This window comes from Melospiza melodia, chromosome 12 (genome assembly GCF_035770615.1).
Source record: "Melospiza melodia melodia isolate bMelMel2 chromosome 12, bMelMel2.pri, whole genome shotgun sequence".
Classification (NCBI taxonomy): domain Eukaryota; kingdom Metazoa; phylum Chordata; class Aves; order Passeriformes; family Passerellidae; genus Melospiza; species Melospiza melodia.
Window position 1 is genome coordinate 20262796 of NC_086205.1, and position 124704 is coordinate 20387499.

Genomic DNA, 124704 nt, shown 5'->3' on the forward strand with positions numbered 1-124704 from the left:
CTGCCCTGCAGGTATGTTTTGAAAACAAACAGATTAAAGTCAACAGGCTTGAGATTTAACTGCAAAAGGGCCTGTGGTAGTGAAAGAAAGGCAGCCCTAACATAATGCTTAGCTTTGGGCTTGGAAAATCCATAATTATATCTTGCTGTGTGTCTGCACAGACCAAAGCTCACAGAGGCCATGTACAGGCTGTATTTAAATGAGCTATTCCAGGTACCACAGGTGGTGTCATCATGGTACCAACACAGGCTGCAGAGTCCACTTCTGAAAACATGCAGGTAACCACTGCTGTGCTCTGCAGCTCACCAGCTGCTCAGCAGGTAATATAAAGCTAGTTCTAGGTACAATCCCACATGTTTATTTAAGCAGTGAAGCCAGCAGAGGAATTTCTTGATTCCTGTCACTCTTTTTTGCTCCTGCATCTCTGTTCCCTTCCACTGTCTCCTGTTATGCCGCTACAACTATCCATGAGGCTTGCTGGAAACTGAATGATTGAATTTATCCACATGGAGAAAACAAAAACAAAACAAACAAACAAAAAGAAAACAAAAAACCCCCAAACCAAACAAAAAAAAAAAAAAAAAAAAGAGGAGAAGAAATATCCAACATTTTTTCTGTAGAGTTGCACAGGAACCACCAGAGACAGGGGCTGAAATGGTCAAGGCTGGAAGCATAGGTGGGAATCTCCCCTGAACATGGACAAATGGCACTAGTCCAAATGGTGATACAGAAAGAATAAACATGTTTTTTTTTCTTTTCCAGTCAGCTGCCAATATTCCTCATTAAAACATGTTGGTTTTGTTCTCTCTAGCAGTGACACACCAGGGGCTAGATCTGGAAGAAGGCTGCCTCCTGGAAGTGCTGCTGCTGCACAGCATCCCACTGGTACATTTTGTCTTTTGCTTGGCAGCCAGACGTGGGACTTGCTTTTGACACTGTGCTGGCTTTCACTGATATCAGATTGTGAGGGGTTGTTTCATCAGAAACAAAAGAGTGAAATGGAATGAGGAATAAATTAGAAGAAGAACCAAGCTGTTGTTGCAATTCTTGCAACTTGAAAGAAAAAGAGGTAAAAACCAGCAGAGATTTTATTATTGGCTTCCCCAAATGATACTAATATTGTAATTGCTGAACTCCTTCTAAAGCAGGACATAGCTCCAGTTATTGCAGCACCAGAACTGTAATTGGGGAAGGATACAGAACATGCACTGCAGGACAGAAATGAGGATGTTTGAGTCGGTGAAAATCTTTGTTCTCTGGAGAGGCTGGAGAAGCCAAGACCATTTCCAGAGAAAAATGAGAGTGCTGGAGGGATCTTCCTACATGTTTTCACACCATTTAAAAGCAGCTGTGTTTATGGATTTTTCTTTGCCTGGGAGAATCCACTAGGAGAAAGTAAGGTCAAATGGGGCAGTCAAAATGACGTGGGCAAGGATGTCAGCCTTTCCCAGGGTTCTATGAAGGCATTTATGCAATATCATCTGTAAGCTGGGCTGCCATACCTAAGGCTTTTGACACAGAATGAACTTTGCTTTTCAAATTAGAACTGACAAATAAAATAGATTATTCATCTCTACAGAAAAGAAAAGAAAAGAAAAGAAAAGAAAAGAAAAGAAAAGAAAAGAAAAGAAAAGATTGAAGGATCCCTTGTGCTCTTCAAGTATACAAAAAAAAACCAACCAACCAACCAAACAAACAAAAAAAAAAACAACCAAACAAACAAACAAAAAAACCCCCACAAGTAACACATAAGCAAACCCCTAGCAAAACCTGTACAATGTTAATGGAATTTTTCTAGCACAAGAAATATCAGGGATCCTCCTGTGCTGAAGTACAGTGGTATTAACTAAAATTGACAGTGTAAAAGGAGACACATCCAGTCTGACCTTGCTGCCAGGACTTCTAAAATGTACAGTAAAGTATATCCTCCTCCAGTGGCAAATCATCAAATCTAGATTAGATGATGAATCCTCAGGTGAAGACACCATTCCTTCTCCATTCATTATGGACACACCCAGGCAGCTCCTACAAATTAAAGGTGAGGCAGATGAATCTACCTTTAGTGAAAAACAGATTCTTTCTTTCTTCCCTAATTTATCACAAAGACAATGGAGAGAGATCCCCATCCAGACTGCAGAGCTCCCAGCATGGGGCTGTGATAGGACACTTCAGGTGGTAACCTCTGGACCCAGGAGAAACCTTCTAAGGCAGATGTTTACCCTCATGTACAGGGCAGTCACTGGCAGAGCCCAGCCAAACCCTGTAGCCAGATAATCCCCTTTTTGAAAACAGGAGTCATCTCTCCTGTACAATGAATATTTTCTTGAATTATGAAAACATTATGCCTATTGTTTTGAAGAAAACCCTGACTCATCCTTAGTTGACCTAGTTGACATTTTTAGTTGTTTCTCACATTTCTGCATTGCAGTGCTGTTAATATATACCTGCAATATTGTTATAAAGATCAAGGGCTCAACTTGTTTCAAGAAGGATACTTGTAAATATTCCTACAGGCTTTTATGAATAGTGATGCAAATTCTGCACTCACTTTTCTCTGGATAGGAGGGAAAATGTTCATTTAAAGCCTGTGAGATAATTATTTTAACTTACATTTCTGGATCACTTATTTGTGATCCAGAAGATAATGTGATTTAGAATCTTATAAAATGTGTTAAGTTGGCTTAAGAACAGCCACACAATGATCCCATCTAGGTAACATGTTAAATTGGAATAAAGTTGGATTAACTCACAAGAAGAAAAACCACAAAATACTCCAGAATCACCCCAGTGACCAGTGATTCACCCCAGGCTGAATTTCAGTTCAAGGAAGATTTTCAAAGTTACTGAAATTCTGGCTGTTGAGCAATTATTCATCTGCAGTTCTGAAGGACATTCTTCACATTCCCCACTTCTACTAAGAGCTAGTAAGTATAAAAACATGAAAGAAATAAGCAAATGAAATACTTGAGCCTCTTACCAAAACACACTAACAGCTAATCATAATGCAGTCCAGGAAGGTAGGCTGCCATAATGTATTCAATAATGTGCTAAAGTTCCCATTGCAGTCAAACAAAATCTATGGTAAGAGATTTCTAGATAGACTCCAATTAATATCACTTACAGGAGGTCTCACTTGTCTCTGTGAGGCCAGAGCAGCTGGGGCAGCCTGTTGACTGACTGCAGGGATTTTCCTCCAGCTCTCAGTCAATGAGCAGCTGCTGCCTTTGGTTACTCTCTAAGGCTCACCTGTGGAATTTTCCTTGGATGGAGGCCTTGACCACCCAAAAGTGGCAGGCAGGTTCTTGGGCTTCTCTGCTGCTTTCTTGGCCAGGTGATGGCAGTTGCATTCAGAAGAATAGGTCAAATGGTGCAGACAACAATAGGAAATGGGACGTGTTTTTCCACAGGAGAGTTGCAGAATAAAATAATGCCACTGCTACAAATTCTAACTCCAATGTTTTCTTATTCAGATGGTCTTTAAGCATAGTTGAAATGCTTTGTATCATTCATACTATGAGCAACCCACATTTGAATGCTTTTTTCACAATACAGTGCTCCCTCTTAGAAAGAGGAAGGAACCAGAGTTTAGGACTGGGATTGCCTCATGTGGTAACATACTGTGATTTAGTTTCCAGTTGGTAGCATAGGAATAGTAATTCCCTAGCCAAGGGGGGATCCTGTGAAGATGAACATCTTTAGACATTCAGTTAGCAGAGATACCATGACTGAATGCACAGCTCTCAGAAATGCTGAGAGGATCTTGCACTGTTATGTTGTCCCTTGTCCCAATGTAGTGTCACGGTAGGTGTCTCCTAACCCTCTCCTAGAATATATTTACATGTGCCCTATTTACACAGCCTTGTGTCATCTCTAGATTTAATGTTTGATACCCTTCTTTTGATACCCCTTCTTCAGGACTCACCTGCACAAACAAATCTGTTTTCACACCTTCCCTGTAGTTGCTTGATAGTTTTAAAGAGCAGGTTCCCTTCCCTTTTATCATTACCCAGAAGTCCTCAAACAATTTGCTCTCATCGATCTGTCAAGGCAAGCATACTCAGATGAGACACTTCAAACAGTATTTTCTTCCTTTTCCTCCTGCCTGTCCTCCCTGAGCAGTCTGTACATATAGACAAACTCTAACTAGCTGATGCCTTCAAAATGCATGTCCAAGTCTCTGTTAAAATCTGTGCCCCTGCTCTGAAGCTGAATGAGTTGCAGAGCTTCTGAAAGGATAAGGCCTTGACTGTTGGAGATTTTAAAAACTATGCATCTCTTTGATCCCTTTCCCAATATGCACAAAATACTAAAATTCTCTCCTGGATTTCATTACACATAAAAAGACATGAAAGTGCAATTTGCTCCTTACTCATCAACAACTACCCATCAGCCTTAGCTCCAAGCTAGACCATTCTGGCCACTTCAAGAAATGGGTTTTGAAATTTCCATTTCCAGATTGCCCTGGCAGGTATAACTGTGACTTTGCAAACAGCTACAGCTGTGTGTGCTAATTGCTTTCCTCTAAATTATTTATGAGACGCTTTTGACTGATGAGATTTCTCACAGCAGCATGTGCTAAGCATTGGCAGTGGGCTCCTGAAGTGGTGGGAACTCATCACCTGCCGAGCTGCAGAAAAGCCAGCTGTTAGCAGGCACTGCATCCCGCTTTGCACTGAGCTGGGAGGGCAAGCTCTACCTGCTTTCAGCTCCTTTTCCAACAACTGCTCAATAGGAATTTATGTGTAAGCATTATATCTGCACATAACACACAGCCGCCACTTTTGGGATTAGATCAGAGAATGCTGGAGACTGCCTAATTTAGATAAGGCAGAATATAGGGTGTCAATGACCTGTGGAAGACAATCCATTTCACTAAACAGGACTTTTCAAGCTCTGGTCCCAGAGGCAGCAGGGGTTCTGTAAAATGCAATTAGGACAGCTACAAATCAATAGGCTTAAATTCACCACATAGAAGGTAGCAGATTTACTGGAAAAATTTTACAAGATACATAAACTGAAAAAGAATGAAAAACATGACTACAGAGAGAACAAAATATTTATAATGACCCACCACTTTACCACTGCTTTTTCCTGGAGGGCTTATCTCTGTCATCCAGCTAAAAACTACTTTAAAAGCTATGTCTGAAGGTAACCATAAGCCCTGTCAGTTAAATAAAAAAACTTGTATTCCAGGGTCCAGCAATTTATGCCAGTGTTTTTCCTTTCCCTTTCAGATATGAATAACTGATAGGGAGAAGTAGTTGGAACCATGTTGGGTAGAAGAAAAACTTCATGTCTGGAGTTGCAGGAGCTCAACAAGGAGTAGCCAGAGGAATGAAGCAAAGCAACCTGTTAGAATTACTGCTCACTATTGGTGCTGTGATTACCTTCCCAGGAGGCTCTCGAGGTTGTTGGATGAGCTACTGATGTGGCATCTTCATGAGTTTCACAACTGGGTTTAAGAACTAAGTTTAAACAGGATTCTCAGCCAAACTCTAGATGAAATTGTGCATTTTCCTAAGCAGTAGTTTTATCCTGCCCATTCCATAAGTTTTAAACAATTTGAATTTACCTTGTGCTCATTTATTCCATATATGCCAGAAGATTCAATGTTTTCTGTACAAAAGTGTACTGACCCCAGATACAGGAGTTCAGACAAGAAAGAGGCAGTGACAAAGGGGGGCTCTGTTGTTTCTCAGAGTTGAGCTGGTATTTCAGAGCCGGGTCAGATATTCCTGAGCTACTCTGCTCAGTGCAGCAAAGGTATAAACTCAATTGTTGTGGAAGGTGTGCAGAGGAGAGCACACCATAATCCAGCTGTGCAGAAGGTCAGGAGGAGGAAGGCAGGGCAGAATGTGCCATTGCTCTAAGAGAACCCAGAAGTTTCATTTATTTACTCCATTCTCCCGTGCAGTGGAGTTGACTCTGGCTGTGTCCTGTTCAGTAGGTGGAACCTGGGAGTTGAAACAGATGTCCCAGCTTCCAGGCCTGCTCCCTCAGAGAGCTGAGCCACGTGGACAACTTGTCCTTCCATGAAACAGAACCTGGGGATAAGGAGTTGGGCTCCCTACAGAAGAAGAGGTAGAAACAGGGAGGGGGAAAAGCTGATGCTCACAGCCACCCATCACAGATGCAAAAGGAGACAGGACAGAAGGTATCTGTCTGGATCTGACACAGACTAACAGCGTGGCACAGGTAAGGCTAGAAGTCATTCATGCCTCATTTCTCCCACCTGTAAATTATTCCTCCCCCTTCATCCTCATTGGCACATCGTTATGACTGCTCAATTAATTAACAGTTTAAAAGAGCTTTGAGACGTTCAGATGAAATAAAAGGATTCTTTTGTATTTCTACTTCTCCAAAGTTGCATGTATAAACACTGAACCTTTTAAGTTCTTCACTGATGATGAGGATTTATTTCCTATTTATGGATGGGAAAGTTAAATCATGGAAATGTTAAAGCACACATTTTGAGAAACAGCCTCAAGTTCCAAGATCCTACTTTCTGCACGTTCAGCTACATATAAACACAGCTTGCCTTTCACTCCAAATCCTACCTGTGAGCAGGCACAAGTGAAGACTGGAGATCACTCACTGGAAATCTTGTGTTCAGGATCTCAATCAAGAATCTCAAAACTCAACCCTCTCTAGGAAACCTAAAAGAAAACCCAAGAAAACCAGTCTGGAAGCAGCACACTGCAGTGCTCTGCCCACCACATCACACACAGCACCCCTGTGTTCAGACAGAGCTCTGGTGCAGCTTTGTTGCCACTGGGGAGTCAGAACCTGGGATCAGACTTTGGGAAGTGTCTGTCACATGGTTCTCCAGCACAGCGAGTGTAAATCAATGTATTACAGGGGTGAGAGTTTCCCTGACCAAAACAATTAAAACTCTCACATAAAAATAGAATGCTGGAAGGAAAATCTGTCCATTCTGCACTATTATTGTATTTAACAGAAAACCCAAGTTCCTGTCAAAAACAAGAGAATAGAGAATCTCCAGCCAGCTTTAATAGCAAGATCTTTTGAAATACTCAGCCATCTGTCACAGCAGGAGTGCTTGTTGTTCAGCCCTTCTGAAAAATTTGGCCTTTCTTTGGGAACACGATGCTTTTGAAACTCGGCTCTCAGGCCCCTCCTAGAAATCACTTCTTCCATGGAAGGTCCTGCTCTTTTTGTATCTACCACACAGAGCTGGACAGAGCTGTCCTCAGTGCAGTGCAACCTGCCAGTAAAGCAGGTAGAGATGGGCTTGAAGTGAAAAACTGGAAGATTGCCCTGAGGTAGCTCTAAATCCAAGGAAAAATGGGTAGGTTAAGTCCAGGATTAACTGTACTTTCATTTAATGTTTCTTATGAAAAGCATTACAAACATATTTTAGTAAAATTCCAAATGTGTGTAACTCGTGAAAAGTGATCACAGAGTTCTCCTTTCTCCCCTCCTCTGATTCTTCCAGTCCTTTCTCTTCCTTCTCTCACTGTTGCTGACACTTTGACACATGTGAAGAAGAGGTAACAAAGGACTCAGCAATGGAATGAACTGCTCCATGCTCATAAAATATTGGTAATAGTAAGACCTCAGTTTGGGGTGGAAAACCAGCTTCCAGACAGAGCTTCCTGGGGGTTAATAAAATCTGCTATACAGAAAGGAAAATCCAGGAGCAGGTGAATCATCTCATGCACTGGGAGCAGGCAAACAGGCAGAATCATGCACAGCACTGCACTGAAAGAGAATCTCCCTGTAAACACCTACATCTGGAACCTGCAGTGATTCTCCTCCACAGAACAAACATTTTAAAGCAATGATGTGAAAACTGCCCAGCAAAGCAGAGCACTAACCGGGACATTTGCCCTTTCCTCTGCTACTGTTACATCAGAAGAACATGTTGCTGGTCTCCATTTTAACAAATACAGATTGAGCTCCTTGTGGCTCTCTGGGACAAAAAATTGTGTTACCTTCAATGAAGCAAGACCTCCAACAAGTCAACGGGATATATAAGAATATTTTTTATTTCTGAAGTGGCCAAGAAGCTTTGAAGTTACATTAATACCTCCAGATAGTCACACAATCCCTCCTGCTGCAAAGAAAACCTCAGTAAAATGGCTACATGAAAGTCAACAGCAAAATTCCCACCAGCTTCACTGTGAACAAGACTTCAGGCCATAAATCTGTTCTGTAAAGGGTTTCCTACCAAATGTTTGAAAATTATTTTTTCCAAAGGGAAAAAAAAAGATAATTGTTTCATTGTATTTTCTATAAAAAGCCGTAACCAAACATTTCATTTTAGATTGGGGTCAATCTCAGTTAAAAAATTTTCAGTTCCCACACACATTTTCACAAAGCAGTAGAACTCTGATGGCTGACATGTTCTGTTGCTAGACTGAACTGACACACAAGAGATTGATAATGCAAGGCAAAACGTTTTGAACTTTCAGCCCCACAAAAGAAAAAAAATCAGCATATCAGGGTTCTTCTCCAACCCTCACTCCCAAGTTTTCACAGTACAAATACATATGGTAGTACTGCAATTTTTGAAAGATATGTTAAAACTACAATTCGCATCACAAATGGCTACCACCTGGCACAACCCTACCAAAGCTGAGAAGTTACTTTGGAAAACAGCATAATTTGGAACAGAAGTCAGCCTGAAGAGCTCCATTTCCCAAAGAGCCCAACAAAACCTTTCCCTTGGCTCTGCTCATTGCTTTCCAGGAGGAGCCCAGCGGAAGGGAGGCAGTCAGTGTGACTGCCAGTTTTGCAGAGTCCGTGAAACTCTTCAGAGACATGACCCCTGTTCTGGCTCCTGGATTTCCAACAGAGGACTCTATTAAAAATTATCCTCTCCAGGGCCCCAGCATCTTCACCCTTAACCTTTCTGAGTCATTAAAGAGTACTCAGCCCATAATACAACAAATACAAACTTCCATTTGCTGCATGCAAAGCAAACTTCCATTTGCTAGGGCACAGCAACCTCAGAAGCTGCTGAAACATGAAGTAACAGCCCAGACTTTGTTCTGCAAGGCTGAAGCCCCAGGAACTGAAAAGAACTTCAGCACTTGCTTAACCTTAAGCACAAGCTGAAATGCATGGCTGAATAGGAATGGCCTGAGGAATTATGCAAATGCTTAGCTGAATCCGGGTCCAAATATGAACTACTTTAAAAGATAGAGAAGCAAGCAGAGCAATTTAATCATTTTTATCTCCTTACCAAGAATGCACAAGTTCTTACAGCTAATATTACAGCATCTTCTGCTGCTGCCAGAAGCCAAATGACCTATTCTTTAACAGTCAAGCTCTCCTCATTTTCAAACTGAAGATTAGTCCATTTATGCTGAACAGTGGCACAGAATGACAATTTCATAATACACAGATTGAGAGCTATTCCACTCACATGTCACATTACCTTGCCCTTTATCCACTGCACTACCACTTGCAATTGACTATCATGATAATAAGGTGGAGCTGCCTCTAATCTCCAATTTTGTATGTTCTGGGATGCTGGCAATTCATTATACACTGCCACAGAGTGACCAGCTGGATCTGACCTTGAATCTGAACACAGAATCTGAACTCCAGAAAACGTGGAGACATAACTTATTCATATGAACAGACTGCAGTAAAGTTACAACATGAGCTGGGCACTTCCTTAAAATGCTGAATAAAATGAACCTCCAGCAATGGCACTGCCAAGGGCAGCCAGCACTTCCCAGCAGACTCTCAGCACTGTCCACAAGTGATCCCTCCCATAAACATGAAGGCTGATTGTGAAAATTTTTCTACACATGACTAGTCCTTACTTCTGCAAATGTTCTCCCAGCCATGAGCATTTTCAGGGTCAGATCCCACAGCTGTACTGCTAATAGGCAGTGCAGTAAGGGTCCAACACAGTTTCCAGTTTGCTCTCCTTGCAGGAATATCAGTGAATCCATAATATAATCTCTGATTATGTCACCATAGAAAACCAATGTGTTACAGTTGGCTATCATAACTGTTCCACACACTGAAGAAAGTCTGTATTTCACTGTGATCTGAGCAGAAATGCAACAGAGAAAGTGGAAAGCAATTAATAAATTCTGCTACCAGAAAGAGGATTGTGGTGATTACAGCACAATTGCCATAGAAGATGTACAAAAGAGCTCACTGAGAAAACATCCCAATTTAGACTGCACAACTCCAGGGACTTCTTGCTAACAAAATACAGAGTATTTTACTTCTAGGTCACTGATTTCAATCTGGCCTCAAAGGAAAAAATGACTGGAAGTTAATGCCAGCTGACAGTGGTGTGAAAGCTGCAGGGTGGATCTCAGCCCACTTCCTAGCAGATTGGAGACCACAATCCAAGTATTTGTGATTTGTGTAAGCAATACGGCTACAAATTCAGGCTGTGATTCAATGATACTGCAAATCCAGCTGTAGGACTCTTAGGACAAGGAGCTGATATGACACACACAATTCTGCCAATTCCAGCTTGTCTGAAACCTTTTGACAAGTTAACAGTGCACAAACAGGTGCTGGGGCAGATCAGATATCATTATGCTTTTTACAGCTGTAAGAAAAATCCAGGTTGTGTGTGCCAGCCAGTCCAACAGGAATGTAGGTAAGTGCCACAGCTCGCTGGGTCCAGCCTGCCTGGTCTCAAGGGTCACCAATCCATGGCCTCCAAGCTCCATCCTTCAGTGACAGCAGGTGCAGGCTGTGTTGGAGCAGGCACATCAGAACTGAGCTGTTTTACTGCTGCTGGTCACTCTCTGAGCCAGAGACAAGTGAAGGTGCTGTCTACACCTCCGTCTGTCCTGCCACAGGGTGGAGGCTGCCAGATGGTTTGCAAGTCACCCAGGGCACATAAAGCCACACAGGCATTAAATAGCATAAATAGCGAGGCATTAAATGACACCATCCCTGCTGGCACCACATCCCTGCTCATCAGTGCTCCATTCATTTAAACACTTTAAAGAGAGCAGGGAAATAGGAGATTAGAGAGATGTGCTGCTGCCTTTGATAAGCCTGAAAATAGAAGCAATGTTTGTGTTAATCCTGTAGCACTAATATAGAAAAGGCACGATTAACTGCAGTTGCAGGAACAGTCTAGTGCAATCTATTTTGCCAGTGAATTTCTCCACGGAAAGATGGGTCACAGGGCACACCTGCAAAACGCATCCAGGCATTCATATCTGCATTGTGTCCATGGCCTCTGTTCCAACAGATGGTTGGCCAAAGGATTTCTTCTCCTTTTATTTTTTTTGAGTTTTTTTCTGAACACACAGGAGCAGAGCAAGCCCTCCTGCCAACAGCGCAGTGAATGCAGAGCATTCAGCAATGAAAGGGTGACCTTGATTAGTGTCTAATGTGTAAAAACCAGTTACTTTTCAGCACATAATAAAGTAGAAGAGTTCTGCTATGATCTGCCAGATTCTTCAAGCTGCTCTGAGGAATACTGTTGGAGATGCTGTCTATACAGTCTCTGCTTAAGGCAGCAGCTAATCCTTGGTCCCTCCACCCTGCTGGTTTCTCCTGCTTCACTGCAAGATTGCTTCTAGAGAAGAATGTGTACTGCTTATTACATAACAGGCTATTCCTTAATCAGCAGCACAAATGTTAGGGCAGCTCTACCTGACTTGTACCTACAGATAGAAAACGCAGACAGCTTCTACATTCCTTATTTTCTGTCTTATTTCCTTTTAAAATTATTATATTCTGTGAGCAGCATCCATCCCTCATTGCTGCTAGTAATGGAGAGGAGTGAGCAGCCCTGTAGGTAAGAAAATAAGAAATTCTGGATCCACTGATACTGAATGAAAATATCCTTGCTGAGTGCTCCCCTTAGAAATCTACACCTTTGGGAAAGAAGCCAAAAGAGGTTGGATTAGCTGGTGTGAAGGCTTGCAAGATCAACTGTAGCTTGGAAAGGCAATACCATCATAAAGGTGCTACTGAGAACAGAGGGGGATTAACACGGTGTTTGAATGGATCCACCAAGTCTTGGGATGAGGAAACATGAACAGTGTTGGCATTATGTGATTGTAATAAAATCAGGCTGATGATGGAGAGGGGGAAAAAGTGATACCTCATCTATACTAAATAACAAGAAAAGAATGCTGGCTAGAAGGTGCAGTCCCTGTGCACACAGCCACATTTCACTGGAACTGCAGAGAAAACCCCCATTTGGGACAGACTGTGTTAGCAGAGGCCACAGAGGAACAGGAATCAGGAACTGGAGGTAGCAGTACAGAAATAGAATAAACCAAGGACTTTCCACATTCTTTAAAAACCTAGGGCACTCACAGGACAAAAGCTTCCCTGGGGGCATGGGAGGGGGGTAAAATCTATGCTTTGAAAGGGAAAAAATTCACAGCTTATAAAAAGGAGGGTGGGAATCACAGATCTGGAAACCAAATGCATACAGGGGCTGCACTCTGCGTGCAGGGGGAGGGGTGTTGCAAATGGGAGGAAATATTTTTGTGCTTTTCAGAGATTTCTAACCCATAAACCTACAGCCTTCCATAAGGTATTCTGCTCTCTCTCCTCCATTTCAGAGCTTATCTGGAGAGGAAAATGTTAAGTTGTTAGCATTAAAAAGAAGGGAAAAAAGTTAAGGTGTTTTTAATTTTAAAAAGAAGAAACTTCTTCATAGCTGCATGATCAGTTAAAAGTTGCCTGTGCTGTTATGTCCATGTGCTAAGTTTCCTTTGGGATCCACTTACATCTGCATAATCATCTATTTTAATTATATGATGCCATAGGGTATATGATACTGTATGGACAAGAAAAGAGACAAGGAGATGACAGTGGGACAGAAAATACAGCGACCACATTTCCATCAGCAAAAATGACTGTTGCATGCAGTCATGAGCATGGGATAGAGGAGGAAAAGTCATGTGAAACGAGTTACTTCAATCCTTCACGTCCCTAAAATAAATTCCTTCAATCCCTTGTGAGGCAGATTTTCTCTCTCTTCTGTTCCACATCTCAAACCCAGTATGATTTCTTGCTCCAGACTGTGACAGTATACTTCACACAAGGCATCCATCTTCTCCAGACTATGATCCCAAGTCTTTGCCATTTCAGAAGCCTCCACCTCACAGCAACCCCCCCAGTCCCAACTCAAAATCCCACCATTTCTCCAACCTCCCTGTTATCACTTTAACATATATAAACATTGACATTATCTATACAAAAAAAAGATCAGGAACTTCTGGTATCTGAAGAATCCCAGAGAACTCCTTCCAGCCCTGAAATGTTCCCATTTCCTAACCTCATTTGCAGTGGAGGTGATACAAAGAATGAGACTTGTTGACATCAACCACAGCAGAAGGATCTCCAAGCTGGAGAGAGATCAGGGGAATTTGGCCTGGGCACAGCCAGATCTCTGAGCAGCACATGCTGTTTATCACACCAAGCAGAGTCATGACTGCATCTCTTCCTGGCAGATGAATCCTTTCTCTTCTCTTGTTTTTCTGCACCAGTGGCTGTTGTGCTCTCCCAGCACCTCTCCAGAGACCAGCAAACACAGTGGTTGGTACAGGGGCAGCGCATCTGCATTAGTCATTTCCCAGGGATCTTTACTAGCTGCTCTGGCTCCTGTAAGCTTATGCAGATTTTGTAATGATGGATTCCTAGATCTCTTTTTGGAGGTGAATCCCAGCAAATTACAGCACTGATGAAGGCACCAGGACCAGTGATGAAGCTGTCCCACCTGAGATCCTTAGGGACACCAGGAGGTGAAGGGTCTACCTGAAAAACAGAGCAAGGCACAGGGAAGACTTTTCAAAAATTAAAATATTTCTAGCAGAAAGACAGACTGTGACATGAGTAGTCTAAAACAGCCTTGTCTTTCAAATGTTTGGTTCTAACTATCAGCACAGCACATCCAACCACTGAAAGTCAATTCAACAATATCTGGATTAGTAACTTTACATGCTCTATTACAGATTGAGACATACTTGGGTGGAAAGGAGTTGCCAAGCCTGGAACTGCAAGGGCTCAAATTTAGTTACAGATTGAGCTTTAACTCCTGAGCACACTTGAACTTTGCTCTAAGACAAAAGATGCACAAGACAGAACTAATCAGCTTAAAACAGTGCTGTTGACATTCAAAATTTCATAAAGAATGGTTTCACCTACCAAAGTGAAAAGATGATCATGCAAGTGGGTAAAATATATTAAACCAGAAAAACAGTGCTAGCATTCCCCATAAAGAAAATACTCTGTAATTACCAAGAGACAGGATATGGATAAGCAGTTTTCAAGAGGAAAGCCCCTCTATCTCATTAAACAGCTGCTTCGTTCCTGCATTTTTTCCCTGTTCAACTCTTCACCTTTAATCTGCAATCCTCAGCTATGCTGCACACACCAAGAATGCAAAGCTGACAAGCACAGGAGGGCCTCCCTTATCAGCTTAGGATAAAAGGAAGAGATCGAAAGGATGGATTGTCTGTGATTTTTCATTGCAGACTGGTAGATATTTTATGCTGGTTTCAGACAGGCTAAAGATTTGGAGATCTGAAGATTCATTTATCTTGAAAGATTTGGAAGAATGTTGGTAGAAAATAACAGGTGAGGTTCCACATAGGAGAGAAGGAAGTGCCATGGTGTGGCTGTGTGGCAGGAGCTGGGGACCGCAGGGCGCTGCCCTTCCTCCCCCTCACTGAGGGCTGAGCACTCCCAGTGCTGCCAAGGGGAAGATGCAAATCAATGAGTCAGTCCTCTCTCCCCACAGGATGCAGAAAAGGGTACGTGCAGGTATAAAGTCTGCAGTAATATGCCAGCAAAGGAAGTTTCTTGCTAATCCCAGTGACTGCCTTGTGGCCTTTAGAAGGAGGATTTCGATTTTTCCTGAGGGCAGCAGGTAACCCCAGAACACTGCTGAGCCACTGCGGCAGGCAAGAGGAGCACAGAGGCTCCCAGGCCCTCTTCCTTGCTGTCTGAATAAAGCTCCTGAGTGCAGAATAGACAACTTGGTCAGGGCCTTCCTTATCCTCCTCTCCCTGCTGTGATCACAGGGAGCTCCCACTCCAGGCCTCTGATGTGTTGGCAGCCTCTGTAATTTAGAGTAGCTGTGATTTATGCCTTCGACAGAGCCTGTACTTAGGGAGCACCAAGGTAGGGCTGGCCTGACCAGTATAACTGTGTCCTGTCCAGCCCTCTGTATTGATCCAATGAGTGATGGAAGTGAAGAATTCAATGGCCTTTGCTGTCTGTAAGGAACAGCAAAGGGACAGGAGCTGGGATGGAGGCAGGGATTTAATTACCCCTCACAGGCAGCAGCCAGAGGTGTGATGGTGACACTCTGTATTGATGGGGGAATCACTCTCTGCAACCTCCCCCTGCATCCCCGCTCGTTGAGGAAGGAAACGGGAACAAGAATGAGAAAATTTTTTGAATGCTTCATCCTGCATTAATCACGTACCATATCCTTCTCCTCATCTAGTCTCAGGGGGAATGTCACAGGCACTGGAACAAGAGAAATGAGGGGAAGTTTACAGTTGCCTAAATCTAAGAGAGAGAGAGGTGTTTGTGGCACACAGCATGTTGTAGCTCCCACTATAAATTCATGGGCAGATTTCCAACAAGTAATAGGGAGCCAAATCCAAACTATTCAGTGAAAGGCTTGAGCAACCTTTAATCAGACTCCTAATTGGTCTTTTCCTCTGTTTCAACATTTGTTGTTTGAGGAAACCAACAAAAGTTCCCAAATGAGCTTTTTAAAGTGCCATTCAGGATATAATCAGGTCTCTTTGAAAAGGGACAGCTCTAAATTCAGTCATAAATATTTAATACTGTTGTCTGCCAAATTTAGCAAATGGTTTTAGTGGGGACCTGTATTTATCAAATTACCACCTTCAAGACAAATGCTTGTGAGGAATGCTCAGTCTTCCTAGACCTTATTCTGCTAATGAGGGCATGCCCCATCTTTTCCAAAACACCACTTCTAAGACAATGGTCCAATTTTTACATTACAGCCATGTCTGCCTTGTACTGGCTGAGTAGCTGTCATTTGGATTCCTCCTATCAACTCTGAATTCCCTTTCATCTGGGGTCTGTGTTATGTGATGGCAGCCCAGAGCAGTGACCTATGACTATGCTTGACTTCTTATCTCATGACATGTGGACTAACTTACAAATGCAGGTAATTAGTTAAAGACGTTTCATGACAAATTAGACTAATGGAATTGTAATGGTTAAATTAAGTCCTGAGGTCAGTTTTAAGGTCCCTTGTTAGGGGTGATAGTTAAAATGCAAGCTGTCAGACTCTGGGAAGTATCTTGTTTCTTTTAATAAAGTGCTTATTTTGCATGTGAAAAGCCAAGGACATAACTGCTTCGATAGGGTCGGATCCAAGGGAAACAATCTGGTTGGCAGTTTTTGGATAAGTCCCCCAGTCCTGCCCCCAAACTGTGTCCTATAGGCAAGACACACAGTGGAGAGGAGCAGTAAGTGTGCAGAAGGATCAAAGCACACAACTTTGCACTGCTCTGAACACTAATCTCTCACTCTCCCCTTGCACCTTTCAACTGAAAATTTCATCTGACATCTTTCTTTGGGGAGGAAGTTAATTTTGCAAAATCAAACAGTCCAACATAAATTAAACAGATAAATCATGTCCTGTTATCCACATCCTTCCTCCACAAGGAGTCTGCAAGGCTCTCCCTGTAGGCCCTTCTAACAACAGAGCAACTTGATAACTCACACACTGCTAAGGACAAATGGGAAAGGAAGAGGCAACAAAATGGAAAACATTATTCTGCAATTTTATCATTCCCCAGTGTGCCCATGTCTTGAGCACTGCCTGCAATTCTGTTTGTGCAATCTCAAAAAGGTACATTAGAGTGAAAAGAAGCAACAAGAACATCAGAGGTAGCAAATGGCTCCTGTAGCAGAAGAGACTTCATACACAAGGACTTGTTTTCTTGGCAAACAATAGCTGAGCTTGGATGTGATTGAGGTATTTAGCATGGAGTGGGATGGAGAAAACAAATGGAGTAATTGGTCTTCTTACAATAAAAGGAAACACTTTTTACACAGTTGGTAGTTGAATGTGGATGTTCACTGATGAGTCCAAAGGAATAAGTGCATTGAAAAAATTAGATAAGTTCTTGGGAATCTAACAGCCACTACATACTGCAATTCAGATACAGCCTGGAGCTCAGCAAGTGCCTCCACACTGAGCACCAGAAGCTGGAAAGACATCAGAAAATTGAGTCCTCTTCACTACCACCTTATGCTCTTTTTTACACTTCCAGCACTGCAGTCTGCGACAGGACACCAGGCTGGGCAGGGCCACTATCATCACCTGGTCTTGGGTCTCTCCTCCCTGCAGACAACAGATTAGTCCCAGATAAGGTTAAGCCACTTCCCTTCAAAGGCAGCCCTGACCTCTGATGGCCACGGCAAGAACAGCTCGATTCAGAGCTGTCTGCTGGCCCAGGATGGGCGGTGGTGAGGGCAGGAGGATCTCATGTATGTCAGTACATGTACACGGGACTGGGAATGAGGGGGGGCCCCTAATTACACAGTCTCCATTTTCAACTCCATGCACATGCTTTGATCTTTCCTTTTCCAACATAAACACAGAGCAGAGCACAGCTTTAGACAGACATCCCCTGCTGAAACCCTGCACTGCTCCCAGCCCAGGCAGAGAACCAGACAGCGAGTGACACAAGGCAGCTGTTTGCTACATCCCTGCAGCCACACTCTTGGGACATAATGGCAAAAAGCACAGTGCAAGGACCCCTAAGGAAGAGAGAGAGTAACATAAGTATGTGTTCAGATACCATTCCAGAGCCAGTCCAGCAGCTCTGGCAGGCACAGTACCCTTCACTGCTGTTTACCTCTTGAAACTAGGATCAGTCTATTGAATTCACCTTAAAAAAAAAAAAATAAAAAAAAAAAATATATATATATTCAAGCTAGAAGAACAGAGCTCACTCTGATTTGGTATTTCTGCTTGGTCTTCTGCCATGTAGGCAAACAGTGTCCTCCCCAGTCCCTGAATGATGGTGGCTGTAGGAGATTCCAGTCACATTCCAGTCACAGTGTGCTCCCTTCCTGTGCCACTCCCTGCCCAGGTGTGCCCCTGGCCCTGGCTGCACCTGGGGCAGCCTGCACAGCTCCTCTCTGGAGCTCCCCAGGTCCCAGCCAAAACAGTGCTGTCATTGCTCCTCTTCCTACCCTGTTCTCCCAGCACACACACACAGAGTAACAAGCCAGATCTCTGGTGCTTAAAAGGAACACTTAAATTGTTAATGTGCATTGAAGGAAAAGAATTATTCTTTAACAGACTTACTACACTTTTTCTCAGGATAAAAACTGCAGGGATGGAGAATTTAGGTATTCAATATGCATGTAAGTTGCAAGTAAGATGACAGGAGGAAATCAAGGCCAAAATCCACTCAGTGCCATGACTTTCTGTATCTTTCATTTCCCTAATTCCTAGCATGTGTCATTCAGACTTTTTTCATCTATGCATAAGGACCGAATGACGCTCAAGTGCAACAATTCTCCTCCACCAAAAAAACCAGGACTCAAAAGCTCATTAATAGAACGATGCAGAATTCATTGCATTGTGCATCCTTGTAAATATGCACGCACACTCTTTTTATCTCAGTTCATGTACATGAAATAGTAATAAGTAGGAAACACAAAAATATAAAATGAGACCCTCATGTTGTTACTACACTACAGTTCTTCTTCTTTATATGAGAGCTTTTAGCATTAATAGCTAGAGGAGAGTACACACAAGTCACTCTGAGTTGAGAGAACTCATTAAGTTCTGCTGGTTTCTATTACAGAAATGGGACTATTTGGACCTTGAACATAAGACAGAAAGATGTGAATAATGATTTATTTGGAATATAAGAGAGAGAAGATACTTCCCATTAGTGGAATAGCAGCAGCTGTTAACTCTGTAGAGCACATATGTATTAGTTTGAAAAGTCTGTAGGTAGGGAAGATATTTCAGCCTCAAGTATCCTCATAAGACACTGACATACTTAAGCTGCAGTTTGCAATATGTTTGTAGAGTTAATGCTTGACAATTTTTTGGTTTAGTATTATTATACAGAAGTGATACCAGGATGGTGTTGTCAAATAAATTATTATATAAGATGCAGAACCAATGGATATAATAGAAAAATTAATTTGAAAAATGGATAACATATCTAATCTAATCTAATATCTGTCTTTAGTTTTGCTTTGAGAGAGCCAGAAAGCAGGGCTATTCAAGAGTTTGCCTTTGGTAGAATACTTACTCAATCCAAGTAAGAAGGGATAACAAACACTTATCTTCTTTCCTTCCAATGCACAAAGATACAGATATTTCCTAAAATAACTTTGATATTTCCATGTAGGACGAAGCTAATTAGATTCACAGAGTCACAGAAATCTTAGTTGGAGGAGACCTCTGGAGATCTGCAGTCCAGCCTCCCACTCAAAGCAGGAGTGCTGCCAACACCAGATCAGGTCATCCACGGCTTGGCCCCTCAGCCTCTTAAAAATATATAAAGATGGAAATTTCACAACCACTTTTGGTGACCCCTTCCAGTGCTACACCACCCTCTTGATGAAGAAATCTAGCATGAGAAAGTCTGCTGAGAGTTGTAGTATCTTGTAAAAAACTAATGAAGGTCAACTAAATTTTGTTCTTAAGAAAAAAGCTGTCCCTAAAAGACTTGTCTCACTGTTAATTCTCACAGAAAGAGTAAAACCCAGTTAAAGAATAGTATTTACTGGCCTGTCTATTTTAATCTCTCACCAGTGAATATATCTTCAAAACCACCTTCTGATGGTATGGAAATGTTCTCAGTTTTAACTGATGGAAGGAGAGCTGAGGTGAGCAGACACTGTGTATTCAATTACACAGCACATCCAAAACAAAGCCGGGAGCTGAATCCAGATTTCCTACGCACTGCATAACTGAATTAACCACAAAAATCACTTTAGTGTTACTTAGCTTTCTTTTCCCACCAGCTACTGCAAAGTTAAGTTGCAAAAAGTTGAAATAAGTATCTAATGGCAGCAGGAATGATGATAGTCTTTGTCAAGATCTGAAATTTAGAATTGCTCTTTGTTACTACGTAAGAAAAAGTCATTCTTCCTTATCCCTGTAAGTATGGAGCTCACTCGGATCTCAGTCTGCCATTCTTTCACTTCATCCTCACTGAGACGGATCCTGCAGTTCCTCCTGGAGAATGTAAATCAAACTCATTGACTGGCACACACATTGACTTTAGATTTCTATCAGATTTCAAAGATGCCACTGGAACCTTTGAGAAGGGTTCAGTCTTTAAAGAAACACTTAAAAATGACAAGTGGGATCAGAATGCAGCAGCAGGGGTGGCAAAAGCAGGATTCAGTATGTGTATCTACACTCCTAAAATGGATCAGCTGGAATGTCATTGAGTGTCTTCCCTGAAGAGCAAAAGAGCAGCCAGGTCTCTGTGCTCACTTCCTATCATTTTATTCCTATCATTGTTGTGCCACAGGGTCAGTTTATCTAACAGTAGGAACTGACTTCATGGAATGAGGATTTACTTCTGAGAATGGGACCACTCAAGCCCCTGCAGAGGTGCTATTTTGTACCTGCAAACCTTCTCTGCACTCATCTGGTGATAGCAGAGAGATGCAGCTCCCAATACTATCTCTGAGCACACAGCCCCTGTTAGCCGAGATCATGCAGTGCCCCTTTTACTGCAGCAATGTAAACATTTACCAAGAGAAGACAAGGAAATATGATCTGACACAAGAAGATTAAGCTGTATGGGTTTTTCACAGGAAGCCAAGTCCTTTAGCTGTCAGGTAGAAGCCACAGAGTGATGCCTATTGTTTCTTAAAGAGTAATTACTTCTGATTGCTTCCGAGTACACTAATTTGTCTTGATACAGAATGACAGCATAACCCAGAGCAGTGGATAACTGCATTACTTTACCTGTGTACAGGTTTTCTGGGGCTGGCAAGTACACCTGTGCTGGTTTGAGCAGCACTAGAGCACTGCAGTCCCACTTTGCAGGGCTGTACCCACAGGAGCAAAATCTGCTGCCTCTGCCCAGGAGGGGCAGTGCCCTCACTTGGGGCTGAGATGGGATCCCAGAAAACCCTGCCTGGTCAGGGATGGGGCTACCTCAACACAGCATTATGGAAAGGCAGAGGGCACTGGGAACAGCTGGATTCTAGAAAGGAACCACTAAGCTGACTGGCTGAATGAAAGGACTGCAAATGCTGATTTTCTGATCTGCTCTTATTCTCTCATATTCTCATGTACATTATATATGCTACATATGCTGCTACCTGAATCCATTCATGCACGTATGAAAAGCCTTTTGCTAATCTCCTCCAAATAAATTGTTTTCATTAGTATTCCTTCCAAAAGGCAGGAATAAAGAGAATGGAGGGAAAACTTGCTACTTCACAAAATTGTTAGAAATGTCAGAATACACTGTGGGTGCCACCAAAAGTCCTATTGCTCAGGGATGACTTTGCTATGTCACAATTTTATGTGGTTGTTGCAGGGCAGGAAGAACCCCTGCACCAGCCAAAGAATCCTGGTTTGTCAATGCTTTGCTCCTGTGGTGCAGTCAAATCAGGAAAGTCTAGAAATTTTGCAAACTGAAAGCTGAACAAAATGTTCAGGTTAGGTCACTCAGAGTGTTTTGTTGTAATTTTTAAACATTTTGTTTCTATTTAATTTTATTCATTTAAATCTTCTGATGTCAACTACCTTAAAACTTTGAAGTAGAAAGTGACTTCAATTGAAATAAAAATATTAAGGTTTCTGGTAAAATATGTCAAAAAATACTGTCATACACATTCTGAAAAAGCAGTTCCATGCTTTGGCTGAGCTAGAGAAGATTCTGGCTCATGAATCATTTCAATTTTGACAAAATTAGGATTTCTAAGAGGAGAAAAATAGTGAAAGGAAAACCAAAATTCATGAAAGGGTCTCTGATTGGTCCTAAACAAAAGTTCACCAAGGCTGTTGTCCAGTGATGTTGTCTATTTGCAGAAAACAACAGTTTTATCATTACTGACTGTTGTTTATCATAAATTGCTCTGGTCAATCAGAAGCTGCCCAGGACTTGAAAGTCAGACCCACAGAGCTGCAGTGAGGGGTCACAAAATGGTTTGGGACCATCATGCTCCCAAACTTCAGCTGTCATGCAGAAATTCAAAAGCCAGAGGAGAAGCATTGCACTGTTTTTCCCACCCTCCTGGCATCCCTCAGATTCTCCTTATGCCACTTTGCAGCCATAGCAGCTCCCTGCTGCTCTTCACATTTTCTGACACTTCTAATAATTCTGATCTTAAAATTTCTTCTTTGCAGGGAGAACAGTGAAGGCATTTCAACACTTATTGCAGATTCATTGCAACATGAAAAAAAGACAATGCTCACCTCACGTTACCTCTGTGGTGGTAAAATTATTATTTTTAAGATCTGAGAGGGTTGGCTTAGTTTATCCTAACTAGGAGAATGCTCTCCTTGGCTTAACAGCCTGTGATTGTTCCCAGCTCCCCACTTCTGAGGCAAGATAATACTGAGAGTGCCACTCCTGTGGGCTCCACCAAGAGCAGCTCTCCACAAGGCCTCATTATCTGCTTTGATTCATTCTCACAATTGTGGCAGTCAAGCAGCTTTTAAGGAGTCCCTCCCTCCCAGGGTTGGCTCCCTGCCTTTGTTTGCCTAAATGATGTTTTCTTCACCTGGTTTGTTATTTTCTGAACCAGTATATAAGCTGGATCTCTGCAACCGCTTGGAGGAAGGGGGAGCAGAGAGGGGGGGATGCTGTCTAAGTGTTCTCTCCCTGATCAAAGTTAAAAAGGCTTTTGCCTGACCTATTCCAAATTGTACCTGTGTCATGATGCTCTTGTTCCCAGTGCCTCCAACCTCTTTGCTGGGGGCAATCCCACTGTGCCACAGACACTGCAAAGGGAGACCAGAACTCGTGGGAAATGCAAGGACCCAGCAGCACAGAGATCTCTGGGGTCATCACGGGAAGCACCAGAGCCCCAGGAGCTGCACAGGGGCTGGGTGCCAGTGTGTGCAGGCAGAACAAAACCTGCCACTGGTGTAAGCTCAGGCTGGTAAGTAATGAGGACTCCAATAACAAGAGCTGCAGAGGATTTACAGAGCTGATGGTCAAGATGAGTGGCCAGAGACCAAGCAGGGATCACAGCACTGAGTGGTCCTGAGGAGCCCCTGCTGCCTGCAGCAGCCAGGAGCCACCCTCTGCAGCCAGAGCTGAGCAGGAGTGGGTCTGATGGCCCAGCACACACCTGACCCTCCATCATCCACCACATGGCACAGTAGTGCACCCAGTCAGGACAGGCCCCAAGGCAGTAAAATGTCAGCTGCCTGCTCTCCAAAGTGCACAGAAAATATCCCTGCGACTGCAGACGGATTTTTGGAATCCATGTGCATGGATGCTTCAGGTGTGACCAAGCCAAATTCTAATTACAGTCAATACAAGCACCTGTCCAGCATCCAGCATCCATGGATAGCACTCTGAAAGTAAATAGTGTTTCAGAGTTACTTCATTTATTTTCTCTGCAAATTTTGCTGGAGTAGCAAAGAAATTTGGCTCATGAAAGCCTAAAGAGGATCTCATGTATAATTTTTAGTTAGAATTTATTGATTTAATTCTGTCTACAACCAGAACATGATATCTAATTTTCCACTGGACATTAATTTAGAGAGTTTTCTGAATTTAAAAACAATAAAAATGAAGACCAAAATGTGACCAGTTCTTAAAATAACCTATAGAAAATTAAATAACTTTAAAGACTTAAAAATAAATGTGTATTTATGCTAGAAAACAGTTTTTTCAGATTTGAATTATGCATTGTGAAATAAAAAGAACATAATAAATGCCTCTCCTCATTTGTGTGGGTCTCATGATAAAAAGAACTGATAAATAGGTCAAGATTAAAAAAAAATGGATGCTGTGCTTTGGAAGTCTTGTTTTGTGTTATAGAAGTAATAAAGTAATAAATCAGCATTAACATAAACACATTTACTCCTCCTCTCCAAAGCAGTTAATTGCTTCACGTTATCAATAAATATGTAACATTATTGATGATGTTTTCTTTTCTTAAATCAACCCTGAAGTAATTCTATTGATTTCCACTGAGTTACCAAAGACCAGTTTAGACCCACTATGACCATTTAAATATATAACTGTGGAAATCACCTTTCCATAAGATCTGTGACATTAGTTGCCATTATTCAGTGTTTCCAAATACAGTTCTTCCATTAAAGTTATTTACCGGCTTCTTACACTGCAGTTTATCACAACCTTCATTATTCCCTCTAGGAGTTGCACTAAATCACCCAGCTGACAGCTCAAGTGATCCAGCTCCCTGACTGCTGGTGCTTCTAAAATAATCAAGGTCCAAACCGCCTTCTATAAAGCTTCCATTTAATCAGTGCTGACATGCACCTTAGATTGCACTTCAGGAGGTGCCAGCAGTGCCTCCAGGGCTCTGTGCCTTTATCACCAGGCAGACAGGACCTTGTTCTGCTGGCAGGTCACGCCGTGAGCCCAGCCCTTCGTGAGAGAGTCACTGCCTGGGAGGGGGATTTGCTTTATTACCAAATCTCCCTGCACCTTTACAGTTTTGACCCAAGTCAAGGAGGTGGGGAGTGGTGTTATTTGTTTTTACTCCAAGGAAGCAACAAGAGCAGAAGGCTGCTTGCAGGGTGAGCCAGGTGACAGTCAGGACCAGGTACAGCCTCTGAGTCCTTGCCTGCACATCATGGGTCCAGTCAAATGACTGTCTTGATGAGAAACTGGATATTTTTCTTCTTCTGACAACAGCAGTGTCAGCAGAAATGAGTTTTCTTCCAGGCATAGTTCATGCAGCATGGGAAACTAGTTTGAACAGATTGGCAGAAGATTACTATTATTCTGCCAATATAAGCCATGTCTGCACTAGGGAGCTTCTGCCCCCAGTGCTCAACCAGTCAAGCAGGCCTGTGGATAGACTGACAGATATACAAGGAATCTTCTTTTCTTTCAGTGGTGCTAGCATGGATTTGTCCTGATAAAACTGTGAAGCAGATACTGGCCCTCTGTTCATTCTTTGGCACTTAAATGGTTTTCTGAGGAGCCACAAGAGTCAGTGCTATAACAGTGAGCCATAAAAACAGACAGAAAATATAAACACATCTGTCCCCATCTCCCATAAAAATTAACAACATTGCACTGAAGAAATACTTCATAAAAGTTCCAGGCAAAAAATATATTCTTTGAATGATTTTTAATAAAAAAAGTGAAAATTTCCCACCAAAGACTAAACTTCAAGCAAAACGATCTTGTCAAGAATCCAATTTTCCACTGAAAAGCATGGTAGGCTCTCCCTTAATAACAATAATAACAATCACCACTGCCAGTGTGCTACAGATGGAGCAATGAAGCAAGAAAATAGCATGTTCTTTAAGAGAACAGGAAGAATAGGCAGCATTGCCCTGGACACGGTGCTAATAGCAGTTTTGATGGTGGTACAGCAGCGTTTCCTGCTCAGGAGCTGCAGCTGACATGGAGCACTGCAGGCTGCTTTTCAACACCTTCACACTTGCTGCTCTCACTTGGAAAACTGTCACAGGGAAACCACCACATACTGCAGCAGGATGAATTTTAATTCCACTTTGACAAATTTGCATCAGAAAACATTGAAGACTGATGGGAGGAAGCTTATCTGGAGGAAGAAGATAAGATCAAGCAGCAAAGCTCACTTCTTCCAGCCCTTGTGCAGAGGGCTGCTCTTTGCAGCAGAGAAATGCATCAAAAACAAATACATAAATCAAGATATATCAGTCCTTGGGATATAGAAAGATACTTCCAGCAAAATACATAAGATTTGGAGTAAAAGATGAGACAGAAGAAGGAAATGTTTTTTCAGCAGGCCCATCCTGGTTTAGATGAGGTACCAGCAAGAAGGCAGAGCTGGGAACAGATTTCAGGTCTCCAAAGTCATAAGATGAACTGCAAAGAAAAACTGATCAACTTACAATTATCTGAATAATGCTCATGGTGGTAAAGAAACAGAGGTGGGAAATAGAGATATTTGGTCAGTGGCTTTTTTTCTCTTATTTCCTTTTTTTTTTTTTTAAGATTTCTCTATTTTTGTGCTGCCAAAGCAATTGTGCTTCAAAATTCTGTGCAAAGCAGGTGCATTCTATGCAAGAACATATCCTTGCATGCATAAACTGAGAAGTTCTGAGTATCCCTGTGTGTGAGTCTGGGAAAATCTGTGCTCCACTGTGAACAGAGCCCTCACACCAGGGCTGAGCACAGAGCTCTTACACCCACACTGGCTGAAAAGCCAAGCCTCTTCCAGAGCTGCCTGGGAGAGGTTTGAGGAAGGGGAGCTCTGCAGAGCTCTGCTGCTGTGACAGAAGCCTTTGCATATTTTCAGTGCATGAACATTTAAGTAGGCCTGAGATGCAATGAAACCTTCGAGATTATGCCCTGGGAAGATTGCACGAGGATTCAGCAGGTCCCACAGATCTGTGAGTGAAGGCACCAAAGCTGCTCTGGTGGCTTAGCTCATCCCAGGGACATGAAAGGCACAGAGCATGAGAGGGCTGATGGCTTTTTCTCTCTGATTTGAAGACTGTAGCAGGAAGTGCTTGGCACAATTGTGGGATCATTTTCAGGCTTTGCCCATTTTCTTTGTTGCTTCCTACAAAATTTAGATTTACACTGTCTTGTAACCCATTTCACCTATTGACAACATCAATAAATTGATGACTGTGACCTTAGAGGATCCTGAAGTTCAATCCTGCTCTATCTGAAAACAATAGGTATTGTCCAGTGACACCAGAGGAGCTGGGATGTGCTGAAAGGGGAGGACAGAGGTAGATCACTTGGTGGATCTACTTTTTAAAATGTATTCTAATCAAGGGAGAGGCAAAACAGGTATCTCAGCTTTACAGATGAAAGCAACAGTATAATTTGGGAAGATTCCTGCACTGTGGTGTCTAAAAGTAGGACTCTGCTGCAAAGAGACTTCTACAAAAAATCTACATACAGTTAAAGACTAAGTGCTCAGAGGCAGATACTCAGAAGTGGCAAGCAGCCATAATTCCTCCTGAAACCACTGGAGTTTTATGGATGGAACTGAGGAAGCACTCTCTCCACAAGAGAAGTTGCTGACAATAAATCAGCGGCAAGTGTTGCAATTACTGCCCCACACAGTGTGATGCCTTGCTTGATGCTGCCTCCACAGAAAAGAAATTCTATTGATGGTACTTCTCACAGTGGCACTGGAAAAAAAAAACAAACAACAACAAACAAAACCAACTTCACAGCAGTTTTGGCACAAGGAAAGATCCAGACAACTGCCAGTCTGCACTTCAATACACAATCCTGACCAGGAGGAAAATGACTCATGCAAAGTCTGGAGCAAGACATGGTATAATGCTTTCATATGGCCCCAGACACAATTATAATTCCTCCCATCAGCTCTTCCTGCTGACATCAGCTTTCTCATTGGTTTGGCCTAATAATTAGAAAAGTTCTTAGAACTTAACCAGAACATCATTGTTCCCATGGAAAACACCCCACTGCTCCTGTGATGGGAAATAGCTTTTTTCCTCTTTCCTTTTGAAAATTTTACTGCTGATCTGGCTAGGCCAGGCTCCAAGTCTAAGCTAGGTTTCAGTGTGCTTTTACAACACTGGCTTCGCATCGGCATCTCCCACTGCTTCTGAAATCAGCCAGAGAAAATGAGCCTTTGTAGGGAGCAAACAGAAATGTCCCAGAAAAACAGATGAGCAGCCTGGACTGTACCCTGGCAGCAGAGCAGGAGGGGGAAAGTTTTCTCACACTGCCCTCCCTGCCCCAGGTGCTGTGCCCTGGCTCCGGGCTGCTGGGAAGGAGGAGCCCTGGTGCCATCACCAACCCATCCAGGGGCAGCAGCAGCCACGGAGAGAGGGAGAAAGAGCAGATAATGAATGTCACTGAGAGATTGTGAGATGCTCCTGGGGCTCAGAGTGTGGCAAGCAGAGAGGTGATCAGAGGCGGCAGCAGCAGCTAGCAGATGTCTGGCAGTGCTGCTCCAAGGGAGCCCTGGCGTGGTGGAGACAAGGGAGGAAGGGAGGAAAGGAGAGATGGCCCCCAAGGACCAGAGTGGATGGTCCCTATTTGCAGGAGGCTGACAGGAGATATTCCTGCAATCCCAACCTGCCCTTGGGGGAATGAATTGGGTCAAGCTTCTCTGGTAAATCCAATCTCCCAACTTCCCTGCACTATTTCCATATTTCCTCTTAAAAGATTTCAGTCATGACAGGCGCTGTCACACTGTGACTGCTCAGGCAGGCACAAGGGAAGAGATGTCCTTGGAATACAGAGGAGGTAAGGGCTGGCCCTTAACTGTGGCTGGTGATGTGGACAAAGCTCCACCCAAAGCTGCCGTGGGCACACATTGGATTTGGTTCTGTCCCTTCACAGGCAGGATTTTAGTGAGCTTCCAGCAGGTGAGGTGTGACAGTGTCTGTCAGTTCACTGTCCCATTTACTTTTGCATGACGTTATAAGGATTTGGAGACTGGAGCTCCCAACTTTAAGATGGTAATAACCCTTTTGCAGCTTAAAATAAAAAAACAGTAAACCCAGTAGAGGATACAGTTAAGCAGTAAACCAGCTTAAACTCAGAAAACCAGCTTAAACTCAGTATGTTTCATTTGCTTTTCTCACCATCCATCATATCATCTTGGGAGAGCTGAAAGCATCTTATAATAATTTGAAGAGTGAGAATTTTCTGGAAGGATACTTGCTAGAAAATAGCTTTTTGACTCCTGGGCAATAGCAGTTTTACAAAACCACTCACTGTGCACACTTGACCCTTTGCCATCACCAAGGAATAGTTTTTAATATTCATCTTAAGGTCTCAATTTCAGATTCTTCCAGCCACGTAAGCCACACTCCTTATGCCAGCTATTCCACTAGAAGAGATGCTCAGACCATATTATGGGTTATATATATATATCCACATACATGCCACAGTGCTCTTCAAAGCTGGAGTGGTTTAAGGAGGAGCAGCAGCCAAACTGAGGAGCAACCCAGCCATGCACCACCTTAGCAGGCACTTTCAGGTGTAGTGACATGTTCTGTTCTCTTCAACAGTGAAGTGACCCCTGACTTTATTATCACCTGTGCTCTGGGATGTGCTGCCAGGAGAGGTGATCCCCTGAGGGACCATGCTGTCACTGGAATGAGCCAGAGATGGGAATTCCTCAAGCTGGCATTGCTGAGAAATATTTTATACTGCAGAACTCTAGCCTGAGATTCATATGGCATTACAGCACATGGCTTTATGTGCCTGTCTCTGTGAGGAGAAAAGGTGTTCCTGACTGGTGTTAGTGTTGGAAGAGGACTCTCCCCTCCTGCTGTTCTCACTGACACGCTGGGTGTGCTGCTGTGACTCCACTGAGTGTTGGTCTCCCTGAGAAGCTCATGTGAGTTTTAATTGAATGCACACAAGAATGCACTCACACTAACCTTACCCAGCACTACAAAGTTGAAGTGGATGTGAGGGGCACCCAGAGAGCAGATTTTAGCCCTCCCTGTGGACAGCTGAATAGTTTGATGCATTGTTCCTGGGAATTGTGTGCTTGTTCTGATGAGGGCTGAGAGGGAGGATTCCTTGCTGGGCCACTAAACATAGCAACATTCCTGATAGTGAATCATCAAAATAAACAACGTCTTCAAAGGGGAGAACAGTTTCCAATTGTGCACACAAATTTGGCTTTTAATTTATTGAAAACATCAGAGAGAGAGAAAAAAAAAGTTAATTCTTGTGAAAGGCAGAAGTAGCAGCAGTCACCTGTAACTCAGCACCAAGGGGATCAAATCACTGTACAATTAACTCTCACAGTGCTCCTGCTGGGAGGATGATTATGTCTTGATGCAGAAACTGAAGCAGAAATGGTTGATGTGCTTAAGACTCTGTACTGGGTCAGCACTCAGGCAGGAACAGAGCCCAGGAGTCCCAGGCCAGCACCACTGGCTGAGGGGTTCCTGGGGGGTGTTGGGCAGAGGCACCAACCAAAATTTCATGAGTAGTTTCTGTCTGGAGGTACCTGCCACTGCCCTGCCGCCAGATCAGCAGGCAAGCAGGACACAGCCTCTTGGGGGATGATCCTTTAAGCATTCCCAATCCTATCAATCAAAACAAGACAGGTTTACTTAAAATGGTTTAAGTAATAGCTCTTTGCTAACTGAGAGGATTTTGTCAGAAGCAACTTAAGGATCCTCTTCTGAACATTCCTGCAAACAATCTGAGGATGTGATAACATCTGGCAGGAAGACACCAACAAACAGCTGGGAGAGGAGGAAAGACTGGGAGATAATAACCTCCTTTTTTTAGCAGAATTGGATTCAGAGAAGGCTATCTGATCCTGCCTTATCACAGTATCACCTGAATCACCGGGTAAAAAGAGGTCCCACAGAGGAAAAGAAAGCTTTTTTGAGCACCTATCTAAGAATTCCTGTGGCCCACACACCAGGTCAAAATTTTGGCACACTAAACAGAGACAACACAATTAATTAAAGCTTTGTTTTTGTCTGGCTTTGGTTTGGGTGTTTTTGGGGTGGGTTTTTTTGTGTTTGTGTTTTTCACAGTAGAAAAATACACAGACATGCTATCTCTCTGATCTTCATTTTAAGCTAAACTCTGACAAACCTCTCATACCCCAGAAGAAGAATTTTCACCCCATCTTAAATTTATGCATCAGTTTAATCCACTGATTAATCATTTTTCCCACATAGGCAAAGCTTTAGTTATCCTATAGATACCACCTGTTTTGAAGCCAAGTGTTGTTTTCCACTACAAAAGAGCGCTGATAAGTAGATGCAGACCTATTTCTGGCTTTGATCCTCACTATGCCATGAAAAAGTATTGATCAGTTAGCATCAATTAGAAAAACCAAGCAGCAAAACACCCCACCAAAACAATATTCCATGTAAACATTTCAGAAATCTTTGCTGTGTTTCCCAATGTTAGTGTTAGTCGAGAATAACTCAATGACAAACTGTGCAAAGAACAGAACCAGGTCTTTTATCAGTCTTGCAAAAGGATGTTGTCCTGCTGAGGGGATCAGTGAGGCTTTATCCAGGGTCAGGGGTTTAGAGAGTGTAGCTGACCCCAGTCATGCTGCTGCGTAAGCTGGTTAGCCAAGGTGAGGAGTGAATCCGTGAGGTCTCCAGAGGTTGGTCACACTGGCACGGAGCACAGAGCTCTTGAAGCCCAGCTACTGAAGTGCTCCCAGTCTGGTTTGCCCCTCAGGTGGCTGTGGAGATTAACACATTGTTTTTTCTCAGTTGACAGTGCCCATTTTCAGGATTACTTCTGAAAGACTGGAAGGTGAAAGTACCACAGAGGCATTGAGGAGATTTGGAGAGCTGCAGCAATTAGAGCTGCCTTTGCTCATGTGTGGGGGAGCAAAAGGCAGGGATGGCTGTGGCAGCACAGCCCAGGGGAGCTCTGAGGTGCTGCTGTTCCTGTCACTCCAAGGAGCCAGTGAGCTGCACTTTCTGCCCTGCAGGGAGCCCCTGCTTTGCCTCAGAGAGAGCACAGCTGGGGAAGCACAAAAGGCAGCACCTTCAGGCTCTTCTTGGGAGCTCAGTCACACTGAGAGCCATGCTTATACCATGAAAAGATTGATTTAGCGATGAGTTGTCCATATATCAGAGTTCATATGATGACATCCAAAATCTCTACTTTGCAGAAAATCTCCTGTCGTAGGGGACAGCTCCCAGCTCTACTGAAAACATTTCAATCACTGAATTCATCGCTTGGCTGTGCTAGCCCAGCCCAGGGCCCAGTCCCTCAGGTTGTTACTCAATCAATGCAGCTATTGATTTCATCAGGAGCCCTGTCTGCATCAGATCAAATGCTAAGGAGTTCACGAGTTGCCAGGCTGATAAAGAGTTTCTCCATGACAGAGTGGCTCTCTCTCTTGGAGAGTATGGCTCACAGATATTAACTGTTAGTGAGCTAAGAGCAGCAGAGATCCACATGGTGCATTTGGTGTAAAACAAGTGATTTATTAGACCAACGTGCTGCAGCAACAGACTGAAAGAGAAAACTCCAAGTGACATCAGGAGGTGATAAGTGGGCAGCAGCAAGTGTAGTTTTGCTACCATCTTCTACACCCCTGCAGTCAGTCCGTTTGTACCAGTTCAGAGCCTAATCTTACATTCTGTTCTGGCCTGAACTCTGCAAATCTTGGCACCCAAGAGTACTCTCAGTGAGCACTGAGAGATCACAGCCTGCAAACAGCTCATAAAGCAGAAAATGTTTTCAGCACTAGACCTTGAACCAGAAAGCATCAATTCCACCATCCTTTCAGTATGATGCATGCATTTAAAATAACCACTCTTACACTTATACAAGGAGAATTGAAAAGTCTGACTTAAATTGAGGCTATATACTCCTCAGGCAAAAAATGTGTCAATGGGGAACTGATTCCTCATCTCAGATTTTGTACCCTCTCAATCTGTTTTGTGTTGCAGTCTTCATTTTTAACAAAATCCTAAAGAATAAGAGAGACATTAGTAGACTGCCATCAACTTTGACCAATTTCAATTCCAGCATCTGAAAAACACTGAGAGGTTATTATTTTGTTTCAGGGATTTCTCTTTCCCATCTTATATTTTGAATTCTTTAGGGTAGGGACCAGTCCTCTGAAGATTTCAGAAAGCACATACTGATTTTCAGACAGTAGTTGCAATGAGTATCATTGACTCTGGGATATTTCTGAAACTTGATTAATCTTTCTCTGAAATAGTCTTTCCAAATTATTCATAAGACTAAAGTATATTTAATGCCAGCAATATTTAACTGCTTTGAAATGCATAGTTAGGATTTTTTTTCCTTTTAAATGTAATTTATGCCTAAAAAAATGTTTCTGTAGTATTTATAATAATGAAGGACCACTCACACTTTCACAGTATAGAAGTCTTGTCTTTGCACTGATTTATACAGGTTTGAGAACGACCATGAAATGAAATTCTGGCTCCACACAAGCCAATGGCAAAATTTTCATGAAGCTCAGACTTGAGCCATGCCACACAGGGCACATCTCTCTGTAATGTGAATGGTCTTTTAGATGGTACTGCATGAAGTAGAACAAAGATTAGATTATTATTTAGAATAAATATGTTATATTGTTATTTAATACTAATACTAGTACTAGTAATATTTGGTAACCTAATTGCATTCTGCCCCCAGAAGTTCAGAGCTCCTCCTGCTCACATTCCTGAATTAAGTGGCACAGCACAATTACATATTCTCCCTCCTTTTCAGGTGAGGAAACTGAAGCTTACAGAGAGGTTAAGCAACTTGCCCAAGGCTACAAAAGAAGTCTGGAACATGATATTCAGACATTTAGATATATTGCCAGTGGCTTAAGGGGTCTAATTTCTGAGAATTATAATTTTGGAGAGGCCCAAAAGCACCAACAGAGATCAGATTGGGGAATGTTCAAGAACGTCTCTCTGAAGCAGGAGGCAGAGCAGCACAGTGATTATAAATCTCTCAAACTGTGCAGAGGTCCGGAGCCAGTGGAAACCTTCTGAAAACTCTGGTCCAAGGCATCCAGAAAAGTGAATGATCTGATGAAGAAAGAGCAGTCTTTTGTCATTCTAAAAATACCAAGCCTGTACATCATGTGCACTGAGAGAAAAGTTCCTGTGTGAGACATCCTGAAGAGAGAGAGCTTCACACACTTTGTGTGATTGCCTCTTTCACGCCTAAAAGTGTTTAACAAAAATGAGTTTCACTTTAGTCACAACTCTACCCACATCCAAAGCCTTAATGTAAGAGTGCTTACATACATTCTTTTATTCTTTACTGAACCAGGGCTGATTTCAGCTCATGAGATACAGTCTCCACTGAAATCAGTTCATTTCTTGCATTCTGCAACAGAGAAAATAATGAGGACAAAGAGAGGATCTCCTACACATTTTGTAGAATGAATTTTTATGAATTTATGTTTTCTTAAAAGTGAGTTCAATATATTAAAAAATCCAATATATTCTTTCTTTGATGTTCCACTTCTTTGGTAGAAAGGTCTGACTGAAAGATGCTCCTCAAGATTGAAATAAACAGCTCCACCAGACTCCCAAATCCTATGGGACTCAGAGTGTAAATCTCTGAGTGCTCAGCTGTGCTGCTTGCTGAGTTTACACCCTCTGTCCAGGCTCTCAGCCCGAGCCAGCAGTGCTGAGTTCCACCCATAAATGGCTTTAGGGCCAAAGCTCTCATCTTGAGCAGCACCTGGCAAGGAGCTGTGAGATAGTGCAGTGCACAGAGCCTCAGCACAATACCCCTGTGCAGGCAGCTCAGAAAACCAAGTGAACACCTCATTCTGCTTATGCTGACATTTCCACAGGCAGCATTACATACTTTCTTGAGATGGCAGTTCCCAATGAGCATAACAACATCCATATCCAAAAAGCACGGGTTAAGTGTGTCCAAGAGCACTGCAAGCTGTGAGTCTTCATCAGAACAGCAGAAATTACCTTGTTCTTTTCCTCATTTTGCAGCAATTTTCTGCATTAACAGAATTTTTTTTCTTTCTATTGATCTCCTTAGACTGTCCTTAAGGTTCCTTTAGACTTCAAAATTACTCGGGAAATTTGGTGCTGCTAACATTACTCTGTAAGTTAGGAATCTGAGGGAGTTTGTTCTTTGTGCTGGCAAGCCTTCAAACTATCTTGATTTTATCAGCTATAATTCATGTTTTGTTCATGGGACAAGCTTTTTCTTTTGTATTATTTTGAGTCATCTCTGGAAAAAATCACCTCGCACTAAGACGTAATAAAATATGAGAAGAGATTATGACTTATTAAATTAAGCCAAAGCATACACTGTATTTTGGTATAGCACCATCCCTGGAGGGAAAGCGAATACATTTTCAAATGAGTTCTGCTTCCAATTAGGCAGGAAAACAAGTACCTAAATTTTCAAAGGAAACCAACACACAAGGTGTGCAGTGAACACAGGATACCAAAAATCCCAGCCCATAAGCAGCACCACAGAAACTGCTGGGTGCTGACAGTCTCAGCCAGGACTGGGGGCTGCACAATGTTATTTGTAATTTTTTGCTCCAGTCCTTCCCCTGTAAATTTTGCTTGCTCTGCATGTATTTTGCTATGTGGGTGAATCTGGAAGAAATGGTAAAGCATTTTTCATAGGCATCTTAATTCACACCTATAAACAGCTTAAGAAGAAAATGACCTTCTGCCTGTTGGATGTGTGCCTTCTATCACTAAGGGTCACTTATTTCAATTATTTAAGTTTGCAACATTAAATGCTCTACCATTGGAACAAACAAGGACTTCAGTAATTGAATTTAACATAGCAGGACCAGGCAGGTATTTACTTCCTGGCTCATGGAAAATGAAATAAGATAAAAACCCCTCTCTGTTAAGCACTCAGTGCCCCAGTATTGATAACCTTTAAACATTATGTCAAATACACATGAGATGGGAGGTGACTCAGCAGCTCCTAGATTCTCAGAGCAGATGGAACGTCCATGTCCCCAAACGAAAGATTTCTGTACAATTGCTTCTTGCTGGAGACACTGGTTCCAGTCATGGAACGAAAGATTTTTACTGCAAAGCTGGCTTTACTAATAATAAGTGTGAAATAAGGATATTTCTCAAGGGGATTTTCTAAATTTAAAATGCATTCTGCTTCTTAACACCTCCTATCCTATGGAATGCTTTAGCCTACCACAGTCTAAATGCAGTAATTAAGTGTAAGTGTAATTGTTACAACTGTCTGTGGCAGGACAAAAGTAATTGTCAGGGAACTGTCACATCTCCAGACTGTCCTGCTTCCAGTCCATAAGTCATGGCTGTGGGACCAAATTATTCCTCCCAATTCCCCTCTAGTTCCACTCCAGTGTATTTAACTTGACTAGTGGTACCATGACAAATGTTAGTTACACTCCATCTGACTCTCAGTTCAAAAAAGCAGGAATATGCCCTATTTCTCACAACCACAACAAAATCTCAATCAGCCCCACTGATATTTAACTTCCTTGATCCTTTTAGTCATCATATTTGTTGAGAGGAGGCACAAAGTGTTGTCCTGAATGTGAGGTTGAATATTTGATTTCCTTATGGATTTTGTGTCCTCCATCCACTCATATCCAAAGCAACGGCCACTTCTACCCTAAGAATAAAGCCCATCATTCAGATTCTTTGACACTACTTATGCTGATCTATTTTGGCTCTGTAACTTTATTTTCTGAATTTTTATATGGAGACAGTGACTATAGCATGTAGCCAGGAATGATTTTCAAGGAGTAAATACTAGGGTTGGGAATTAATCACAAGACATTTGAGAAGGGCCCCTAAGCTCTTCTAGTCTGCCATGAAAACTCTCTCTGCAGGGCTGTTCCCTCACCACACTGCTGGTACTGGGGACCAGAGACAGGATCAGTTTCTTTCCTGCCCTGGTCAATGTGGGGGCAGTAGCTGTGCCCTGTTCCCTGCCATGTCACAGGAGCTGGAAGCAGGATGCAGCATTTCCCCTGTTTGGCACAAACACTGGTATGAAAGGGAGGAAGCAGGCTGGCCCATCTCAGTGGTCTCACAAGACCTTCTTTCCCCACGGGCACCTGGGGGTAGGGCTACAGGCAATACTGGCATTTGTGCCCCTCACCTCGTTTCATGAATCTTGAAATGATCCTGCCTAATAAATCTTAGTGGTAAATCCAATCATCCGGCCTTATTTCATTAGTTTTGCTGCTCTGAGAATGGCAGGCTAGTTTTTCCTGTAACCCTTCTGAATTTCACACATTCCTTTTACTCTCAGAATTTATTTTCCCTGTGGAGTCTGAAGTAATCTGAGAGAGCAACAAACCACTGCACCATTATAAGCCCCAGTTTCTCTATCAGTGTAGCCCAAATACGCTTCTTACTGTGCTTGCTTTTGTAATAGAGGTTTGTACTAGCTGCCAGGCAGAGACTGATGGGAGACAAGATAGGTATTTTCTGCCCAGAAAACAAGAAACATTATTAGGCTGTTCACAGTTAAGAGGAAAACTTGGTAGGATTTAACTCCACTTGGGCAGTTTCCCCATTTAAGGTGAGCAGCAAAGACAGGAGACGCCCTTGCTGCAGCACCCACCATCACTGCTGAGGTGAGGCAAGATAGCACAATAGTGGGGACAAATAAATATTGATCAAGGTTGATCTGGTACAAGTTCTTCCCTCATAAATGCACAGAAATTTCTAATGTTCACACAGATTAAATGGATGTCGTTTTAAGTCACATTTGGAAACTCCCTGAGTACCAAATTGCCTGTCACTTGGGCATTAAAAGCAAAGTTCAAACACATTTTCTCTAAGTCCAGTGAAATATTATTTCAGAGCTTTGGTGCTTTACTCAACAAAAACAATTTTCTCATTTTTAAAGGCCATGCCAAGTATTCTAACAACTGCAGCTACAGATCATGTAACTGAAAACCTTCCTAATGTGAGCTTGAGAATTTTTACTAGCTCTAAAAACAGCTGGTCATGAACATACTAGTCAGAAAAGAATACAAAACAAAACTAGTAAAAGGAGTGTTGATTGCTAGCTCTCTCACGGGTATTTTTAACCATTTCTTAAATATGCTTTGCCTGTCTAGAAGTGAGAATATTCACATTATTTATTTCACATCTATCTGGGAAAAAAGCCCCTAAATTCCTAATGAAGTGCATTTGTATTTGACCAAACTTCTAAAGCAAAACCTGGTGTATGTACTTACATAAAAAGTTTATTAATTTTGACTGTTCTAGGATGAAGCAAAACTCCTTGAAGACGAGTCCTAACCTCAAAAATGTTTTTGAACAGGTTTCAGGGATCTGTCTTCTGTAGCTCTGTGTATGCACAGACGTGCTGTGAGTGTAAAGGTGAGGCTGTGCGTGAGAGAAGAAAGACCCTGACTGTTCATCCACTGAACTGGATAAGGATCCTTGCACTCATTTCAGTGCTTTTGGTCAGACTATACCCACAACCTACAGGAAGCTTTCACTGATTTCCTGGGATCTGGATTTGTTGTTAGCTTTGACTTTAATTGCTAAAATTCTTATTAAGTGGTACCTGGATGTAAGTATTGATTAGGAACTAATGCTTAACAAGGGCAATACAAAAATATGATTAAAATGTCAGTTACCAGGCATTGGCAAATGGACTTTTACTACATCTTTGCCAATTTTTGTGCACATAAGCTGTGCATCTATTCATTGTGCCAAGCTGTATTAGCTGTAAACAGTGGTAAACAGGTAAACAAATGTGCTTTCCGTTGCTATCACTGGCACAAAAGTGAGAAGTGGATTTTTAACTTCCCAGACATTTCAATGAATAGTGGAAGGTTACTCTAAAACTTATAAAACAGGATGAGAGAATGATCTGACATAAAACCATTCCTGAAAGGCAGGGTCAGTCTTAGTCAAACCATCCCTGGTCAAAACTAAACCAGATCTTTAAGGTCTTCATCTCTCTCTCTTTGTGCTGTACATGAGCTGTACAAGCTGGCAGCAATTCTGCCTTCAAACCAAAACACAACCCTCACCTTGTCACTGCAGAAGAAGAGGAGTCCAGTGGTTCATAATGGCTCGCAAGTATTTGATTGACCTTTCTGTGGTTGCTGAAAGGAATTGCCATATTGCAAATCTGATTGTCTCCCTGTAATCAGTCCTCATGGCAATTTCAGGGGGTATGTCTAAGAAGAGTCCCTGAATGCTTGAAATCCAATAAGGATATTGATTAGCACTAGTGACCTCTGCCAAGAAAGGTCAGAGGGAAAATTTTCTTTCAACTTCTCATCAGCTTTTAGCAAATGAGTGCCAGATCCCATGCTTCCAGCTTAGCAGCACCATGGAAACCGGTCCAGGTGAACTGCTTCCCATTACAAAAATCTGTGTTAATCACATGCATAAGGATGATAGAAGCGCTCCCTGGGCTCCCCAGTGCAATGAAACAATGTGACTTAATGACATTTGCAGGATCTTATATAGAAAGGGAGGAAAGAATAGGATTTCCTTCGGAGATAATTAAGATAAGGAAGAGAGACATCAGTAGGGTAAAAAAAAAAAGGTTAAAATAAGGAGTAAAAATCTATGCTGCTGATCTCAAGCTTTGCACCTTGGCCTTTCATATCTTTGCAATAATTTTCACAGTGCTTCCTCGGTACAGGCCAGAGAGAATTTTTTATGAACTCCTGAAAACAGATTTAAAATTCACAAAGTCTCATAACAACCGCTATGCTTCCTGCCACTCTCCTCTACGGTCGTTTTTCAGCTGAGAGCTCAGCAAAGCTCCACAGCCTGACGTGGGGCCGTGACCGGGCTGCTGAGCAGCCTGTGGTGAGGAGGGGATGCTGCTGCTGCTGCCCGTCCTTCCCGGGGCCGCTGCGATTCCCGGGCTCGGCCCCGAGCCCCGCGCACGGCGCCGGCTCGAGGTGCAGCAGCGCCACCTGCTGCTCACGGCCGCGCACTGCACCGCGCCCCGCGCTCCTCCGTGCAGAGCCTTTATTTGTCTTGTAAGGCAAGAGGAATAAAAACAGAGGCCACTTAGGCAGGGTTGTGACATCAGCACTCAGGAACTCACAGGTGGATACACATTGCTGCAGCCAAAACACAGTCTGGTGTTAGAGAGCAGGGGAGGTGGAATAAATACATCCCCATGGCTTGGGAACAATTTTCTCACCTCCCCAGCAAACACTCACACAATAAATATATTTCCAACTCATGAGATGGGGAAGATTTATCTTTTATCACTAATTTAAGCTCACTGAAAAATCCAACTGTCTCTTTTACATAAGGAAATCAAATGGCTAAGTCTGAACATATTCTGGTAAAAATCAGCATAGCTCCAGGGACCTCTGCTCGGGTGGATCAGAGCCAATTAACTCTGCCTTGTGTACAGAGGTCTGATAAGTAAGCCTGTGCTGGGGATTAAGTCACCCAGAAGAGCACAGACAAGGCCAACTTTTATCTGCTGCTGTTTGTGAGCAAAGGTGAAAAGACAGTTGGTCAAGTGAACCAAAGTGGGCTGGCAGCCAGCTGGTAAAGCCTCAGCCACTGGGGTAGAGTCACTCCAGGTTCAGGTCTGCAAAATGGAGACTGCAACCCGGCTTCCCCCTCCAGCCCCATGTCATTTGACTTAAATATGTGTCCTAATGGCACTCCTAAGTAACACTGCCTTGCCAGAGAGCTGCATCCACATTCACATGACTTTACATCCATTTGCTTTATCCACTTGTGATGGCAGATCTCAAACAAGCCTTTGCACTTAAATCTCAAGATTTAGCAATTTTATCAGCATCCTCCAGCTCTCCTTTTTAAAGGCTACATAGACAAATGTCTGATAGTTCTGCAGTCAGTGCACACCGACCTCCCACACACGGGAGATGGAATTATCTCCACATTACCATTCCTCACCTCTGCAATTTCTCCTTTATTTTTGAGATGGGCCTGATTAGGCTGTCTCTGCTCTAAGGAGGGCCATTGCTGGGTCTGCAGGCACTGGCACGTGCCTGGGCCTTCCAGATCACTGCACAATGCAGAAGGGGAAGCACAATAGCCAGTGGAAGCTTGGGTGAACCTGTCTGTTTCAGACAAACAGACTGTTTAATCTGTCCAGAGTTTAGTGACTGATAATGACTGACAGACTGTACTGTTAAAAACAAAAAAGGCCTTATTTGCTCTTACCTCCCCTTAGTCTTGAATTTCCAAGAATAAAAGAGCTACTCTTCCCATGTCTGCTGCTGTGTAAGGGACTCTGCTCACCTTAGAAACCTTTTCCTACACCCATCTCCACAGCAGGCTGTTCCTGAGCAGGGTGCCAGACAGGGGAATGGCACTGCAGATGTTCTACCAGTTCCCTGGGCATTCACACCTCCCTGTCCTGCTGCTCCTCACCATCACACACTGAAATTCTTTTCCAGATGCTACATGCTAACAGTCCAATCATCCTGAAATCAGGCTAAATGCCCACTCTTCCCTGTCCTCTCTTTTATACTATTGAAGAGTTTACAGCACAATGTTCCCAGCTACATGGCTCTGCTTTTCTCCTCTTTCCTTTGTTACATTCCTTTCCATTTCTATTACTCCACTTCTGGAGGTCACCTGGCCCTTTGTGTAGCATATCCTGATCCTCCTTTACTAACAGTGTCCTCCAAATGCTACCAGCAATCTGCATAAGTGTCCCTACCTGTGTGCTGAGGACATGAACCAATACAGTAAAGCAGGAAATGTTTTAAGACTAACCGAAGATATCTGGGAAACATCACTATCAGCTTTCCTCCAAGCTGGTATGTTTCCTATTTATAGTACATATTTTTGTGTCTCCACTTTAGCCAGCAGAATTGTAGCATGTAAGTAACATCTTTAGTAATTCCCCATATAGCAGCTATCAGATAGTAAAGCCTGGGAGATCCACCACATTTTTCCTGACTATGAAAATTGATTATCTTAAAAATAGTAGTGTGGCCTGACCCAGCATTAGTAAAAGCTTGCTACATTTTATTCCACTTTCCTCTCTCTGTCTCTCCTATCCTTCCTCTCCTATTATTCTTCCCTCCAAAGTCTATTCATAAGTCTTACATGCTACTGTAACAAGTCAAGCAGCCCTGTTGTTACTGCTTGGAAATACAGGGCATTTTTTATTTGCTGTTCTCCAATCACAAGCCTGAGGTTCTTCTTGCTCATTTCTCGTGCCCAGTCTGAAAGGGTTCTAGTACAAAAAGTGCCTTGTCCTCGTGCCCACTTCTCTCCATAAAAGTGTACAGATTTTGCTGTGCAAATACAGATTTTGCTGTGACATTTTCTCTCTTCCATCCCTGCCAATGGCTTTTTAGGGAAGTGGTAAGCAGTTTGTTGCTAATTCTTGTTATGTTTGGAACAAGGCTACAGATTGTCATAAAATGAAAAGATGCAAAAGGTTTATGTACCATTGTCATCAGGCTTAAATGGACTGGGATTGTCTCTTGGATGAGCCACAAACTCCTCATGCATGTCTGCAGAGATGTAGCTCTTTCCAAGGCTCACTCTGTTTAACTCATAGCCAGCCTTGGGTCTGCTCAGCTGCGGGAGCATCCTCACACAGGCCAGCAGTGTCCAGGACTGAGCCCACCCAGTGTGGGCTTGTTCTGGGGAGATCCCCATTCCCAAAAAGGAAGCCAAGCTCTGTTTGTTCCACAGCTCAGGACTTGCAGGCAACACCCCTGCCACAGGCTGAGTCACAAACTTTTGGTATTTCTTACTCCTTTTCCCCTTTGTCTTGTCTTGCCAGCCAGGCAGTAATTTTTGGAAAAAGAATCCCACAGGATCTATCACCAGGTGCTTCCTTCCACTAGAGAGGATTCTAAGACTTTCTCCACTCATTCTCATTTATTTATAATATTTTCATATCTTTCTCCCTCTGACTTCTCCAGTGAGATCAGGCTCACCTTAAAGTATATATATGCACTATATATCCCTGCCTGCAGTTAACACTTTCAAGGCCAGCGTAGAATTTTTGCATGAGGTCCCAAAAATATAATAAAGGGTGAGTTAAAAGAGACTGACCATGAACTTCTCCTTATTGCATCACAGTGTGATGGTCTGGGTGTTTACGAGAGAAAGAAAGTGGTTTGGTGTTGACTTAAATGTTGTTCATTAACTTATTTTCCATCTCCCATGTTTCAGATTATGCTGAAATACAGTGTTTGTTCCTTTGGAGAACATGTTATGTAAACTTCTGATGAAAAGTAAATATTTTCTTTGAAGGAAATGTTTATACCTGATCCAGTCTGAAACATGGAAGCTACTATAAAGGAGCAAAGAAAGTCTCTCTATTCTGACATCATTCAGTTTAGGTAAACAAATATGACAGCCAGTATCACATTAGGAACAGCTTCTAGGTAGTCACAGGTTTTAAATCTACTGGGAAGCAGATGAATATTTAGGGCTGTATTATCCCCTCTTCAATGGTGTATGTACCAATATGGTTGTATTTTTTTCTACAAGCTGTGATTAGAAATGTTATATTTGAACAAATTGAGCATTCTTGCGCATAAAACATGAATCCATATCATAAGCCTTATACTAAGGCCAGGAAAAACAGAATTCTTATCCTTGACTGCCAGCAGCTTTGAGTAGTCTTGTATGTCCTTCAAGCTAAGGCAGTGCTGGTCACCTGTTGATCTCCAGATGCTTCACCAAACAGGTATTCAGCTTCCCAGTGTGGTGCCACCCCTGTTTCTCATGCACAGAAACTGAAGCTGAAACAGTTGCAATGCCGATGATAGTCTTGCTTTGTATCGGCAGTTTGCCCAAGTGATCTCCAGAGATCCCTTCCAGAAAGGTTTGTGATTCGGTGACTGGACTGGTTCGATTATCCAGGTTCTCCTCTGGCTGTTGTTTCCCACGTGCGTGCACAGCCACTCGCAGGATCTGTGTTAACCCAACTCCTGGAGTCCATCTGCCAAAGAACCAACCTCACCACAATGACTGCTCCATCTTCAGATGGCAGAACTCGCTGCACCACCGCACTGTGTGGTGGGGTGAATGAAGGAGCAGTGCCAGGGGAGGGTGAGAGCCGTGGCCAGGAGCAGGGAATGGCACCTCCCCTTTCCGGGGCCGTTAGCGCTACCCCGCAACGTCAGCCCGTGCCATGGCACAGCCATGGGAACCGAGCCTGCCCCGTGCTCCACGCCTGCCCCGCTCCCCGAGCTGTCACCGTGCCACCACGGGTGTGGTTGAGTGCCTCTGATGGACATGTGCCAGCCTGGCCCAGGGCTGCTGCCATTGGGAGGCACTAGGCATGGATCCTGGCATCCTGCAGGCACGGAGCCGTGCCTGAGAACAGCTGGCAGGGGCAGCTGAGCATCGTGATTAAAACCTGTTAGTAGCACCAGCTCCTTAATTTTCTGCATGTTCACCATCTTGCTGAAGGTACAAACCCCTGCATCTAGAACATGCCTCAGTGGGACATGCCACTTGTGCACGTTTTCCACAGCTTTCTGAATACCAAAAATTTTATGCATTAAGAGAGTTTGGCAGCAGGTAAAATGTTCTTAAGCCCATGCACAGTGCCTCTTCTAGTTTCTAGCTACTCTGAAGCATTTTTTATTTGTAGGCTTGGGTTCTTCTGCCTCAACAGCTTATCTTCAAAAACATGCTCTTATTTCAGATTCAGTTTCTTTGACCTTTGTTACACAGCAAACTTGAACTTCTGCTCTAAGAAATCCTGTTCATCTCTTCCTGTCTGCTTCCATAAGCTTCCCAAAGTACTCTGCAAGTCCATTTAACACCCTCTTGTTGTCTCTTTTGCTCTTGGTATATTTTCTATTCTGTAGTCTGTTCAAAGTTGGCTAAACTGGTTTCCCAGCTCAGGCTTTTCATTTGAATATCAATCACTCAAAAGTACAAACTTCAGTGTTAAGTGTCCCACATTGTCCCTAGTCTGAAGGGACAGGCCAGTAATGGTTTTTTAAACATCTACAAAAATTTGCAGGCTGGCTCTTCTAACCTGATTAGTTTCAGTGGAATTTAGTGGGCTTTCCTATTTTTCCCTTTCATAGTTCCTTTCACAGGCTTTAGTTGCTGAGAGGTTTCAATTTGTGGCATTCAAGGTCATAAATATCCAAAGATCTCTACCCAAGATATCAATCACTCGGGCTCATTGCTCCTGTGCTTTTTCCACAGGCACTGTTGCACCTTCTCCAGTGTCTCTGGTAAATATAAACTGGATGGGGACAGAGTGGGAACTGGAGATGGAAATGGCTATTTCAGAAATTATTCCTGCCCCCAAATACAATATTTTATGTTCAGCTCCAACTGCAGAAAGGGCCTTTGGACTGGAATAGGGGAATTTACTCCTGGATACAGTGCTAATCTGTTGGTACCACGTGTTTCTTCTCACAGGGACATGCTTCTCATGGAATTATTACTTTTTCTGGATTTATTAGGGGGCATCTTTGGGGTGAGTTACAGTTGATTTCAGATTGCAGAAGAAGCAAAGGGCATACATTCCTTACAGAGAAAACTGTCTTTTACTTTACAAACACATATTGATCCTAGCAGTGGGACCCAATTGTGACCAAGCTCTGCAATCCCTATTAGGTTATTACTTAGAGATGCAAGGAAAAGGGGTTTTCCTCCCTCATTATTTTTATAATACAGCAGAGAAATTGTCCATTTCTTACTGACTTAAATTTTCTTTTCAACAAAACTGAATAGAAATTATTTAATCATTCATCCTCTATTTACCTTTCATATCAAAGCAAAGTTAGCATAGGCAGCTTCATGATGCATGTAAAATAAATCCCAACAGAGACTATTCCAGGATTTTAGGGGAAATTATTTGTATCATTATTATTCTACCAAGCTGCCTGCAATTTTCATCTCAAACCCAATAAATTTTACCCCCAGTATCTGCAATGACTTCCAAAATTATGCAGATGATTATTTTATTAGCATGTACCCAGATGGTAGACTGCCAGGCACAGTTACTGTCATTGCATGTAGCTCTCTGTAATGCAAGAATTACTAGGAAAACAGGGCATTTGGGCACTGGTTATATAAATTAAGACCAAAGCAACAGTAACAAACTAAATTCAAACAAAATCAATAAAAGGTATGTAAATCATCAGACTAGTAACATTAGACATAATGTTAATGCCAATCTCTTCATGTCTAGCCCTACACTGAATTGTGGGAAATGTCTGACAGGCTTCTGCCCCATAATATCATTTCTCATTGACTTTGTTTAAACCCAGTTCTACTTAAAGCTGTTCATCACAACTCTTGCAATTTACTCTATGGATATACCTTAGACCACACCTGAAAGACAAGGACCTAAGAGCAGAGCAGACTACAATAAACAGGGAAAATCACACACATTCACTTTGAAACATCATTTTTGTACCATGGCAATCAGATCCCTCTGTGCCATTTGCCACACTAGGCTGGTAGTGATGTTTATTCCAATACTGTATTTTGTATAAATGCAATGTTTGTCTCTTCCTACCTCTGAGGGATAGAGTTTGTAAAATCATTTTGGATATGGAAATGCGCTGTGGGGATGAAGAACCCTGAGCACTGTAAGATCACTGAGTGCATACAAAGCCCAGAACCCTGTGGCTGCAGAGAATGATGTGCACTGGTGCTGGATGGGCTGCCTGGTATCAGCAGTGGCTGATGCAGCAGGACCCAGCAGAGCCTTGGGTGTGTCAGCAGCCATCCTCACCCTGGAGCTTTTCAATTGCTGAATACTCCGCCCCTCCTCTCCTTGATTTGATTTCTTCCTCTGGTGTCCATCTCTTCTCTGTGGCTCCTCTCAGCAGCTGTGGGCTCCTCTTCTCTGGCACTGACACAGCAGTGACCAGCCAGCCTCAGGTGTGTTTGCCCTTAGGCCAGAGACTGAGAAGTATTTTATTAGTATTTTATTCTGTCTGGGCCCAAGGACCAAATATGGACTGGAGATCCTTTCCCTCACTAAATCCTGGACTATCTCTCTTCTCTGCAGCACATTGTGCAATGCACCCTGCCTTCCTCCACAGACAGGTCCTTGGGGGAGTGTGATGGCAGCAGAAGTCACCTGGCTTCCTTTGTTGGACTGTGACCTGTAGGTAGAGACCTATGGCAGCATTTACTGCTTGGGAAACTTCTCCCCATCTTCTTCAGGAAGAGGCAGAAGGCTACCAGCTTAACCATGCAGGTTAAGGCCTGCCCCAAAAGTGTGAAAACATAATCCACAAGTGTAGGAGTTAGTATACCAACGAGACAGCAATCTCAATACACCTTACACTGTTTCAGAAATCTGTTCTCTATCTGTTCAGGCACGGGTGGGAAGATTGTACTGTTGAATCTGGACAAGCTAGAAGCCAAGTGTTATATTAAAATCTGTGTGCCACAGGAGGCTTGTGAACACAGGTCTTTTGTTGAAATATATTATATATACTATATCTGCAGATTGGGTTTAGCTTTACACCTTGATTCTTCTGGCACAGCTGTTCACATTAGGAAAGTCAAACATGATGACAGATCTGATAGCTGGCACTGTCTGATGCAAACATGGGAAGCAGGAAGCAAGAGAAATCAAAGAAGAAAAATGTGTCTCTCCTTTAATGCACAACAGCAAACACTCCAGCCATATTCTCGCTGAAAGGAATTTGATGTCTCGGTCAGTGCTTTGCCTAATGAGCTACCAACATCAATCTGTCATCATCTGTATTATTTGAAATGGCCTCTGCTGACACAAGGTATATTCATGTACTGGCCCTCCTGGGCACTTGAGAGTTCAAGTCCTGGGCAGTTTATACCACACTGAATGATAATGAAGGGTAACAGAATAATCATTGGCTTCCTTCTCTCAAGGGGAGGCAAGAATGTTGTTGCAGAGATCTCCCCCAGCCAAGAATGGCTTTTGATTACAGAGCTGGGAATATGAGTTATTTGTTTCTCTGTGCACAAATAGTCTCCAGCAACTCTTTGCAACAGTGCTTTAGCTCCCCAAAGCACATGTAGCGCATCTGTCCATCTGTCCAGGCATTTCCATGGGCCTGCCCCAAGTATCTGACTCTCAAAAACTTGAAGGGCTGTATCAAAAGCCAAGAAAGAGATGAACACTGACAATAGGTGGGAATTTCAAGGAAAAAAATCCCCTCTTAGTGCCTGTCTTTACCTGTTCCTATAATACACATGTAACATTACACAATCATCTTTAACATCTTCAGCTGTACTCAGAAAATTACTATTTCTGGAAATATCTTCTCAGTAGGATTTTAGATTGCAAGGTTTCTAACCAACACCCAGCAGTTGTTTCAAAACCAGAATCTTTAACTTGCATCATTAAACGGAAGCTTCACACAAATGAAGCAAATAAATTGTCAAGAAACTTAATGAAATGACAACTACTATATTTTTATTGGTCTAAAGTTTGCAAAAGATCTTATTTCCTTTCAGAAAGTACCTGGGAGTTGCAACACCACAATCCTAGCCAAGATTTATGCTCCCATGTTAATGCACACTTAAAACTGCAGGTGAGCTATAGGTGAGTTACATAACAAGAAAAAATAACAATGTTTGACACCAGTTTTACCAACCTTTCTCTTAAGAACTCAAAGGTTTCAAAATGTATGAACTAGACCTCACTTCCTCTTCTACAACAAGTAAATATTATATGTTCCCTTTTGTCAGTGAAAGGCTTTCATCCAGCTACCCCAAGGACAGTCTTATTTGCAAGACTTGTGTATGCACTACAGGACGGTTCCTTTGTTCCTCACATATCCCAAAATGAAGGCAAGAGTTAGGGAGGGGCCAGATAAGAGTCCCTCTTATCAAATAAGATTTGTTTTCAAAGGAATGTTTCATACCAAACTGCTTTTGGTAAGCCAAGAAGATAAGACTGTCCCTAGAGTGGCATAGAGTGTGCTCTTAAAGGCAGATTAAGAAGATACCTGTCAAAACAGAAATGTGGTAGATAAATTCACAATTTTAGGTGGTTTTCACACATTTTGCCTTACAAAGTCCAAATTTTTTTTAGTGTAAGTGCAGCCACACATATAACAAAAACAGGTTTAAACGTCATGTAACGCTTTACTGCAGATAATGTGACAAGGGGCAGCTCTTCAGGCCCTGTGAGAGCTCAGAGAAGTGATGGCCTCAAGGACCAGCTCAGAAGTGGGATTCTTTCTGAAGAGAGTGCAAGAGACACATCTGTCAGTGACAAGGCTGAATGGCTCAAAGAGATGGCGATGGCAGGATGGACAAGGTGAGATCCAGGTGAAAGTTGAGCAAGAAGGTCTGGTCTTGGCCAGGGCCTTGCAAATGCAAGGAGAAAATTGAGCTTGATGTTCTTGTGAATGAGGAACCACTTGGAGAAATGATGAAATACAGCCTTGCTTAGGGAATAGGACCAATAGTAGAGGAAGTCATCATATGGAGTCCATTGTAACATGAACATACTGAGCTACAGTGACAGATAAAACAGGGATTTCAGATATATTTGACAGGAAGAAAATTATGCTGTAGACCCAGAATAGTTGTGTAAGACAAGAGGACTCAAAAAGACCCAAGATTCCCTTCAAGAGACAGAATAATGGGAATAACTAATGGAAAAAATAGAAATTTACTGAGACGAACAATGCTCAACAGAACAGCAGAGGGGACATGTCAGGGGCAAAGGCTGAGATGCCCAATACAGAAATACAGAACCTTGTAGCCTCACCAAAGCAGTTCTGTGAGTTCTCTTTGCCTCTTTTATTCATAAATCCATGAGTACAAAATCAGTGTTCTGCACTAGCCAGTTACATGTGCAATTTTAACTGGCAACATTTAACATCACTGTTTGGTTCAGAATTTCTGGGCTGAATGTAAACAGAGCTACAGCTCTCTTTGCTCTGGCATAACAAAACAAATTCACAAACACATCGGGAAAAAGTGTTGACATGCAGCTCTGCACAGAAATGTGACACTGGATGTTGTTTTTAATCAACCTATGATGCTCACATCACATCTCCCTTGCTCAGAGACACTAAGGAGGAGGTCACCTGGGCACGGGTGTGTCTGCTCAGAGAGCCTCGTGTTTATTGCTCCTGACAGCCTGGCCTCCCTGTCTGCTGTGAATCTGAGGCTGTGTAAATTAAGCAGGGAGAGCTGTAAGTGTAGTAACTTTGTTGTCATAAAAGTCATCCATACTTTATGTCTAACATGCAAAATTTCAACTCCTTAAGCAGGAATGTCTATATAAATTCCTTCAAACTGCACTGACTTGGAAAGACCCACTTCCCCTGTTGCAAATGTGTTATTAATATATCGCCTCCACGCTATTAAATTAAAATGTCCCCCTCATGTTTCCGATCTTACTTCCAGATTTTTAGCCATGTGGCTGGAAGGCAGCAGAGATTGAATTAAATGGGTGATTTAGGGACATGTAGCAGTAAAAAAAAAACCACCAAAAACCCATAGGACTTCATCATCTGCCTAAATAAAAATAAATAAGTTAAATCTTTTAAGACTGTCTTGCTTGTCAGAATTATGTAAATCTCACTGGGATATTGATTGAGTTTGTCATGCCCCTGAAGGAGAGCTCCAAGGTGAGAAAGGATATCATTTGCCATCCCCCACCTGCCATTCCCTAGCCCTGCCTGGAACAGTGTGGACCCTCCTGTCACTCATGCCAATGAGCCTCCACATGGAAACACAGGCACTGTTTTCAAAACAGTAGCCCAGCATAAGTAGGGAACAATTTCATAAGTAGGGAACAAATGTTCTCAGACTGCCACAGCATAAGAATTCACAAGAATGAATGTGCAGTTTTTTCTACAAAACTCAGTGGAAAAAGCACTTACCTACAGTGCCAAGAGTGAACTTTGTTTCTCACATCAAAAATATGTCATTGCAGCTGAGCATGTGGGAATCCAGAGAGCACAGCAGGTTTCCCTAACACTTGCTACTAAATTTCAGGGTTTAACTCAGCAAGGGAGGATAGCATGTGGAGTTATCATGTGGAGTTCTCCATCAAAGAGACTAACAGCGTCATAGAACATGACAGCACCCAGACAAATTGTGCACTTACATCTTTAAAGACTCCTGTAAGTAGCAGGAATTAATGTGGCATGTTTCAATTTGCGTTTTTAAACTGGAGCCATGTGTCTGTGGTCACTCTGGTAATGCCAGGACAGTCACTGGAGTGGAGCTGAAATTCCCAGGGAGTGGAGCTGAAATTCCCTTGCTGCTCATGGAGATGGGGAGAGGTCAGTGTGACTGCAGGGCGTTTGTTTGCTCAGTGTGAAATACCTGGTTTCTGCTTCTGATCCACTGTTTGCTCCGGAGGTTCAGCCCTGCAGTCTCTTCCCAGGTATCCTGCTCTGTTTGTTCTAGGTTCTGGTATGAAGCAATGATCAGGGGAACACCCAGAGAAGCTGCAAGAACAAACTATAGCATAAGAACATAAAGCCAACCCCCCCAAATCCTTCCAGAGCTGCTAATCTCTGATTTCACAGTTGCCACCTATCCATCTCCAGCACAGCTTTCCCACACCCATCAAATTGCACAGGAATGATACTGAGAGAACTATGACATCCCTGCAGGGCTGAAGCAAAAATATCCCACTGTTTAGAGTTGCATGGCAACATAAATAACTTTGACCTCAATAAAAGGGTAAAAAAGTATAACAAATTTAGGAAGGGGGGGTCTCCCATACCAGGTCAGTGTAATACAGGGTAAGTCAATCAGGGGCTTGAAAACCCTCAACTCATAAAACTGCTCCTGTTACTGATTGCAGCATCAAAACACAGAGCAGGGAAAATGCGGAAATGGGGAGGAAAATTTAAATCAATCAAAAACTTCACTAAGACAAAACATCTTATATAATCTTCCCACTGGGAAGAGAAGGAGAATAGACTTTCATGTAACAAGTGCTAGTTTTGTCAGTTGATGTACTTCTGGAAGGCACTCAAGTATTTCAGTGGCATAGACAATAGAAGAGCAAAATGAACAAGAGAGAACAGAACAAAAATAGACTTGGTTAGCTTTGTCTGGGAGAGCTGGTCAAAAATTTAAATTTTCATTTCAGTAAAAATTTCAAAATTCTTGACAACTTTTTAAGCTCTTTCAAAGAAAAAGAAAAATAAAAGCAATACAGTTTTTTAAAAGAAACTCTAACCAGTGAAAAATATCTCTGAAATAATAAATACTAAATCTGGAAGACCAAATTTCAATCCTCTCAACCTTCCTACCTTTCTGATAAGTCCAGGAAATAGTCTTATCTAAGGTTTTACTGACTGGCACCTGGCTTTTCTGACTCTTGGATTCCTCTAATGTTTTGAATTCATCCTTCTACCCAGTGATAACAAACATTTTTACAAAATTCAGTGAGTTATTTCAGATCACAGAATTAAACAGGAAAATAGTTATTTTCATTCTACAGTTAAAAGAAAATAAAGGTTAACAGATTGAGATCAGCAAAGCTCACTGAAAAGGAATCTTAGCTGGACATCCAGGACTAAAGGCTCCCAAATTAGATGCCATGTCTGCACACTTTATATCTCACAGTAAGAAATTTCTCAACTGCAAATAGCAGAGCAAACTAGGTCACATGGTCAGCCTTTCTTCTCTTGAAGATTCTAATATTTAATAAATATTAATTAATTTACATATAATATTCTACTATTACAATCTGGTAAAACTGTTCATACTTCACAGTTTTTCTTCAGCCTGAAATTCCTGTTATAGGGAGAGTGGGGGACTTGGACTGAAGTGATTCTGAGCCAATTTACATCTGCTGAAGATTTGCCCAGGTAGTGGAAAGGGGCCAATAAGACTATGCAAATCAATTAGTCTAATTTGTCTTGAGGTTTTTCTCAGACCTCTATGGGTTTTCACACACTTTATTTTTAAATGCTGATTATACTGTCATTTAAGAGAGCAATATGCTGCCTTGACAAGGCTGGTGACTTTAACTTTCTGACATTTTCCCTGCAGACATTTTCTTGCCTTGGCGTGCAGGTTTCTGAGTAGGTGATGGCTATATAGAAGACAGCCCTGATGTTCCAATATCTTGTGAACTCGATGACCCAAAAGTAATGTACTTAATCAAGTGTAAAGCAAAAGGTGATTAAGTTTTGCAGTACTGTACAATGCCTGACTGCTCAGAAATGCATCTTTTGATGTGGTACAGAGAATTGGACCAGTTCTGTCTGCTTTACCAAAAAATGTCGGTTTAGTAATCTGAAAAGAGAGCCTCAGAAATCCCCACAAGTGTTTAACTTTGATGTGAAGCTTTAAAAAGATGATATTTATCTGTTTGCTTGGTTAATTTGCTTGAATCTTAAGCTCAGGAAGGTGTCAATTTGACATCTAGGAAAGTGGTTCTTTGCTTTTTTTCCAAATGAGTTTGAGCAGGGGCAGCAAATTTTCAATCATCGCTAGTTGTTCCAAGCATCCAACCAAAAAAAAGGAGAGAAAGCAAAAAAGAAAACCATCAACTCACCTTTCCATTGTGGTTTATATGAATTATTAAGAACTGAGATTCAGTGGAGCTCAATTTTTGAGCATAGAATCAATACTATATTTTATATAACAAGGGCAGTAAACCCAGCTCCTTCTGCTTCCATCACAGTGAAGCCTTGTCAAGTCTCTCAGGCAACCTAATTCACCAGGGCCAAAGCCTCACACCACTGATGTGAAAGGTGGATTCAGGTGGGTTGAAAACTGGCTGAAGAGCTGGGCCTGGAGGTGCTGATCGTGGCACAAAGCCGAGATGAAGCCGAGATGAAGCCACACAGGGGCAATACTGGGCTCCAGTCCTGTGTAACACCAGCAGTGATCTGGATGATGAGCAAATCTGGGAGAAGTGACTGGGGTGCCACAGGGTGATGCTGTCATTGAGAGGGACCATGGCAGGCTGCAGAACTGGCTGACAGGAACCTCACAAAGTTCAGAGAGAAGTCTGAAATCCTGAAATCCCCAGGGCAGCACATGTAGGAAAATATGGTGGAAAGCATCACCCAGCTGGAAAGCAGCTTGGCAGAAAAGGACCTGGGGGTCCTGGCAGGCACCGAGCTGAGGCAATGGTGTTCCCTTGCTGCAGAGTACCCTGAGCTGCCCTGGGCAAAGCACTGCCAGCAGCTTTAGGGAGGTGATTCTTCCCCTGTATTCAGCACTGGTGAGGTCCACCTGGTTTCTGTGCCCAGTTCTGGGCTCCTCAATGCAGGAGAGACAGGGACATACTGGAAACAGTGTGGCAAAAGGCCACAAAGGTAACTAAAGTACTGGAGCATCTCCTGTGAGGAAAGGCTGAGAGCTGGGACTGAGAAGGCTTGGAAGGGCTTAATGGGTATAAATACCAAAAATCAGGGTGCAAAGGGGTGGAGCAAGGCTCTTGTCAGTGGTATCCTGTGACAGGACCAGGGGCAATGAGCACAGACTGAAATAGAAGGTTCTGTCTGAACATCAGGAAACACACCTGACGGTGAGGTGACCAAGCATGGGCACAGGTTGCCCAGAGAGGTTGTGGAGTCTCCTTTCTTGGAGATAATCAAAAGCCACCTGGACTGGGTGGTTCTGGATGACTGTTTCAAGGTGGCCCTCCCTACTTGTGCAGTGGGGTTGCGCAAGGTGACCACTCCATGTCCTTTCCAAAGTCAACCCTTCTGTGTTACTGCTATTCTGTGAAAGACTCGTTCACTTCAGTGGGGTTGAGATGTCACCTTCTGTGCAGGAGCCCATGGCATTCAGGTCACTTTCTTGTGCTGTAAGAACTATTTGCAACCACTACTGCAAATACAGGACAATGTGTTACTATGTCTCAGGCATGAAAGAGAGAGAATAGATCTGCCTGGGTTCAATGAGAAATTATCTCTGCAATTATTGCCTCTTCAGTGAGGGGGCTGTAAAAAGGACAGTCGTGATGGGCCACAGGCCTGCAGGGAGCTGACACCAGCAATCCCACCTTCAGAAGGAATAGTTAGGCAGATGTGTGTCAGTCTGTACCCAAAATGTCAAAGGCTCCTTTGTCATAGTACCTGTACCCAAACTACCTGATTGTATTTTTAAGCTCCTTTTCCAAACATAAAAACTAACCACAAATTTCCTCCCACATATCACAAGTCACCCCGAACTGCCAACATTCCACATTGCACTGAGCATTAATAATCATGTGGGCACATTTCTTATCCTCTGTATGCCCACAAAGAAAGTTCACACAGACACCAAGAGGGGAAGGGCTTGAGTAAGCCTATAGAGGAACCAAGGAGAGGTACAGAAGGCTTCAAAGTATTTCCTTTTTGTCCTGCTTGGTAAATGGAATACGGAATGTGACTGACAATGAAGAGGGAAGAAAGAAGATAATAAATCCTGTTTGCTATTTGAGGCTTTAAGTTGTTCTTTGAAACTGGAACCTGAAGTTGACTGAACTGGGTTATACATTACATTTAGGAATATGCAGAACTTGACTGCAGAAATGTTATACATCCTACAGTATTTGCAATTCTAAGTAGAAAAGATGTAAGCTAAGAAACTGAGTAATGACCACACAAAATTTAGATATAATATTTTAAGTCCTTCACTGGGATAATTATAAGTCACTCAAGTGGAAAACAATTTTAATCTGCACCTGATGGAAGTTCACCTCACTGTTTCAGACCAAAAAAAGGAAAAGGGGAATTAAAGGATTTACAGGTTAGAAACTGAACTGTGCATTAATGGTAAAGAGTAAAATACTATCTTTCTAAATAAATTTGCTGTAATTCAAAAGATGCCCACAAGGAACATTTAAAGTGTGTTTTTGGGACACCAAACCTTCATTTTTTAATTCTTGCAGGCCAAACTCAGGAAAACAAATGATCATCCACACAACAGAAAAATGCCAAAAAAACCCTACTTCAAGTAATGGAGAAGAAACAAATCATGTTCAGACCAATTTTTTAATGTGAGAGAGAGAAAAAGTCTTTCTTTTCCCCGTGAATCTCTTCAATTTGCAAATCCTAGCATCCATAACACACCTCATGCCACACAACTGAAGCAAATAATCCAATCTGTTCAGTCACTTCCCATTCTCCTTCTTTATCACGTAATCTGTCCAACTGAACCATTGCTATTTATAGTGTTTCCTGTACTCACAGATTCTAGGAGAGAGAGGAATGACTCAAAACTGCTTCTTTTCCCAAAACTTTTAGCCTCTCTCACAATATCATGTAAGCTGAGGAGAAATGCTTATTATCTAAAGTAAAAAACCCCAACTTCTAACTATGCCAAAGTCCTTCTATTCATCTCAAATCTGCAGCTAGTTCCTCGACTCCAAAAATGACAATGACAACAGAGATTCAGATGTGTTAAAGCCAAAAGGGACCTTTACTGTTCTGATCACTGCCCTAGCATGGATGGTAGAAACCTGCTCTGAAGCCCCTGCAGGAAAACCATTTCTATTGATTGAGCCAGACTGTCTAGATAGAATCTATCTAGCCAAAGTCATCTCACCTTAAATTAAAGATTGTAAATGCTGGACACATCATAGATGCTTTATTCTGCTACATAGATTATTTTTTTATCCCGTTACTCTTTTGTAAATATGTACACTATGAATGTAAATATAATATAGGATCCAGCATTCCTAGGCATTTAAGCAGCTAATTTTCCTCTATATCCTCCTTAAAACACTTTGTGTTCTTTAAGATCTTCTGCCAAATCCTCAAATCTGCACAACATATTCCAGAAACATTCCTACAAGATGCCTGCTTTGCAAAATAAAACTCCAAGAACTATTGGACATATTCAGATTATTTAGAGAAAGAAAGAGCTGATGCAAAGGATTTAGGAACCATGCCTCATTTCCTATTCCAAATAAATTCAGTAGCAAAAGTTGCTATTCAATTACATTTGCTGTTGAATGTGATCCTTAGAGCTACTTAAAATTCCATTTTCTAAATTATCATGCTACTGATCTCACAATTTAGATTGGTGTCTGGTGAGATTTGGGCCCCAACAGAATGTCCTGTTTACAAGAAAGCTTAATTAGCACTAGCATCTCTACACATTTAACAGAAGGGATCCCATTCCTCTTACATGGACATTATTTGGTTGGTAGAAGTGTCTAAAAATTGTGTTACATTTTTGCTGACGCTTTCTTCTTAAGCAGCTTTAGCAGACTTCGCAATATCCTACCTGATAAAATTTACTTTGGCCAAAATTAATCAGTCAGCTTGATGTCCTAACATTTACTTTTCTCTTTTGTTGTTTGCAATGCTTCTTGGAACTGGGACAAATATCAGACGTGTGCTCATGTAAATCTGAGGTATGTACTATATAAATGAGGCCCCGGCTCCCGCTACCTAGCTACCATCTGAGCTGTATTCTTAGATCTCTATTTCTGAAAGGGATCAGTTTTCCTCAGGTGCCATGAAGGCACTAGTAGCTTTAATACTGCTTGTTCAGCTTCCAATTCACAAAGCTGTACCAGCAGCTCCCCCTGCTCCCTTGGGCTGTGATGACCCAGAATCTGAAGCAGCAGCTGAAGTTGCTGTGAATTATATTAATGGCCACAGTCATCATGGATACAAGTTTGCCTTGAACAGAATCGAGGATATCCGTGTGGTACCCCAGGTAAGTGAGGAGCTTGCAGGCAGAGCACTCTGCTCACATGGGGATGCCTGGAAATCACCAAGGGCCTGCAAGGGCTGTATCCTCACATGGGGAAATCAGCATGGCTCTGTTGATTTAAATGGGGCAAGGACACCTGGTAGCAGTGGAGAATCCAGGTCAGTGGAATGTATCTCTCAAAGAGCAGAACAGAGGGGGAGGGAGAAATGTTCAGATGTTTTTGTACAGTGCTAGAAAGAGCTCGGGTTACAAATGCAGCACGTTTGCTAGGGCAGATCATCCCAGGTGCTGATTTGTAAGCCCAGTAGCTAATCTGGAGAAAAACTGAGGATAATCTTTGAGATGCAGGTAATTACTTATTGGCTAAACACATACCTATCAAAACTCCATGCTATTTGTGATGTTGTAGTAGGCATTAATTTTACCTAATGTCCCATTGAGCTACCAAGGAGTCTAAATGGAAATTACCGTGGCTTATTCTCCCACAGATCTATTGCTATCAAAGAAGGCATCTAGAAAGGCCATAGAAAAGGTCACAAATACAATGTATGTGCCAATTCAGAACCTTTGATTCTCTTAAAACATGGAAAATAGTCAAACAATGACATGAGTGAAACTCCATAGCTGTTTTCTACTTGTTATGAAACAGAAGATGCCAAAAGATAAGTTTAGAAAAGACTACAACAGACATACATGAGATTAGAAGTGTGTCCAGAGTTGCCCATACAAAAACACTGGTGACACTGCTTTGCTCATATTAATGCTTTTACACTAAAATGACTTAATTGGTTTAAATGGAATCACTCATGATTCAATCAGAATCAATCTTGGACCTAGAGAACCCAAGGAACTGTGTCCTGTGTTACAGATGCAAATGAACTGGAACAATTCAGTGTAATTCCAATGCACTAAACAAGGCAGGTCAATGTTCACTGGGGTTTGTTTGGTATCTGGTTATAGAAACATGAAGTTTTTTTCATCAGAAAGCTGTTGATTTTTTTAAAAACTACCCAACAAAATAAAATTAAGTTAACTTAAGAGAACTGACTCACTTCATACAAGCTTGACTTTGCCAAATTTATGAGCCTGTTCCTTATTAGCTGGAATAAACTCAGTGTGATTATCTTGACTTACTCCAGATTTGGAGTCCTGCTCTTTTATAAAGTTAAAAGTAAAGACCTTTTCATTTACTCTGCTGTATACCTGGAGCTACCCATGATAGTGAGCAACAGAGGAAGTGCAGCCCCAGGGAAGAAATCTGGTGATGTTTTGTGAAGAAATTACATCAATTCCAATGGTTTATTTTTTTTCCTTTCAGGGGCCAAATAATGACATCATATTTCTTGAACTTGACTTACTGGAGACCACGTGCCCTGTTCTCAGCCCTACACCTCTTGCAAATTGCTCAGTGAGGAGCTTTGCAGAACATGTGAGTATCTGAACATTACCAGCTGGGTCCAAAGGTGCATGTTCAATATGTTGATGCCAAAGGCCAGGCTATCACCAGATTCCCAAGCTAATGTCATATCCTTGTAACAGCCTTTAACCACCCAACCACTTGTAACATCCTTGCTGACTTCACTGCCTTCATGTCGTGAAGGACTTCACTCCTGGATTTCTTTCATGTCCTGTTATCTGGAGAGGACAGATCTCTGCCAACATAACATCCCACACACAGTCCATGAATGCCTTGGGGCCTTCTACAGGGGCTCCAGATTCACTCAGCCCACGTGTCATTGCCTCATTGCAAACCACAGACAGGGCAGGCTGTCAGTGTGTGCAAAAATACCCTTCCCTTGGCTACATGTGGGTTGTTACCTGCTGCAGTTCCACCAAGGCTTCTGTTCCTAGTTACAACTGCAGACGAGCTATTCCTTCAGACAGGGTTCTGCCTCTGAAGCACTGCTCAGCTGGAATTTACTGGCCTCAGATATTTTGTTCTTATGCAAGTGTTATCCAGCTGTGAGACGCTTTCCTGACCAAAGCAGTGGAAATGTTGTCTGAGCCTGTTGTTTCTAGAATGGGGCCCAATTCACAGAGCTCACTAAATATGAATCATGATCTATCCCTGTATTCATCAGGGCTCAGATTCTATTTTCCATCGGGGGGGAGGTAACTCTAACTGTTCCCTCTTCCCAGTGACTCCAGCTTTGCCTTTGACATCTCCTCCCTGCTGGATCACGTTGCTCACACAAGGCAGCACACTCTGCTGTTACCATGGCCACTGACCAGCTGAGATTAGTGAGAACGTTATCAAAGAGCTCTGTGGAAGGTCTTAATTCATAAGTATTCATATTCTCTGCCCTATATGAGAGACAAACCTGTACTTAATGTCCACAATCCTGCTACCCTGGTATTTTTGATACTTTTGAGATCCAGATTTGGATCCAGATTCTGTAGCTCTGATCTGCCTTTTACAAAATCACAGACATCAGGACATGCCTAGCAGTGCCTTTGCCATCAGGCTGATGTTGCCAGGAATGGTCAGCCAGGATCTGTTCTTTTGAATTTAGTGGCCCTTTATCAGAAAATCCAACAATGTAACCCTTTGATTTTTGTCTCTCTCTAGGCAGTTGAGGGTGACTGTGATGTTAAACTGCAGAAGGTGGATGGGGTATTATCTGTACTTGCTAGCAAATGCCACTCACATGCAGGTAAAGGCTTTGTTCTGTAGATTTGAATCTAGAGGCTGGAGTATTTTTATAGCAGTGGTTACAGTTCAGTGGCTTTTCTGATTCTAAACTCCTGGGTATAAATATGGCATAAAGGACAACAGTTAATGGGTTTTCTAAATCCAGCCCTCTTTTCTGGTTTCATTCCCTTACAAACCCACTGTTTCTCTTTGCTCCTCTTTACTGTGACAACTAAGATACTATAAGACTAACTGGGGAGCAAGTCCCAGATTTGAGTCTTTTCAGTCAGCAGTTTAACCTTAAGAATTTGATTCCTTGTTGGTCTGAGTTTACTTGCACTTGTTGGTCATCAGAGTGCCATTGGCAGATGCAGCTTCTTTATTAAATCCAGCATTTTCAATACTGCCATGGGAAAGCAGAATGTCTATTCTGCTTGCTCAGTGTGAGATCTCTTTGCTCTGTACAAGATGTCTTCAGTACTACTGTCAAAACTGATGACTGAAATAACAAATGCAACTCCAATGAGGTAAAGTATCTTAATTTTTCTACCATTCCTTGTGTGAGCTGAAGCACCTTTTCACTGCTGTCACAGATTTCCAGAAAGAAAATTTTCTAAAAACTGAGTAAGAACATATAAAATGTGCTACTGAAGTCCACAGAAAGATTTGAATGGCCAAGTCGTGTGACACACTGCCATCTATAGCCTGCACTGGAAAAATTCCTGCCACTTTAATTTGGGACAGGCTTTTAAACAGTGCTTTGTGTTACTGAATAGGCCTATAATGCCTTTCTAAACAATTTGCAATCTGATCAAAACATGATCTATTCCTCCTGCAGACTCCAGTGAAGACATTCTCAAAGTCTGCCCTGACTGTCCACTGCTGGCAAGAATGAATGACACAGAGGTGTTAGAAACTGTGTCAGCTGCACTCAATGACTACAACAGCAAAACCACTGATTCTTACCTCAGACTCCTCGAGATTGGAAGAGCCAAAATACAGGTGATTTCTACAGCTATGTCTAGCCTTTCATGTAAACATAATATTTCATCTACAGTAATTGTGCACTGCTACCTAGTTATGTTTGCAAACAGACACAATTTGCTTGCTCTAATTTGCCCTCCTGATTTGCTTTTAATTTCCCAACTATTATGTGCCATTTTAGCCACAGGATTCCCTTTCACTCCAGTGGGAGATGAAGCCACAACATTTGCTTTTTATCTTTTCTCAGCAGCTCTGCAGTTTCTGAGTGCAAAGTCAGTGAAACATTTTCCCTGTTTTATCAGTATCACCCAGGGCACGTTGTTGTTACCGAGTTTGCTGTGGGTGCCACAAACTGCTCTGCACAAGAAGCTAAAGCCAACGTGGGGGCTTGTCAGCTGCTGCCTGAGGATCAGTCTGTGAGTATGGCAGACATCAGCCCCAGCTCCCCAGCTCTGAGGTGGAAAAGCAGCATCATGCTGGGATGTGCTTGCACTGGAGCAGGAATAGACCCCTGTGGGGATCAAAGTGCAAGAGATGTGTACCATCCTGATATGTTTTTCAATATGTCATTCTTAAAGCTATATCACACCTATCTCTTTTCTCTGAGGTATCTGGACTGAATTCTCAAGGATTTGAATACATTTGAAAAAGGCTTGAGGACCAGAGACAGAATATTTTCAATGAATAGACTATATATTATTGTTTATTCTTAAAATGAGCACCTGAGAAAATCAGGCTCTTTGTACTGAACAGTTCACAGTCAAAAAAAAACCCAAACAGACTGTTTCCTCCTCCTACAATTCCAGTGCACTCAGTTCTGATATATATGCTCTTGAGAATTATACTGTATACTTTACCATGTTAAAAATCTTCTATTTCTGATGAAACTGAGTCCTAAGCAGTTTTAGGGGGTGGGAGCTCTTTACCTAAATTCTAATATATTCTTTCCCTCCCTCATATCCAGACATACAAAAGATCTTACTGTAGAAGAACACAGGAGTTTCCCTTATTTGCTGCTTATACATTTAAAGAGCTTTTTTTTTTTTTTAAGCCCCGCAGGCTAAAATGCAAGCATTTTACTGCTCAGATAGAACATGAGAACAAGTAGCCATTTCTAAATGTGCTGAAATTAAAAGTTCTGATGCAGCCTCCCTCTATTTTCTAACTATTTTCTCTTGACTGTGTTCTGCTTTGCCAGAATTTTGGTTTCTGCACAGCAGTGATGGTAAAAGCTCCCTCACAAGACCTTCAGGTGGATTGCCAGTTGTATGGACATCAGGTACCAGCTCCAGATACTCCCTTGCTTTCCTGGGTATCCTAGCCTACTGGTACTGCTACAAGGCATCATCTTGAGTTTACTTTTTCACTATAGACTGCATTAGCCACTTGTGATAACCTAACTTTGTATCCTAAAAGCCAAGGTAAGGTAGCTCCTGATTATCCTATGGATTTCTGTGCTGAGATTTAAGTCATGTCTGCCATCCATGCCTGACACAATTTGCCCTCTTGACCATCTGGGAGATTCACATGTCTGTCAGGGCAAAGGGAACCAAACTCTGCTCAAGGGATGGGGCAGATAAATGTAAAACAGAAATCAGCATTGTGGGGCTGGAGGCTTTTAGTCCTTAGACATGACTGAAATCAGGGACCTTGTCCCTGCACTGCTGTAGCAAGGGGAGGGAAACGTGCACTCGACCTGAGTACTCTCCAGGTATTTTAGCTCACATTTGGTCTCAGAAGGACTAGGTGGTGGTTGGATACTTCCTATGGACAACAGCTCTTGGTAGCTCAACAGTAATCAGCTGTCTAAGAGGTATATGAAAGAGAAAATGAGACAGCTGGTCTTGAATGTTTCACCAGCTGTGCAGGTGGCCCTGAAAGATCATATATCACAGAATTTGGTCCTGATGAATCATTGGCTATAAAAAATGTGTTCCTGGGTTCCTGTGCATGTGTTCCAATGCAAATCAGACTTCCTGATAGTCAGGAACATTTGAACTTGGGTTGCAGGCCTGCAGCTTTTAGGAGCAGGGTAACTAGTAAGGTATCAATTACCTGTACATCACAAACCCCAAACCCCTGAAAACCAACATGAGCTGTTTTTCTTTTCCAGCCTGGAGTTACCTACGCTCATCCAGGTCAAGACACATCAGCAGGACTGGCACCCAGTGCTGTGGGTGTCACAAACCACAATCTTGGGCTTTTCCACAATAACCCTGTTGCATCTGAATCCAGCTCTTCAGAAATGTTCCGTTCCATGCTCCCAGCAAAACCAGTAGCAAAGAGAGCAGTTGCAGAGGCTGCTCAGCATGACAAAGTCCCTCGCCCTGTTGGCTTTGTGCCTCCTCCTCCTCCCTGCCCTGGGAGGATTCGCTATTTCGATATCTAGGCTGTGTTTCAGACATGCAATGCAGCCAAACTGAGGGATCAGTGTAGCAGCAACACACAGACCACAACATCAACTACAAATAGTTGAGAACACGTGACTCTCAGCCTGAATGAATTTTACTCTCCAGAGGGCAGAGCCATGGTCAGGGTCTTGCAAAGACCTGCTCCAAAATATAGATTATTACAACATATAGCAGTAGTTTACTTTACATACAGGGATTCTCTAGTTAAAATACAGAAAACATTGTTTCAGTGAAACTGTTGTAAGAGCTATACAACAGTTGTAGCTTTGTGATAGAAACACCACCTGAAAGGTTAGTTCACAATAAAATGTTCAAAGCTTTGCTACCTTCTATCTGTATATATTTTCATTTAGTTGTCAAGTATCTCCTTCACAGCATTATGAGTCATATTCTGGGCTTGATTTCAAAAACACTAAGCTCCTGCACTTCTCATCAGCTTCACTGGGATGTGTGGGTGCTGAGCACTGCGGAAAATCAGGTCAGTCCTCTCTTTTGATCACACACCAATAGCACTAAAGAAGTGGCAGGAAAAAAGTACTTTTCCCTTCCACCTATAATGTTTCCTACCATGTACCTACTTTTGATATCCACCAGAAGTACCTCAAAACTTTTGGACGTGGCACAAGAGCATCCATGTCTATGAAAAGAACAGAGTCAGGACACAGTGATTGCTGGCAGGCTGAAAGCATCAATCCCTGCAGCCAAATGCATGTGCATTGTCTGCCTGCCAGCAGACACACAGGTGCAGTGCGGTCGTGGGGTCCTGCACAATCTGTGTGCATATGAGGAAATGCCAGTTCAAGGGAATAAAAAATATATGACTGGCATGTATCTCATATAACAGGACCCTGACAGTGATGGCAATTTACCATTGTCCTAGCAGTCAAATCTTCCTTGAATTTCTGGCACATGTTAGAGGCAGAATCTATTCTAGGTAGAGAATTAATAAGGGGCTGGGGCCAGAAGGATCTTTACTGCCAGCCAGACTGGAATTTTGCAGGCCCTGGGGAGCAGTCTCAAAGACAGTCATGAATGTTTAACCAGGAACAGCACTTGCTACAAGATAATTATCATGCAGGCAGCAAAAAATTGCAGAACACATGTCATTTCTGAACTCTTTCAAATAACCTGTCCTGTTCTCCCAGCTACAACCATCCAGTACTCAGTAAGCAACACAACTAACACTTGCTCTTGGTGATAGTGCAACAGCTCACAATACAGAGAGGTTCTGCTCTGCTGTGCTAGTGGGGAAGGGAAAAGTCATTGGCACTTGCACCAGTGCTTCAGCTGGGTGTGTGAAGAAAGAAAAACCAGCCCAGACTCTATGAACCACAGCCTGATGTGATGGCAGCACACTGAGGGCAAGCTCTCCTGTGAAGGTAGCTGCTCTCACATTTCAGCAAATGCTGAGTTTTGCAGGAAGTGTGGTGTGGGCAATTGCACCAGGCACAGCCAGTCAGTGGCTCAGGGAGTTTTTGCTCCTCTGTAAAGCAGTGGCTCCAGTATAACCTGCATGCAGCCATTCCTTCAAAAAGTGCTAGTATTAAGCTGTAGAAATCTCTTAATGCAGTAAGATAGGAGGTCTTCCTATCTCACTGCATGAGACACAGCACAGGATTTAATGAAACTGCAGCTATTGAGTTTTGGATCCCTGTGACACCAGATACATGAGACTTTTCAAAACTAGGAATCATCATTACTTAACTATAGATATTGTCTTCTATATAATGAAATAGGAACTAATTAATAGAACAGACAGTGTTTTCCAGGCTTAGAAAATTTTCTGATGGTAGAATGAATGTTTATAGAAGGGATCCCTACCTGAATGAATGTTTATATGGGGATCCCTGAAATCCAGAAATGCTGCATTTTCTTGTTGCCTTTTCAAACCACATAAAGCAAAGATATATAGCAGAAACATCTGCAGGCTCCATACTTCACAGATGTTCTCCTATAGCTGGTGAAACCAATCCCTTTTTTTCTAAAACAGGAAGAAAAAAAAATTTCTGTGTGCATTCCATTTTGGTAGCCATACTTCTTCTTTCTCCTTAGCACTTGTCCTCTTAAGGACACATTGTGCCCCTTTACAGATCTGTTTTCCATGACTGCTTTGAAGCAATCACTTTGTCTCCCACCAGTATAGCCCCATTTTCATGCACCTAGGCCTTAGTAACAGAGTCAGTATTTAATAATCAATTCTCTGGGCAATGAGACATATGAAATGGTGGTAGATGAAATACAAATGCCTCCTCCCTTGAAATGCAGCATGAAGAGTTTTGCCTGGTCTGCATCACTGGCAGACAATGTTTTTCAGCTTTTTCAGACCCTGTTTTGCAGAAGCTCATGTACTTCATGTGCTGCTTTGGCTGAACATGCTCAGATTTCCCAGCTGTGTCCATGTTTTGAGGTCAGCTACTTCAACAGAGAAATTTTTCCTTTCCAGCCAGAGGAAGAGTACAAAGAGCAGAGTCAGGGATATAACAATCCCCTATTATAAGAAGCACCGACACAGCCAGCACTAACTGGCACCCATCTCCATAGAAATGCCATGCACTGTAAGGATAAAGAAAATGAGTTATTATCCCTTAGCCGCAGGGGAAGCAGCCCCAGGCACAAGGAACAATGGGAGCGAGTCTGCATTGCTGCTGCTGCGGTTCCTGTACCATGGCTACAGCAGTGCTTCCCAACATTGAGCCCTTGTCTCCCCTCCCTCAGGGACACAGTCTGTGCATTATCCCTCACCCAACACGAGAGGGGCTCACTCCAGCAGCCATGTGCCCCTCCTGCCCTGCTAGTGGGGTTTTGCACCTCTGCCACCAAGCAATGTCTTCTCAGAGGAGTTTCAGCTCCAGTGCTGCTGCAGCTCTTCTGGCTGTATCTATAATCCCAGCTTTCTATGCACATTCCCTGGGACACATTCTGCTGTCTCCAGATGCTTTAAACATTTCTGGACTCAGATTCTTTACACAGCCAGTAAAAAAAGTGACAATATAGAAATCTTTAACTACTCCAAATATCACAGTAACATTGAAGAGGCAATTATGCCCATCACTTGCATTTTTTCTTCCTCATTCAACAGAACTTTCAAAACTAAAGGTACTGGATGTCCTCCAGCAGAAAGCTGCAATCACAGAGTCCCATGACAAAAAATAAGAGCCAGGGACATGGTAACCCAGCTTCTGGTATCCTTCAAGGTGAAATGCTGCAGAGTTGCCCCTTAGTAGAAAACCAGTGACATTCACCAGGATCCTCCCCAAGTAATGGTCCCTGTCACTTCTCCAGATCTTCAAGATAGAAGCTACTTGTAAAGTTATTCCCTCTTGTCTCCAGCATGGAGTTCCTGACAGGTTATTCACAAGGCACACTGCTGTCATTTCAAACTAAAGTTTCTCTGGGAAGAATTTGCCATGACCCTTGAGGGGTGTCAATGCCTCCAGGGCTAAGGGGTAGCATTCAACTGTAGGTATCCAGATGAGTGGAAATGCTCACAGAATGAATCCAAACTGAGCTTCCTATCACAACCAAAGTGACTGCATATATTAGAGTCAATATATTTGCTTAAAACTGTCATTTAACAAATAGAAATTGCAAAATCAGTCAACCTTGTGGCATTTACCATTTTCTGTTCAAATTACTGAGACCTTTGTCTTTGTTTCATTTGGCAGAAGAACTGGATCACTGACAGAACAGAATTGGAGCCAGACCTGTTCTGCACATAGATTTATTCAAGCAAATCTGGTTTCTTAAGGAAGCAGCTTTGTATGTGTATTCTTATCCCTTGCCATGAGGTCAAAATTTCATGATCTGCCCAGTGAAGTCCAAATTAGAGACAGAAAGCCAGGGGGAAAAAGTGCTGTCTGGTCTCAGAGGGAGCAACAACACTTCTGTAAAACCTTGTAATCATTGACTTAGTGTTTACTGTTGCAGCTGTAGGTTTAAAGGTGATGGTCATTCTGTAATAAAAAGGGGGCACAAGTTTATAAAGAGACACAGCTCCAACATAAAGGTCTGTTATCTCACTCAGGTCTCAGCCCCTCCATCCTGACTCAGCACCCTGATCTGCAGCACTGGCTCTCTAAGCAGAATGGCTTGGCTTGCTTGGGTGCTCTTTGGCATGCAGGTGCTTTGCTCCTGCACTGCTGCCCCCCCAGCCCCAGGGGCAGGGGCTGCCCTGCTGTGCCCCCGCTGCGATGACGCCGCAGTGGAGGCGGCTGCAGACCTGGCTCTGCGCCACATCAACGCTGACCGAGAGGAGGGCTACGTGCTCAGCCTCTACAGGATCGTCAGCGCCCGAGAGCAGCCCCAGGTAAGTCACCCTCTTGCTCAGTATGTGCTCCTCCCCATGTCTATTTCTCAGAAATATCTATTTGAATGAGGAAATATTTCCAAAGGCTAATGCAAAGCTCTATTCACAGGACTCCAGAGGCCATGTCAACTTTATGCACAGACTAGAAATGATTTCATCACACTGTGGGCAATTAGAGAGCAAATCTCAGTCATGACTCTCTGCTGCAGGCCCTTGGAATAGCTCCAGGCATCAGTTCAAATTTGATATGAAACACCACTACTCTGATTTAATTTCATTTTACACCTTCCTCCTGCTGCCTTGAGCAGTTGGAGTGCAAAGGCTAGTAAGTCATAGTGTGTTTTGCACAAAAGATATGAGCACTAACAGGTGTAAACACATCCTGCTTGGGACCAAGGAATTCCTTTACAGACCTCTAAAAGATGACTCATTCTCCAGAAGAAACCTGAAACCAGTTCAAGGGCAAAAATACACTGGAAATACCTACAGAATATCACTCACATTTCCTCGAGTATCGTATTTCTCTGTGTGCGCTTAATTTATGACAATTTTGTGCTACAATAACTGAATCTATTGGCACTAACCAGGGACAGCCTGAAATGAATTCACAAGGGCCTGCAGCAGATTAGGCACTATGGAAGCCTGCTGCTAGCATTCCCTGCAATGCTGCTCACTTCCCATAAGCTTACCTACCTGAAAGCCTGAGTTCAGAACACTAAAGGAAATTAGGCTCGTTGCCAGATGCTTAAAGATCTGTGCTGGCAAGGATATGACACTTCTTCCTGCTGCTCTTACAAGGACATGGCTCCTGCAGACACACTGTGGACTCCAGCAACCCGAGATCTCACAGCTAAAGATGCTCTGCTGTGGTTTGCACTGTGTACTCTATATTGCCTTGCTCAGGTGACAGAATGTGCCCACTGAGCAGCTGGATCAGGTCTCTTCAGAATTTTTCCACATGATGCAGGTGAGCTGGCCCAGAATCCACATCAGCAGGCAGGGAGTTAGCTGCTCAGACCCCTTCCTGGGGCTATTTCATGGAGTTTGGTACTCAGCCCTCCTCCTGGGGCAATTTCCTATTGACAATAATTAGAGCCCCCTATGAGCACCCTAGAGTGCAGCATGGTAGGTGCAGACATGCTGTAAACCACCTCAGTTATCTCCCTAGTTCTCCCTTCCACCCGTGCCAAAGATATCTCAACACTGGAGAATTTTGGTCCTTGGTTGTGATTTGTCTGTCACTCAATTTCCTAAAGACAACTCATTGCTTTAGAGCAAGAATACTTTGTTTATCTGAGGGTTTAATTTACTTATTTACTTTTATGATTTCTTTTTTTTTTTCATCTATTATTGTATCCTGTAAATAAGGTGTTTCAAGTCATTGCAATAACAAACTAGACATTCTAAGCCCTTTGTCCCATGGTTGCTGCTGCTGGGACTGAGTACATAAGGAGCAGTCAGCAATGCCAAGGGGTTCATGGACAGTAACAGCCTTATGGCACCTCCCATTCCTCTCAAAAAATTAAGAAATTTTTTTTTTTCTGTGCACCAGTCAGTGGTCCTTCCTCTCACTTTCTTAAGTAGTACTGACGATAAAAAATTTTCAAAGTTACTTCAAATTCAAATCTGCCCTTAAGCAACCTGTGGTTCAGGTTTGCTCTAATTGAAACTAATGAGCCATCTGCTATTAACTTATATGCAAGTAGGACAGAGCTTGCTTTCATACAAGATACTAATGATTAGCTTCACTGATGGCACTTAACCAAAATTACAAAACATGCCCAAATATTTTATTTCTTTCCCTTGCACCAGGTCACCCTGCTGCCACATCTCCTCTGGCTCCCTGGCTGCCCAGCACACATTGCAGCCTGGCACCAGCAGTGCTGAGGGAGGGATCCTTTTGGCAATGGAAAGAGATACAACTTTTTATTCAAAACTAAGCAGATATCAAAAGGCCCTTGCATAACAGTCTTGTAATGAAAATTAAAATAAGGATGATTAAAATTTTCAGTGATCTGCTGAGCTCTGAATAAGCCCCAAATTATCCTTTCCCTGGGGGTGAATGATACATACAGAAGCAGGTAGACCAAAAGATGTGTAGATTTTGTAATAAACCTATCTGCTTATTAGAGCTGCTATTATACAAGAGACCTATAGGCAAGGGTTTGGTCTGCACTGGATGCATTTAGTATTTCTAAGATCACCAGTCTTTATAATCAATATTCATGATTCAGCTGAGAAAACCCATCTAACACCAAACACATTTGATTATAAGAAGATTTCTTTAATGAGGTATTCGTGTCCTTTTGCCTCCAGAATACCTTAACAACCAGTTTGAAAGCTCAAGTCACCAATTCCAAATATAAGACTCCTTAAAGATGCACATTTTTCTTGGCTATTTCTTCATGTGGATAGTCTTAGTGATGGCTTTTTTCTTATAGAAGTCAAATGTAAAGTTACAAACTTGTACCAAATGCTGCACTACTCCAAAACTCATTTTCAGCAAATAGCAAACACTCTTTGACTGATCTTACTGTGTGTTTACTGATTTAAGCTGTATTAGCTATCATATTAAAGAGAATTATCATCATGGTATTTAGATATCTTGTACATAGACAGAAAATGATGATTAGTCCCTTCCACAAAAGGATCTCTGTAGCCAGGTGTGGGGATATTGCTGTGCCACTGCACAAACAGCACTGCTGCACCTCAGTGTCACTCTTTGTCAAAATAACGTTTGATCTTTCCACAGCCTTCAAAATGAAACTTATAACTAAACCTCAGGATTAGTGTAAGCAAGTTCTGAGATCTCAGTGCAAGGCATTACCAGATCACTTCATAGAACACTTAGGGAAAAAAAAAAGATAATATGAAAGTATAAAAAATAGTAGAAAGCATGAGAAGCTGCATATATAAGAATAGAACTAAGAGACAATGCTAACAAAGCAATTTCATAATTCTTTTTATTTATTTTCATTTTGCCCTTTCAAATTTAAAGGGTTTAGTATTACTAGTATCCATGTAGAGTACACATACAATTACCATCCCTCAGATCTCTATAGATGTGATCAGAGTAGTTTGCATCTCTCAGTCTGCTCAGAACTCCAGAGCAGACACCACTTTGTGGTTTTCTAAACACTATGAAGACAAAAAAGTCAGCAGTGCTCCAGCTTCATAGGCCCTATGGACTGGTATTTAGTCACTGTTAAAGAGAGGCCAAAACTAAAGCCAAAATGACACAGATGTCAGCCCCAGACTTCCACGAGACTGCCACCCCATTTAGTGCTTTCTCCACAAACCAGTGACATCAAGCAGGGATGAATGAACACTACTGTCACTCAGTTTGGTTTTTCTCCCCCTTCAGCAAAGACATAATCTCAGTCTAAACACACAGCTAACGCTCACATCTAAGTTCTTTAGGTTGTATAAATGACAGCTGCCCTCTTTCCAGCTTTCCACTAAGGATATAAATAAAACATGATCCAACTAAGCTGTATCCTTGATAAACATGCTGGAAAGGTGCTTACCCATGTCTAGTGTGGAGGCAGAAGGAGGAGCTGCACCATGCAGCAGCTCATCCTCCTGCACTGCATGATGTAAGCACTAGATATATGGAACTGTATTTTTAGTCCTTCCTTGTACTTCCTGCCTGGAAAGATGAGCCTGAATTGCTTTGTGCTGCAGTGAACTGAATAAAGGTTTCTGGACTTAAGCCCAGGTCAGAACTCAAGCACTGGACTGAAGCTTTAAGTGAGTCTGAGACATCCCTGTGACCCTGCAAGGTCTCTCACAGAACTCCCTGATAGCTGAGATAATATCTAAGCTTCTCTATCAACACAGCCTTTGCCTCTTTACAGCAGGTGAGAGCATCCACACTTGAAGAAGACACTGCCCTAAGAAATAAGATATTTCTCTTTCTAATGCCTGCTGGGAATGTTCCATGTTAGCAGTTTTTTATTAGTTGTGGTATTTACAATCTCATTCTTATTTAAGGCAAAATACCAACCTTTCAAATCTGATAAAATGCAGTTGACAGTGAAAACATCAACATGTTCAGTCTTTATTCTTGGGTTCTGGTTGGTACCAGAAACAGAAGAATAAAACTGACCAAAGGATTGTTCTTTATATACAGCTGGCTAGCTGCATGACCAAGCCTGTTCTAACAGGATCTGAATTTCACCTGATTTGCCACTTTTGTCACAGAAAGTGTTCAGTTCTCAGGATATCTCTGCATTCCATCTGTGTGTTTTCCATTTTTTCATCTCTCCTTTTTATGAGTCCCTACTTTGATACAAAACTGGGATGTGACCCTTTTTTTTCTTGTTTTCAGGAGATCACTGGTTCTGTCTTCTATCTCATCTTGGATGTAGTAGATACTGAGTGCCATGTACTCAGCAAAAAGTTGTGGAAGAACTGTAATCTCAGATCTGCTCATTCAACCGTAAGGATTTTATTTTTCTATTTAATCTCACATATGATGACTTACTCAGGTACTACTGATGACTGCAAAACCCCTACACTTGGATTTTTAGTGGGCAACAAAAAAAAAAGCTTAGAAAAAAAAATCAAAGCCCGTTTTATAATATCCACAATTTTACTCTGTACCTTCTAGTCAGTTTATAGACTGGTAAGATTTATTTGAAAAAGTGAAAATTAAAAGAAAGTTTTTGGCCAGAGCTAATAAAGAGACCAAACTAAATAGCCATGCTAGGACACTATTTAGAATAATGGTTTACTTTTTATAGCAACAGTATAAGAGTTTATTTTAAAGACAGCTTGTCAAGGAGGGAATAAAAGAATCACACTTTTATATAACATGTGAATTTTGGTTTAGTTTAATTCCACTTTGATTCTGACAACTTTGCAAAAATTGCACTGAAATAGGAGAAAAGGGAAAGCTCAGCAAGATAAGCTGAAAAGACAGAAAGTGGTCCAACACTGTTGCTACAGGTGACCAAAACTGCTCTGAACAACTGAAAAAACTCTTAGAAAATGAAGAATGATAAGAAAAAAGGTTCACATATATATATAAAAGTTATGATTAAATTTTCCTGGACTGCTTCTAAGGCAAATCAATTTTAACTTTTCAATGAAAAACTAGAAAAAAATAAAAAGAATTCTGCTCACTTCTCATTACAGTGTTTTCAGCAGAAAAAGGGCACAAAGACTATATGGTTTATATGCCTTCAGTGAAGCCAAGAAATGCATGTCCAGAGGCCTTGAGCACACATGCAGGAATATCTAAGAAGCCCTCAGAAAACATTTTTTGGCCATAAAGTAAGATTTTTTTGTATGCAAGGATGACCCTACTATGCCACAAAACTGATTTATGGTCCTTCCTACCACTCTCCCTATGATTATAGGGAAAAGAGGGAAGGTGGAAGACAGGTGACTGGATCCAGACACTCTGAATTATCTATGGGTTTAAACTCTCTGAGTTCCAGACATAGAGCCAGCCCAGGACAGGGACCCAGGAGCACTCTGTGACACTTGGGCACTTCTCAGCTGCCAGAAGAGTGGCCCTGGGCAGGCCACCCAGCAGTTAAGCACTGCATCTCTATAGATCAGAATCACCAAGGGATGAGCTGGCCTTTTGTTTTTAAATTAGATACTTGGAAATGTGCTTCATTGTCATTTAAGTATTAACAAAACTTTTGTATTGAAAAGAATTCCATAATTGCAAGAAGAAAATGAACCACTCCTGTCTAGTTACTAGATGATGAGTAAAGAGTGCAATATTAATTGTTTCTAAATGTTTATGTTGTTTTAGGTTTACGGTCAATGCAAAGCAATTATCTATATAAATCAGGCAAGAAATATTGCTCATCTGAATACTTATGAGTGCACTTTACAACCAGGTATGTCTTTAAAATACTCTTTATAAGAGAACTGGAAAAATTCTTTGCCAAATAGCATTACTTTAAATTTTAAATGTAATTATGGCTGCAGTATCTCCATTAGCTTCAGCTGCCCTGATTTTCTCAAGTCAGTGATCATAAGGCCAGGGAGGTAATGCAGCTCAAAAGAGTTCAGTAATAACTGTTTTAACCTCTGGGACACTCAGCAGAGCCTCTATATGGGCTTTTACCCTCTGAACTGAAAAAAAAAAAAAAAACAGTTTGTGAAAAGGCAAGGAAAAACAGCAAGCCCACTGTCAATAGGTTGAATTTTTCCTTCGGTGTCTGCTTCCACTGCAACATTTTTATGGGTCTGTAAATACATAAAGATTCAAAATTATTGAGGGGTGCAAACCACAAATATCTTACTCTAGGGGAGTGGAGGACAAGTGGACAGGGCTGGGAGCATAGATGCATTTACAGTGACCTACACTGTCAACATGCTTTTCTGGTTATGTCTTCTCTAACAACACTGTTGTGTTTGAATAAAAAGTTCCAGGCAAATATATTTGGTCAATATGTCCCGACTGCCCCATTGATGATTCTCCAACCAAGCCTGAATACTTGGAGGCTGCTGCCCGAACCCTTGCCAAGTTCAATGCAGAGAGTGAACAAACTCATTACTTCTCTATCCTCAATGTCACAAGAGCTTCAATGCAGGTAAGCCAAGGCTCATCTGACTTGATTTATCCCTCAAGAATCCTTCTATTCAGAATACTCCTGATTTCTGTGATCCAAGACTCTGATTCCATTTCTTGCAAAAAGAAATGCAGAAGTCAAGATGTAGACTTGCTTCCAAAGTTCAGAAAAGCTTCAATGTTAACTCTTTCTTCTTTCACCACCATGAATTCTCATTTCTATTCCTTAATAGAAAGTATTTAATAAAGTCAAGTCATACCTTCCAATCTGTAATTCACTGAATGAATATAAGCATGGTTTAGAACTAATTTTAGACTAACAGAGAGCTCATGATCTCATGGCAAAATCCTCTTTGTTTACCACAGTATTACCTCGTCTCTCTAAAATTCAGTATGTGTAGATAGCAAAGTGGTTTTTCTTGTTTGTCTAAACTGTCAGATATTACTACAATATACTATGTAATCACTTCCATTTTCTAACCCAAATTTCAGAAATAGTAAAATGATTCTGTTCATTAAAACAATCAGAAATTGACAACAAGACACTGAACAGGGTCTCTGGCTATGTAGTTCTATGTGGATGCTAATTTCTGACAAAATCTAAACCCATTTCCACTATGCCAATCCATGAGTTATTAAGATTGTGCATATATAAGAAGTAAAAAATGACCAGACAATAAAGCAGTACTGGCAAAAAATTCACTGTAACACAACAAACAGTAATGTCCAAGTATCACCTGCTCCTTCCATAGCAGGAGTTTTTAATATATTTCAAGGTCAGTAGAAATTCTTTATTCTTCCTGACACATGCACAAGTTCTAATTGCCACTGGCCTCTCATTTACAGTGGGTTGTTGGTCCTGCACATTTTGTGGAGTTTTTAATTCAGGAGACATCTTGCTCCAAAGATGACACGGTTGCTGACATCTCAATGTGTGAGCCACTTCCACCAGAAGTAGCTGTAAGTACTTTACCTTGTACACCAGTTTTCCACGAACATCAGTTTTCCAGATACTATGATTCCTCAGCAAATATTTAGTATTTATCTCCTTGGCTCTTTGCAGACAAGAACCAAGAGTCACAGTCGTCTTTTTACGGATCATACCTCTATAGTGTTTTTCAAGTCTACAGATTGCTTTAGAATAGAGAAACATTTCAGCAAAACTTCTGAATTCTTACCAGAAGTCCATAAGCAAAGAAAACAAAAAAAAATACCATTCAAAAAAGGTGGAGTAGCAATCACCTTAAAAAACTGAATGAGTCTAAAGGATTTCTTCCAAAGAAACAGACATAGACCATAATTCACTAACAATGCATGAAGAGTACACTCATACTACAATCAGGTCAGCTAGGAAAACATTTAGGAACTAAAGAAAAAATTGTAAGATAAACTAGAAGACTAAACAGGCATGTTGTCAAGAGGTAACATTTCAAGTCACATCTTAAGTGAGATCCAAACCATGATACCTATAGATGTATATACCTATAGACAACTACTAGAAACAGCATTTTTTTCACAGTTTCTTTCACTAGTATGGCATGAAATTGATTCTGTGTGGAAAATTATATTATGTTCTACACACAACTTGCCTTTATAGGGATATTCTGCTGCATGAGAACTGAAGCAAGCTGTTGTAGTTTAGCCTTAAGTAGTCAGCTTAGTTTTGCTATTGTGTTACCTAACCCTCCTTTGCAAATACAAGGCCTTTATCAAAACACTGCCTGCCTTTGTGAGGTTGCCAATCCCAAAATAAAAATTTGCCCAAGCTGTTTATCCCTACAAATACACTTAGAAGCTATAACTATTCAGCCTTTCATAATCACTTATTTTACAAGATAGGAGCTTAGTATCAGGGCTCCATGTGAAAAAATGCTTGTATTTTCTTCTTACAGAAAATCGGTTTTTGCAAAGGCTCTGTAGTAAACGGCCATGTGGAACAGTTTGTCACAATATCCTGTGAAATCTACAGTCAGCAGGTATTTCTTAATCTAATCTTAATATTGCAAGAGTAATACTCCTTTACAAAACAAGTATTGAACTTTTGAAAGGCTAGCCATTTTTAAGTTTTCTTATTCACAAAGATGTGCTTCAAGAAAGTGATAAGGCCAGATCAGGAAGAAATCTCTCTTGTGATAAAACCAGCTGTTGTTTGGTGGACAAAAAGGCAGTAGAGTGAGTATAAAGACAATCCTGCAGAATGTGTTCAGAATGATCTACAATGAAATTGTAGATCACAAAGGGGATGCAAGGGGATATTACTGTAGTTACCCAAGTTTCATGCACCCATCTCCACTGGCACAAGATGTAGTTACATCCATTTATACTTTGAGCTTCTGTTCTGTAGCTGGTCTTGAAGGACTAGAAATCCTTAGTGTGAAGGGTAATCTACATATCTGAAGGAATTTGGAACTGCTTCAGTTTAGATAATGCTTAATCCTTGTTATTTAGGAACCTGCCACTGAAGAGGAAAACCAGGAAGCAAATCAGACACCTGGAAAATCCACGCAGGATCAACAGGCCTCCCCTTCAGATGCCAATTCTTTTTCCCCACACCTGGAAAAAACAGTGGGCTGGGTTAAAATTCTACCCCCTTCAAATGAGGACATCACTTTCCATAGCCTACGAGAAAGTCAAAATGAACATAAAGACAGAAAGCCAGTTCCTCCTAAGGCTGTAGAATCTGCCCACAGGTGTGATGGAGAAAATACTCAAGTGAACAAACCAGACTTCACCAAACCAGTCACTGGACCAGTTTTTCTCCCTTTTCCTGAAGAACCTTCTCCATCAGATTCATGTCCAGGAGAAGCAAAGCATCCAGAAGGCATCCTCCATCCTTTGATTACTAGAAAGCCGGCCACAGTCTAGCCACCACCAAAGCGCCTCAACTATCTGTAACAAAATAACAGCAAAATGGCAACATGGTTTACAATTTGTGCAACACCTTCAAATAAAAAAAGAGTTTGATACAGTGTTCACCTTTGGCATTTTCACTTTTATGAAAGCACAAGAACAGATTGGGAAAAGAAATTTAACAGAGGCATTTTCCAGCTACAGTATTTGGCTTTTAATTCTCAAATTCTCCCCATCAAGCAGGGCATGAAGGAAAGGTAACTGTGGAGGATAAAAGAACTTGCAAGGCTGGGACAGCCCAAAGACATCAGAAAAAAAATATCCTTGGTAGCAAAATCTGTCAGGGCCCAGAGGGGGATGGCTGCTCCCCAGGGGATGGGGAGATAAGCCAAGTGTGACAATCAGGCTGGCGGGCAGGGGCCCGTCCTGTGGTGCCTGAGGGAGGCGAGCAGGGCACAGCCAGGCGTGGAAGTCAGGTTATTGAAGGAGCCAGGTCGCCAGTCAGGGGCAGTCCTGACTGCCAGGTCACACCAGCCAGGTGTCAGCCCAGGGGCAGGAGGCAGGCCTGAGGGCAAGCCCTGAACGCGAGTGAGCAAGGCATGGTCAGGGCTGGGAGTCAGGCACAGCCCAGCACTGTCCCAGCAAGTCCACAGTGACCAGACAGCGTGAGGGATATGGGGCTGTGGGTTGGGACCTGCCCCTCCATCTGTGGGTCTGCACCTGCCCCTGCACCCGGGGCCAGGCACAGGCACAGCTGTGATGCAGCAGGAGCTGCAGCTCAGGCAGGGCACAAACGCTGCAGCCTCGGCCTAAAGCAGCTCCTGAGGGAAGTGGGGCCGTGGCCTCCCCCAGCACTGCCCAGGAGCCTGTCCCCAAGGCCACCTGTCCCCAAGGCCACCAAGGAACAGCCCCGGCACGCTGAGCCTGGCACCCCGCATCCAATTCCCCTGGAGCAGCCACATTCTCGGGGCCTGAGAGGGCCACAGCATAGAACAGGGCATGGACAGGGAACAGCCCTGCAGCAATGGGTAGCGTTAAAAGCTAGTGAGGTTTTGCTATTTTGTGGGTAAAATTAATTATAATGTGAAGAGCCTAGCCTATTTAGTATTTCCCGTAGAAAACCTCAAGAAAGATTATTTTTTTCTTAATGCTTCATACCTCACTTAAAGCATGTGGAAGAGCCTACCCACATGTGAAGCCTCTGCACACAATTCTGGCTGGTGAAGAATCAAACCCAGGCTGTCGAGATTGTTATGCTCTAGTGATGTTGCTGTGCGGGAAAAACAATGGTTTAAAAAATCAGCCTAATTCTTTCTTGAGATAGGTCATATTAACTGCTTTATAATAAAAGCCACAGGGACACTCGACAGCATGCAGCCAAGAAAAATCAATTTCACTAAAGTCAGACATGGTAATTGTACTGACAAAAACAAACATAAATAAATGAGAAGACAAGAAGAAAAAGAATGAACATAGGAAAGAAATGTCATCTGTGGCCAGGAGTACACTGATATTTGCAATAATTAAGGGGTTTGTATGAGACCATAGAGCCTTTTTCCAGTTGCCACCAGATCTGTAAGACCATTTCTTCAAAACAAAATCAATAAAATATTGTTTCAAGCTTTTATGAGCTGTATCATCCCTAGAGATCCTGGATAATTTCTACATTTAAAGAGCCTTCCAACAAAGAACTATGGTTTTGTCAAAGAATCCTGGCATTATGCAAGTTGATTGAAATGTATTATTTTACTATTATAAATAAAATATAAAGTATTATTTTATTTTGAGTGGAGACAAAATAATACTGAAATTTTTAGAATTTTATTCACAGAAACTGTGTTTGCGTTTTCAGTCTGCAAAACTCTTACAAACATAAATTTGATATAAAGAAGTAATTTAATTGCTTCAAAGATTAAAATAAGCTAAAAACAGATGTGTGAAACATATCAGCTGAGCCAAAAATAATTCCACTTTAATTCTACATTATGAGAAATTTCAATATATTTTGGTTTCATTCATTTCAGAGTAGAAAAACTTTCAAAATCAGATAGCTCTTGAAAAATCCTAAAATTCAAATGCTAACTAGCAGTAGGAGCTCTAGGCTGTGTCAGCATTCCCTTTTTCATCAAGTCATCCAATTACTTCGTCTTGTTTTTTCCCTCGGGAAGTTTCACCTTTGCCAGCTCAGGTTTCTCTGACACAGCCAGTGTGTTCTCCTTCCCTGGACAGGAACTGCTGATCTGCCACATGCCCCAGTCTGGGGTCCCAGGCACTCACACAGAGCACCCATAGCTGCCTTCAGTGAGCCGGGGAACAGAGCACTGGGGCAACAGCTGTCACACTTCAGGGATCTTCAAAACACTGGGTCTGCTCCTCTTTTCAGTTAATCACCACACTTCTCACTTCTGCTGCACGGTCCTTTATATTAACTGTTTGCATGTTGATTCTATTCTCACTGTGGCTCCATCAGTTTAATGACATTACTGAGACTTTTATCAACATACACAACCAGATTCTTCCCCTAAAGGAGCATTGGGGAAGAAATCAGTTTCATTAACTGCTAGCCACAGACACAAATACCCCGTTTCACTCAGTTATTTTTCTTAACTATGGCTCCTTACAACAGTAAATTGAACAGCCACAGTGAATGGAGATGAATGGAGTGGAGTTGGTGTGAACATAAGCAGGGGAAACTGGAAAGTCTGGATGCCCAGTTTTGAGCATTCCATTTGGATACTGTGTAGCCTGCTCTGCAGATGAGGCTCAGAAATGACATTTGAATCAATAATTTCCCTAACTTGGATTTGGGATTTGGGTTCAAAGACTTCTCTGATTTAAAAATAAACAGAAGAAGGGGTGTTTATTTGAGCAATAACTGCACCTCCAGTACAGATCAGCAAAGCACCAGAGGCCAATGCAGAGTCACGAACATTTCCTTTATTTGCTGTGGCCACTCCAGCACAGAGTCCATCCCCAGTTTCAGTGTCACCTGACCCACCACCAGTGTTACCATAATAGAGTCCTGGTACTGATGTCCAAGATTAAATTCTTGAATTACAAGAAGGAGTCTGAGGTTGTATAGTTTCTGTGTTTCCTTTGTCCTCAGGACATACCTGGATACTGCAGCACTCCATATGGCATTGATATTATTAACAGCTGGTAGCATTTATTCATCAGGACTTCAAACCCTGCTGCTGATTCAGCACCTTTATGCCAATCTGTGAGTGGGCCAGCACTGCAGCGTTCTCCCTCCAGCGCACCCACATGGGCAGCTTGTCTCCACACAGTGACTTGAGACAGGACTGCAGGAAATCCTTAAAAACTTGCCCAGGTTGTGCTGAACCTCTCCATCTCCTGGCCTCAGCTTGCAGGCAGTGTGAGCAAAGCAGCTGGGCAGTAACACACCCTGTGTCCCTCCAGCCACACCCCAGGTGCCCCTCACCTCCTGCCAGACTCTGAACTGTTACGTGCTGCTTGTCCTTGTCCTGCAGAGAACAGGCCAGTGACACAAAGAAGCCTTCATCCAGTACTGGAGGTGAGAAGCAGATGGATTTGGGCAGACAATTCCCAATTCACTTTTCGATTTTGTTTTACAGTTTTTCAACACTTATTGATCTTATGATATAATACCATCCATCAATAACTTATCTGGGCAATATGTGGTCTAAAATGTGGTCTGATGCTTGTTTGAGCAAACATTCCAATTTCACATGAACAACATTTTTTATTCAGGCATAGATAAGTGATGGTCAATAACCTCCAGGAATGTTGACATTTTTATCTGATACTTTCAAGCCTTCACCTCTGAATATAGTGAGGCACCGTGTACAAAAACAGGAACAGTAATATTCAAAGGAAACAGAAGATTTTTAAAAGCAAGATCCAGACATCAAAGTTCTTAAGAAGAGTTTTAAAAACAAGGTTTTTATAAAATAAACTAAGTATAAAATTTATTTGTGTGACTTCAGAACCTACCTATTGCACACACTTCATAGTTAAGCATTTTCTTCTGCATCTGAGATGTAGAACTCCCTCTGACTCTATTCTTAACATCAGATTCTTAACCTCACCTTTTCCCCCAGCCTCTCAAGCCCCTCTGCAAAAAGGTCAGTCTTTCAACTTATCTTTACAGTCATCAATTTACAATTAGACTGCTTTTTTCTGAAAAGCAATTTGCAGCCAAAGACACTGAGGACAAGACAAGGAATACTGACACCCTTTTTATCCCCTGTATTAGTCCTTGAGGCCTCCTAAGCAACAAGACTTCTGTAACTACATTGTCAACCTGCTCACTTGACAGTTTGTCTCCTCCAAATAGCTTTTGAACTTAAGGTCTCTTTGAGTGAAATTTGATAGACAAGGTGATGGAACTTCTACAAGTTTGACAAAAAACTGGTGACTGGTAAAGAAAAAAAAGCTGGCAGGCTTAGAAAATAAGCTGCAGAGAGGGGGAGCTGGAGCTGGAGCTGCTACTCTGAAAACCATAACCAAAGCAAATTTGTCTAACATTGCATTTGCATTGGAGGCATCCTGTTTACACCCAGCAGACAAAAATAAGACATGTCACATTTACATATTTTTCTGTCCTACTTGGGGGCATTCCTGTTAAGTGCAGAGCCACCCCAAGAACTGCAAATCTTTTTTGGTTTTTGCATCAAGACCAATAAGGCCTGAAGCTCTGGGGAATTTCAGACTGAAGAAAAACAGAAGCCAGCCTAGAATTCACCTCTAAGCAGCCAGAGCCACACGTCTGTGTTAGCTGGGCTCTGGCTTGGGAGCAGGAGTGGCTGCAGAGCAGCACAATACGAGATGGGAAAGGCTTTGCTGCCTGCACAGGTGACAGAGCTGTGCCATGTGGTGACACCAGCCTGGGTGTGAAGCACTGCTGCAGAAGGCAGAGAACAGTCTGCTCAGAGCAGCTGTACTCCCAAGAAGCCAGGGATATCTGTAAATAATTACAGCTGTACTTTAGGAAAGGAGGAATTGGCTATTGCATATCATCTCCTTTATGTGTCAGCTCTCCTTTTCCTATCCCTCTAGTTTAAAGTTATATTTATTGCACATTTCATACACTGTTTTTCAAGAGGGGAAGATAAGCCTCTTTGATGTGTTCTCCCAGTGCTCTGGAGAGGTTTAGGATGGATGTTTATTACCATATCCTTAAAGTCTGAACGTGGATCACCTCTTACTGTTGCAAGTCAAGCCTTGGTAAAAGTCATAAACGAGGTTTTGATACACTATGCAAGAGAAATGCCATGTTTGGATAAATATTTCTATTCCTTCCAGCAATCTATTTACAGAGATGTCTTCCTTAAAGCAATACACAAAACTTAAAAGTAATAAATATAAAAACAAAATAAGATTTTAAAAAGATATCAAACTGAAGGAGACATGATAAAAATACATTATTCTGACTTAAGTACAACCAATATTTAATTAACTGCTCTTACTGTGCCTGGAGTTCTTGTCAATGCTTTAATAAAAGGGTTGAATCTTTCTTTTCCAAAGAAATCAAGGACAAAACTCTCTAGAGTGGAAACAGAGTCTTACTTTACTTCTGCAGTCAATTTTGCAGGAATTGCACATTTTCCACTGTTTATTCATACTGTTTCAATTTCATACATAAAATATACATAAGCTATGGTAAAAAAAAAATATGAGTGTCACAATGAACAAGAAGAGAACAGAGGAGGGAAAAAAAGAACAATCTGCAAACAACAGACAGCTGAGAAAATTATGTTATAAATCATCTAATCCAATCCTTTTCTTCAGTATCTCTGCCCATTTGAAAAAATTAACAAGTATTGTAATAAATGAGTTGGGGTGCAATTTGGAACACAGCAATAACAGGAACTTTATTTTTAAATGATGTGATATATTTCAAATGTCTTTGATTATTTACACAACATTTATTTCACTGCTTTTTTACCATTATCTGGAAGAGATTCTGAGTAATTATAATGAAATATTGTAAAATCAAGCCAAAAGAAATTATATATTTCATCAGAACAGTTGTACATCCAGCCCAGTATCCATCTCTCCCAGTAGAAAATTGTGGTTAGATGAAGGTCATGACCTGTCCCAAAAAGACAATTGTGGTTAGATGAAGCTCATGGCCTGCCCCTCTCTGCAAAGCATTCCCCTTGTACTTTTCCAGCACCCAGAATCATTCTACCAGGGACTTTAAAGGATTCTCTTCTGCTGAGTCTTTCTAGTACCAGGACCTGCTGCCCATGGACTTTTCTAAGCAATTTCTGCCCCCAGTGACAGTATCTGCATCCAGATCCTTCTCTGGCAACAAGTTCCACAAGTGGGGGAACTATTTTTAACCATTTTAAACTTACTCATGATGGTTTTTGGTGTCCCTGGTTCTAATATTGTAAGATGTTCCATTTAGCTTATCTATTAGCAGAGAACTGTTAAGTGTGTCCTGAACTAACTACAAATGAAATATACAGCTTCAGCTCAGTTCATTTTAAAGCATGGTTTCTTAGACAACAGACATGTTAAGAGGTGGAATTTTTAAAAATAAAGATTAATTAAATGAGGCAATTGTTAAGGATAATTATTCACTGTATTTCTGAAGGTTTCTCAAAAAAATAAGTAAAAAACCTCTTCATGGTCAAACATGTAAATCCAAGTCATAGAATCACAGAATGTTTTGATTTGGAAGGGACCTTAAAGATCATCCAGCTTCCAGCCCCCAAGTCAATTCTACAGCCAGCACTTTTTCTGTGAGAAGCCAATCCAATCTTCACATCGACCTAGATTTGGAAAATTCCTCATCTGAGTCTGACCTTGTCATTTTGGACTCACTTTGCATTTTTGTATTTTCTTATTTGGCATTTAAATTTTGTACTCCATCTTCAGCCACTCCCTGACAAGCAATTACTGCCTTTTAAGAATGTCTTAAACCATCCTGAATAAAAGATTTTGAATACAATGAGAGAACATCTCATCCTTTCTGCTTAGGAGAGGATATTGGCATATCCTTGAAAGGTATAAATCTTACTAGGCACTGCATTATTTTATTAAATACAAAAAGAAAAATTACCAGCAATTCTCTAAAGAAGTCTATGAAGGCTACCACAGCCAAAACACACACAAAACTGCTCAGGTTGAGAATGCAAAGGCAGCTTTATGTAACTTCTTGCCACATCTAGATTACACAGTAATAGCCAGTCAGTCCCTTTCTGAGCACCAGTCTGAAATGATGTAAAGCTGATAGAAATCTGCTCTAAATTTTCTTTAGCTGGAGGAGTAGCAGGTACCCACATAGCAGCTACAGACCACCAGCCTGCAGTGCACTTTGAGCTTTTCCACATCTGAGTGAATTCCTTATTTCTCCTTCACTAGTTGCCTGGTGGTTAAGGATCTGTAAAAACAGGGATATGAATATAGCCATAATTTGACCACAAATATTTCAGCACATTTTCAGTTCAACTGTTTTAATAGTAAACAGAAGACCAAGATTGTGTAATATCTGCACACATAAACTGGACCTTCTTACTGCCAGGCTCAGCCTTACACAGTTAGAAGTAAGTTCTTTCCATGATAAAGCAGCATTGCACAACATGTGCATAAAGATTCATAAACAGGCCCTTTGATGGGTAGTCCAGAGAGGTTATAAAGCCTATTTTCTTCAAAATCTGATCAATCACTATATAATCATTTACTTGCTGTTTGCAAATGTTAATCCAGGGTCAAGGTAATGGCTGTCTGACATGACACTTAAACTTATATAAAACCATGCCCTTTTAGCATTTATTTATAACTTTGGAGGGCTGCTCTGACTTAAAAGCAGGCTGGCTTTATCAGGGCATGGGCACAAGTGACCGCACACTGCAAACAAAATGCTGCTTTTAGCTTCAGCTTTTTTTCTAACACTACTGCAGTGCTCTAATGCCCAAAATGAAATAAGCATTACACCTGCAGACTGTAACACCATTGAAACAGATGCAGGAGTGGCCCTGGATTTGGTCAACAGACATCGCAGAGATGGTTACGTATTCGGTTTGTTCCGTGTTGCTGATGCACATGAACTACATTTAGTAAGTATGAACTTAAAGGCTGATTTACACAAGACTGTGACTTTTAAATAATGAGCCAGGTAATTAAGAGCTTATGTTTATTGCTTTTACTAGAACAATGTTGATGTAATCCAATGAATCAGCTGTGATTTACACTACCTCAGTATTCATTTGTGTATGATTTACTGCATGTAAACTTGATTTCAAACAATGCTGAATGGCCTCTCTTCTCTTGGCCAGCAGGATGTTTGCATAAGAGATGCTCTAAACAGCTCTATACAACTCTGGAAATTAATCTGCTCTGTCTGCTCTCTGATTTCAGATGTTATACTCAAAATTTATATTCAGAAGGTTTCTTTATTTCATGAATGTCTAACATTAATTAGACCAATGTATCCTGCAAAATTGGTATTTTGTTATTATCTTAATTTCAGACATAGCTGAATAAACTGGTGGAAAGGGAAAAAGGCAGAGGAAGTCAAAGAAGTTGCTATTCTGCAAAACAGGGGGGGACTGGATAGAGAATCCCTATCAGTCATTTTCTATTTCCTTCCTATTTCCATTTTTTTTTTCCTTGAGAAGATACATAAGCATTTCTCAATGACTGCTGAAATGCCAAAACAAATCAATAGCAGAAAAAGCAATAGAATAAACATGTCTTTGACTAGTACATAAAAGAGATCAAGGACAAGCAGATTTACTAATCCACCTGGTAGCTTTCAGCTGCTTGATTATGAAACTGGTATCCAGGCACACATGCACCATCACAGAAATCTCAGTATAGCAACAGAAGAAACAGGCTAGTGTTTGATGGAGCTGCTTAGTAGTGCCTGTAAGGACAAGTACAGATTCAGAAAGGGACCCAAAGGCCAGGTTGCCACAGGTCTTCAGCAGCTATACCTGCAAAAAACCTGATGGATTTTTTTGCTTTTCAAAGACAAGAATGCAGTAAGTTATACCATTGGGTTGTACACAGTAGTCAGGCAGTTAAAGAGCTTCAGCTAGGAAGAATCTCTTCTGCATTAAGAGATTTAAACCCTGAAGTCTCCTGTCCTTGAAGAATTCTGCCACCATGCAGATATGTGTGTGCCACCCCTCTTCAGCTGTCACAGTGTCTACAAGAATAGAAAAGACACTTTATCTATCTGACTGCTAAAAAATCCTTTTTGTAAGGTCTCTGTATGTTCTCAGACCCAAAGCTACCAGATGTGATCTCCTGCACAAGAATTTAATTGTACAAGAATTTTTTTTTGTTCCATTGCCAAGATATTATTAAGAATATGTATATATTTTTAAAAAAAGATCAAAACATTATTTTTGTTTTTCCATGTAATAGTGTGCAACAGGTTTATAATATCAGCCCCCTCAGAAACCTAAGCAGAGGAATTCCAGCCAAATCTCTACTGGGTTTACACAGGAGTTCTAGAAGCATAAGACACTCAGGTATCCACAGCAAAACAGTTCTGGACTTGTGCAGAACTGTAGTGGGCAAAATGCTTTTAAAACAACTAAGAAGATACCATATTTCCATCAAAGAGCTATTGAGCAGATGAACAGAGGAATTTTCTGTGTATTTGGATGTAGACACTTAACCCCTATTTTAAGATTATACACAATGCTAAGATACACAAATATTGCAAAACCAGTGTTCAACATGACATTGGTGGACTCTTTCTAGTGAAAATATTACACTAGACTGCAGCAATTCTTCAACAAGGTCTCATCTATAAAGAAACACTGAAAAGGCAACCTGAATGGATGGAATTTCATAAAGCCCAAGGACACTTCTTCACAGTGAAGGGCTTTGCATGTTTTTATCTAAATGACAAAATAAAATACATATGTGTTTATTCTGAATGTCCGTACAAGGGCTGAATAAAGTTTAAATAATCCATTCCAAAATGGTTTCTGTGGGCCACAGAAAATTCTTAGCACCAGATGCCATTACACTGCCATCCAAATTCAAATTTTAATTCTCCTAATCGTATTTGCTCAGGAGACAGAACATACTAGAATAGTTTCAGAGTTGAGGGTTCTGATTGGGATTATTAAAGTTTTGTTGCATCACTCCCTGAATAAACTGAGCAGGAAGCAAAGTTCTGAAAGTCTCTGGTCACTAAGGTAATTTGAAGTGGATGTACATACGGAATTGGCTGCCTAGACAACTGATGTCCAAATAGAACAGTACATTCTATGGGAAAATCAGAAATAGGGAATGGCAACTTTTTAACACTGGCATTTTCCCTACTTGATGAATGTCACATTAACAACAGACACTTCTCACAGGTTATCAACAACAGGATAAGAGGCAACAAGTTGCAGGAAGGGAAATTCTGACTACATATAAGACTAAATCATCAAAGTGGTGAAGCACTAGAATGGCCCAGAAATGTTGTGGAATGTCTGTCTTGGTGGTACACAGAATGCAGTTTCAGCTTTGCCTTGAGAAAGTGGCTTGGCAAGATGACCTCCAAAGGTCCCTTCCAGCCTAAACATTTCCTATACTTGACAGCTCTGAAAAACCTTAATAAAGAACTGGAGGAGCTTCACTAAAGATTAAATATAGTGACCTCAAAAAAAGTTTATTTCAGATCAAACTGCTTGTCTACAAACTCTGTTTTACTTGCACTTCTCTTCCAGGGAAACTCAACAGTCCTCTACCTAACTTTGGATGTGCTGGAAACGGAATGCTCTGTCTTATCCAGAAGACACTGGGAGTCCTGTGACTACAGTGACACCTATCCAATGGCAAGCAATGGCATCTGCACCTACTCATATCCCAATAATGCACTAACTTGGTCTTCCTCTGGACTGCCCAGAAATTTGTGTCTCAGTGAACACTGGGCTTTAATATGGGTCTTTCTAAACCAAATTCTATCTAATTCTAGAATGTTAAGCATATGCTAAAGGCTTGGGAAAGGATTGAATCTTCAAATAAGTATAACTTTATTTAACTTGCTGTCTCAAAGGAACTGTACTCCACATTCCACTGCTTGTGGCAGAACTTATGTTTTAAGGGTAATTTGCTGACAACTAAAGGGCACTAGAAATTATTTTTAAAGCATGTTCCTGGTATATGAGCCAGAAATACCAGTGGTATATTTTGTCAGTTTTCTGTCATAACATTTGTGGTATGACAATGGGAAAGATTGGTAGTGTCACTACATGAACGATACACAGCAATACTTGTCTTTTCTTTTGCACTCCAGTGATGAGAACTCCCAGTCCAAAACTTTTTTTAAATAGGAGTTGTGATACTATGACAAATGAGAAAGAAGAAGGGCCAGGAGCAGGGAAGAGAAAGCATTTATTCTTTTTTTTTTTTATTGGAGAAAAGGAATTGATGAAAAGGTCCATCCACTTTTGACCAAGATTTGTGTAACACGGCATTCTAAGTTTCCCCCTCATCTTACTTTATCCTACTCTAAAAAAGCATCAGGATGACTAAGAAAGCTGTTTCAGTTTTCCATTGTCTACTCAATCATGCAAACTGAGAATTAAAATAAAAGCTCTTGTACAGAGAGATCCCATTTTATCTGAAGACAAATTTTGAGTGGTACCTGATCAAACATGCCATTAATGACCACATCTGTTATTCTTAGAGGTACTGCACATTAAAAGGAGATATAATTTCTATGATCGCCTACATCCAATTAAATCCAGGGAAAATAACATCATAATCATGTATTCTTTTTTCCTCTCAGGACTTTGGGCAATGTAAGATTATCACATATACAAACCATCTGCTGAAGAAACCTCAACTATATGGATTTAATTGTACATTAAGTCCAGGTAAAATAACCACTGCTGTAAGCTAATGCATACCTCAAACCAGCCCTTGTACCAAAGTCTGTACACCACCAGTGTATGGAAACCATAACAGATCCATTCATCTGCTTGTAATTCATATTTTAGATAATTCAAATGGAATGTTAAGAATGAGTAATAGAATTAAGGTTACCCTACTCCTCTAAACCAGACTTTATTGATGTCAGCTGATATCACCATTCCAGTCCACCAAAATATCATAATGAACATCAGAACAAATGTAAATTTGGGAAGACTGCACATTTGGGGTGGTAAGAATCTAAGGTGATTTATAAGAATACTCATTTTCATGGGTTTGGGTTTTTTTCACATTACAGAACAAACCCTTATTTGTGGAGCAAGGGACAGGTATTTCACTTCCAAGGAAATGCTGCATTTAAGTTTCATTATGAGTTCACATTAAAGGCATGGGCACACTCCCAAGAGTATTAAGATCCACCGTAATATTAGTCAATTATTTGTTTTCACAGTTCCACCTGACTTAGTAGAGTGCAAAGATTGTCCTGTGAAACTTGAAGCCTTAGAAGTCACTGAGGAACACAAAGATATTGCTGCAAAGGCCCTGAGGAAATTCAACAGTGAAGGTAACCACACAAACAATTTCGCTGTGGACAAAGTTGAAAGAGTTTTAAAGATGGTAAGTGGCATTTTCTCCTAGAATTACTTAGAAATAACACAATTTTGCGAGCAACTCCAAGACCATGGGACCAGAACTGAAACCCTTGTGGGATCAGATCTAAGTTGAAGGTCCTACTTTAGCAAAGACTTGTTATCAACTTTAATTTAGGTGTGTGAAAGCAAAAGGACTTCTCATTTGCTAAAGAACTATGACAGTATGATGGCATTCAGAATTCAAGGCCTCCTTTGTGTACATTTTTTAATTTTGACATACGTGACATACATGGGTTTATTTACTACTGAGCAGACTTCAAGATGGACAGTCAGGTATTATCACAGTCACACTTTTGTCAGTTGCAGACAGATAATTTTTTACTCTTAGAATATTTATCCCATGGTACAACAAACAGTAGAACATGCTCAGCATCATTTTGACTCTTGCTGCAGAACAAAGCAGCACTCTGAGGAAGGGAGGTGAATTTGTGCTGTAACTCTTGAAGAACCTCTGGGTCTGCTAAATATCTCCATATCTAAGTGAAGTCAACATGAAGACTTATCCTTTGGGTGATTTGAAGTATATTTATAACAAAATTTCTTGTTGGTAGATACTGGAGATTTTCACTTAAACAGCATGGGATCATTCTGCCAACACATGTGTCAGCCCAGGACACCTCTGTAATGAGGTCCCAAGGCTCCCACCATAATGCATGTTTATCTTGGAAACTGCCTAAATGATAGCATGCCAAACCCACCTCCCTGCAGCTTTTAATATCGCTCAGAAACCTGACAGTGTCCCCCACTGCAGCCCTGTGTACATTGTATCCCTACTGCCTTTTAGAAAGGGATTGTTTTCACATTGCCTGGGTTCATGTGTTTCTCCCCAAACACTTGGTTTTCATGCCTCACCATCTTCAGCTACAGCAACACTTTACATTGTACCACTGTATTTTAACACTCAGAAACTATGAATTACAATAAAAAACCATACCATAAAGTATGTGCATGCACTTTCAACCAATTTAGTTTAACTAGTGAAACTCGTATGTGCACACATGTTAAGGACACCTTCAACACAGACTTGATATAAAAGTACTGCTATAGCTGGAAATTAAAATGAAACACCTCTTTATGGATTTTAATGGGATCACAAAGGCTTTCTCCCATGTTCATATGGAGTAAGGCCTTCTCTATAACTAATGCCCTTGACAACAAAGAAAGCAACATTTTTACAGTAACCGGCAGAATTTCACTTCAAATTAACATCAGCACTCTAACACTATGCACTCCCAACACTGGAAATGGGTGGTTGCCATTCAAGAGATCTCTCTGCTTTCACAGAAGCAGCAGTTCAGTTTAGGGAGAAGACTCTAAAAACACTACTTCCTAAAAACACAGGCTGTAAAAGTAACAGATTTTATAACATACGCATATTAAACAAAGAATTAAAGCAAGCATTCTGGAAGCTGTTAGGGTGTGATATACAAATTATCTAACCTGTTTTCCTTGCTGAATATGTGTGTGTGCATGAACATTTGAACAGGACAGGTAAGAAAAGCATGAGGTAGATGGGATTTTGACAATAAGATGATGTATGGTTGCTCTGAAAATTAAAAGACTTTAAATACACCTAGTCACCACTTCTTCTTTAACCTCTTGGTTTCAGACTGCCTCCCGTGAAGGTCACATTTTAGGATTCTCTATAAAAGAGACCAACTGTTCAAAATCTACGCAGGAAACAGATCAGGCACTGGAATGTGATTTTCTGCATGACTGGCACGCTGTAAGTAAAGTCTTATAACAAGAACTGATATAAAGGATGGTACCAGGAAGATTCTACCAATATATTTTCAAGTGTTTATTATAAGCATGCACCCAAACTCAAAACCAAAAATCCAGTACGTTCAAGCCCAGATCCTAATTTTACAGCTGCTCCATTATCTTTTATAAGGAAACAGTCTGAACTCTCAAATCTTAATGTAATTGGAATCTGGCATGTTAGAGTCCTAGGGTTTTTCAGGTTGTATCTAGCTTTTAGATTCAAATTGTGGCCAATCCCTAGCAAATCATTCATGCTCTGTCCATAAAAACTTTTACACCAATATGAGTCATAGATCCTGAAAAAAATATAAGTCTTATGTAATCCCAATGAGCTCAGGGTTGCTTTTTTTGCTGCAGAAGAATGGAGAGTGGAATAATTCAAGGTCATCTTCAGAAAACTATCAAAGTGTTCTCTTCACCCCATTTTTCCATTACTATTATAGTCTACACCAAAGAAACAGCTAGGCAAGATCTCATAATTTCAGAATAATTATTTCCCAGAAACTAAATTGAAATAATGAAATAAAACATGGAAAAAATAAAATATGTTAAACTTTTGGTTTATATGATTTACATCCATCACCTTCTCTGGCTTTTTATACTCCAATCGGAACAGATGTTTGACAAGCAAAGGCAGGGAAAAAAAAGGAAGAAAAATCAGGCACCCAAGAGTACTCATTCTGGAGGCATTAGTGGCTGGCCAATTTCTTAGACATCAAAAGGGAAGTGAGATGCAGAGTAGTAGCCCCCTAGGTGCACATGGTGAAGTGCATCTAGAGCGCATCACAGTCAAGAACCCTCAAAACCAGCACTTATTTTAATCATTATTAATCCCTAGCAAGCATTGGTTGGAAGGCTCAGGATCTTATGTGAAGATACTTAGATGTCAAAGGAATAGCCTAACTTGCAAAATGTTGAACATTCAGTAGTTTGTATTAATTCCATCACAAGAACCCAGATGCGCATTGTGGGTTTTTTTCCTTGTCTTTTGCTTAGCACACTGGATTCTGCAAGGCAAGAGTTATCAGTGATGCAGATGAAGCTGATGGAACAGATATAAGCTGTGAAATCTACCATCCCTGGGTATGTACTCAGTTATGGACACATCCCTGCTGTATCCTCATGCAGGTTGCAGCAATCTTGCTTAGTCCACACTGGCAGATGATTGTAACATCTATGCAAATTTTCTATTGCCTGGATGTGATACAGCATGTCAGGACAGACTGACCTGCAAGTCCTAGATCAGTCAAAGGATGAATCAGAATTGAGCTGTCCCTACCACTCCTTTCAAGTGTGTCTTCTCTCAGTTTAGTCACTTGACTAAGTATCAGTGAGTAGAGATTGGCAAAAAAGTTCAAGGGAATTTTAGAAAGCAAGGAGAGGGGAGATGATCTTTATCATATCTGGTATTCCAGTTCATATCACAACAGCTACTCAGTGTGGATTTGTTTTGATCTATCACAAATACTTCTCAGCTGTTTATATAATTTCAACATGGTGTAGTGCTTCCAGCAAATTTTCAGTAACTTGGCATTTTATTATCTATTCCTTCTCCTCCATCTTGAAAAAAATATGTATTTTTTCCTTAAAGATCATAAGAGCTACGAATGCAAACCTGCTAACTCTCATCTCTCTCTTTCTCATCAATTTCTTCTGCCCTATCAACACCTGATTAATGCTTCCTCCTTGGTGTTTTTATAAACAGCACCATGGCTGTGGGCGGAGAGGGAGACATTCAGCCTTGGGACATCCACACAGACATCATCATTTTGGTCACAGACATCGCCATAAGCATCACCACCGACATGAATGTCCCCCCTCTTCTCAGTCCAGACCTGAAGACCCTGAGCATAACCCCAAATCCAGCAAGGAAGATGAAGACAGCAACAAAGAACTTTCTTCTCCCCCTCCTCCCCATGATGAACCAGATCATCATCCTACTCTACCTCCTCATGGACCAGACCATGACCACCCTCCTCACCACCATGGACCACCCTGTCCCCCTCCTCATGGACCACATCATGACCACCCTCCTCACCACCATGGACCACCCTGTCCCCCTCCTCATGGACCACATCATGACCACCCTCCTCACCACCATGGACCACCCTGTCCCCCTCCTCATGGACCAGACCATGACCACCCTCCTCACCATCATGGACCACCCTGTCCTCCTCCTCATGGACCACATCATGACCATCCTCCTCACCACCATGGACCACCTTGTCCCCCTCCTCATGGACCAGACCATGACCACCCTCCTCACCACCATGGACCACCCTGTCCTCCTCCTCATGGACCAGGTCACCACCACCCTCCTCACCATCATGGACCACCCTGTCCCCCACCTCATGGACCAGGTCACCACCACCCTCCTCACCATCATGGACCACCCTGTCCCCCTCCTCATCACTATTACAGACATCATCACAACAAGACAAGCATATCAGGGAAGTACTTTCCATGCCAGGTAACAGGAGCTTTCTATCGCATCCCAGTTCTAAATCAGCAGGATTCTCTCACACCTCCCACTGCAAACTTTTCTAAACTATCCCAATGCAACCTTCATTTTTCCAGCACTGGCTCAAAACTAAAGGAGATGGCAGAATTTCCAGGTTTTCCAGATCACCCTACACAATCAAAATCATGCCCCGGAAAACCCAAACTTGACCTTCCAAAAATTTTGCCTTTATTTCCTCATAGCTTTGTAACAGAAAATTCTCCTATATGACCTCAGAGAAAGATGTTCCTGGCTCAATAATTCCAGGGGCAACCACAGTCCTACAGTCCATGAAAACAGCAGATGGAGAAGTGGGAAAAGCATTCTGTATCTAGGAAGGAGAATCACTGAAAATATTCATTAAGTATTTCAACCTACGTCTTCATCATGGCTACCTCAAGCTCCACTGTAACTGAAAGGTTCAAAATTCTGAGTCCCTCACATAATGGGTAAAAATGTCCTCAGATAACAATGTTCTTTCACTTCTAACACAAAGGAAAATTCTCTAAGAATGCAAATTACCATCTATAATATTTTTTTTCATAATTCATAATTATAATGTACTTCTCCAAGGAATCTGACCTACAGGAAATTTGACTGTTTTCCATAAAAAAGTAATCCATGACACTACATTCATGCTTTATACAGATTTATAGAAAATAAAAATGCAAGCATTTTTTTCTTGACACAGTTGCCTGTTTTGTTTTTCTTGGTTTTTTTTTTTTTTTCACTACACATAATTAGCTGTTGGATATTGAACTAGAAATTATATTAAACTCTGAAACTATTTAAGTATTAAACATCCACAAAGCGAACTCTGGCATAAATTGACTAATGGTGTTTGGGTTAGCACTGTTATCTAGAAGGGGTCTGAGAACAGTAAATGACTTGCTGTCTCACTGCAGGGTGGCCTGCACAGGTGCTTCCATTGCTACAGCTGCTGGTGGTGATACACAGAAATATTGCAGTCAAGGACAGCCCTTCTCAAATAGTTCATAATTGCTCTCAGGGGAAGAGAAAAGCAGATGCATGTAATAACTCTTTCATGTAAATGTTTTCTTTATTGCTGAACCTTCTTCACTGGAAACTGAGTGGGGAGGAGCAGGGAGAAAGAACAGTGGTGCCTCTCTATACTCCAGCCCCCATCAAGGTCAAGTCCCTTCAGACTGTCCGGGGACCAGCAAGCTGGTTCAGAACAGCCATGTCATCAGCAAGAACATGGGATTAATCTCAAAAAAGTTAGTAACTTGATCATCCAAATAGCTTTTTAATGGCATAAAGTGAAACACAGTGCAAAGGCCACACTGAAGAAAAAGAAACAAAATGAGGACCCATTGTGACTGAGTGAAGATTGACTAATTTTTAAAAGTTATCATGTATGAACAAACTTATTTCTGGTTTAGTTTATCCACAGTCTCTAAAGTGCATTTTCTTTAATCAAAACTTGTAGCAAGTGTGGTGAGTTTGCCCTGGCTGGCTGCCAGGTATCCACTAAAGCTACTCTGTCACTGTTCTCATCAGCCAGACAGGGGAGAGAAAATATAACAGAAAGCTCATGGGTCAAGGTAAGGCTTGAGAGTTCACTCACCAAATATCATCCCAGGTGAAACTGACTGGACTTGGGGAAATTGGCTTATTACTAATCAAAACAAAGTAAGAGAATGAGAAATAAAGTAAAAACTTTAAAACACCTTCTTCCCAGGCTTAAATTTACTTCTGATTTTCTCTACCTTCTCCCTCAGCTGGTTCAGGAGGATGGGAATGGGAGTTGCAGTCAGCTCATCACATGTTGCTCCTACCCCTCCTTTTTCCTCAGGATAAGGACTCCCTGCACTCTTCCTTGCTCCAGCCAGGGATCCCTCCCACTGGAGGCAGTCCTTCATGAACTGCTCCAGTGTAGGTGCTTTCCATGATGTGAGTCCTTTAGGAACAAACTGCTCCAGCATTGGTGCCCTCACAAGTCCTGCCAGAAAACCTGCTCCAGCCCAGGCTTCCAGAGGGTCACAGCCTCCACTGCGCATCCACCTGCTCTGGTGTGGGGTCCTCCATGAGCTGCAGGTGAATCCCTGCTGCACCAGTGACCTCCAGGGGTTGTAGGGACACAGCTGCCTCACCATGATCTGCTCCATAGGCTGCAGGAAAATCTCTACTCCTCACCCACTGCAGTTCCTCCCACACCTTCACAGGCCGTGGGATTTGCAGAGCTGTTTTTCTCACATATTTTCTCTCTTCTCTCTCCTGTTCTTTCCCAGTTCCTTTTTCTTTTCCTTCACCACTATGTTATCCCAGAGGCACTACCACCAGCACTGATGGACTCAGCCAGAACTGGATCCATCTTGGAACTGACTGGCATTGGCTCTCTCAGACATAGGAGAAGCCTCCAGCAGCTTCTCACAGAAGCCACCCCTGTAATCCCCTGCGATCAAAACCTTGCCACACAACCCAAATACAGCAAGAAACAGCTGGAACACAGGAGCCAAAGCAATCCCAAGGTGTTCACAGACCCAAAGCAAAGCTATTTGGTGCCACATACAGGAGACAAGCACCAGATGTTCTCAGCCATCTCTAATCCTGGCTTGACCAGACTCAGATGATAGTGTTTAATCCTTTGTTCTTGGGTGTCACATATCTGTAATGATAACAAAGCACTATGATCACTAACTAATCCATAAGCCAGGCAGTCTCCACGTGGCAGCAGAGATGGACTTTCCAACAGGACCATGAAGGACAAGGTTTATCAAGTGCTATTGAAGGGTTATGTGACATTCAACCATATGCACATGTCCAAAGACTTTTCAAACACATTCTGAGTACTATAGTTCTCAGAACTGTTGCAGCCTGAACACTAAACAGATCTATAAAATTTACAAGGTTGTTGTCCAAAATTTCATTGCCACTGTGACCTTCCTGGATGTTTTATTTAAGCCTTGTAAAATTCATTCTCATAGCAGTTTAGGTGTTAAGAAGTCAGAAAGCTACAGCCACTTCTTTCTCTTATGCTTTACTTTGCCTAAACTGGTCCCCAGCTGCAGCCATTCACCCTGCTATCTTGATGGCAGGTGGATAACCTTAGTGTCATTCTGGTGAACAAACAAAGTTTATTTAGATAAACTCAGAAGTTTATTTGCAGTATAAACAGGGTATGATGAGAACCAACCAACCCCAGGAACGCACTCATTCTGTTTGCTTAACTCCTGCTCCTGAAAAACAGAAGAGGTGACTACAATCCTGTCAGGCATTCCTTTTCCATTTGGTTCTTAAAGAGCCTTCTAATTCAGGGGGCCTTTTTCATCCAGTTATGAAGGCCTTCATTGTACTAGCACTCTGCTGTAGTGTTTTCTCTAGCAAAGCCATTCCTCTTGCATTTGAGTTTTCAGACTGTGATGACCCTGATGTCTTTAAAGCTGTTGATGCAGCACTGAAGAAATACAATGAAGATGAAGCAACTGGTACCCAATTTGCTCTATACGTGGTGATGGAAGCCAAGAGAACTGTAAGTAGACTTTGCAAAAAAAAAAAAAAGTTGGAATTGTTTATGCACTTTGAATCAGCTTATCTCCATCTCGTTTGTTAGGGGGCAAGCATGACAGCACAGTGTCTTCCAAAAATGTTTTAAAAAATCAAAGTGACTTGCACAGTAAGATACTTGTTTCCCTGACGAGTAGGGGTGTATATTATGTTTTTATCAGCAGAACTCTGTGTGCTGGTGAATTGCTTACTAATGCAAGGACCAAAGAATAGAAAATTTCTATCACCAACATAATTTGTCTTATTATTCCACTCTGTTCTCTTTTTTCTTTATTGGGATTTCTACCCCTTTCCATCATCTCTAAGGTTTTCAGACCAATGGCAAAACCAGACTTATAAAAAAAATATTATACTCTTGACTTGGGAAGAGCTGGTGCTGCACAAAAAAAGAATCACCTGATAAAGTTTGGCACTATTCTGACTAGTTTGTGAATATTATTTGATTGACACCTAAGTCACAGATCTATCTAAAATCACTAGGTGGTATTTTAGTCAAATAGGATGACAGCTAAAATTACAGGAGAAAAGAAGGCAACATGATCCTTTGCCTGGAATCCTTCTATATAGCCTTAATCTAACAAAAGAGTATTTACCTCGGAGAGGTATACAAAGATGGTATTACCATAATAATGACAAACATTATTTTACTTGAAAATAACATCAGCATATTTTTTCTACTGGATTGGATTTTCATATGTAAACCACAAGAAATCCAGTGTTAGACAGAATATTTTGCACTCCAAAATCACAAGACACTTTTACCCAGACAGAAATTGACCTCGGAAAGGAGCCATGCATTGCTAAATACTTATGGCAAATTACCCACATCTCCTGGCACCTGCCCTCTTGTGTTCCTATTTACACACTAGGGAGATTTCAGCATGTGGGGACAAAGAGTAAAATCAGAAAGGCCTTTATATAATTAGTATTAAGTAAATGAATAGTCTCATTGAACATTCTTAATGTTCTCATTCTTAACAACAGCCAAATGCAAATATCTCCATATCAGAGCTGTAGTATCACCTACCTTCCTTTTGCTGGTGTTCCCAAAGGAGAGAGAGGAGTTTCAGAATTTTATCTTAAACAATGCTGTATTTTTAAGAATACATATTTATTGCAATTATTATTCATCTTTCCTTCTCTAGATAGCCATCTTTCCTTTTCTTAAAAGATACAAAGTGGAAATCAATTATTACTTTGAATCATTGATCTGATTATGATGTTAAGTAAAAAACAGAGAAAATGAATCTGCAATTAAAATTTCCTCATATTTGAGATTCTTTTTCTAAAAAGAGTATAGATTTTACTCCTCACTAGTCTCACAATGTTGAATGCATTAATTAAATAGCTGGTTATTACATATTCATGTACATTCATTATTGATAAGGTAATAAAACATAAAAGCTTACTAGTGAAAGACTAAACCTGCCCCAGTTAAAGGCATAGCTGTTCATAACAGTAATGAAATAAACTAATAGCAAATAATACAGAAACAATGCCTTTTCTTACTATGTTTACTTACTGAAAACTGATTTATTGCAGATTTAGAACACTGTAACAGAGAACAGAATTTGGCTCTTTTTAAATCCAAATAGCATAATCTGATGTAATTCCATAAAAGTAAATTTCTACCTGCTGAGGATTAAGTCTATTATATTTTTAGAGCCCCTTTTATCCCTTTTTACAACTATTATACGAGGTACCTCTACACTTCTTCATACCTCTAGCAAAACACAACAGGAATTAAGAGAAGACAGAATATAATTCTGTGTCTACTGCATCAGTGTAAATCCAGTATATGCCAACCACATCAGCTCAGCCTCATTTTTTTGGTAGCACTAAAACAAGAATTAGAATTTAATCCTCCCAGCAGAGACAGAGAATAATAACTGGATATTTTAGAATAATCAGCGCTAAACTACAGCAGTTGCCTGTTTGTATTTGAAAAGTCACATTGGCAGAGCATTTTTAGTGGCTGTAAAAGGTTAGTAACTTCTGACTTTATATCTTCTCTAAAGGAAAAACCAAACCTTACAGTGTTGTCACTGTCACCAGTAGGCACAGGCCTGCTACCTGTTTATGGCAAGGAGAAATGCCCACTACTGATTTACCAAATTCTGAAGTACTTACACTGGCCAGGCCAAACTTTGCTTAATGTTTTTATTTCATCTAATGGGATTGCTGAGGCTGTCCTGCCCTGCAGCCCAGCCTCCAATGCCTGTAGAAAACCACAGGCAGTGCCCAAGGCTGTCTCCAGAGCACATCCCTGCTCCTCCCTTCCCGTGCAGGCTGGGCAGCTGAGGCTCCCTGGTACCACCAAGCAGAGGCTGTTTGGGCACTGCCAGGCTGCCTGAGGGCTGCTGGTTCTGGGCTGCCAGGGCAGCTGCACAGAAAGAAAGTGGACAGATCTGGGAGGAGGCCAAGAGTGAGAGCGAGGGAGTCAGACAGGAGCACAGTCCAAGCTGGTAATTATGCTAACTATCCAAGCAGCCACCCAAAATGGCTTTTTGGAGTACATTTGAATGACAGTATAAAACCTAACCACTTCTTTTTGGTTCTAAACCCATTGGTACTATAAGTTAAAATGAAGGCAGTTGAGAATATTGTATCCATTATATCAAATATTGTCATTGTAGGTAAGGGCTAAGTAATATAATTAGGTAAGTTAATATTTGAACTACCAAGATCTGAGAGACCAGCAGCTAATGGGAAACCATATTATAAAATTTAAGGTAAATAAATAATACTATTTACTTTTTTGAAACTCTTATCTTTTCACCAGATTTATTACCATGCAAATGATGACATGTGTATTGTTTTAATCCAGGCAGGTCCTGACCCACAGTTTTATGTGAAATACAGAATACTTGAAAGCACTTGTGCCACTGAGGAAAACAAACACTGGCAACACTGTCATTACAGAGTATCTGCAGAGGCTGTAAGTATCTGTTCTCTTTAAAAGTTCTCTGTACAGAAACATAAGGACCAGGACCACAATTGCTTGGGGAAAATACAGTAGAAGAATTAACTTTTTTAGCTGCATTGCTTTTGAAAGCTTATATGACTACAGTCCAGAAATGTTTACAACCCCAAAGTTAACCATTATAGTCCTGAGTTTTCTAGTACAATCCTGAATATATGCAGAAATGAACATTTCAGTGCTTCAATATGAAGGTTCTCAATTAACCAAACATAAGATTTGTGCACTGTCAGAGTGTAAGAACTGTAAAACTTGGTATTAACTATGTGTAAAGGAAACTTGCACAATCAAATACTGACATGGAAACCACTATGGCAGAAATTTTAGCAGAGGGCTTTCAGCAGTGCCAAACTTGTCTGGCTTGTGCTACCAGAGGGCACCCAGGGGAGGTACAACAGGGCACACACTGCAGGGACACTGCACATTCCCAGGGGGTGGCACTGCTCTTTCACTCAGTGCACAGGAAGGGATGATGGTGACAATACAATTTGGATCTACGTGAAATGCCGTGGTCATTGCTGCATACCTTTACTAGTAGAGGGGAAAATGGATAAATACATACTTTATATAGTCTTTAGTCATGTGTTAATTTCCATTATTCTGACTGCAAAGTCTTCAGTTAATCAGTGCACATCATACAAATATAAAGCATCATTCAAGTAATCTGCTCAGTTTGTCCTCTGCTTTCCTCACAATCTGATCCTTTTTCAGTAACAAAACAGCAGGTTGGACATTACTACAAATATACACATGAACCTCTTCCTCAAAATCAGTCTACAACTGTCAGCTGTGTTCAATAGCTAAAGCATTGCATTTTTCTTTAGCAAGTTTCAGACAATTGTTGCCATATGTTTTTGCAGAAAACAGGAGAATGCACAGCTCGAGTTCATATGAATGATGCTGATAAAACAACTAATGTTTCACAAGAGTGCAGAATTTTCTCAGGTATGTAACTATATGGGATAGCTTTCAACAAATACATTTACAAATAAAAATGGAATAAATACAATACTGAAACTTTCAGGTAATTTTAAAGGTAGAAGCTCCTTATCATTCTAGTCAGACATTTATGAATAATCTTTTGTAAGCAACTATTGGTTAAAGATAAAATTTCACTTCACTGTTATACACATATAGACAAAATCAGTGAAGCACAGGAAGTTTCTGGCCAGGGTAATAAAATTCAGCATGTATGTGTAGTAAGTTTCTTCAAGCATAGAATTATGCCAAGTTCAAATTTGTTTGCTTAAGACCAAAAGCATACTAATAACTTAAGAGACCAGATGCAACTTGTCACACTTAAACTTTCTGTCCTTAATTATTTAAGCATAAAATTGTCTGAGGAATTACTGGAAAAAACTTGGTATGACAAAATTGCACCTTCATTTTCTTCAAACTGAAAATGACTGAATTCTTGCTGTTAAAGTTTACCAAAACAAGTATTTACCTCAAACAATAATAGAAAAAAAATTCATTTACAAGATAGAAATCTGGCAGTGATGTAATCATGTATGATTAAGAGACTGATATTTTACACCTTAATAATAAGCAGCACTACATTTTTCACCTATAAGACACTCACATATGACTATTACATTCACATAGGAATTTCCCTTAGTTAAAAGAGATCACATTGTTTTAAAGACTTCCAACTGAGATCTCTGTGCCTGGTGCTCTGAAAGACATACCCAAGTTTGCTTTAAAATATCCATCTAATTACTAACTACAGAAATATTCCCCCCAGTTTCTGAGATGTTTGGCAGCCAGTATCTGCTTTTTGTTCCTAGCTATCTTGTTTAAAGCTGAAATGGCTTTACCTACAGCCAGTGTCTTTCTAGGAACTGCAGTACACAAACTCCATGTTCTGCATTGAACAAATGCTGCATTTGTAGGGCAATGGTGACACCTAGTTGCCAGCAAAAGTTGTGTGAATCTTACAGAGGACACACAGGAAATTTGCATTTGAATCTTAGCTTAGAAAGCAAAAATCCCAATATATGAATTAAATTAATCAGGTATTCAGCCTAAGGAACTCCTCTCTTCTTACTAAGTTGTAACAACTCTAGAAAATAACACAGGTTTGTTCAGCAAAATCCTTATGAAAGTTCTGAGACCACAGCTGGTCTAGAAGTGGGTGTGCTGTTGGTTCATTATCACCTTTGTGACTGCTTACTGAAAATGTGGTCATACTTCTCTGTAAGGTATCTATTTGTCATTGCTGAGTCAATATAAGATGTACTTTGGTCTGCCAGGTGAGGGATTTCCCCACTGTATTGGTACCACACTGTTCAGCCTCTCTGATCTAACTGACCCTGGACTGGTTTCCTGGCTGGTGCAAACTGGCATAACTTCCTTTAAGCCAGTTTATGCCAGCTGAAGATCAGGCACATAAATTTTACTTCAATTCCACAGGGACCACATATTGTCCCACTTCCATTCTCATGCTCACTGACTTGTGAAATTAATTTATGTACTGAACTATAAAATTAATTTATGAAAATCCAGTCCATGATTACTAGAAAGGAAAGAGAGTTAATAGGATTAGTAGTAGGAAACAGGAGTTTGAGCATCCCTGTCAGGCTTGTCTATTCACAGCCAATCCAGCTGGTTAAGCCTGAAGGTAGCACCAAGTGGTAACTGGCAGCCACAATGACTGGTGAGGACAGCAGAATAGTCCAACTACAGTCCCTGGGGCACTCAGAGTCACATATGGGTGAGCATATAGAGCAGCTCATATGGGTGAGCCCAAACACTTCTGAAGTCCCATCCTGAAACACGGTGAGGACAGCAAGCAGCTGCACACTGTGGGTGAGCTTTGAAGAATCTGAAAACCTTTCCCTTAGTTGTAGCTTCCACTGGCTCCTCCCTGGCTGAATGAGTAATGTACCTTCCTTAATGGTGTCAAAACTACACACAAGGTTTTTTCTGCAATTTGTAATTGCTGGAATGAGGTTCACTGCCAAAACCATGCCTGGACCCTAGGGTCATGGATGGCCCCTGCCACCACAACCAGAGCATGTTCCTAAGCATAAAAATGTCTTTGTAGGCCTTGAAACTGGAATATAGGGTTTGCTTATCACACCAGTTAAAAAGCAGGAAAGGTTCTTGCTCACTCCCAGATAGGAAAAATGAAAACCTAAGGCTGTTTTGCATGAAGCCCTATGTTTTTTGGTTTGTTTCTTTTCCAGATGTGTCAAAGATAAGACTTACTGAGGCTCCATGTCTTGGATGCTTTCATCCTATATCAAGTGATGGTTCAGAAGTGTCAGAAATTCTGAAAAAAGCCATTCAAAAGTTTAACAAGCACAGCGGTGAACCTGCCCTTTTTAAGCTTGCGGAAATAAAAGAAGCTAAGAGACAGGTTTGTGCATGATTTTTCTCTAAATTTTACTGAAATAATTCAACCCAAAGCAGGTACCTTGTTTGTTTTGTGTATGTTTCTGATATTAAAGTGGATTAAATTTAATAGTAAAGCATACAAAATGCATATAGAGGGTAGACTCAATAAATAATTATCTTAATTTATAAGGAATCATTAACATCTACCTAGTAGATTTTCAGAGCTCTCAACTAATAGCATACACATATTTTTCTTTATCTGCAGTTGCTTCTAAGCAGTGTTTAGCACCACTTTATTTGCACTCTGGTCTGGCACATGCAACCTGTATCATCTCAGACCCTCCTGGGTATTTCCTTTGGCCTTGTCCTGAGGCTCCAGCAGGAGCAGATCCCTTCTAGGGGCTGAGCCAAAGCTGCCAGCCTGCACAGATGTCTCCCACACTCACCAGCCTCTGAAAGAGCAGCAGGCATCTCTGTTTTTGCAGGCAAAAAGGCCCATTTATCAACAGCTGCTATGTGCTATAGGACAGCTAAACCCCACATAGGAGAAATGGGTAAGAGAACCCAAAAACCCAGCATGCCACTTGCTGCAAGATTTCTGCTCATGGGAATATCTGCTTTGCAAGAAATAACTACTCAGATTGCAGAAATTCTGTGTCATCTGGTATTTCATGCACTAATTCCTTCCCTGTGAAAAGCTTTCCTATGGATTGGTGTGACATTGCTAGAAAGTAAAGTTTCTTATTTGGTTTTTAACTAGTGTAGAACCCAACAGCAAACACAGACTCTTTCCTTTGAACCTGTGTATATTTACTAAGCCAAAAAGCAACTTCTAGTCTCATGTCAGCTTGACTCATTATTTAAGCCAGACTGTCCTTGTTGTATTTACTGATGGCAGCAATCTTCTTTGCTGAAACACAAACTTGCACAACATTTAGGCCACATGACAAAGTGTTGCAGATAGACTGCAATCCAGCAGCTGGAAAGAGAACCATCATGTCACCTCTGGCACACAGAAAAAAGTCAGAGCTTTCCACTTCAATTGATCTGGGATAACAAATTCTTATATTTGATTGGTTTTCTTTTTTCATACAATGTTACCTGGCCCAACAGTTTGATTTTGAGAGGTTTCATGGGTGAGAAGAAGTAGCCACTGTTAGAAAAATGGAACAGCTTCCTGGAAAGAAAATTTTTAAAAAAGGGTTATGAACCAGGACAAAGCAGTGTGTGTGGGAAGGTAAAGCCCAGGATAGACACAATTATGGGTAGATGATAAATGCAGAACACTCAACAAAAAATGATGCCAGCAGTATAAAGTTACATTATTCAGATACTGTTTTACTGTGTCCCGTGCTCAGGAATGCAGGACTTGCCAGGCTGTGTTACTGTAGTCATCTATCTAGAGCAGCTTCCTGTCACGGGCAGTAATAAGTAACAGATCTTTGGAGGAAAGCACAAGAAACCCAGCAGTGGGAGGCTGCAGGCATGCCAGAAGTGGACACCAAATACAGAGTGCACTTCTAACAAAAGCAGGATTTAGTTTACACTTTGTACTGCAAGGACAAGTTTTTTTTGCTGTCCATGAACAATCTATGGTTTAATGAGGGTGAAGTGATTTGATAGATAGAAGGCACTAGATGAGTAGTTTTGCTTTCTTTGCTAATCTCATGTAATAGTTTAACTTTAAAGTTTGAATTATTTTACATAATATATAACCTAAATATCTCTTCCAGGTGGTAGCTGGATGGAACTATATAATTAGATATAAAATTGAGGAGACTAATTGCACCAAAGACCAATTTCAAGATTTAACTCCAGAATGCAAAATCACTTCTAGAGGTGTAAGTAATCTCCAAATCTGTTTATCAAGAAAGTATCACATTAATGAATGGTCATTGAGATCTGACTTGAGAAAATATTTATAGTCTTGCTTCAATTCAGGAACAAAGCTTAAATCCAGTCTTATTCATAACTGTTTATGTAACTAGGACATCTATGTCTTCTGAATCAGTGACTAAGAGGACCACTGAAAGGTTTACAGATTACACCACAGAATCTAACCAGTCTTACACAAATAATAAATCCCTTGAGTTTTTATCCAGATATTCAAGGAGTTACTCATGAACAACCCAAAAAGTGATAATTAAAATTAGCACAATTTCCAGCCTAAGACATATTTTCGCAGGAAGGTCAGTAGCTGAATTATTACTTAACCTTTACCACAGTCCAAATAATAGCTTCAAAAGAAATATATTAACATAATTTATACATAATCCAGGTAAACAGTGCTGCAAACCCAGGCACTCCCTTGGCTTCACTGACCTGGAACTGAAGCAGCTGTACCAAAAATAGAGGCTTCCTCTCTCAACTGACCTCCCTGAACCAGCTCACAAGGGCATCAGAAAGATGATTTTACAAACACAAGGCAGAAGGCAGGAATGCAGAGTCACTATGAACAGTGGTGGTAAAGGCGAGGGGACAGAATGGCATCTGTTTCAGCTGTTGAGGAAATGCACCATTGAGTGCTACATTCAAGAGCCTCTCCTGTTGAAAAATTACCCCTTGTACATCTCAAAAATGTTTCAGAAGTACTGATCAAAAAAGGGAAGAATGACAGCGCTGGTAAACAACAGAAGCATGAGAGTCAGACTAGCTGAAGCAAATCCCTCCACTACTCATGTGCCCTTAAACCTTAAGCAAGTTACTTAACCAGCTTGAGTCTGAGTTTCCCCAGCTGTCACCTAGAGGTGATGACTTCTGTCACCTCACCTACTGCAGGAGCACTGCCTCACTGCTTTGGTCACACAGGGCTTCTGGAATTAGATCATAAGCACTTATTCCCTGAAATTACCAGTAGATCATTGACAGATACTAGAATACCATATTCCAATAATATTGGAATGACCAAATTCCAAGGAAGTTTTCTCATACGTTTAATCAGCTCTGTACTATTATCTTTAAATGGGAGGGCCAGAATTGCACCCTGTATTCAACACACACATGAACCACTGAGCTATACTGGGACATCATTCAATCCCTTTAACCTGGGTAATTAGCCTTGACATTATTCTTCATCAGTTTTTCTAAAATACTGAGTAGATTTTTTATAATTACATTTTCAAGTAACTGTCACGGTCCTGAGGTCTGAATTTTAAGTCTTCCTTCTTATTTTATGGTTTATTTTATGGTTTATTTAGTTTCTTTAGTCTTTGATACAGGATTTCACCAAAACCTTTCTTAAAATCTCTATATATCAAGAGGTCTCTTTACCCACCTTTGTTGATGCTTTGCAGAACTTTGACAAATCTGCAAAATATTACTTCTGTTTACCATAAAACCTCAGTTTCTCCTGGATGTATTCATTGCCCCCAGTTCTTTCCTTTTTACTATTTTTAATAATTGGAATGATGGAATTGGTTTTAGGCTCTATAATCTTTAAAAAAACCTGACAATCAATATCTGCTTTCTCCAAGCTTTAAGATATCAAGGCAGTTTTAAGCAAGTTATCTACCACAGTTCCTTTAGAAGACCTGAGAAAATTCAAGGAACTCAGTAATGTTTGATTTGATAATTGTGTAATTTTCGTTTTTACAGTTTGAGACAGAAATTCCATGGAGTTATCCATAAAATATGATTCTGGCTTGTAGACATTCTCATTTTTCTCTTCAATGAACACACACAAATAGTTCATTTGGCTTCTCTTTGAGGGTATTATTTTCTCTGAGTGGTCCTTTTGGAAAGGAAGGAAGTGGCGGAAGGAAGTGGCGGAAGGAAGTGGCGGAAGGAAGGAAGGAAAAGGAAGGAAGGAAGGAAGGAAGGAAGGAAGGAAGGAAGGAAGGAAGGAAGGAAGGAAGGAAGGAAGGAAGGAAGGAAGGAAGGAAGGAAGGAAGGAAGGAAGGAAGGAAGGAAGGAAGGAAGGAAGGAAGGAAGGAAGGAAGGAAGGAAGGAAGGAAGGAAGGAAGGAAGGAAGGAAGGAAGGAAGGAAGGAAGGAAGGAAGGAAGGAAGGAAGGAAGGAAGGAAGGAAGGAAGGAAGGAAGGAAGGAAGGAAGGAAGGAAGGAAGGAAGGAAGGAAGGAAGGAAGGAAGGAAGGAAGGAAGGAAGGAAGGAAGGAAGTGGCGGAAGGAAGTGGCGGAAGGAAGTGGCGGAAGGAAGTGGCGGAAGGAAGGAAGGAAGTGGCGGAAGGAAGGAAGTGGCGGAAGGAAGGAAGTGGCGGAAGGAAGTGGCGGAAGGAAGTGGCGGAAGGAAGTGGCGGAAGGAAGTGGCGGAAGGAAGGAAGGAAGTGGCGGAAGGAAGTGGCGGAAGGAAGTGGCGGAAGGAAGTGGCGGAAGGAAGTGGCGGAAGGAAGTGGCGGAAGGAAGTGGCGGAAGGAAGTGGCGGAAGGAAGTGGCGGAAGGAAGTGGCGGAAGGAAGTGGCGGAAGGAAGGAAGGAAGGAAGGAAGGAAGGAAGGAAGGAAGGAAGGAAGGAAGGAAGGAAGGAAGGAAGGAAGGAAGGAAGGAAGGAAGGAAGGAAGGAAGGAAGGAAGGAAGGAAGGAAGGAAGGAAGGAAGGAAGGAAGGAAGGAAGGAAGGAAGGAAGGAAGGAAGGAAGGAAGGAAGGAAGGAAGGAAGGAAGGAAGGAAGGAAGGAAGGAAGGAAGGAAGGAAGGAAGGAAGGAAGGAATCATTAGAAGCATGCTTGATTTTATTCTGTTAGCAGGAAGGTATCAGGATGGGAGCTTTTTCGTTATTTCTAAATAACAAGGAGCTGTTTTGCATTTTTCACTCCAGCGTGTAGCTAAATGTGAGGCCAAAGCATTTCAGAATCTTCATGCAGAGATTGTAGATACCATCAGCGACTGCAAGCTTCCAGGTATGTCTTAGGCACTATCAGCTTTGAAAGTTCCAGTTTTCAGTGTCTTTTATTGTTATGCATTGTTATGTATTGTTATTTTTTTCCTCCAGTCTATCTGGACACAGATACTGTTCCATGTAGTAAATGCTGCATTCTCACCCATTCAGACTAGATTTTCCTCAACACACAAATTCACTGCCAGTCACATGCACCTCTTGTTTCACCCAAATCAGGTTTTCCATACATGTAGCTGTTCCCTCTCCATATTTTCTGGCTACCTACAACTGGCACACGCAATTCTTGTTTCTACAAGAGAACTTGTTAAATGTCCCATGTGACACTGGGTGCTGATGTTCCTTTAGATAACAAAGACATGATATTGTTGGTCATATAAACCTCAAATATATTTTATTTTCATTTCATAGACCCAAACATGAAGAGTTCCAGAAAGCAGGGCTTTATAACTGTTTTTCCCAGCCTTTATCTACATTGAACCTTTTTTTTTCTTAGATCTGAAACCTGTTGCTCTCTTTCAGTTGAAGAAACAGTAGTTGCTGCCATTTGCCCAGGTTGTCCAAGGACTATCCCAACTGACAGTCCAGAACTGAAGGAGCTACTGAAGGTTTCTACAGAGAAGTATAATTCAGAGAGCGATGATGACTTCTACTATAAAGGTGGAGAAATACAATCAGCGACAGTTCAGGTTGGGATATTTCACAGACATGACATTATTATTGGCCTGAGCTAAATGTTACCTTGAGTTTGTATTTAGATTTGAAATAATGTTTTTGTCTAAATGCTGATACATGTGGTAACTGAAATATCCAATCAATTTTTCCTGTAAAATCAAATCCATATTGGTTTGCATTCAAAAATTTCCAATTTCTTGAATTTTCTTTTTTTCTTAAAACAAAATGATTTTAAAAGTATGTAAGGAAAGTTGGCTCAGGGCATTTGATTTCTGTGTATCTACCCTACTTTTTACCTTTGTAACATACCTTAGACTTTTAAAGTATAAAAGTTTTTTAGACAGGACTACTCCCTTGATCCATCACACCAATACTCTTCATGTTATTTTAAACAGTGTCTACCCTACAGTTGTTGTGTGGTCCAAAATGAGGCATCTTAATTTCCCTTAGAAATGTGTTGTTTTATATACTAATTTTGCTGCTAATAATACTCTAGATAGATTCAGAAAAGCACATCTGTGCATAACTTAATACATACAGATAAATAGAGCTTGATAAAGGATGAGGAATCAGGAGGATAATATTGGTCAGCATTTGCATAAGCCTTGTTTACTGTCCCAACACATCAAAACAGAAGTTTAGAAGAGAATTAAAAATTTGACAGTGGAGTAGCTTAGAAAATAATTCGTCATAACTACTCCTGAGCATGAGGTGTCACTGGAGAAGGCACTAAAACAACACCAGATTTTTTTCCAAATAGCTCATATTATCTTACTGATAATATCTGTGCCTTTTCTTCTTTCAAACTTTTTTCTTCCTTCTGACTTTCCCTATCATGACAGATATTAGCATGCATACACCTTTAAAATAGATTTCAGGGAAATAAAATTTCATGTCTTGCCTGATGTCCCCAAAGGAAGATATATTTTTTCAAGCTTTGTGAAAAATACTAAGAGAACACATAGCAGGCACATTCTTGAACCCATGCAGTTTCTCTCTTTAATGTGTTTGGCAAATAAGTTCATTTTCAACTGAGCCTGTTCATCACACACTTTGTTTTACTCACATTCCACTTTTCTGACATCACATTTGGCTCTCTACAGTGCTATCACTAATGATTTCATCTGTTACTAATGAAATTACTACAGACATTTAATAATTGTGGGCCCAATATTATCCTGACCTTTTCTGTTTCCTTCAGTTTCAATGCCAGAATTTTTGAGAATCGGAACTGGAGTAAATAAGTTACTTGATTAGAAGCAGATAAGTTTACTGCCAAATATTTTAATATTGTTCTTCACATATGTTGGCCCAGTGGTTAGGACTTGTAGAATACAAGTAGTTTAAGCTTGTAGAAAATCATCTTTCCTGTGAAACCTTTCCAATAAAATGCCTTTAGTGCAGAAAGCTTTCTTGCTAATTTTTCAGGTGGTTGCAGGAAAAAAGTATCAAGTAAAATTTACAGTCTGGAAGACAAACTGCTCTAAGAGTGAGTTTGAGAAACTTAATGAAGACTGTACAGCCACATCAGACAGTGTAAGTAATGATAATCTTGCCAACTGTAATGTTTCTAATGGACAAATTCATTTGCATCAGAAACTGTAAACGCTTAAGTAAAATCGCATCCTGGCTTCTGTTACCTCTTTCAGTAAACTTTTGTTCCAAGAAGAAGGGCAGCTTTCACTGTTTGTAACCCAAGTTAAGAAACCCTGAAACTTGAACCGCAGCTGCAGGATCAGTGCTCACTGCAAAAGCAAAGGAACTTTCTTTTGATAATAATCAATCAAAGAAAGGAGAGGAGAAGGCTGCTGCCAAATGAAATAGCTGCAATACTCCTGACTCTGTGGACTTGCAGCTAAGGAAAATATGAGACTGGATTGTTACTTGTGAGCAAAGGAATGAAATTTCTGGAGTGTGTGCCATGCTCTTGACAGCAGGAAAATGTGTTCTGGACACTGGAAAGGAATGTTGATAGGGCCAGCAACCATTGGCAAGGGGGTTGTTTGGGGAGAGGGCCTTTACCTCCCATCTCTTTTCCCACCATATGAACAGTGCTTACCTGTGAGATTTTAGAAATTGTTAGTGCAGCAGGAACTAAAAGGAAAAAAAAAAGGTTTTATCTAAATTTCCCAATTTTTAGTAGGAGAAACATCATAAACAAAAAATATTTCTTAGGAATATCATGAAGATTATGCAGTCAGTGCTCCAAAAGCGAGAGAGATGAAAAATCCAATTTTCAAGATTTAATCTGAAATCCAAAGTTGAATTCAAGTGTTCACACAGGCATAATACAACCTTGAAAAGCTAAGCTGTGATGTGTCCCAATACAGAAGTATCCATCACTGAGACAGATTTAATAAACACTTGGTTTATGTTCCAAGGATTTTAAAGTATTATTAAAAAACCCATTTCTTTTTCAGGCCCAAGTCTCTCCCTTTGTGTCTGAAATTTTGTTGCCTTAATGTGTTGGTTTTTGTTTTGTTAACAGGCATCACTGTCATGCGATGCACAAATTCACGTGATCCCATGGCAGAATAAAATCTATCCCCAGGTGAACTGCACTGAAGAGCACCAAGCGGTAAGATTCTTCTTCAGTATCCATCCTATTAAGCAGAGTGTAGGACAAAGGCAGTCAATAAATTCTTTATCCATTCCAAATTATCCCATATTTTATACCAAAATTAAAGGAACACAGTTCTTTTAACAGCCTCATTCACATCATACTCTTTTCTCTCATCCTCTAACCTCAACCCTTTTACATCAAAGCCGTTTCACCACAAGCAACAAGGTGATCACACAAACAAAGACCCTGCAACAGGCAGAAGTTCTGCCTGTTGGCTGCTCCTCTGCCTTCTTAGTTAAGCTCTGGAGTATCAAGCTCCATCAAATCCCTCAAATTGCTACTCATACTAGGTTTAAAAGTTTATTTAAAATGTATTTGCTGGCACAAATACCCCACAGATATCCAAAGCGTCTGTGCACCTTTCCATACGAGTCGAGTGGTGCCTGCTGCAGCTGTCAGTGTCTGCACAAGGATCCTCCAATTTCTTCCTACTCAGCTCCACAATGAGCTAGTCCTGAATGTGAGTCAGTTTGAAAATCTCACAACGGGATACAAATATTTTTATTGTCAGATATTTCTGAGGATTGCAGAGACTCCATTGTGACACTGAATAAAGACAGATTACCCTGCCCTTGTAACTAACACCTTCACTCTGCTCAGAACCTTCATAACTACATAGTCATTTGTTATGTATCAACAAATGTCTCTCCTCTGTATTTTCACTACAATATTTTATCCATAACAACTTTCAAATTCAGCTTCAACCCAAATAACTCTGATTTGCAGCTAATAATGATCAGAGACTTTGGAGGAGAGAAATGAAACTCACGTTGTACAGTGAGTGTACACCATGTATTCACAGCCTTTGTCTCCCAGTTAAACACTGATGAGGGAGTAGAGATGACTCAATAACAACAGAATGTTTGATATTATCAACTTTAACCTCTGTGTGTTATTTCCAGGCAGTATTCTGAAATGCATATGTCATATCTAGAAGTAAAAAACTGAATACCTACATTTTATATAACAAGATTACACAGATGTTCTGCATATTCTGCCATTGATGCTATTCAGAGATGTGTTAACTTTCAGCATGAATTGGTGCTATCCATGGGAGTGTAACACTCTAACATGCACCGGGACATTTAGTTCTAGAATCCAACTGTATTGTTCATAAATTAAAACCAGTACATATGTTTTGCTCTCTGTAGTGTAATTCCTTTCTTACACTGACAAAATTTCAGTGATACAAAAAAAATTTTTTTACACATTTAGCTGCTAAAATACTCCAGAATTATTTGGGAGGATGTTTATGTTTGTATGCTTATCTTAGAAGAGAGACTTGTTTACTTTAGATTTTAGTTCAAAAATCTGCTAAATGATTCATGTACTGCAATGAGCCAGCTTCTGAATTTCCCACATCTGAAGCAATTGTTGTGTTTCATGTAACAAATGTGGTTACTATTGCAATGTTTTTTAGGTGTTCTTTGCAAGGAGGCCTCCTGGATTCACACCTTTCCGGAGCACTGTCATGCTAAGCCAGCCACAAGCAGTTTCACAGGCTGATAAAAATGAAGGAGAAAGTGAAAGCCCTAGCACAGAAACAAGGAAAGACAATGGACAGGAACCAGAAGGTGAAGGTGAACCTGAGCATAAACACAGGCACAAGCACAGGCATAAGCACAGGCATGGAGTTAAAAAGGATCATGACAAAAGGCGCAGGCATGACATTGGTTGCGGGCACAGAAGTGGCCATGGGTGTGGGCATAAAAAACACAGTAAAAAGAATAAACATAAACATCCAAACCCCAAATCTTCTGAGGAGTCAAATGAAAGGGGTTTTAATCAAAATGAAACCTTCCCATCATCATCCAGTGCTGAAAGTGCACTGGAGCTGGTTAGTACAGGGGTTGCAAGGGAGGAGACCAGTGGACCTGCAGAGCCACTAATTGTTCCTGATACTTCTTTATTTAATGGATTGCCAGATCGCCCAGAATCTCCTGGCCCCAGATGTCCTGGAAAACCATGGAAACAACTTGTTGGCTTTCCAGCCCCTCCTAGCTTTCCCAGAGAATTCACAAATGAGGATCTCTTGCCTTCTGCAGCAGGAAACGTCGATCCAGCTACAGAAAACAACGAGAAAGACTTTGATCTCACAGATGCTTTAGCATAATTCAAACATTGCAGGATCCTTTTCAGAAATGTTATATAGAATATAAGAAAAATACTGCCTTTTGAAATGTATAAAATGCAAAGAGGCAAAAGCTCATATTCTGTTAGCTGAAATACTCAAGTAGGTCACCAGCACTTCTGGGGACCTAAGACCATATGGCAATACTGTGCATTTGCATATATTTGCAAATATGTAAATCTGTGTAACTCATCTGCCTCAATTTTCTATAAGCACAAACTGAATCACTGCATCAAATCTTACTGTATTATATCTAAAAGAATGGCAGAAAGAATTTTGCAGATTACACTAAGAATCTCGACCAAATATGGGTAAAACAAGTCAATATAGAACAAAAGAGCCTCTCTTAGATATGTGAAATATTTTTTCTTTAATTTACTGGAGTGGATCATTTAAAGAACAAAATAAAACAAAGGAACCTTTTAACCTGGTAATTGCTTTAAAGAAATCAATATTGCTATCAGTCTATCACTAGTGGTTGTTGTGTTGGATGAGATAACAGGGACAGCTGAGAGAATCCTAAATAAAGCAGATTTATTATTCCCTACACATATTATGTTAACTACCTAGAGAAGCACCTTGATTGCCAGATTTTCATTCAGCAGAGATGAACAAATCCTACAGATCAGATGACAAAATCATGAACTCTTGAGACACCTAAAATTTGTGTGCCTTCTTCCATTATTAGGTTGTGCATCATTTTGAGACTGGACTGATTTTCCTGTTTGGGGTATCTTCCAAAGGTTGAGTTTTTGGTGCAATGCATTAGCTAAAAAGCACCAGATATTTCTTGCAAAATAAAATGCTTTCCCTCTGTATGGATGCGATAACTTACTCAGCTGAAAAAAAAACCCCAAAACCACAAAGCAATAAATAAATAAATAAATAAATACTTCAATGCCAGATCAGTTCACAGTTGAAATGCTAATCCATCCTGTAAAAGGTTAGTGACAGGGTGAGGTCCTACAAATGATAACACATCACTGATTTTGCTGTAAAAGACCACATTACTTGAAACCACAGTGGAAATGCCCTCCACCACAGCTGCTAGGATTGCTGTGGCATCGAGACTTTATACTCATCAGCTGGGAGTGGCTCCTTTTGTGTGCTGTGCTTCTACAGTCGGGGAGGAGGAAGGGGAAGTCTACTCAGAGAATGCAAAAGAGATGGGAACAGGATCAGGAGGTCTTGGCATAACAGGCAAGGGATGATCTGCAGACAGGAGACAGCTACCAAGAAAGGTCAGAAGATACAGAAGTGGAAATAACAGAGGCAGGGTGGCATGATATGGCTGGGGTGAGAAGAACAACAGAAAACAGCAAATTAGTGGTAAAAATTGAAACAGAGTGAATGGGATGGAAAAGTGGGTGAAGGTACAATTGTCAAGGAGCTATAAAAGACAGGAACTCAAGAAGGGGGGCAAGAACAAAAATAAGAAGCAAGAGAGGGGTCTCTGATTGTGCAGGAGAGTCCCCAACTTATCACAGAACAGAACTCATACTGCCTGAGTCTAAGCATTCCCTGACAGTGTAGGCACGCCTCCCATTTTCAATGCCTGGTTCCTTTTTTCTAATTGCATTAGAAAATTCATTAAAAGGTATTGAAAAAGTAAGGAAATCTAAAATTAGAAACAGTGCCTGTGAGTAAAAATTCAGCATAGTTGTGTGCATCTGGATGGTTTTTTACACAGTATAACTGGCTGCCACATAAGGATGGATGGAGACAGACAGATATCTATAATGACTGATGGCATCAGAACCATTATACTTCCTTTCACAAAATAATCATGCAGAAGTCATAAAAATTAGCTGGAGCCCAATTTTAAAGAAAGATAGAGTAATAATAACCCCTAGATCCATCACTAATCAAATCCAGCCTTTTTCATTCATTCCTTTCCTTGCAGCATAATATGCAAAGGCTATCTTGTTTTGACAAGAACTAAACTTACAAAGCTATGCCAATGAAAGCCTTGAGAGTTATCTTTAGTTCTCTGTTTCTTTTCTTCTGAATATCTGATTGGTATGATTTTGGCTGCAACTGGAAACTTTGTGTATACTGAATTACTATCAGGAGTACAAGCTCAAAACAGTTTTTCTTTAGATTACAGTAGCAATTTAATAATTACTGCAAAATTACCATAAAAACACATAGATGCAAATATAAGAAAAATAAAGTTTTCTTTCCATTTCCAGTCTCCCTGATGTGAATGAAAGGAACATCATGCTCTTGATGTATTCTCCCCACAGAGCACATACACAACCATGAGTAGTGAGACAGGACTGAGTGGTCATTTACCACGTGCTATAGCGATGATGTGAGGCTCCATTATTGTTCAACACAAAGACGACAATTTCAATTTGTTTATACAATTTACAAAAGTAATTACCTTAAAAAATCATTCTGAATAAAAATCAGTGTTCCATGTGTAAAAATTCTGAAACAGAATGTTTGGATATTTTTAGGACAGAACATTTCCATTCCTCATTGACGTGTTCCCACAGAAAGTTTCAATTATCACAAAACAGCACTTTCGGATGGAAGAAGCTGCTGTGAGAAAACTCCTGACCAGCCTTTTCCTGCTCCTGCTAAAGAGTTCTGCAAAACTTCCAGCTTCTCCTCCTGCTGGAATCACGCTGGAGCGCTCTCTCCAGGCCCGCAGAGCCGAACACGCACTTTCCTCCTTGGCCAGCAGATGGCACAACTTTTGTCACAGGGTTTATGATCGCCAAATTTTGTCAGGTTTGTCATTGCCAGGAATGGTTTAGTAGGCTTAACACTCAGCGTTTCTTCTGGGTGAGTAACACTGTAGCTAAAAACACCCCATCTGTGCAATCTGTTTTAAATATTAAGCTCTAGCAATAGAGCTTCGATACTTGCCAGTTACTTACTATAAGCAAAGCATATAAATAACACTGTAAATGTAATTCCATGAACATGAAAAATCAGGGCTACTCCCGCACCAGAAAAACTGAATTCTTACTGATACAGATAATCGGAACTAGGAGTCTGGGGTATGAAAATATGTCTGAATTAAACCTCTGTTTACTCATACTGCTGACATCCAGAGCCACATGATGGCCATTCTGCAGCTGTCTGAATTTAATGTTCTCCCTCTCCTGTTCATTCCATCTGTGACAACAGCACAAAACACATATTTTAACTGACCATATGAAAAATTCCTCAGCTTTGCTATGGATGGACTATTGGATTTTTGCCATAAGTCAGACATGACCTTTTCATCACACTCAGCAGTTTCAATCATCCTCCAGTGCTATGTTCACACAGTGTAAGCCACGGGAGAGAGCTGAGCAAACATCTGACATCAGAACATGTGGAGCATTAATGATGAACTCTGCTATTTGATAGGAAGGAAAAACCCATTTCTTTCCTTGTTTTCTCAGGTCTCTCAGCCAGCAAGAAAATTCTCCCAATTTAGGAATAACAGCTCTGAGGATAAATGAGTCTAAGTAGCTACAGAATTAGAAATGACACTACTACATGGCCATTGTAATGTAGACAGAGCTGTACCAAATCCAGTGTAAAAATTCCTCATATATTCTTTAAAAATAACAATGGGGATAGATATTTTCAATTCTGCAACCAGCTACTCACCCACAATTCCTAATTCTGCTGTGTTTACAAGACCACATTAATGTAATGCAGCTCCCACAGTTTTAATTAAGCTTTATGTGCAAGTTCATTTGGGAAAATGTAATTAATAACACAATGTTTCTACTGCATCCTAAAATAAGAGGAAGGGTGTGTTAAGGAGTAAAGAGTGAAGGTTTTTCTAGTTGGCTAAGGCATTTTGCTGCAATGAATACTCCCAATACTGCAGCTCCTGCAACGGTTTCAATCTGCTGCCCACTGAAAACTCAACCATAACCTTCAAAGGAGTAACTCCTACCTCTGTGGATTAGAAACCTCACAGTGATTCTTTTCTCTTCTGCCAGGACTACAGATAGTGCTGATCTGTGGGTTGAAGATCAGGCACTAAAATACTTACCTTACTCAAGCCACAGAAAATCAGAATGCCTTGCAGAATCTAGTCATGCCAAAGGAATATATTTGTTTTAAAAATGCAAAGACAAAATATATTTATGAGGGGCCCTGTATGAATTTGGTGGATGCCTCTCCACCTTCCCACTGGATGCACTTATCACAAGATCCAACAGACCACTTGGCTTGAAAGGAAAGAAATACTATAGTTTCAATGAAAAACAAGGGAACAAAACAAGTCTGACTAAGGCAGAGAATGAACAAGGATGTATTTTTAACTGAAACTTAGATTACTATTAAAAAACTCAAACAGTTGGGCTAGACAAGAATTGAGGATTATTGATTTCAAGTTGGGGAACATAATGCTTATGAACAGAATATCAATAGGATTATGTTTCAAGAAAAACTTTGTCCTACTTGCCCAAAACACTATAGTTCAGTGCCTTGAAAATCCACCAGACACATGTAGAAAAACATTATTTTGTTTCTTATTCTAACCCTTAAGCATGTCAACAGAAGTTAATTTCTTGCCATTTAATCCAAGAGAAAAAAAGACTAATGCCATAAAACATTATGAAGAAGTAAATCTACTATAACTGAATTCTCTTCCCTTTCTAAGTCAATTGTTCTACTAGCTGTAGAGTGACTAAACGAGTAGTAATGCTCACAAAATCAATAAAAACAAAGGGGTATAATGGGATATAACTCGGGCTCTGCAAAAGAAAAAAAAATCAGTCCCAGAAGGAATCCAGAATTCAGACCGATCATTTAAGCAGTCTTGTGACTGCTAAACTAAAATCTCCTGTTTGAGTGCAGAAGCCTGATTTTACATTTTGCTGAGAAGTCTGTGCTCCCATTAACCTTAAATAGCACTATGGGTACTCAGCATTTCAAAACTCAGGCCTTGGACCACTCAGCCAAAGCCTATCGTGTCGAAAGCTGATATTACCTGGAGTGGTTGGGATGGAAATTGAGCAGTGCAACACCTCAAAAATGTAATTATGGGCAGCATTAGCCATCAAAGTAGCTTTTATGTTTTACAGTGTTTTGGGAATTAGTGCAAGTCCTGGCACTAACCACAGCATCACTAGTGGCTTAACAGCTTTCTTTCCTGGCCCAAACACAGAGATTAGAGTGTTCTGGGCAATGTTTGCCACACTTCCTTTTCCCCTTGATCACTCCCACAATACAAACCAGGTGGAAGACACAGGCAAACCAAGCATAAACTACAAGATCACCTCTTTCTTCAGAATTCAATACAAACATGTGGACAGATTAGTAGATTTACAAACAACACCTCTGTCTTGTTCAGCTCCATTAAGTTGCTTTTCTATCATAACACAACCAAGATGCCTCTGAAACTTTGACTCAAGTTGATAGATCTGTGGGTTGTAGCCAACAGTTTGGCACAGGAACAGCAGCAATATGAAGGTTATAATGTGGGTGCACTTCACTCAAGACATTTCTGTATCAGCACTACTGTAGCTCTGCTCTTATTCACTGTAAATACATACTAGCCACCATCAATCCATCAACTGGAACAAATAAATATTCATGCTATTTAGAAACTTATGAGAATAGCTTGTCATTTAGCAACACTGGGCTTCTGCCCACCCCTCTGCCAATGAAAAACTATTACATTGATCTTAGACTGCAACACTAACCATCCACTAAATATTTATATAAGGCAACCAAATTTTTGTCTGGATAGGGCCCATCTATTCCTTGTTTAGCACTTATTCCACATAGTGTTTATTATACAGTCATACTTGTTTGAATAATCACCTCACGTCTCTGAAGAACCCAAACTGCTTTGACTCAGAAGTTCAGTGATCTCTTCTGAAATATAGCACCTAATGCCCTGTGGAAATCAGTCCTAATACACTCAGCAAGGCACTATCAATTGTTCAGAGAAAGAGACTAAAGCCCTTGCTGACACTGAACTAAATTACCATCATTTGTACTGCCAGGGGATGCCTCAGTCATGGATTAAGACTTGAACTTCACATGCACTGGCTCAGAGGACCCCCACAAACCTTAACAGGATGTTATCAACTCCAAGTGCACTGGAGTTGATCTTTAGAACCATCAAAAGAATGGTTCTAAAGAATGCAGGAGAGCTTTTCGTAGCTTACAAGTTTGACAAAACCAGTCTGAATCAAAAATGAGTCTGGCTAGTAAAAATGCACTTGAACATCCAATTCCGCATGACAAACTTTGGAAATGGAAACTTATGTATGCATGATTGATAGATCTCACCCAGTGCCATTCATGACTGGGAAATGTATGAGCTAAACTCTATATGAGCTAAACTCAAAGAATAACAATTTCACAGTGAGAGATGGTAATACTAAAATTAAAAATCTGAATCCCTAACAATAACAGCCTGAATTACTCAGTCTTACTACCAGGCTGCTATAGAAAAAAAAATCCCTCTGACCCAAACTGCAAACAGACTACAGGAGAACAGTCAAACACTATTTGATAAATGGTGATAAAGTGCAAAACAAGAAATTGTGATAAAGGGCTGATCTATCCAAGCACACTCAATAACACAGCAAACAGATGGTTAAGCAATATCAACACAGGAGTATCAACATAGCTAATACAGTGTTATCACTGCCTCCACAGTTTGTTTTATTGTCCTCAAGGCCCTGCCGTGCAAACATGGCAGGTGTGCTGGGTTTGCTGTGCAGGGCACGTGGCTTCAGACACCTCAGAAATGTCCTAGGGACTGGGAGAAGGAGCAGGTGAAGGATAGCAAAAATATGTAGAATGTAGAAACAGCAGCAGCAGATGCAGAAACAGCAGCAGCAGCTTTTTCATGAGTTTGTTGCAAATAATTCTGTAATGATATTGAAGTCTTAAACTACTACAAAGCTCACTTCATTAAAGATTTTCCACAGAAAGCATGTCTGATGTTGGTCCTATAGTCAGTATGCTTGAGTATCTAATATTAATTTTTATTTATTTATTATACATTTCCACTCAAAAGACATCTACTTAGATAACAGAAGACAAAAATCATTGATAAGAGATTGATAACACATCAACATATCACAACAATCTTATCACAAAAAACATAATTTCACTTGCATTTTGAGAGGTTTCACAGCACTGCACAGCTGAATGTAACAACTGAGGCATTTTAATATATACAAACTGCATTCATCAGCTCAAGATTATGCAGAATTTTACCACCATTTTTTCTTCTTGTTTATCTCCCTACTGAGCTTTTTCATGGCTGTCTCTACCCAGGGTAATAACGTTAATGCCCAAGTAGTATCAAAAAGCAGCTACCTTGAAGCAGCAGTGAGTATTTTCTAAAGGAAAAAGTCACTCTTCTTCTCCCTCCTTTCTTTGCAGCATTTCCTCCTGAAAGCATGGGAGTGTGCTTGCTTGCTCATCACTCCTGCTACCCTAAACAACTGAGATACATAGCTTTGTTCTTCTGCACCAGCAGTTCTGCTCATGAACACTGACACTGAATTTCCTTTTTTAGACAGCAAGGACGCAGACTTTCTTCCTCTTCTCCCTCCCTCTGCCTCGCCTCCCCTCCCCCTCCCACAGTCTTTGCTGTGCCCTCATCTTACCTTCAGCAGCACAAGAAATCCATGCTGCAGTTTTTTTTCCTCATAGCAGCTCTATGGCAACAGCAGTTCTGAGGCAGCAGTCCTTTACAGTTCTCACTTCATTCTCCTTCCTTCTGCATAAAGATACACAGCCTGTTAGCCCAGGAAATCAGCAAAGACAATTCTGATGTGAATTAGTAAACACAATTCCACAATTATTTCAGAAAAAAGCGTGTTGTATTCCAAGAAGAGATGAATATTAGCAATGCAAATGAATAATATTAAAAGGAAATCAGAGAAATTCTTTTGGGTAATTAACTGTAAAATCATCTTTGTGATAACTCAGCTTCGTTGGACAGAAAGGTGAAAAAGAGAATTCTGAGCTTAAGATATACACAATATTACATTCAAATAAAGTCCTCTAAGAATTCGTCGTTGTTTGACGGAGTCTTTATTTGTTATTAGCACATAAATTAAAACAGTGCTTTGCTTGTTAAAATCCCGCTGAAATAAAGGCAATAATGGCGTACAAAATCTTGTAGTCTTGTAACCCATGGAAAAATATATACCAGAGTACATTTAGAAATGGTAGCACAAAGCTTGGAGAACAAAAAAGCAACAAAAGAAAAACTATAGCAGCTGCCTGCTTCAAAATCAGGTTTTTCCTGATTTTTTACTTTGTTACTTCTAAATTAATCAGAACAATGAGCTACAAATAAATGCAAATATGACAGCAAGAAAGCCAACTACTTAAGACTCAGAAACAATTATTAGCAGAAGCTCTTAAATCAAAGCACAAGATAAAAATACTTTGAATAGAGGCACATCCATTCTCTCTATATACTGTAAAAACCTGCCAATATTTTATAATCTAATCACTTTTATCACATGCACAAAAGAAATCAATCGATATATTCCTGCAATTCAGCATGAACTTGCATTTCTCTCTCCTGCTGTGTAAAGAACAAAGGTTTCTGGCCACTGCCAGCTGCTGTGACAAGAAGTGTTAAAGGGCATGTCCCTGAGTGGCACGAGCAGCACCACAGTTACTCCTGGCTGGAGGGAAGGCATCGCCTGCATCCTGTCTGTGCTTGCACCAGCCATGTCCACACCTGCTGGGAAACCTGGAAAACAGGGGCAGGTGTTCCTGGGCACAGTCTGAGAGGAAAACATTGAATTCCTTACTAATCCAGCTCCTCACATGTTCATTTTTGTCTCATCTGGCAATATTCAGTTGGCATACCAAATAACATAGAATAGTGTTTGGGATGGGTTGAAGCACAAACAACTGGGGCTAAGGACTGGCCTACAGAGGCTTCCCAGCACTGAACAGAAGCCCCAAAAACCAGAGCAGTTACATTTAACAGCTCACTTGGCACTTCAGCCTCATGGGCACACAACTGAGACTCAGCCACAAGAATATACATTGCAAACACTGTTAAAGAGAAAAGCCTTTGAATAGTTATTTTTCATCCACAAAAATCTCAGAACAATCAAGAAACCAAACAAATAAAATGATTAAACAAGTCAGAATGTTAATCTTGATTAATTTTTTAAACTTTTTTTAAACTTTTCCCCACCCTGATCTGGCTGCTTTGCAGCTGAAGCACAGGTCACAAATCAATCAGTCCAGCTTTACAAAAAGAAATTCTTCAAAGAGAGATAATCATTTCCATTTTACAAAGAGATGAAAGAAGGGCACAAAGCTGAAACTACTCCTCTATAGTTTCACATTGTGCCAGTATCAGTGACAGAAACAAAACTTAGGGAATCTGAGCTATTATTACCTGAAGAAATGAACAGTGTCAATTTTCTTATGAAAAGTACAGCTCAGTAGAAAACTTCCAGTTTATAGAAATTAAGATTTACCTTGAGGCCAATACTTCTGATCACAAAGCTCATTTTATTAATGACAAAGTATTTAGCTTAATTGTTAACTTCTACATGTTACAACAAGCTCTGTAAACTGCAAAATACTGTTGTGAAGGTTAAAATCCTCTGATAGAAAAGAAACAAGAAAATTCAGTTACTATGCAACGCTGGATATGGACAGAAAGAGCTACTGTTAGGGAAAAATGAAATTATTTCTGTGATGTCTCACTGCTTAGAGATGCACACATTTGAAATATTCTGGCAATAAATACAGAGTGTATTACAGCCTGTAATACCCTCAAAGCAAAGCTCTCTGTGCAGTGCTGTATCAGCTGATAACACCAGACATTTTGTTGTCACTAATTTGAGAAAGGCCCTCATAGCTCACAGTGCTGCACGCTCTGGAAAGCACAGTGTGTTTGTTCTGACATCCAAAAGTGTGACTGGGATGGACAGACAGAGTCACAGGGCTCACTGCTGTCACCAGGCAGGACACAGGCCAGCTAGCAAGGTACACATATGTGCAGCATACATTAGAGATTGGTACTTTTTTTACCACTAATGGGTTCCGTGAATTTACCCCTGTAAAAGCCAAAGAACTGCTTGGCCTTTTTGGTGTTTTCATCTTGGGTTTGGTTCCCACACATTGCTTCCTCCTACTAAGCAAATAACACTCAACATTTTAACCAATAAGGAAAAGTACTTGAATTAAATACAGACATAGGTGTGCCTGCAGTGGCTGTTCCAAAACTGAACCAACTGAACACACAAATTAAAAACTCAAGCAATGTCAGTGAATAGCAAATTTGTATCATCATGAGAACAAACAATGTGCAGAGATGGTTAACCAATAGCAGAAGGAAAACAGTTTTCTTCAAAATAATGCACAGGCTTGTATTTACCCTTCTCTCAGATCTGGTAAAAATATTCTTGGCCTATTGTCTCACTGAAATATATGACATGCAGTATTTCATGGCTTAAAAAATAAATGTAACCACAACTATGTCAGGATGTGATCATCTGCCACCTGCTTCATCTCTCAGCTTTATTTACTTTTGAAATATAAAAACATACTCTACCCTGAAAGTAGCCTGCAACTTCTATCAAACATTTCTAGGCCTCCTTCCATTACTGATCCCCACATTCTTTAAGGATTTGCCCACACATAACCTTTGAGACAAATAACATCACCTCACATTACAGAGAAGAAAACTGAAGTACAAAGAGAGCTCTCATTCCAATAAAAGTCAATGGCAAGTCTAACAAATATCATCTGCTCAATTTTAGTGCTAAAATTCCAGTCTGTGGTCACACTAGGAGCCCTTAACACAACAGAGGAACAGAACTGAGCTGATTTCATGTCCTGGGCTTGACTACAGACCTTGAAAACGTGGAAACAAAGAATCGAAGTGCTCAATCAAGAAGAACATTCAAGACATAAAACTGTAATTCTCGAGTTTTATAGCATGCAGAGGCCTGGATGGCTACAAAATCATAGAAAGAAAAGCACATTTATTTCTGTGTGGACCACGAGGGTCACGCACGGTAGG

The 124704-nt window shown here is 41.1% G+C and overlaps 4 protein-coding genes and 1 long non-coding RNA gene across 7 annotated transcripts; 4 read left to right on the forward strand and 1 right to left on the reverse strand.

Annotated features, from left to right (window-relative positions):
* Nucleotides 1-4017: 4017 nt before the first annotated feature.
* LOC134423807 (uncharacterized) lies at nucleotides 4018-121174 on the reverse strand. Its single transcript, XR_010029197.1, has 3 exons — nucleotides 121011-121174; nucleotides 13253-13731; nucleotides 4018-4039 (listed from the first exon to the last, which is right to left on the reverse strand). It is a non-coding gene; the product is annotated as an uncharacterized LOC134423807 (long non-coding RNA).
* AHSG (alpha 2-HS glycoprotein) lies at nucleotides 56803-63436 on the forward strand. The gene is made up of 7 exons (XM_063167201.1): nucleotides 56803-57082; nucleotides 58398-58508; nucleotides 59649-59733; nucleotides 60550-60713; nucleotides 60998-61111; nucleotides 61894-61974; nucleotides 62809-63436. The coding sequence occupies exons 1-7, from the start codon at nucleotides 56879-56881 to the stop codon at nucleotides 63082-63084; spliced, it is 1035 nt and encodes a 344-aa protein (XP_063023271.1). The 5' UTR covers nucleotides 56803-56878; the 3' UTR covers nucleotides 63085-63436.
* On the forward strand, nucleotides 67090-76922 carry FETUB (fetuin B). The gene is made up of 7 exons (XM_063167202.1): nucleotides 67090-67412; nucleotides 71743-71853; nucleotides 73183-73270; nucleotides 73803-73969; nucleotides 74794-74907; nucleotides 75840-75923; nucleotides 76396-76922. Exons 1-7 carry the CDS (start codon nucleotides 67191-67193, stop codon nucleotides 76810-76812), a joined length of 1203 nt encoding a protein of 400 aa, XP_063023272.1. The 5' UTR covers nucleotides 67090-67190; the 3' UTR covers nucleotides 76813-76922.
* On the forward strand, nucleotides 84559-94277 carry HRG (histidine rich glycoprotein). The gene is made up of 7 exons (XM_063167203.1): nucleotides 84559-84848; nucleotides 87468-87575; nucleotides 88532-88619; nucleotides 89126-89292; nucleotides 90937-91053; nucleotides 92088-92174; nucleotides 92797-94277. The coding sequence occupies exons 1-7, from the start codon at nucleotides 84651-84653 to the stop codon at nucleotides 93820-93822; spliced, it is 1791 nt and encodes a 596-aa protein (XP_063023273.1). The 5' UTR covers nucleotides 84559-84650; the 3' UTR covers nucleotides 93823-94277.
* KNG1 (kininogen 1) lies at nucleotides 96775-114529 on the forward strand. Of its 3 annotated transcripts, none has more exons than XM_063167205.1 (11): nucleotides 96779-97084; nucleotides 99947-100057; nucleotides 100960-101044; nucleotides 103288-103460; nucleotides 105172-105279; nucleotides 108205-108286; nucleotides 108805-108971; nucleotides 110386-110493; nucleotides 111446-111535; nucleotides 113001-113160; nucleotides 113506-114529. In XM_063167205.1, exons 1-11 carry the CDS (start codon nucleotides 96890-96892, stop codon nucleotides 113691-113693), a joined length of 1467 nt encoding a protein of 488 aa, XP_063023275.1. In that variant the 5' UTR covers nucleotides 96779-96889; the 3' UTR covers nucleotides 113694-114529. The 3 variants fall into 3 exon arrangements, with proteins under 3 accessions (XP_063023274.1, XP_063023275.1, XP_063023276.1); XM_063167206.1 differs by having other exon boundaries at nucleotides 96780-97084; nucleotides 113001-113154; XM_063167204.1 differs by having other exon boundaries at nucleotides 96775-97084; nucleotides 113001-114529.
* Nucleotides 121175-124704: the final 3530 nt, after the last annotated feature.

Excerpts from the sequence above, each read along its gene's own strand:
- HRG (XM_063167203.1), top strand. The coding sequence starts at position 84,651 with ATGCTGCTTTTAGCTTCAGCTTTTTTTCTAACACTACTGCAGTGCTCT. Across the intron at positions 84,849-87,467 it reads ATGCACATGAACTACATTTA|GGAAACTCAACAGTCCTCTA; the intron begins GTAAGTATGAAC and ends CTTCTCTTCCAG. Across the intron at positions 91,054-92,087 it reads TTCTGCATGACTGGCACGCT|CACACTGGATTCTGCAAGGC; the intron begins GTAAGTAAAGTC and ends TCTTTTGCTTAG.
- FETUB (XM_063167202.1), top strand. The coding sequence starts at position 67,191 with ATGGCTTGGCTTGCTTGGGTGCTCTTTGGCATGCAGGTGCTTTGCTCC. Across the intron at positions 73,970-74,793 it reads TCACAAGAGCTTCAATGCAG|TGGGTTGTTGGTCCTGCACA; the intron begins GTAAGCCAAGGC and ends TCTCATTTACAG. Across the intron at positions 74,908-75,839 it reads CACTTCCACCAGAAGTAGCT|AAAATCGGTTTTTGCAAAGG; the intron begins GTAAGTACTTTA and ends TTCTTCTTACAG.
- KNG1 (XM_063167204.1), top strand. The coding sequence starts at position 96,890 with ATGAAGGCCTTCATTGTACTAGCACTCTGCTGTAGTGTTTTCTCTAGC. Across the intron at positions 97,085-99,946 it reads TGATGGAAGCCAAGAGAACT|GCAGGTCCTGACCCACAGTT; the intron begins GTAAGTAGACTT and ends GTTTTAATCCAG. Across the intron at positions 100,058-100,959 it reads ACAGAGTATCTGCAGAGGCT|AAAACAGGAGAATGCACAGC; the intron begins GTAAGTATCTGT and ends ATGTTTTTGCAG.
- AHSG (XM_063167201.1), top strand. The coding sequence starts at position 56,879 with ATGAAGGCACTAGTAGCTTTAATACTGCTTGTTCAGCTTCCAATTCAC. Across the intron at positions 57,083-58,397 it reads ATATCCGTGTGGTACCCCAG|GGGCCAAATAATGACATCAT; the intron begins GTAAGTGAGGAG and ends TTTTCCTTTCAG. Across the intron at positions 58,509-59,648 it reads TGAGGAGCTTTGCAGAACAT|GCAGTTGAGGGTGACTGTGA; the intron begins GTGAGTATCTGA and ends GTCTCTCTCTAG.